The 144179-nt window shown below is 33.5% G+C and overlaps 4 pseudogenes across 1 annotated transcript; 1 reads left to right on the plus strand and 3 right to left on the minus strand.

The window, feature by feature from the left end:
- Positions 1–37388: 37388 nt before the first annotated feature.
- Positions 37389–39961, minus strand: LOC149254342 (7-deoxyloganetin glucosyltransferase pseudogene; annotated as a pseudogene).
- Positions 39962–40095: 134 nt separating this feature from the next.
- On the minus strand, positions 40096–72629 carry LOC149254343 (F-box protein SKIP31-like; annotated as a pseudogene).
- Positions 72630–78735: 6106 nt separating this feature from the next.
- Positions 78736–82728, minus strand: LOC149254344 (7-deoxyloganetin glucosyltransferase-like; annotated as a pseudogene). The gene is made up of 2 exons (XR_016266287.1): positions 82096–82728; positions 78736–80064 (listed from the first exon to the last, which is right to left on the minus strand). The product of XR_016266287.1 is annotated as a 7-deoxyloganetin glucosyltransferase-like (transcript).
- A 48355-nt stretch (positions 82729–131083) lies between these two features.
- On the plus strand, positions 131084–131980 carry LOC149254345 (7-deoxyloganetin glucosyltransferase pseudogene; annotated as a pseudogene).
- Positions 131981–144179: the final 12199 nt, after the last annotated feature.

A 144179-nucleotide genomic window follows, 5' to 3' on the forward strand; every position in this document is an offset into this window, starting at 1 on the left:
GTTATGGGGTTCACTTGTTCTACCTTGATTTACCTCGTAAAACAACCACGATGCTTCTCGGTAACATACTTTCCCTGCTTCTCTTGTTATATGTTCATTTATGTTTCCTTTTTTATTATGTGTAATTCACTTCAATCTTCCCTATTTTCTTGGAACATGGGTCTTATTAGCTTCCTAAGATGAGACATAAGACACTTAATTGAAGGTTTTTGCGCTTTCTCTTTTCAAGTAGAAGTTCCTTTTTGAGATATATATTTTTCATTTCTATTTTGTTGGGTGCATGAGATTGAAGCTAATTAGGGTGTTGGAATTGCTTTGTCAACTATTTTTGCTGTTTTAATTTTAATGTTATTGGGTTGTTAATTAGAGTTTTGGCATTTCTTTGTCATCTATTTTTGGTGTTTTGATTTTAATGTTATTGGGTTGACTTGTTCTACCTTGATTTATCTCGTAGAAAAATCTCCATGCTCATTGGTAACATACTTTCTTTGCTTATGTTGTTATATATTCATTTATGTTTCCTTTTTCATTATGTGTAATTCACTTCAAACTTCCTTATTTTCTTGGAACATGGGTCTTATTAGCTTCCTAAGATGAGGCAGAATACAGTTGATTGGAGGTTCTTGTACTTTCTCTTTTCAAATAGTAGTTTCTTTCTTAGATACACATCTTTCATTTTTATTTTGTTGGGTGCATGAGATTGAAGTTAATTAGAGTGTTGGCATTGCTTTGTCATCTATTTTTGGTGTTTTAATTACACCGTAAGGAATTTCCCTCTGAAATCCACTCTCCTCTTATCTTACCTATCAAACTATGATCCGTTTGATTTGATGTTAGACGATTAAAATGTTTACTACTGTTAATCAAAGATTTAGCTATAACTGAAAAAAATTAACAATAATAATCTAAACTTCATCATCATTTTTAAGAACCAAGGAACCGTGAAGGTAGAGAGCCATGGCCTACATTGCGAATGAATGTGGACATCCATGGATTGCCATATCGTTTTCAAAAACCAGTGAACCCTGAAGGTAGACTGCAATGCCATGGCTTGGATTGCAGAATGAAGGTAGACGGGCTTGCAACGGGCTTGCATTGCAAAATGGAGGTAGACGACCATGGTTGCAATGGGCTTACGTTGTAGAATGAAGGTAGATAGTTATCCTTGTGTGAAATAGTGTTGTGGAGAGAAAGAGGGTATATAGAGGCAAAGGCAAACTTTCTGTTTCAATCTAAAGATGGGTTCAAGGGAAAGAAAAGCCATGGTGGGTTTGAAGCTGCCAATCCCAGCTCAGGAAGACACATTTTCTAAGCCACTCCCTAAGCCCATAAAATGAATTGTACTTGCAAGTTGCCTTGTGTTCCTCTTGAAGAAGTTACACTGGAAGATCTCCAAAAAATTTCAACTTTGGGGTGCGGGAGCAGTGGCAAGGTCTACAATCATTTTCAATTATTTGTATGAATCTCAAAGCCATTACTAATTCTCTTGTTTGGGCATTTTAGTAGTACTAGATACCTTACCAGATTTTAGAGCCATTAATAATTCTCTTGTTTGGGCATTTTTTCAGTAGTACTGGATACCTTACTGGATTTGGCTTTCCTTCCTGTTCATATTTTTCTTATCGCTTTGGGAAATAAATTAGATTTTATTAACATTTTCCTAATTATTAACAGCATATCTCTCTACACAATGCAAGTTCATTTGGAAGGGCATCAGTCTGAATACAAAGAGAAGTTTGCCGTGATTTATTAACTTGTACACAATGCAGGTTCGTTTGGAAGGGCATCAGTCTGAATACAAAGAGTAGTTTTTCGTTATTTATTAACCATTCGGTTAGGTTGTACCAAGCTCTTGAATTTAATATGGGTTTGTTGCTAGCTGAAGAATACTTGGATTATCCAGAAGCGAGGAGAGATGAGTTTGTAGTAGACAAATATCAGAGGGTGCTTGTACGTGATCCTTACAGATTGTAATTAACAACCGACATAGAAAATGATTTGTCATTTATCTTCTAGTAAAGAGAAATGGGATATAAGGACTATTTTTTGTAATATGTTTCTTTAACCTAGCTTCTATATATCATGTGGTTATAAGTTTTTTGAACAATTAATTATTGATTATATAGAATTGTTTTCAAATTTCACAATTGGCAAACAGGTGAAATTTTTAGCCATTACTTGGACTAATGAAAACAAAGGTTTCTTTTACAGTCATTATTCAGTGCCCAAGTCTATACTAAAAGTCAATTATGATTTTCTTGGAAAGGTGCACAATAAGGCTGAATTTGTGGCATCATGGAAGGCCTTAAGGTAAGATTTAAGAATAGTATTTTTAAAGGGGACTTGAAGCTGATAATAGATATCCTTAATAAAAAGTCTGGAAGCTTTCGATTGGCAGGTGGATCTCGAGGCATGTAAAAATGAGAACGTACATAAGATAGCTGAGGAAGTGAGTGCATGGAGGCCGGAGCATCAAACAAGAATGGAGGCACAAAGGTTGTGGAGAAGACGTTGCACTAGAGAGAGGTAGAGGTATAAATTATAATAACTCTAGGAGGATTCCAACTCATAATTTATGGCTCAAGTTATCAGTTGAAAATCATCATATAGTACTATGAGTCACCATTTTCCGATTTCTTTCCCAGTTCCAGGTCATGATATTACGATCAAGGGGCATGGGCTTTACAAAAATAATGCAACATATGCTACTTGTGCATAGAAAGAAACAAAACTTATCCTCAATAGTTGTTAATAATTATGATTTCATATTGTTTTTCATTAAGATACAAAAAAATTATATTAAAATCTGGTAAGCCAAAGGTAGTTATGCTATTAATCAAGACACTTAGTTAAAAATTTTAACCAAAATAACCACTGGTGAAACACTGTACATCCAAACCAACATTGGCAACTATTGGTTTGACGGATATTGAAATATGAACAAAACATCCCTAGAGATAAGTGTAACAGTGAGCTAAGGTAGCTTTGAGGGAGCTAACTGGAAACTATATTATTCTTTTATAGTTGTAATTTTCTTGATTTGTCAATCACACAAATTAACATTTTCTAATTTGTCTCACATATCGTTTTGTTCTATTCTTCTATCCAACATTGGTGTGGGCCCCAGCCAAGGCTCAACCTAGTTAGAAAAAAAACAGTATTGCTCTTATCCCTATTTAATGCAACGTGTGACCAAGGAAATCACTAAGAAAAATGTAAGCATAATATTCTATATAAAAAAAATGTTTCCTGGCAACTTGCATTTTTCTATAATAAATGTTGTTTTATAGATTTTTAAAAGAACATCTCTTAGCCCTTTTACCTCATGACCTATTCCATCTCTCTAACAACTATCAAATGCTAGTATTCTATCTATGTCTACAAACGGTTATCTAATGTGCGAGTTAAATAAGGAAACATGAAAAACTACAACAAGTTTGTAAAGTGCTCATCATTCCGAAATGTGGGCTAAAACCAAAAGTTGAAACTATTAAAGGACTTGACATCAGAAAATATTTCATCTAAGACTTCTCTTTGACAGGTTCCTTTAAGCAAGCCCACCTAAAAGAGTGCAATGGCACATAAAACAAGTCTCCGATGGACTGATATTTGTCAGCAATTCCTTCGATTTCTACATCTCACACTGAAAATTATTTTACCTTGAGGTATTCCAGCCAAGATATGAAGTTGAACAATAGTTGTAACTTCTGAATTGAAAAGATTTAGAAAGAATAATTTTTCTAAGAGATCTGAACAACAACATTAGCATACGACAAACAATCCTCTAAAACCATGTTAACATCCTTGGGCGAAGTTTCATCTTTCTCAGCATTCTATTTGAGGTCAAGAAAGATGTCACAAAAATGGCATGAAGGAACAATTGTGCATAATCACATCCTAATTCTTACTTAATTCGAGTCCCCAGGGGAAAGTCAACTTAAGTAGGCAATTTATAAGGTTATATTTAGAAGCAAATTAAAATAGGCTAACCTATTTTGTTAGTAAGGTAGAGGTCAAAATCATTCCATAAGGAACCCCATTTAGTAGACAAACATTTCTAATTTTTGTTTAATCATTATTCCTCCCTCGGTCTTCTGCCTTCCTCAGTAAACACACTTGATAAGTACCCATGCACATTTCAAAACTACTATTCAATGGAAGCAAATCTTAGTTTGACTGCTTCAAAAGACTAGAAAAACCAGTTATAGATCCTCAACGGTATTTTTATCCCACTGGAATGGTTAGTCCACAATATATTCCATACTCTCAGTCTATTGAGAGAAGAATTTGGCAACATGCACTATTGTTGAATAGCCTCAAGGGTGAGAAATATGGCCTGCGAGTGAAGCTGACATTTTGTAGAGAAGGTTCTCAACATCTTTTGATAATATCATGTATTTACATGTCATTCATTACTTCTGTTAAATTTTATAGTTCACATATTTCCATGTATTTATCCTTGGGTTTAACCAACAATATGGAGACTTTCTTCAGTATATGAAATTTCCTAGTTGTGTTTTCGCATTAATTTTTGTAGTTGTTTATTCACAAATTTATGCATTCACAATTATATTTGTGAGGTTTAACGTCATAAAAGCATGGTGACATCAAGGGATGAATGTCATCAAGTTAGGATGGTGTTCCTAATGTGGAAATAGGGTCACAGACAGTTTCTCATAGTCAATGCAATGGATGCCTATTTTGTGAGGCTTAAGGCAACTAGAATAAAAAATCATGATGACATCAAGGGATGAATGAAACAAAGATAGGATATCATGCCTATTGTGTAAACTAGGCTACAGAATGCTAATGTTTTCAACACTCTTGTTATGAATGTCTATTTTGGAAATGGGGATTTTCATCTCATAATTGAATTACTTAAGTTAGCCCACGACATGTTTGAATTTTTAGTTGTTGATAGGTTAGAGCATAGTAAACTATGTCAGTGAGACAGCCAAAAGATGATCTCATTTAGATATTAAAAAGATTTTCCTCTAAGATGAGGGCGCCACATAAACTTAATTAACAGTAGTGACATTTCAAGGGATGAGCTACAACATTAAGACAGACTAAACGTTAGCTGAAATACTACCCTTGTGATGCATTATCAAATACCATCAAAGAGTATAAAATTTTTGTGCTAACTACAACGGAGACATGAGAATTGTTGTATTATTGAGATTTGGTGGTGAGCTGCTACCAGCATTTTCGCATAATAAAAAAATTTCACATAAAAATATTACTTAGAAAATTCACCTACAACACTACAACCTTTGATTATATGTTTCTTTAACCCAACTTTTGTATATCATGTGGTTATAATTTTTTTGAACCACTAATTATTAAATATATAGAACTATTTTCAAATTTTGCAATTGGCAAACAGGTGAAATTTTCAACATTACTTGGACTCATGACAACAAAGGTTTCTCTTATAGTCGTTATTTAGCGCTGAAGTCTGTACTATTCTTTGGAATATAGTGTTGGTTATGTACTTTATAATAATTTCTTATTTACTTTCTTCGATTGACTTATTTACTTTATCACAAGAACTTAGTTACTTAGTGTTTTTCCCTGATAGAGAAGGAGGGAGGCTAAATGGAAGGACAGAAACAAATATCAATATTGATCATCAAGTGTTTTACTATTTATTGGGCACTAATCAATCTGAGGATATTCTCTTCTGGAAAGATACAGAACATCCCAAGTGGCTATTTCTCTATCAAGTAATTGAAGATGGAAAGGTTGGTAGAATATCTTCTGTTGTGTTTTAGATAAAATATAGCATCTTAGGTACTCTTTTAGATGGCTACTTCAATTTGATGGTTGTACAATATTGTGTCTTTTTTCTCTTGCACTCGTGCATTCTTGTGCATATTTTTTATAATTTGTATTATTGCATGCTTCTCTGGGTCAGTCACAACATATAATAATATTGCCCTCAAATCCAACTAGTTACTAAAAAGGTTTGTTCATAGATAAGATCTGGGTAATGTTTCTTGGCAAGATTTTATTTGGCTTTAATGTTTTTCAAATATTAAAAAAAAGTGTAGAATTTCAAAAAAAAATTAATCTCCAAAGTGATCTTATTCTTCTACCATCAATGATCATATGTTTCTGAAATTTCACCTAATGCAAATTTCTTACAATCCCTCAATCTACGTTGTCTTTTTGTTGTAGTTGTTTTATAGATTTAAAAAAAAACATATCTTATCACTTTTACCTCATGACCTATTCCATATTTCTAACAAATATCAAATGCTAGTATTCTATCTATGTGCAACAAAGGTTGTCTAATGTGTGAGTTAAAGAAGGAAACGTGCAAAACTGCAACAGATTTGAAAAGTGCCCATTGTTCCAAAATGTGGACTAAAACCAAAAGTTGAAACTATTAAAGGATTTTACATAAGAAAATATCTCATCTGAGACTCTTCTTTGACAGGTTCCTTGAAGTAATCCCACCTAAAAGAGTGCAATGGCACATAAAACAAGTCTTCAATGGACTGATATTTGTCATCGGTTCCTTTGATTTCTACATCTTACACTGAAAAGTATTTTACCTTGAGATTCAGGGATGTCATAGCTTATGTTGGTAAGCATCCTAAAGGAAACCAAAAAGTCAAAAGTTGGTATTCCAGCCAAGATATGAAGTTGAACAACAGTTGTAACTTCTAGATTGAAAATAACTAGCAAGAACAATTTTTCTGAGAGATCTGAACAACAACATTAGCATATGACAAACAATCCTCTAAAACCATGTTAACATCCTTGGGCCAAGTTTCATCTTTCTCAGCATTCTAACTGAGGTCAAGAAAGATGCCACAAAAAGAGAATGAAGGAATAGTTGTGCATAATGACATCCTAATTCTTACTTAATTTGAGTCCATAGGGGGAAAGTCAGCTTAAGCAAGCAATTTATAAGGTTATATTTCGAAGCAAATTAAAATAGGCCAACCTATTTTGTTAGCAAGGCAGAGATCAAAATCATTCCAGAATGAACCCCAATTTTAGTAGATAAATATTTCTACTCTTTTCTTAGTCATTATTCCTCCCTTAGTCTTCTGCCTTCCTCATAAAACACACTTTATAAGTACCCATGCACATTTCAAAACTATTGCTCAGTGGAAGCAAGTCCAAGTTTGACTACTTCAGAAGACTACAAAAATCAGTTATAGATCCTCAATGGTATTATTATCCCAATGGAATGGTCAGTCCATAATATATTCCATACTCTCAGTCTATTGAGAGAAGAATTTGGCAACATGTATTATTGTTGAATAGCCTCAAGGCTGAAAACTATGGCTTGCGGGTCAAGCTGACATTCTATAGAGACAGATCTCAACATCTTTTGATAATATCATGTATTTACATGTCATTCATTACTGTTGTTAAATTTTACGGTTCACATATTTCCATGTATTTATCGTTGGGTTTCACCAAGAGTACGTAGACTTCCTTCAGTAAATGAAATTACCTAGTTGTGTTTTGGCATGAATTTTTGTAGATGTTTATTCACAAACGTATGCACTCACAATTATATTTGTGAGGTTTAAGGTTTAAAAAGAATGGTGACATCAAGGGATGAATATCATGGAGTTATGATGGTGTTCCAAATGTGGAAATAGGGTCACAGACAGTTTCTCACAGTCAATGTCATGGATGCCTATTTTGTGAGGCTTAAGGCAACTAGAATAAAAAATCATGATGACATCAAGGGATGAATGCAACACAGATAATATAGCGTGCCTATTGTGTAAACTGGGCTACAGAATGCTAATGTTTTCAGCACTCTTGTTATGAATGTCTATTTTGGAAACGGGGATTTGCATGTCATAGTGGAATTACTTAAGTTAGGCCATCACATGTTTGAATTTTTAGCTTTTTATAGGTTAGAGCATAGTAAACTATGTCAGTGAGATAGCGAAAAGATGATCTCATTTAGATATTGAAAAGATTTGCCTCTAAGATGAGGTGCCACATAACCTTAATTAGTAGTAGTTTCATTTCAAGAGATGAGCTACAACATTAAGACGGACTAAACGTTAGCCAAAATACTGCCCTTGTGCTGCATTATAAAATATCATCAAAGAGTATAAAATTTATGTCCTAACTGCAACACAGACATGAGAATTGTTGTGTTACTGAGATTTGGTGGTGAGCCGCTGTCGGCATTTTCGCATAATAAAAAATTTTCACATAAAATTATTACTTAGAAAATTCACCTAAAATACTACAACCTTTGATTATATGTTTCTTTAACCCAGATTCTGTATATCATGCGGTTATAAGTTTTTTGAACCATTAATCATTGATTATATAGAACTGTTTTCAAATTTTGCAATTGGCAAACAGGTGAAATTTTCATCCATTACTTGGACTCATGACAACAAAGGTTTCTCTTACAGCCGTTATTCAGTGTGCAAGTTTGTACTATTCTTTGGAATATAGTATTGGTTACGTACTTTATAAAAGTTTCTTATTTACTTTCTCCGACTGACTTATTTACTTTATCACAGCTGCTTAGTTACTTATGTTTTTCCCTGACAGAGAAGGAGAAAGGGTAGATGCAGGCACAGAAGCAAATACCAATATTGATCATCAAGTGTTTTACCATTTCTTGGGCACTAATCAATCTGAAGATATTCTCTGCTGGAAAGATTCATAACATCCCAAGTGGCTATTTCTCTCTCAAATAACTGAAAATGGAAAGGCTGGTAGAATATCGTGTGTTGTGTTTTAGATAAAATATGGCATCGTAGGTACTCTTTTAGATGGTTATTTCAATTGTATGGTTGTACCATATCGTGCCTTTTCTTGGTTGCACTCATGCATTCTTGTGCATATTTTTTATAATTTGTATTCGTGCATGCTTTTGTGGGCCGGTCACAACATATAATAATATTTCCCTCAGATCCAACTAGTTATTAAAAAGGCTTGTTCATAGATAACATCTTGGTCATGTTTCTTGGTAAGATTTTATTTTTCTTTGATGTTTTTCAAATATAAAAAAAAAAGTGTAACTTGTCAAAAAAAAAATAATCTCCAAAATGATCCTATTCTTCTACCATCAATGATCATATGTTTTTGAAATTTCAACTAATGAAAATTTCTTACAATCCCTCAATCTACGTTGTATTTTTGTTATTGTTGGTCCATCCACATTTTCGCCCTTATTTATTTGATATATTTCCTTAGGATTTTGATAGCCATCATATTTTGAGACAAAGCAAAACTTTTATTAAAACCATGTTACAACAAGAAGTTCAAATTTAATTTAGTTGTATCAAGTTTAATTCATTTCCCTCTAACACCAATATGATGCATGTTCACTTAGGGGGATACTCAAAGACTTTGTTTGTACAAATTAGTCCCCATGAAAATGAAATGCGAGAAAATCTGTGCTCACTGAACTTTTCCAGTAGAGTTCAAGGATTAGAGCTTGGTCCTACTCGGAGGCAGCAAGATGTAAGATTTCATTGTAGCATGGTCCTTGCCTTTTCTTGATATTTTTTTGCCTTTCCAAATTGTCAAAGGAGCATTAATTAGCATTATATGCTATTTCCTTATGGCGTTTCCATTGCAACATCTAGTGCAATTGCTAGTTTTAATGTTATTAGGTTTCTAATTAGAGTGTTGGCATTGTTTTGTCATATATTTTTGGTGTTTTAATTTTTAATGTTATTTGGTTGAATTGTTCTACCTTGATTTATCTCGTCTAACTATGGTCCAAATGCACCAAAACGCTCCGAAGAGAATCCCTATGATTATCAGGAGCCCCTACTCGATCAAAACATTCTATCCTGAGAATATGGGCATATGATGCAGTGCCAAAGGACTAGAAATGATGCACCTAACATTAATGCTAGTATCATATCACCATCTTCTCAACACATAACATTTTAATTGACAAAATGAAAAATTTGATCAACGAAGAGGACATCAATGAAAAATATGATGATATCATGTCCATTGAACAACCTTGATGCTTCTTGGTAACGTATTTTTCTCACTTCTATTGTTACATGTTCATTTATGTTTCCTTTTTCATTATGTCTAATTCACTTTGCTTCCCTATTTGATTGGACCATCGGTCTTATTAGCTTCCTAAGATGAGGCATAATACAGTTAATTGAAGGTTCTTGTACTTCCTCTTTTCAAGTGGTAGTTTCTTTTTGAGATACATCTTTTTGATTTCTATTTTGTTGGGTGCATGAGATTGAAGCTAATTAGAGTGTTGGCATTTCTTTTCCATATATTTTAGGTGTTCTAATTTTCATATTATTAGGTTGCCAATTAGAGTGTTGGATTTGCTTTGTCATCTATTATAGGTGTTTTAATTTCAATATTATTGGGTTGTTAATTATAGTGTAGGCATTTCTTTGTCATCTATTTTTGGTGTTTTAATTTTAATTTTATTGGGTTGACTTGTTCTACCTTGATTTATCTCGTAGAACAACCTTGATGCTTCCTGGTAACATACTTTCCTTGATTTTGTTGTGATATGTTCATTTATGTTTCCTTTTTCATTATGTGTGATTCACTTTTCTTCCATATTTACTTGGAACATGGGTCTTATTAGCTTCCTAAGATCAGGCGGAATACACTAAATTGAAGGTTCTTGTACTTGCTCTTTTCAAGTAGTATTTTCTTTTTGAGATACATCTTTTTCATTTCTATTTTGTTGGGTGCATGAGATTGAATATAATTAGAGTGTTGGAATTCCTTTGTCATCTGTTTTTGGTGATTTAACTTTAAAGTTAGTGTTTTACTTTTAAGAAGGCAACATAGATATTAAATTTAATAGAATAAAACTCGGTCTATCAATTTTCATTTTAATTTGTTTTCCTCCATCTTAACTATATTTTGAAAGAAGCATATATAAATAGACCCATTTAGGCCATATAAGTAAACATTTATTATAGTTTTAGTAAGAAAAGTTTATAACAAGGTAATATATGTGTTAAATTTACTAGAATAAAACTGGTCTATCATTTTTCATTTTCATTTTTGTTTTCCTTTATTAACTATAGTTTTTAAATAATAATATAAATAGACCCATGTATGGCATATAAATAAACATGTATGATAGCTTTAATAAAAAAAAAAAATGATAACAAGGAAGAATAAGTGTTAAATTTCCAAGAATGAAAATAAAGATAAATTGAGAAATATTTCAAACTTGGGTGATTGGAAGCTAAGTTGAATTAGAAAGATTTGTATTTGTGGAATGAACATAAAAGTAAATTAGTAAATACTTTCAACCTTCAGTTGAGTTGAAGCTAGGTTGAATGAATTAGATATTGTAGTTGAGTTGAATTAGATTTCTCTAGTGTTTTCTCCTCGCAATTCTCCAACCATCCAACCAAGTAGAAACAACCTTCCTTGTTGCCTAGCCTTCTGATAGATTTTTCTAAACAATAGTTAGAATTAGATATTTGTAGTTGAGTTGAATTAGATTTATCTAATGTTATCTTCTTGCAATTCTCCGACCATCCAACCAAGTAGAAACAACCTTTCTTGTTGCCTAGCCTTTCGATAGATTTTTCTAAACAATGGTCTTTTGCACAACCGAACAATACATGTATAAATATATCAAATTAATTTTATTGATTTTTTTTTATATAAAGGGATTAGAATATCCATTAAACATGGTTTAAAAAAGGACATTATGCATAGAAGTTTCTTTTTATCCGAATCTTGGGCAAGGAGTGATAACTTATTTGTTATGCAATATTGTGATGAAAAATGTCATCCAAAGGAAAATGAATGTACTTGGAAGAACAACAACAAATTAAGCATATTATATTTCATTTTTGGAAGGCTCTGGAACAATGAGGGAGTATGGATCCAATAGAATTGTGGTCTTCACCAACTCTGAACTTGTGTGCAACTAGATGAAAGGTGTGTACCAAGTTAAAAAGAGAGGTTAAAACAACTGGATGGAGAAGCAAAAAAATATTGTTAGTCAATTTATATCATTTAACATAAGACATTTTGCAAATGTTAATAGGATTTATAGTGATCTATTGTATGTGGAAATGCCAATTCAAGGTTTGTGTATGGAAGATGAATTAGTGATAGCACTCTTGTTTCTTCATGTATCATTGTTTTTCCTTGTTGTAGTAGTGAAAATTATTCTTGTAGCTTGAGGGTCTACTTGGTAGTCTTAGTCTTCTTGGTTCTTGGTCTATTTTGTGAGGGTTACATCAATTTTACCATGGTTTTGGAGGAGGTTATCTCTTCGGATTACTTCTCTTTCCCCTCTAATTCTCCCCCTTGATGGTTGCATGATCCTTCAATAGTGATGGGGGTTTGTGAGGGTGGTTGAGGCTTCCCTTGCTTGATCCCATTACTCCTTCTTACGTTGAAGTACATAGGTGGTTGTCTTGGTTTCTTCAACTTTGGTTTAGTATAGGTACTTAGGGCTACTAGGGTGGAAACAACCTCTTCTTATGTATTCCCCTCTGAAGTACTCTGCTTCCACTCCCCTTTCTGATGCAGGAGCATCGACATTAGCCAGCAATGTGGAGGATTGTCCACATGTTGTGGCTAATCACAGTTAAATTCATTTATTGTTACCGTGAAGGATGACTTCTCAAATTGTTAGTTATTGTAATAAATAAGGTATTGTTTTATTTAGATTGGGGATAAGATTTGTTAGCTTAGGTGTGCATGAAAGCTAAGAGATAGAAGATTGTTGTTAAGATCTCTTAGAAATAGAATATTATTGCTAGATTTTGTTAGAGAAATTATGGAGTTAAAAAGGGGAAAATATAATCGTGTACGGAGAAGAGAGAGAGGCTTGGGTGTGGAGTGAGAGATCAAAGTGTGGTGGACTATATTTGGTAACAAAGGTCATTTTATGGTGTAATCTGGCCAAGGCCGAGACCCTGTATTTTATGAATAAATCCAGTATTCTGTGCAGTGCTTTGTTTATTCGGGTCATGGAGGCCTTGTGTGCTTGGTTGCCTTTTTAACTTTATGCAGTTTCGATCTGTCTGGGTTTTATTCATAAACATAAGAATGCTTGTGCTTAAGGCAAGTCTGGCATAGCTAAAGTCCGTAAACAGAAAAGTCCATTTACATAGAGAATCGGCACCAAAACCCCTTAGCGGAGCACTGAACGGACTTGAAATAATATTAAGGTTTCCTTCGGAACTCATCGGGTCCGTGTAGTTCTATCGCATCAGAACATCGGCGAAATCCCATCGCATCGGAGCATCGGCGGAATGATATCGCATCAGAAACCTTAGTAATGAAAGCGGACGCGATATTTTATATATCGGGTTGAATTCCGAAGTCGGGTCCGGTTCTATATCGGCGGGTGCATATATGTGTATAGCGCATCGAGTGATCGCCGATCGCCGACGAAACACTATTGGGCAGAGGTGGATGCGACAGAAACATTAAACTATAGTGAATTATAGATCGGGTCCACAACCTCATCGGGGTCATCGGGACTGCGGCATGTGTTTATGGTTGTAACAGCCGATATCGGACCTGGCGAAAATTGCAAAGGTATATATATAATTTGAAGTCCGGGCGTTTTAAAAAAAAGCGGGTTTTTGTATGTTTCCATATATTTTTTTATATATGTGGGCGCGGGTGTAGAAAGGGGTTATATATATATATTATTCCCATGTATTTATGATGGGTCATTCCCGATTCATGTAATATGGTGCTTGCGAGCTTTAAAGTTCGGGTGGTGGCTTCCGATGGGTGATTAAGAGCGCCGATAAAAAGGTGGCTTTGATTCCTCATATGTCCATGGTCATAAAAGGCTTAAAGCCTTAAGCGCTTCCGATAAAGCCTATAGGTTGTTACCACAGGTCAAGGGCCGATTTTCATTAAGAAAAGGGGATTTTGGGTAATATCCAAGACTACCTTTTCATCAATTTTTGGTATCAGAGCAAAAGAGATAGTGTTTGCAGTAAAGATGCCACCAAGGAGAGGAATTGGTCGAGGGAGACCAGAACAAAATGTAGTTTTGATAGAAGAAGTGCGGAGTTTGCGTGCACGAATGGAGGCAATGGAGACAACCCAAAGAAGAGCACCTGACGAGGGAGCTGAGAGTCCTGCAGAAGAATCTGATACAGATGTGGAAGCAGAAGAAGAGAATGAAAATATCAAAATCCTGAAGATGCTGGCAAAGGTTGGAGGCAAACCTAAAATGGAGATTCCTATGTATGAAGGGATTCTGAATGCCGAGGAGCTCATGGATTGGATCAGATCCATAGATCAGTACTTCGATTATGAAGAGGTTGAAGAGAACAAGAAGGTAAAATTTGCAGTAACTAGATTGAAAGGTCATGCAGCCATTTGGTGGGATGAGGTACAGACATCAAGAACGAGAAAGGGGAAATCTAAGATCAAGCAGTGGGATAAAATGGTAAGTAAACTGAAAGCCAAGTTTTTGCTGAAAGATTATCATTTGAATCTTTTTAAGCAGATGCAAAATCTGAAGTAAAAAGGAATGTCTGTTAAAGAATACACTGAAGAATTTTACAGATTAAATATCAGAACAGGGCATGTAGAGGATGATTTGGAAAAAGTAGCTAGATATGTTAATGGGCTAAGGTATGAGATCCAAGATGAGATTCGTCTGTTAAGTCTGAAAACTGTTGAGGATGCCTATCAAGCAGGATTGAAGGCAGAAGAGAAGATATTAAGAAAACAAAGTCAAAGGAACAGAGGAAAGAGCTCAGCAAGAGGTAGAGGAGCTTGTCGATCTAGAGGAACACAACATCAAATTGACACAGGGAGTTCAAGCAGCAGATCACCACAGATGGGTGAATCTAGTAGAGGGAGATTCGCGCCCAGAGGAAGAGGGTGAGGAAGAGATGTTAGGTGTTATACCTGTGGAGAATGGGGACATATGTCACGAGACTGTCCTCGTAACAAGTCAGCAAGGAACCACCTCAACTTGTAGAAGAACCACCGGAAGAAGGTGAAGCATTGCTGCTTAGAAGAACTTTGTTAAGATCAGAAAAGGAGATTGGAGAACCTGCGCAAAGGAAGAACTTGTTCAGGACTACGTGCAAGTCAAAGGGTAAGCGCTGTAAGGTTATAATTGATAGTGGGAGTACTGACAATCTTGTGTCTATAGAGATGGTGGAAAAGCTCGGGTTAACAAAGAAAGCGCATCCTGCACCTTACAAAGTATCTTGGCTTCAAAAGGGTCATCAAGTCATTGTGACAGAGCAGTGTAATGTGGAAATGCAGATTGGCACATACAGAGATGTGATTTTATGTGACATAATGCCCATGGATGTATGTCACGTGTTATTGGGGAGACCTTGGCAATTTTACAGAAAGGCGATTCATGACGGAAGAAGAAATACATACACCATAGAAAAGGATGGAGTTAAACATATGTTGCTGCCAGTAAAGAATGATGTTGACAAAGAGCTGCCTGAAAATAGTATTATGTTGATGAGTGGCAAGGAACTGCTACAAGAGGTTGATAAAAGCGAAGAGGTGCATTTCGCTATCGTAGGAAGGCCAAACGTAATTTTAACCTCCACCAATTTAAATGATTTGCCTGAAGAAATTCAATCTGTGTTAAATAGTTACATGGATATCATTGTGGACGAATTGCCAAATGAATTACCACCGATTAGAAGTATAAGTCACCATATCGACTTAATACCAGGATCAAGTCTACCTAATAAAGCTTCCTATAGATTAACTCCTCAGGAAAATGCAGAGGTTGCAAGACAGGTTCAAGAGTTGATGGACAAGGGACTGATCCAAGAAAGTCTGAGTCTGTGTGCTGTGCCAACGGTGCTTAGTCCAAAAAAGGGAGGAGAATGGCGCATGTGTACCGATTCCAGAGCTATCAATAAGATGACAGTCAGGTATAGATTTCCTTTGCCCAGAATGGATAATTTAATGGACTGTTTAAGTGGATCCAGGTATTTTACAAAGATAGATTTAAAAAGCGGGTATCATCATATTAGAATTCGGGAAGGCGATGAATGGAAGACAGCGTTCAAAACAAATAGTGGACTGTATGAGTGGTTAGTGATGCCTTTTGGGCTCACTAATGCGCCCAACACATTCATGAGACTAATGAACGAGGTCCTGAAAGAATATACAGGTAAATTTGTTGTTGTTTACCTTGATGATATTCTGGTTTTCAGCAAAAGTAAAGAGGAACATTTGGAACATTTGAAGTTAGTCTTGAAAACACTGTAGAAGGAAAAACTACTAATTAAATTGAAGAAATGTAGTTTCATGAAAGAGGAGCTGGTATATTTGGGGTTTGTGATTTCCAGAAAAGGTTTAAAAATGGATCTGGAAAAGGTACAAGCAATCAGAAACTGGCCTACTCCCAGGAGTGTATTCGAGGTAAGAAGTTTCCATGGACTTGCTAGTTTTTACAGGAAGTTTATAAAAGGGTTCAGTCAAGTTTGTGCACCAATCCCTGAGACAATCAGGGAGGTCAATCAGCCATTTCAATGGACAGAAGCAGCCGACAGGAATTTTAATTTGTTGAAAAGAAAGATAACAGAAAAGCCTATTCTAGCATTGCCAAATTTCGAGAAAGTCTTTCAAGTGGAAACTGATGCAAGTGGAGAAGCAATTGGGGCAGTGTTGAGCCAGGAGCAAAGACCGATAGCGTATTTCAGCGAGAAATTAAATGATGCGAAAAGGAGATATTCTTCATATGACAAAGAATTCTACGCTATTGTGCAGGCGTTGAAAAAGTGGAGGCATTACTTACTGCCAAAGGAATTCATTTTATATTCAGATAATCATGCTTTGCAGTTCATTAATAATCAGCCAAAGTTAAATCAGAAGCATGCCAAGTGGGTAGAATTTCTACAAAGTTTCACTTTTGTAATAAAGCACAAAAGTGGTAAGTCTAATAAAGTGGCAAATGCGTTGAGCAGGGTAAGTTTTCTTTTGCAAGAATTCGAAGTGGGTGTTGTAGGTTTTGATGAGATGATAGAAATGTATCATGATGATGAGGATTTTATGGATATCTACACGACAGTGCAGAATCCAATGAGCCATAACAGAAGTCAATGGATGGACTACCTTATTCAAGGAGGCCTGTTATTTAGGAGCAACAAATTATGCATTCCTAAATGTTCAATGAGAGAAAACATCATTAAAGAAAAGCACAGTGGAGGATTGTCTGGTCATTTTGGACAAGACAAGACTTTCGCTCAGGTAAATGATTTTTATTATTGGCCCAAAATGCAAACTGATGTTAAAACGTATGTTGAGAAATGTAGGGTATGTCAGTATGCCAAAGGAAGAAGTCAAAATACAGGTCTATATCAGCCATTGCCCATACCAAATCGACCATGGGATGCAGTGAGTATGGACTTTGTTCTGGGTTTACCAAAAACTCAGAGAGGAAATGATTCTATATATGTTGTTGTAGACAGATTTTCAAAAATGGCCCATTTTATTGCTTGTAAGAAGACTAGCGATGCCACACACATAGCCAATTTGTTCTTTTCTGAGATTGTAAGATTGCATGGTTTACCTGTGAGCATTGTATCAGATCGGGATACAAAATTTGTAGGGCATTTCTGGAGAACACTTTGGAAGAAGCTGGGAACTAAACTTAGTTTTAGTTCAGCCTACCATCCTCAGACCGATGGACAAACTGAAGTTGTGAACAGAAGCTTGGGAAATATATTACGAACCTTGGTTCATCAGAATCCCAAACAGTGGGATTTAGCATTAGCTCAAGCTGAATTTGCTTACAATGATACACCAAACTGAAGCACAGGAATGAGTCCATTCCAGATTGTCTTTGGAATGCATCCGAGAGGAGTATATGAGCTCAGAGATTTAGGAAAACAGGAAGCCAGAAGTGCAAGTGCTGAAGATTTTGCTGAACAAATGCAAAAGCTACAAGAAGAAGTCAAAGATAAATTACAGGAAAGCAGCAGAAGATATAAACAGAGAGCAGATCTGAAAAGGAGAGAAAAAGAATTTCAAGTAGGAGATTTAGTCATGGCATATTTGAGGAAGGAGAGATTTCCTACAAGGACTTATAATAAACTGAAACTGAAGAAAATAGGACCCTGTAAAATTAAAAGGAAATTTTCAGCTAATGCATATGAGATTGAGCTACCAGAAGGGATCGGAATATCCCCCATTTTTAATATTGCGGGCTTGTATCCATTCAGAGAGGCAGAAACAGAGTTGCAGAAAGAAGTCACAGGTGATGAAATTCAAACTATGGATTGGGAGGAACAAGTACCAAAAGCATCTCAAAAAGAAGTTGAAGTTATTTTAGACCGAAGAGTATCTAAGAAAACCGGAGGGCAGACATATTTCCAATATCTAGTCAAGTGGAAGGAGCAGCCAGTGGAAGATTCCAGTTGGTTGACAACAGCTGAACTACAGAAATATGGAGTGAGTCCTGAAGGTTTGAAGGACAAATCTTTTCTTCACGGGAATCTGATGCAGGAGCATCGACATTAGCCAGCAATGTGGAGGATTGTCCACATGTTGTGGCTAATCACAATTAAATTCATTTACTGTTACCGTGAAGGATGACTTCTCAAACTGTTAGTTATTGTAATAAATAAGGCATTGTTTTATTTAGATTGGGGATAATATTTGTTAGCTTAGGTGTGCATGAAAGCTAAGAGATAGAAGATTTCTGTTAAGATCTCTTAGAAATAGAATATTATTGTTAGATTTTGTTAGAGAAATTATGGAGTTAAAAAGGGGAAAATATAATCGTGTACGGAGAAGAGAGAGAGGCTTGGGTGTGGAGCGAGAGCTCAAAGTGTGGTGGACTGTATTTGGTAACAGAGGTCATTTTATGGTGTAATCTGGCCAAGGCCGAGACCCTGTATTTTATGAATAAATCCAGTATTCTGTGCAGTGCTTTGTTTATTCGGCCCGTGGAGGCCTTGTGTGTTTGGTTGCCTTTTTAACTTTATGCAGTTTCGATCTGTCTGGGTTTTATTCATAAACATAAGAATCCTTGTGCTTAAGGCAAGTCTGGCATAGCTAAAGTCCGTAAACGGAAAAGTCCATTTACATAGAGAGTTGGCGCCAAAACCCCTTAGCGGAGCACTAAATGGACTTGAAATAATATTAAGGTTTCCTTCGGAACTCATCGGGTCCGTGTAGTTCTATCGCATCAGAACTTCGGCGAAATCCCATCGCATCGGAGCATCGGCAGAACGATATCGCATCGAAAACCTTAGTAATGAAAGCGAACGCGATATTTTATATATCGGATTGAATTCCCAAGTCGGGTCCGGTTCTATATCGGCGGATGCATATATGTGTATAGCGCATCGAGCGATCGTCGATCGCCGACGAAATACTATTGGGCGGAGGTGGATGCGACAGAAACATTAAACTATAGTGAATTATAGATCGGGTCTGCAACCTCATCGGGGTCATCGGGACCGCGGCATGTGTTTATGGTTGTAACAGCCGATATCGGACCTGGAAAAAATTGAAAAGGTATATATATAATTTGAAGTCCGGGCATTTTAGAAAAAGCAGGTTTTTGTATGCTTCCATATAGTTTTTTATATATGTGGGCGCGGGTGTAGAAAGGGGTTTTTTATATATATGATTCCCATGTATTTATGATGGGTCATTCCCGATTCATGTAATATGGTGCTTGCGAGCTTTAAAGCTCTTGTGGTGGCTTCCGATGGGTGATTAAGAGCGTCGATAAAAAGGTGGCTTTGATTCCTCATATGTCCATGGTCATAAAAGGCTTAAAGCCTTAAGCGCTTCCGATAAAGCCTGTAGGTTGTTACCACAGGTCAAGGGCCGATTTTTATTAAGAAAAGGGGACTTTGGGTAATATCCAAGACTACCTTTTCATCACTTTCCTTCTCTTTTGAGGCCTAGAAGATGTCCCAATGGCCTTTGGAGTACTTTATTCTACTATTTTTGTTACAATACACTTAATTGGGTCTTTATTAGGCATTTTTATTTTGGTTCATAGTTTAGTTTGTGCCCTTGCTTATCCTTCTTCCTCCTTTACTTCCTTTTCTACTTTTTCTTTTGCTCTATGATGTTCTTCTTCTTCAAATTATTCTTAGACATATCCCTTCTTTGTTTCCTCTTATATAAGATGTAATTGGGCTTGTGCTTTTGTTTCAAAGAAGCCTCGTTGTCCATGTCCACAAAGTCAACCCAAGGTGTAGGGTTTTAAAGACCCTCCAAAGCAACTATGACAATTAATTTGATAAGCCCATAGTGTGCCATGTATTTATTTTTCCCTCATATTAATTTTTGGCTCATCTATGTGATGGACTGGTAAAGAAAGTGAGGAATGCTCAATCTGTCTTGGATGGTAAATTTAATTTGGAACCTCACCTAAAAGAGCATTCTAAACTGATAGGAATAGATAATGTTAAGTATTTCGTCACACGATATGTACTTAAAAACATAGTATGCTACCTCATCCCAGGGATAGGGTAAAATTTCTCTTGTAACTCCATTTTTGTCCTCAATGGGTTTCTCTTTTGGGAGGAAAATGTTCTTCTTGGTTATGATAACAACTATCCTCTCTTCCTTCTTCCATCTTACTTTTAGGGGGAGTGTTGTTACTCTATTGATAACTTCTTCATTCAAATGGATTATGATTCCACTTACAATAGTAATGGCATCATCCTTTCCTTGAGGCTGGAGACTGAAAACAAACTCTTGAGTAATATCATCATCAAATCCTTTGAACTTTTCAAACAACCCTAGCCATTGATGATTGGAAAATAGATATTTGACAACATTTTATTGGTGAATAATTGATGAATATGTGGGCTCTCTATGGTTGAATCAACCCCGATTATCTTTAATAGAAATTTTCTAAAGTTGGAATGGAAATTCTCCCCTCAACTATTGTTTTTGGAGATGTATGTGTAATTAGAGTTTTTAGAAAAGAGGTAGAAGGAAAAATTTGTTTACACTTTTTGGAATATGGAAGATTTCATGTTTAACTCACAAAAATTGAAATTACCCTTCTTATCATGTTCAATTCAAAATAAACATCCGTACTTCATCTTCTTCTTATTCCCAAACTTCTACTAGGAACTGCTACACAATGTATTATTGAAACATTGAAATTTTTTGAAAGTTTTAAGTCAAAAGATGGAAAGGAAAAATATGTACTTACCATCCCTTTTGATGCTACTCCTTGAATTCTAGGGTTCGGGTGATGAAGTTTCTCAGAATTAGGCTCTTTTCATCTCTTTGGACTTTCTACTAACACTCAAAACTGATCTTGTAGCACTCAATGTCAATCTTGTAGCAATACCCTACAAGTCCTATAGCCTCTTTAGTTGTGGTCTATGAAAATGATGGCATAGGTAGCTCTATTACCAACATGGAAAATTTTAGGGGCTAATATTTGCAAGTGGGCTAATTTTCCATAATTTTACCAAAAAAAAGATTCGCCAATTTCCATTTTTTATAAAAATGGTTCACCCAAACTTTACAATATAAAATTATTTTTACCTTAAAAATCGCCAACATTATATATAGAGTATATCTAAAATCATTATAAATTTGAATAATTTTACAAATACATCAATAAACATTTTATAGTTTGCATATTAGGGAATAGTGAGATTCGCCAATGTTTTTAAACTTCAAGATAATTTTCCATCCTTAAAGTTTCCCCTGATTACCAATTCTAGTAGCATGCCTCCTTGTCTTTTAAAATATTATTTTTATGCCAAATGAGGCTCGGGCTTGAATTATGTTATTGGTGGTTAGGTGGTTGGAATCAACACATTGTGTGAGCTGGCCCCCACCTACCACCTTCGCAAACCTATCATATGCACGTTGGTCCACTCTTCGTAGTTATCACCCCATTTTTGTTTCTTCCTTTTTTCCATGTGTAATGGATGAAGGAGACAACTTCAATTAATTGTTGAAGCTAGCAGAAGCTACTAAACCATCCCTATCTTATAAAATCTCTCTTATCGTGAATTGATAAAAAAAATTAAACCGAGATGTACTTGTAAGAAATGATTAAGAATTTGCATACTTAAGGTTACCTGATGATGCTCGTGCTGACGTGTTGTGGCTAATGATTTGACCATTTGATGCCTAAGTGAGGTTGTTGGAACATGGTTGAGACTATTTGAGTTCCCTCTGAGGTGCAATTTGTTTTCTGCATTGGTCCATTCACTATATTGATTTCTTTTTAATGCTCATGACTGATTGAATTTCTAGGACTCTAGTGATTAGAAACTAGGTGCATCCATTGACCAAATGTTGTTGTGTTTGAATATTGATGATCCTGTAGTAGCTTACAAGGGTTTTTTAGATGCTCAAGACTAGTGTTAGGTCCTCCTAAAACTTTATAGTAGCCATAGCTCTCGACCTGGTGTATCAAATGTGATCATGTAGGGTTTATGTAGACTGTTATATGATTGTGTGTCTTCCTGTAATAGTCATATAGACCCCTTAGGATCACCATTTTCAATAAGTATTTATTTTCAAAAATATTCATAATTTATAGGAAGGCTACTGATGCAGGTTAAGGAGTTTTTATGCGATGGAGATGGGTGGAAAGGAGATGAAGGATTAGGATATTGAGGGATGGTGAGTGGAATATTGTGTGGAAAGGTGAAATCTTATGGAATGGATGGATGATTGGACTCTTATTGTCCCCCTCCCTCATTCTAAAGTGAAAAACTTTGAATTTTATTCTTCCTTTCATGTTGACCATATCCCATAGCAGTACAAGAGAAATCTTATAGTAATACAGGACATTGACATAATCATGTGGGAGAGGCCATGAAATGATGTGGAAAGCTTGCGAAAGGTCAATGGATGGATGGAGTGCTCACATAGAGTATGTGAAGATTAATTTTGATGTTTCTTCTCTGACTATGTAGACATTCAATGATTGTCACTGGAACCCTATTATGCATGCAGAAATGTTAAAATGAATAATGTAAGGCCTCATTTTCACTTTCCTTTTCTTTTTGGTTTTTATTCTTTTTTTAGAATTGTAGGCTACCTCAAGGGAGGTTTTCAACCTATAGGACTAACCCATGTTCCTTAAAAGAGGTTTTCACCTGGGGATATTTTTATTCCCCTTTTCTTCCCTATTCTTTTAGACTCTTTGGCCACCTCATGGAGGTTTTTGGCCCAACAGCTTGCCTCAAGTGCCTCATGGAGGTTTTCACCTAGGCTTTTGTTTTCTCTTTTGTTTTGTTTCCTTTTCTTCCTTTTCTTCTTATCAAGGGTTGAATGGATTAGTATATTTGAGGCTCCTAATCACATTCAAATATTTCATTATTGACACAATAACAAAACCCTATGATTAGCATCCCTTTTTGCTTCGTTTTTTGCGTCTAGAGCCCATTTTTGGTGTTATTTGTGTCCATTTATCAAACATGGTGCAATACATGATGTGAAGTTTGTACCGAGTTTAGCACCAAGTCTTACACCCTGTTTAGCACCAGGTATTGTAATAGGTTTTGCAACAAATTTTACACTAGGTTTTACGCTAGGTTTTATGCCAAGTTTTGTGCCATCCTTTGCACCATGTTTTGCATCAATTTTGGCACCTAATTTTGCTTCACCAACTTTTGCATCCTCTATTACATCCACCTTTTGCGTCTACACTTGCATCAACTTTTGCATTTATTTGCATCCATTTTTCCATCATTTTTGCATCCCCTTTGCGCCAAGTTTTGCATCGAGGTTTGTGTCTAGTTTTGCATCTACTTTTGTTGCATCCACTTTTACATCTTATTTTTCATCCATATTTACATCCTCTTTTTCATGTATTATTGTGTCCACTATTGCATCGAATTTTCTTGTGCCATAATTTCCACCTAGTTTGGCACCTCCCTTTGCACCCATTTTTGCTTCTAAATTTGCATCCATGATTGGATCACCATACACATCTAGGTTTTCATCAACTTCAAAATCTATTCTTTCATCTCTTTTTGTATCCACTTTTGCGTCGAGATTTGCATCAGGTTTTGTGTCTCATATTGTATCTACTTTTGCATCGAATTTTGTTGCATCAAATTTTGCATCCTATTTTTCATCCATTGTTGCACCCATGTTTATGTCCACTTTTTCATCTGCATTTGCTTCTTTTTTTGCTTCTACCATTACATCCACTTTTTTTGTGAAACAATTCGTGCCATGTTTTGTACTTATTGTTGTACCCACATTTGCTTCCAATTTTGCATCCATCTTCGCATCCTCTCTTGCATCAGATATTCCATCTATTTTTTCATCCACTTTTTTGTTGGGTTTTGTGCTTCATTTTGTATCTTCTTTTACATATAATTCCATTGCATCCATATTTTTCATCCAATTTTGTTTCTCCTCTTGCACCCATATTTGCATCCACTTTTACATCCCTTATTGCATCTTGTCTTGCATATTTTTTTGTGCTTATTATTACATCCACTTTATCATCCAATTTTTTTGTGCCACAATTTGTGCCATATCTTGTGCCTATCATTGCAACCCACATTTTATTCCATTTTTTCATCCACATTTGTATCCTCTTTTGTGTCCAAGTTTGCATCAAATATTTTTATGTTTTTTTCCATCCCATTTTGCATCTACTTTTACATCCACTTCTGATGTGTCTAATTTTGTGTCCACTATTGCACTCATGTTTGGTCCATGTTTACATCCCTTTTTGCATCCAAGTTTGCCTCCTTTTTTCATCCAAGTTTGTGTCCTTTTTTTGTTCATTGTTGTATCCAGATTTGTTTCACCACAATTCATGCCAAGTTTTATGCCTACTATTGCACCAATGTTTTCTTCCACTTTTTCATCCATGTTTGCATCCTATTTTGTGTCCAAGTTTTCATCAACTATTGCATCTACTTTTTCATCCACTTTTGTGTTAATTTTTCTGTCTTGTTTTGAATCTACTTATGTTGTGTCAACTCTTCATCCAATTTTACGTCTATTGTTGCCCCCATTTTTTTTGTTCACTTTTGCGTCCCTTTTCCAACACTCATCATATTTTTTGCATTGATGATATTTCTTATGACATTGACAACTATGAACAACTGATGACAATGTCAATAATTATGAGTATGATGATAATGAAGATGATGACGATGACATGAATTGTGATTATTATGATAATGACAATGATGATAAAGACGATGGTGGTTACAATGACAATGATGATGATGATGCTAATGACCTTGGCCAATCTTCCCAATTTTTAAATGTTGTCATGGTCATAATCATAATCATTATATTTGGCATCGTCTTCCAAGTCATCATCATTTGATCATAATTATCATTATTTTCATCTTGGTCGTCATCAACAATAATAATGGCATGAATGATAATTATGATGTTCATGACGAATATGATAACAATGATGATAGAAATTACATTAATTATGTTGATGGGGATGATTAAAATTATAATGACGATGACAATGGTAGTGAAGATGATGATCATTGATCATCTCTCAAAAATAAAGTTGTTATTTCTCTTACATATATCATGTGTCCTAACAACCCTTTTCGAGCGCTCATAATTTTTTTGGGTTGATGATATTTCTTACGAAACCTATAATTATGAACAATTGAAGACAATGTCCATAATGATGATGATGATGACATGAATGGCGATTATGATGATAATGCAATGATGACAATAATGATGACGATGACGGTGGTGATGATGGCGATAATGAAGATGATGACACTCCCTCTAAACTAGGGAGGTACTCATAATGAGACAAAAAGGTACTCTCAAGTTGAAATATTCATATATGAATGAGTCTAGATTGATAAGCTTCAACGATGGTTTACATCATCATAGCCAACATTTTCAAAATAACAAGGCTTGACTAACAAGTTCTATCTCTCCATTAGATCAGAGCACAATGTTGGGAGGCATAAATTTGGACACCACTGCCTCTTGAGGAACTTACCCACTAGAATGTTCACCAGTTATGTGATCACATGATGATTTCCTAATACACTATCATAATATTTGACACCAGGAAATATCGATCCTTATGACTATTCTTATCTTCAATTAATGTACTTCATTTATGGTAGTTAGTCCTATTCAAAGTACAAATTCTCAAATAATATTGGTCCAGGATGTTTATCTAATCCACCTTTCTCCCTACTGGTGTCTTTACTAGGCTTACGACTGTTACTCTTGAACATAGTACATGACATATGGATAATATGGTGTCCACCCTCACTCCCTCTAGACTAGGGACGAGACATCCACAAGAATAATATTTTCTCAAGAATACCCATAATTTTCATAGGGAATAACATCATTAATTTGTTTTCATCACATGATGGCTTTATCATTAAGAATTCATAGATTTGTGGCAAAATATTTCCCCTTTTGTCATTTGTGATGAAAGAAAATCAAAAAGTGAAAGCCAAAATCATTAAAGGTACACTATAATGATTTATATAAGTCTAAATGCTAAGGTTGAAGTGAAAATTAATAAAAATGTTATATCTATGAGTTGTGCCAAACTTATGAAAACCTTACTCCCTAAGTCCTATATATAAGAAAAAGAAATAAAAATAAGGCCCAATGAATTGTAACTCATTTATTCACTCCCTCTTTAGACAACATATGAATATATACACTCCTAGTCACACTAGTTCACATGTTTGTCATGGTTAAATCATGAAGACCTCTTTTCCCCTTTCATTTTCACTTCATCATTTAAGCACCTAATTGAGGAACTAGGGAATGTTTGTTGCCTAAGGGTTTCATTTCTACTCTTGGTTTACTTATGTCACACTATGGTCAATTTATGTGACAGAGTGAAATACTTAAGTTTGTGGAATTATTAGAAAAGTGTATTAAGTTATTCACCACACACACATGTATTACATCTCATTGATCCACATGTGTGGGTTGGAGACTCATTGCTTGAGAACTTTAATGGAGACAACTTTAGGGTATTAATGTTATATTTTACAAAATATCTTGGTAAATATTTTGATTCATCCTTTATTTTCCTCAAGACACTTGATAATATCGAAGTCAGTCCCAATAATCCATGGAGAGGGGGAGTATAAACTACTTGCACTAGAAATGGAATTGAGAAATAAAGGTTTTCCATTTGTGATATTGGAGTCATAGATATTGGATACATGGTAGTAGTCCTCGATGTTAATTAACTAAAATTGTATTGTCGTAATGCGAAAAGTTGTAAACATATTGGTAACCTTGATGTCCTGATCATTCCAAATAATATCCATTTCACCTAAGTATATCTAAGCATCAATCACTACTTGGAAATTCCTCCCCCATTTGGTAATTATATGAGGTAGAACCTCACTTAATATTTTTGTTTCTTATATCAACATTATTGATGGGTTCTTTGTGTACCATTCTTCTTGTAGGAGTCTTTCTTTTCGTTTACTATTGAGACCCTCATGTTCCATGAGACTATTTTCATGGAGAATTTACACAAAAAGGAAGTATAATGTTACTAAGAAAAACATGTTTTAAGATTTAAGTGCTTGGACAAGGCCACTTCATGATTCCTTAACTTGGGACCGAATGGTGAACTTGATGGCCTTAAGGGAAATTGACCCATGAAAATCTCAAAAAGAGGTGAATTTTGACTTTATCACATACAAGTTAATATACTAAAAAACTATCCATAACAATTTCATCAATCAATGGATCATTAAAAAAAATATCCAAAACAATTTCATCAAGCAATGAATCATTACATTATAAAATACAGTCTATAAAACTTTTGGGAACGTTTTTCTAAACCATGCTCAAAACCAACATATTTAAGAATAATATGGACAATAAAAAAAATTCATAAATTAAATAACATGTTATCAAGCCTAAGAAATGTCACTAACAGAAAACTAAAAAGCATGCAACTAATGGGAGTGACCACTCAAGGCCACCATAAGACAATCAATCTATTAGGACCAAGATTAATGGGTACAAATATCTACAAAGGACAAAGGAAAACCTATTTTAACTTTATTTTTTTATTAGGTGCAACTTGAACATCTCAAGATATAATGAAGAGTATAATTAATTTTATTGCATTAAGAAAATGCACGCACATCCTATAACTTAGCAAGGAAGAGATGTATAATACCCATCTCAGTGACACAACAGATGGAATTAAGTTACTTTTTATATATATAATTTAAACTTATATCATAAAATCATGAATTTAGCATGAATGGAATGTTTAAAATCCATTTTTATAAAAATAAAATATTTTTTTTGTTATAAAAAAATAAAAAACGTAAGCAAATAATTTTTTCTTTTTAATTTAAAATAATTTTTAGAATTTTTTTAAACACTTCCCTACATTCTAAGAAGCAAAAATAACAATATAAATAAGGACGGACCAAAACTCTTCCTTTCCTTGGTAAGTGTTTCCCACCATTTATTCCACTCACTCGTGTTATTCATAAAACAAAAATAAGTGTTATTTCACACTCTTTTGGCAAGGCCTATTGAGCTTCTCCTGTGATATATCTATTCCTTGATGGAGTCCTTGATATATTGATCAAGTTTTGATTCCTTGGAGATTAATTAGAGAAAAAAAAAAACATTAGTACTCTTAATTCCAAGTTCAATGCCTTGGATGGTGGACAAAAGGCAAGGGAGGGGTTGCTATCGTGGTCATAATTCGAAGTTCATTGTCTCTGATGGTGGATGAGGAAAGGGAGGGGGTTGCAGTTGTGCTCATGGTCATGATTTTTTCTCATTTACATTATATTTAGGGAGTTCAAATCAATTTGAATGGAATCATTGTCATCACTAGGTATAATGGATTAAGTGTGATAATGGAAAAATGAAGTAATTATTTGTGAGTATTTGTTCTTGAACGAACATTAGGATCCATTTTATCATAGAGAAAAGTATATGCATTAAAAACAACTCAATATTTCATGTGACATTCATATTGTATGCGACTTATTTTTCATTAAAAAAAATCACATTTTCATGTGACATTCTTTATTTGTTAAAAAAAATTATATTTCTAATATTAATTACAATTGTAATTTGAAATAAAGCTTACATTAACTCTTAATTTTCTAATTGTGCATGGACATCATAAGAAACATTCGCAATATAATATGAAGAACAAATGATTACTTACTTCATATGCATTAAAAATTGCTTCTACTACTTAATGTGAATTACAAGTGTAATCTTAGTGGATCTCCAATATATTGTAAACCATATTTTAATTTTATTTTTTAGTACTATTAAATGTTATTATCTCCTGCCTCATTTTATAGCTAGGATTCTAATAAAAATATGCATTGTGCTATAGAATTAGTACTAACATGTAATATTGATATTTTTTCGAGAACACTACAGGTAAAGACCATGAAGATGATGATGTAGACTATTTTTAGATTACATAACATATTAGAGATGATGATGATCAGGATGGTGTTGGAGTTGGTGATGATTACATGGATGATATTATCAGGATGGTCAGGATGATGATCATGGAAATGATAATGAGGATGATCTTAATTATGAATTTTCTGGTGCTAGCTAGCCATGTGTTATTTTCTATATTTGGTTGGGATGTCTTAATATGGTAATTATACATTTGAATTTTAGCTGATTCAAATAATGTTGACGATACTATTGGTACTATCTTGTTACTTTATTAATATGTTGAAAATTGCTTACATTCCTTTTATGAAGAATTATTGTGTATGATGAGATTCTTAATTTTTTATGGATGTTGTGAATTTACCTTAGAATAAAGATATCTATGAAACATTTTTATTTTGTAATCACACATTTACTTTTAGTTGATTTGATTAAATATGATGATGATATTATCATTTTTATCTTGTTGTTTTATGTATATATTGAAAATTATCAACATTTTTTTGATGGAGAATTATTATGTATGATGATATTACTATTTTTTTTATGGATGTTGTAAATTTACCTTAGAATAATGGTGTTCACAAAATATTTTGATCTGATAATCACACATTTGAAACTTAGTTGATTTGATTAAAGATGATGAGGATATTATTAGTATTATCTTGCTACTTTATATATGTGTTGAAAACTTTCAATGTTTTTTGACGGAGAATCATTATGTATGATGATATTACTATTTTTGGATGTAATGTTGTGAATTTACCTTGGAATAATGATATTTGCGATAAGTGTTCATTTAGTAGTCATATATGTATATTGAAAATTGTCAATGATATTTTGATGGTGAATTTTTATATATGACAATGCTGCTATCTTTTTTATGAATGTGGTCAATTACCCCTTAAATGTGTTTACAAATATTAATTTATCAATTTGAATTGTGATATCTTCTTAAATGTGTTATACATGACAATACCTCCTCATCATCTTGGAGGAGAAAACTATGTTGTTGGTTGAAATACCCCTTTCTCATAAACTATACAAGACTATAATACAAGGTATGTACCATGACGACCATGTTATCCTAGTCTATAACAAATTGTCCCCTTCATTTAACTTTTGTTACCAAAATTCTCACTCAGTCAGGAGGAAAAAATCTCGAGTTAACTAGAATTTGACACTCTTGTTCACTTTCAGAAACTCATATTGTGGAATGTGATCTCTTTATCCTCACCTTTAGATTTTTCCTAAAAAAGAAAAACATGCAAAAGCGGGAAAGAGCCATAAAGCATGGAGAATATTTTTCCTAAGCCCAAAAGTATCTAAAAAGTGGAAAAGGCCATTTTTATACGAGGAAACATTATTCACCCAAAATCTTTTGCCCAAATTGAACTAATGAGGAATTTGGGAAATACTCATAGCCTTCACTTTCCTATATATTAGAGGCTTGGCTATTGAGAAAAGGATGGGAATTCTTGTATTGTCACGCTGCTGAGATCTATCTTGAGAGGGAGAGTTTTAGAGCTAAGAGTTGGGGGAGGTGATACTACAACTACATCTAATGGTTGTAACTTTCCTCCAACTCCTTTATTAATATAGATCAATTGTTCTTCCTTTTGTATGTTGCTATTCATTCTTTACTTATTCTATTTAACTAATGATTGTATGGGATTTTTATTTATATTTATTTATTCATTCATATTTATATGTTTATGATAGATTCGATTATAAAGATATTATGTTGTGAAGGTTCCTTTTTCTCTCTCTTATGTGTAGGACCTAGCTTTAGAGCTAACTAGGAGCACTTCCCAGCTACACTAAAAACTCCAAAAAGACTTGCATGCGAGGACTCCCAGGAATTCCTTCTCTTTTTATTAATCTCTACACTAGGTCTTGATCTACTAAGTATCCGGAGCCTTAGAACAACCTTTCTCTTAATCAGTGTATCCTATGTTTCCGGGATAAACTGAGAGGGTTTTATGTTCATCTAACCTTGTATTAAATCCTACATAAAAATGATATTTTGAAACTGTAATATATTTCACAGTGTAATTAAAACTAGTAAAATGAACCCATAAAGGGGGTCATAAATGGAAATAAAAGTAAAACTCTAAACAAGCAGCCAAAAGTGCATGTAACCATGGATGCAAAATTGGGAGTAGAATTGTATGTTAAACTAGCCATCAAAACAAGATGTAAACAATGACACAAAAAGGGTTTTAAAGTAGAATTTAAAAAGGGTGCAACAATAGACACAAAGAAGGGAACAAAATAGGGCATACAACAGGATACCAAATTGGTCGCAAACAAGGATGCAAAAAAGGACACCAAAATGAGGATGCAAAGAATAGTGTAAAATTAGGATGTAAAATTGGGTTCAAAACGGATGTAAGAAAAGACACAAAACAAGATGAAAAATGGGACTAGAAAAGGGTGAAACCAAGGATGCCAAAAATGATGCATAACTATATGAAAACCAAAACTAAAATCTAGGTGCAAAATGAGATGCAAATGTGGACACAAAATGTGGCAGAAAAAGGATGCAAATTTGGATGCCAAAAATGATGCAAAATTAGATACCAAAAAGCATGAAAAAATGGACATAAAAAAATGGTGCAAAATTGGACACAAAAGTAGAAAAAACGGTTCAAAATTTTGCATAAAAATGGGTTAAATTTGGATGAAAATTGAGATGCAACATTGGATGCGAAATCAGGTGTAACAAATGATTCAAAACATGGCTCAAAAGCAAATGCAAAAGTAGACGTAAAAAATGGCTCAAAATTGAATGTAACATTAAACACAAATTGGGATGCAAAGGTGGACGCAATAAATGGTTCAACATAGGATTAAAATTTAGATGCTCAAAAGGATGCAAAATTAGATGCAAGAAATGGTGTTAAAAATGATGCTAAATTGGATGCAACAAATTATGCAAAATTAGATCCAAAATATGGTGCAAAATAGGATGCAAAAAAGGAAGATAAATAAAACACAAAAATGGATGCAAAAATGGATGCAAAATTTGGCACTAAATCAGATTCAACATATGGTGAAAAATTGGATGCAAAAAATGGTGTAAAAAAGGCCAAAATAATTGACGCAAAAATAGATGTAAAAATAAGTACAAAATTAGAAGCAAAAAATGGCATAAGACTAGATGCAAAAACTGACACAAACTAGATGCAAAAAAAGGAACTAAATCAGATGCAAGAGATGCTATTAAACTCGATGCAAATTATGACACAAAACTAGAAGTAAAGAATGGCACAAAACATGAAGCAAAAAATGATGCAAAAAATGGCACAAGACTAGAAGTAAAACCAAATGCAAATATTGGTGTAAAGTATGATGCAAAATTTGGCATAAAAATGGATGCAAAACTTGGCGCAAAAAAGGACGCTTTAAAAATTGTACAATAGAGCCAGATTTTGAGACAGCATGCTCATCCCAATTGAGAAACAAATGCACTAAAATGTGGTGCTAAGTCTGGCGCAAATTTCCTGTTTTGTTGTAGTGTGAATTGGTAAATTCCTCCTTTGACAGAGGCTTCTCGTAGAGTTTCAACCTATAAAAATTAACCAAAAGTGGGATCTTCCCATCATCAATTGTTTATATCTGAATAAATCCATTGTCATAGAATGTTTCCACTGGGTAGGGATCTAGCCATGTTGTCATCAATTCCCCTTTGAAGTCCTTGAATCTGGATTCATATGAGAGGGCCAAATGACCTTTCTGTAAGGTATTCTCCCTGATTTTTTTCTGATGCCAAACCTGTCTTGTCAATTGAACCACTTCAGTATGCATAAGAGCCTACAATCTGAGTTCATCAAGGGAATCAATTTGTCCTCTCCTCAGATAGTATGATGTCTAGATCAAGTCATGTCGCTATTCTCATGGTGGTATACTCAAATTCAATATACAATAGTGTTTTCTTACCATAAACCAACTTGAAGGGGGTGAATTTGGTGGTGTTCTTCCATGTAGTATTGTAGGCTGAAGTGGCCTCCACAAGCCTAACTTCCCAATCCATCTTGCTTCTGCCAACAACCTTTGTAAATATGCCTTCCAATCCTTTGTTGGTCACTTCCACTTTCCCATTTTCTTGAGAGTGATATGGGTTGGACTTCCTATGCCTCATGTGACATTTTTTTATTATCTCCTCTATCAAATTAGAATTGAATTGAGTTCCTTTGTTAGTGAGTACTTCCGTTGGGAAACCAAATTTGTAGAAAATTTTCTCCCTTAGTAATTTTTCCACCTTTTATTTTGTTGTTGCTTTAATTTCCTTCACTTTAGCCCACTTTGTTAGAAAATATGTAAATATAATAATATACCACTTTTGTCCAAATGGTGGGTCAACGAGTCCAATGATATCCATACCCCACTTTTCAAATGGCTTACGAACCACTTGAGGTTGTAGTGGAATTTCATCCTTTTGCGTGGGCTTACCCATCCTATGACACTCATCACATCAAGCAGTGTACCTCCTAGAATCTTGATGTAGTGTAGGTCAATAATATCCTGCTTAGAGAATCTTGAAGGTTGTCTTCTTGGTAAAGAAATTCCCCCCACAAGGCCCATCATGGCATGCTAATAGGATATCAAAGGCTTTATCTTACCTTACACATCTCATCAAAATCTGATTTGGGCCCAATCTGAAAAGGTTACCCCCAATCCATGTGTAAGGGGTACTCTTTTTCAAAATATTTCTCTTTTCCTTGGAGGATAGATTGGGAGAAATTGTCCAACAACCAAGAATTTTTCTATGTCATCAAACCAAGGTGACATAAATGAAATGATGAAGAGTTGCTCATCTGTGAGCTGTTAATATGTGATCTCTTCATTCTGTAAAGGCAAGGTTAGTCTATACAAGAAATATGCAACCACATTCTCTTTCCTTGGCTTGTCAATAATGGTTAGATCAAATTATTGCAATAAAAATAACCATCCAATAATATTAGCATTGACATCCGGTTTTTTCATCAAGTACTTAATGGTTTCATGATCAGTGTGCACAAAAACTTAGTACCCTGTAATGTATTGTCTAAATTTATTCAAGGAATGTACAATAAACAAGAGCTCTTTTTCAGTAATTGTATAGTTAAGTTCAACCTTCGATAAATTCCTACTAATGAAACAGATAGCAGAAGGCAACTTACCCTCCAACTGTCCCAAGGTTTCCCTTACAAATTTGTAAGATGCATCTGTGTGAATATTAAAAGGAAAGGCCAAATTTGAGCCATTGAGAACTAGTATAGTTATCAACTTCTCCTTGAAATCTTCACATGCTTATTGACATTGGTCTTTCCAACAAAAATATGAATCTTTTGTTAGTAAAAAAAAACAATGGTGATTCCATCTTATTAAAATCCTTGATAAATATCCAATAATATCCAACTATTCCTACGAAACTCCTAACATCTCGTTTTTTCTAAGGAAAATGGACCCTTCTGTTAATGAAAATAATGTCATTGTCAACTTGAATCCCTTCCTTAGAGAGGAAGTGGCCTAGAAAAATCTTTGCAATCATAAAGAAAATCATGTTTTTTTGGACTTAAAAGAGAGATTCATTTCAATTCATATTTTCAAAACTTTACACAAGATATAGAGGGATTCTTGGAACGCATATCCATAAGCAGTGAATTCGTCCATATAAATTTCAATTGACTCATGAACAAGATCGGAAAAAATACTCAATACTACCCTCTAGAAGGTAGCAAGGGCACCACAAAAGCGGAAAGGAAGGACCATATAGGAAAACATCCCCCATGTACATGTGAAGGTGGTATTATCCTAGTCTTCAGTACTAATTTGGATCTCATTGTACCCGTTGAAACCATCTATAAATGAAAATAATGTTTTCCGTGCAAAACCATCCAAAACTTGATCAATAAAAGGTAGGGGAAAATGGTCTTTCTTGGTAGTCTTGTTAAGTTCCATGTAGCCAATGAAAACTCTCTTTTTCCCATTTTTTTGGGCACAATAAAATTAGGTGATACCCATTCACTATATGAAATAGGATAACTAATAAATCTTGCATCCAATAATTTATGCAATTCTTCTTTTACTATGTATTTAAGTTTAGGGTTCACCCTTCTCTAGGGTTGATGAAACGGTTTGTGACCTTCTTTGATATTTCGTGCTTCAAATCACCTTCTTTTTCCACGTTTGCAGACATGAGTGAAGAATGTATGCTCGCATACAAGAGCCTCTTCAACTATCTTGTTTTCACCAATGAGGAATCAACATCAATCTTCTTATCCTTTTTTAGATGAAGCTCTGAATAGATTTTCCTATTTTTAGCTTCTCGATGTCCACCTTTCTTGCAGTAAGTGCAAAGTTTCTTTAACATCCACACTTTCTTTCCATTCTCTTTATTCTGATGTGGAGATGGGTCTTCATGTCATGTCCATTTCCCAGATGACAAATTTGATATACAAAGCCATTCTTTTCCAACACTTGGTAACACAATCGTTATTCAACCCAGAAAATGTGCATGGTTTCGTGTACCACAAATCTACATTTTCAATCTTCCTATAATCAAAAGGAATTTTGGAATAATTAGCTTTAGTGTACCTTTAATGGTTTCCTTTGGTCCACTCTCTAATGTGAACATGTTCTAAAATTAGTGATAGATAATTTTATTCCAACAATCAATTAATTATTTTTCATGTTTGTAAAGAGGACAAAAATTATGTCACCATGGAGCTATACTTAAGGTTGTGGTACTTTACCTATTGTATGTTTCAGAAGCTTTTATGGGCATATTTTCTGGTCGAATTTGTCCAAAATTTGGTAAGGATTTGTTAGAATCACAAGTTTGAGTTATTAACTCTCCACAATCCAAGTGCAATACAAATTTTTCATACATTTAGTTTTGATCTCTAGAATAAAAGTCCTATAAAAAATTTTCATGATGCTAAATTCATATATGCACTCAAGAATGTATTCAAAACAATTCAAATTGAAAATTTGACTAAAAAATCCAAATTATATATAACCCTTCAAATTTGTTAAAAAGGCAAAAAAAATATAATGAATTTAAAATCATTCTTATTTACAATATTATATGGTAAGAAAAATTCCTTTATACTCCTTTTTCTCTATTTTATAAAAAAAATTTAACATAATTTTACTAAAATTTTGAAAAACTTCAAAAGTTAAATGAAAATCATTCCCCTATCTACCATTCATTTATTGTTTATTTGGAAATAATTATTATTCATCTATTGTTTATTTGGAAAATAATTAATTTATAGTGATTTTTTTATAAATGTACCAAACATTTTAGTCAAATATTTTTTCTTTTACTTCTTTATTTATATTCTTTTAACCCGTGTTTAATTATTTATGTTAATATCAAATCTGGTGGTGCTAGGTTTATATTTAAAGAGATTTAAATCCCACTTTATCTGTATAAACTGCTTATTCATATTGGTTAATTTTTGAACGTATTATTTTAATTATTTTCAATACTTCAAAACTAAAACATCCTTAATCGTATTTTTCTATTTCATATCTTTAAATACACAATTTAATATAAACGCAGTGTATTACTTATATGTGCAAGATACTTATTCACTCAAGATATCCACTTCTTGAAAAATCCAAGGATAATGTATCCATTAAGCCATGCTTGAAGTAATAAATAATATAAAGCAATGTATACCCATTGAAAAAACTTAAATGATCATCTTAGAGCGAAATCAGGAAGAATGTTACCTATATATGGCCCCAATATAATTATCAGTCACTCCAGCATCCAGTGATGAACGGTCGACCATATAACCCAAGAGTTTGACACTGAAATCAGCTTTGCAGAGCTCTACGCTAAACCCAACAATTACTGACTTCACCTTAACTACCTTGACCGCGAATATCTATCATACCATGTTTCTTCGGTAACTTATATCTATTTTACCTTGTTTTTGTGAGAGGTTAGAGAACACCCTGGAGCTACCTGAAGATCCACAAATTAGAGAACTGTAGGTAACTTTAAAGAGAAATGAAATTAAAAACTAGATACCGGAACCTACCAACATTCGCGTTTAAACTTCTGCCTCAACCATCTGGGCTATAATTTGATGCATTCTTTTGAGGAATTATTTGGTGGAGTAACTTCTCTAAGTTGTTGTTAGAAGATCCTCCATCCTGGACAGCGCGCTTCGCAGCTTGTTTCAGTTTTCCAACTCTTTTCCTCATTTTAACTCCTTCCTCTCCTCCTATCAAATTCCTCACCAACACTGCCACCTCTTCCCTCTTCACCGTCTTTTTTAAATGCATTCCTATTCCCCACTCTTCACAAATGAATTTCGCATTTATATGTTGCTCAGCCAAAAAGGGCCAGCATATCATCGGCACTCCCGCGCTTATGCTTTCCAACGTGGAGTTCCACCCGCTATGATTGAGAAGCCCTCCCAAAGAAGGGTGGGACAGTACTTTTATCTGGGGCGCCCACCCCACCAACAGACCTCTATCCTTTGTTTCCTCAATGAATTCCTTTGGCAATATGGCAGATTCACCATTAACTATATCTGGCCGGATAACCCACAAAAAGTGGTGGTTGCTGGAGGCCAATCCCCATGCAAATTCCAGTAGTTGTTCGTTGGACAAAACTGCAATGCTTCCCAAACAAACGTACACGACAGAACATGGTTTCTGTGTATCCAACCATGTAAGGCAGCAACTTTCTTCATTCCACATACTCAATTCATCCGAGGGTCCTTCTTTGCTCTTACAATGAAATGATTGAGATAGCAGTAGAGGACCGATGGCATATACACGGAAGTTAACTGAGAGTGCCTCCAAAACTGGGCGTTCCAGTTCTTCGAATGTGTTAACTAGTAATGCAGCTGCGGATAACGTACCTTGGCCTACCATTATTCCACTCTGAAAACCAGGGTCCGAAATGTCTGTGACTAAGAGGAAGTTGGGCAGCTCCCTCAACCGCGGGGGCATTCCTGGGATGCAAGTGATTTTCACTTCATCAAGATATTCCTTGGTGAGGCAGCTTTCATATGTCAAACACAAACATTATTCATCACAATACAAAGTACAATGGCAATTCCATCCAAAGTGCGAAGAACAGATTGAAACTACAAAAGATATGACATGTATACAATTGTTTCAACAACGCAATCATTTTCAAAATGTGATGTGGGTAGATAATATGCGACCGTTTGGATCGTGTAAGCTACGCATTTCCACCCATAGAGATCAAAATATAATTAAGATTATTCAGTTTCTTAACCCATTGTATTTATTCCACCAACTTTCCATAGTATACTTTCCATATCTTAAAGTAAACTTTGTTTATAAAACTTTCTTTTTAGGAATTTAGATCAATTTTAAAACAACTTTGTTATCAATTTTCCAAAGAGATGATAATAAAACAGGTAACTCAAATCAAACACCCCCATTTCATAGGAGGAATAAAGTAAAGAAAATGCTTAGGACAATATTAGCAATGTCCTTTACCCGGTCAAACGTTTCGGGCAATACCCCATATACAGATTGGACAAAGTCTAATTCCTTTTAAAATCTCTTCGTTCATTTTCCGTGACGCATCGAAAAATTGTGACGCCTCAATGTGCCCCAGTTGAAAGATTCTCCTCACGGCTAGAAAACAGACCAAGATAGTTTATATACATAGAGCCCACGTAATATTACTGTTTTCTGGGACGAGAAAACTTGTCTATATTATCATTTTTGGAATATTTTTTATAAATTAGATTTTGAAATATTCTTAGAATCTGTAATTTTAGATTTTATTTAAAAATACCCAAAAAGTTTTTATCAATAAAACTATTTTACTCTACATTAAATTTACAGATACATTTTAAATCGGAGTATAAATCTTTGGGCGATACATTTTAAATTGTGATTGATTTTGATACACAGAAAATTAACATACCTCCTGCACACAAAAATGACATGCACAAATCTAGAAATCGTCCAAATTTTGGGGATAAAGAAAAACAGTTCGGCCATCAATACTAGATTCTTAACCTACGCAAGACTTAAAAGTTTCATATATCACCATCCCCTTGGTTGGTTGCAGGATGCAGCTTGATTGCTTGATTGAACAAACAACTATGATGTTGACATTTGTTGCGTACCTTTGAGAGGAAGATATCCTTTCTCGATGAGCAGAGGAATGGAAAAGTAAGCGGTGAAACCGAAGGCACTGGTCGGCCAGAAGGCAACTCTGGGAATACCATATTCGTTCGCAACATCCTGCGTCTTCGATAAAAGTCCATCCGACACTATAAAGGTGACTGGAGGAACGTTGGCAAGATGTTGGAGCGTTAGCGGTCATAGATTGGAAGAGGACAGGAACATTTTGATTCAGAGTAGACCCATTTCGGGGAGGCAGGCCGTCAGGCAGAGTTTCGAATCGTATATTCATATGATTCCTATTACCCGTAATGGAATCATCATCATGGGTCAAAATCACCCCACATTCAGCCAGACGCCTTTGGACAAATTCTGTAAGTAGATAGAACTCGCGGGTGGACAAAACATGGGCCAAATTCATGAAAGGTTTTATGTGGCCCTGCAGCGGAAACGGAAATAATACGGCATGAAGGGACCGCTGATCGACTGATTGTGTGGCTTCCATGTGTTCATTCATTTGTCAGAGGAAGATATCCTTTCTGGAAGAAGCATTTGTCAGTCACCATGGAAAAATAGAGGGATCTGAGTTCTGAAGAAGCACGGTGATGTAGAACTGTTTATAGAGATTTTTCACAACAATTACTTCCCCATTACAGTTGCAGGCCTGTAAATAGAAACATAAGACTTGTTCATTGTAAAAATAATGTAGTTCTCTCATTTTTTTTGGTGAATGGAATGACACGGAAGATTTACTTTTAATGAAATATCTAAGAATCTTCGATTATAGTCGAGGAACGTTGGGAGGCTGATAAAAATAAGTGAGTCCTTTGTTTGGAAAGAAAGACGAAATATTTTAAGAGGGACAGGTAAACATTTGATATATTTCCCACTATCAAAATGGAAGAAAATTATTTTGGCATGACCAGATCTTTTTTGTTGCCGCAGGAATTTTTATCCCACAAACAGTTTCACTTAAAATTAAAACCATTTCCATAAAGAACCTTGTCCTTGATCTATGAGAGATAATCAGAAAGGATTTTCCAATTTTCTAAAAGGGTCAGCTTAAGTGTAATGCTAGTAAATTAGTAAGCTAATTTCAGCTATAACTTAAATAAAAAAAATTGATGTAATTATTTAAATGGATTATCTTTATGGATACTGTGCATACATGAACAACATCGGAGATAAAGATAGAGTTTGATTATTCAACTTTCTCCTACATGGCAGAGGATGCTCCTTAAAAGGAATTTTACCTATACAAGTAATCAATCTTTAATCAATCTGGTAAAGTTTTATTTCCTTATCTATATCACACATATAGATCTTTTTTTCTCTATCTACAGGAAAAAAAAAAAAAAGAGTTTGATTAATTATTTATATGATTACTATAATATCTTTTAAGTTTAAATTAATATTTTTTATTAAAATTTATAATTTTTACAAATTTATAAATATATTATATCAAATAGAATTAATTAGAAAAAATATAAAAATAACAATTATGAATTATAATGTAAATCATATTCATAAATATAACGTGAAGTTGAATTTGAAAGAAAAACAATAACTTATAAGTTATATTATATATTCAATAAAACTAGTAGTTTTTCTTGGGGACAAAAACAAATTAAATATAAATTAAGGTAAATGAGAAATAAAATAAATATATAAAAAATATAATATGTGAAAATATGTTTAACAGGTTGAATAGTAAAATATTATATATATATAAATATTATTTTTTATATTTAAGTTTTGGTTAATTATATTTTTAGACCTAATATTTCTGAAATATTTTCTTCCAAAGCAAGCTGATGCTAATAAAAGAAAAAGGCACACTGGCACACTGACATCCTCTGTGACCATTCCATGTAGTTTACCTTTTCAGCATAGCATCTTCTACGGACCTGAGAGTGCTTGTGGCGGTGTTAACTGCAGCAAAAGCAAATATAGAAAACGCACACTGACACCGTACTGGAATTACGCGTTAGGCTGGCACTGGGGCGGTCTTAGCTGCAGGGAGAAAACAAACATAGAAAAAACCACTGACACCTAGCAGTGTAGGGTGGATTAAGTTCATGATGTCTTTATCATTGAATCATCATTATCTAGGTGGTATTATTGTTCAGAACAATTTAGTGGCAAGAAATGCGTGTAAATTTGGTGATTTGGAATTCTCTAGTGGTATGTGGTAAGGAACCAACATGGTTTTTGGTTTATTGGTGATCTATGTATTTATTTTGGTTGACACCTTGAGTTTGAGACTTTCTGTTTGATAATGATTTTTTTCTATTCATGGTCAATAGTTAACCAACTTAGATCCATCTAACACTGGATCTATCATGCATCCAGAGGGATCAAATCCCTCTAGGTGCAAAACTTCTTTTCTACTCGCCATTCCAGAACACAAGCTGGAGCACTGGTTTCAAAGTATGCTCGAGAGCCTCTATATCCAAAGCCTATTCATGTTCCAAGTCCCTATCCAGATCCAAACATAGATAAAGATCCCGCACCATTTTACCTCGTTAACGCAGCAAAAGGATCAAATCCCTCTAGGTGCAAACCTTCTTTTCTGCTCGAGGGATTTGGATCTATCATGCACCGAGAGGGATCAAATCCCTCAAGGTGCAAACCTTCTTTTCTGCTTGAGGGATTTTATCCCTCTCGGCTCTTGGCGCATGATACATCTGGTGTTAGATGGATCTAAGGTGGTTTTAGTTGAGGGAAAAATGTCACACTTTTATATTATCAGTATTATGTACATGTTTGAGATAAAATTCAAAATTCACATTATGTTTTCTTTGCTTGGCATGGTGATATCATTCTCCTTTAGTTGAGTCTGTGTTGCTTGCCTTGAATGGTTTGTAAGTCTCTTTTTTGGATGCTTTGATTAGTTTGTGTGTCTATATGTGTTTGGATTTGCATGGTAATATTTGTAAATGTTACAGTTGTTGTGTTATATTTTACATGTGTATGTAATTGTTTATTAGTGATTAGTTGGCGATGAAGATTTAGTGAGACAACCTTGTGTTATCTTTTACATGTGTATGTAATTGTCTATTAGTGATTAGTTGGTGATGAGGAAGTGAGACAATATTGTCAATAGTTTGCAAGAGGATTGATATTGCACATCTATTTCAATTAATTTTAGGTATCACAACTTCTCACAACTAGTTAACTCTTAACAGTGTTCCTCCAGGTATTATTAAATATATCATGAAGGGTAGTTTTAATAACTTACAAAGTCAAAATTACTGTTGAAATATTTTGTTTCTTTCCTAATGTTTGAAATAATTTATTTCCTTCAAGAATATTTTCATGATCTTTTTATCTATAGTCTATTTGCAAAGTCTAGAAATAATGTATTTTTGAATTTTTTTTAAATGAGTGGCTAGATTTATAAAATATTTACATTATTTGTTCTCCAAACAATTATCACATCTCCTTCAAGAATATTTTGATTTGTTTTGAATGTTTATAAATATAAATTTTCTTCTTATAAATATTTTGAATACATTGTTGTATGTAATTATCAATCAGTAATTTTGAATATATGTAATTTTGAATAATGTAATTGTATATTAGTAATTAGTTGGTGATGAAGCAGGGAGATAATCTTGTCAGGGATTAATTTTCACTTTGCACGAGGATCGATTTTTCATATCGATTTCATTTTAAGTGTAGGTATTGTAACTTTTAAGAACTAATTAACTCTTAATAGTGTCCCTCTAGGTATTACTAAATATATCTTGATTTTTTTCTTATTATAATCTACAACCTCAATATTAACAACATCTAATGCATCTAATGAAAACAATCAAATAGGATTAGAAAACAACATCTACATTGAAATCAATGCATCTAGTCCAAACAATCAAATAAGATTAAAAAACAACATCTACACTAAAATCAATGCATCGATTTCATGAAATCAAATGATATTAGAAACCAACATTTACAGTGAAATCAATGCATCTAGTGCAAGCAGTCAAATAGGATTATAAATCCACATCTACACTAAAATCAATGCATCTAGTGCAAGCAATAAAATATAATTAGAAATCAACATCTACATTGAAATCAATGCATCTAGTGCAAACAATAAAACATGATTCGAAATCACCATCTACACTAAATTCAATGCATCTAGATTAATCAAATAGGATTATAAATAAACATCTACTCTAAAATCAACGCATCTAGTGCAAACAATCAAATATAATTTCAAATCATCATCTACATTGAAATCAACGCATCCAGTGCAAGCAATCAAATATAGCTAGAAATCAACATCTATATTGAAATCAATGCATCTAGTCCAAGCAATCAAAAATGATTAGAAATCATCATCTAAACTAAAATCAATGCATCTAGTGCAAGAAATATTCTTCCCTCTCTCCTCCCTCCATCCATATCTATATCTCCCTCCATTTCTCCCTCTTTGTCTCTCTATATCACCCACCGAAACACACATGCTCTCTCTCTCCATATCCATCTATCCCTTCCTCTCTCCCTGCCTCTCTCTATCTCTCTCTTCTTCCCTCTTTTCACATTCCATCTATATCTCTATCTCCTTTTGCCTTTCCTTTGTCTCTCTATATCACCCCCAAACCATATAGACTCTTTCCCCATATCTATATATATCTCTCTCCCACTTCCTCTCCCTCTCCCTCTCTCTTCCCCTTATATCCCTCTCTCCAGCTTCTATCTCTCTTCCATACTACTCTCCTCTTTTCCCTCTCTCTCTCTATCTCTCTTATCAGTCCTTCTCTTTCTGACGCCCTCCCTCTCTTCCTTATTCTCTCTCCCACCTCCCTCTATCTCTTCCCTCCATATCTCTCTTTTCCCTCCAACTCTGTCACTATCTCCCTACCTCTCTCATTCTCTCTCCTTCTGCCCCTTCCTTCCATCTCTCATTCTTTGTCTCTCTATCTCACCCCAAAACTTACACACTCTCTATTCATCTCTCTCTCTCTCTCCATTTTTCTGTCTCTATGTCTTTCTTCTTCAATCCCTCTCTCCCCCTCCAACTCCATGTCTCTATCCCTCCCTCTCTCCTCCTCTCTCTCAAGTCCTCTCTTTGATCCTTCCCCTCTCTTCCTTTCTCTCCTACATCCCTATTTCCCCCATCTCTCTCTCTCTCTCTCTCTCTCTCTTTATCTATCTCTCTCTTCCCTCCAACCTTGTCACTAGCTCCCTCCCTCTCTACTTCTCTCTCTCCCACTCTCTCCCCTCTCCATATTTATGTCTCCCTCTTTCTCTCTTACCATTATCTCCCTCTCTCACTCCTCTCTTTATCTCTCTCTTCATTCCTCCTCTCCCCTCTCCATTTTATCTCCATCTCTCTCTTGTCACTCCCCTATCTATCCACCTGTATCACTTTATGTTTCTGTTCTTCCCTCCATATATATCTAAAGTTAATATATATACAATGATATATTAATATATATTATAATATAACAAATTGAATAATATATTAAATTTAATAATGTATTGGTCCAAAGTTATTAAATTGAATAATATTAATATTACAATATATTAATATTAATATTATTATTATTTTAATATTAATATTATATTTAATGATGTTTTTTATATGGCATGATAACCAATTTTATAATAATGTGGAAATATTTGTGTCTTTCATGACTATAACATATCCATAGGATATGATTTTTCCTTTTAAAATTATTTTACAAATATTTAATTGAAAAAAATATTGAATTAACCTTTTTCCTTTGATTTAAGAAATTATATTGGCTTTAGTAAAGAGTAAAGATGTTTAAAATTTTACCTAATTTGGAATTTTAATGTGGTAATTTTTTTGTTAAAGGTAAATTTATGACCCATTCAAATTCACTTACATGATAATGAGATAATTTATTATCCATTCAAACTATATCTAATAATACATAGTTATATTTTAGTAACTAATCTTAGTCCATCAATAAGATTTAAAAGTTATATATAATATAATTTAAGATTGAAGCTAATGTTTTGGGTGACACTAACGAAAATTAATTTTATTATTTTTTGAGGACGTGACATACTTACACATAGGGGTCATACCGGGTTGCAGAATGTGCCTCTAGGCCCAATGATATTGCCTTTAATAAAGAGTAAAGATGTTTAAAATTTTCCTAATTTGGATTTTGATGTGGTAAATTTTTTTGTCGAAGGTAAATTTATGACCCATTCAAATTCACGTATATGATAATGAGATAATTTATTATCCATTCAAACAATATATACTAATACATAGTTATATTTTAGTAATTAATCTTAGTCCATTAATAATATTAAAAGTTATATATAATATAATTTAAGGTTCAAGCTAATGTTTTGGCCGACATTAGCGAAAATTATTTTTATTATTTTTTGAGGACATGACATACTTACACATGGGGGTCATATTAGGTTGTAGAATGCACCTATCGGTGCAACAAGGCTATTAATTATTTTTCTAGTTGTTTAGAGTGACAACCAAAAGACTGTTGATTTAATTTTCAACCTGAGGTTTGTAGGGGAAGTTCCAAATTGCCATCCATTGTATATGTTAGTACAATCATGTATGTGCCTAAAATTGTTGTAACGAAATGGTTGTCATAGTTATAGATATATTGATTCTCTTACAAGTCACCAAGTGATCTAAGTCACATCGCTTTTGTAGAAATATAAAGGAACATTGTCTAATCTATGTTGCAAGAATGTGAATTGTAAGAAAAAAAATCAATCTGAGAGGAAAGTGAATCATAGTAGGATCTAGAGGTGACTCGCTCAAGTATCAAAATGGTCTCCATTAATTCACACTTCCTTTTAAAGAAGATATAAATAATATAACCAATTGAAAATGTTTAGGGAAATAGAGTAATTTAACTCTATAACATAGAAGAGTTGTAGCAACATGAGTTGCGACAAAAACCCTAACTTAAGAAATGTTTTAAATTCTTTCACGAAACTAATTTAGTGAGTAAATGAAGATAACATCAACACTTGACTTACAACAATAAGCCTATAGTTTTGAGTTGTAGCAATGTAAATTATCATATTTGTGGAAATTAGTGATTTAGGGTTACAAAAATACAAAAACCAAAGTTAATGTAGAAATAAATAGAAAAATAATTACAACTAAGTCTATGTTATGTATGAATATAGTACCTGAATAAAGAGGGGGGCCTACCTCCTTTGGCAAGGCACTGAGTAGAAAGCCAATAGAATGTGAATGCTCGACACAATATTACTCTAATTAGAGAGGAAAGAAAATCAAATTGCATAAGTATGGAAAGTACAATAATATTCTTAGTTTCTGGTTACTAGTTCCTAGCTACCCACCTAAAGGACAATAGAAGGCTTTTATAAAAGATGTTTTCTATTTAAATAATTGAAACAATTGGATGGATAACCATGGTAACTAGGCTATTCATCTTGTTGCATCATATTCTTTAAAAAATAATAGAAAACAAGCATTGTGTGACACGATTCAATTATGTGATAGGTGGTAGTAGAGTCATCCACTTTTCTTGGTCATCCAATTTCTCATGAGAAATTATTGTCAACTACTCGACCGATCCAAAATTGGTAGTTAGATAGTTTACTGTTGCACTGATGCAATAGCCACAAAGTTGTAGCATTGTCATGAAAGTTGCAACAAGTAGAAGAATACAAAGTTGGAGCAATGCATCACTACAAGGGGAACCACAAGTTGCAACAAAAATGTCAGGGGAAGTACAAGTCACAATGATAAGAATTGTAACACTAGATTCATAACAATGATGTCAATAATCTAAAGTTGTGTATCTTTGTAGTTTCATCCTAGATTTGCAAATGCAGTGAAGAGTTGTAGCAATGATAAATAGTTGTAGCAACTATGGTCACATCTCACAGTTGCAGAAATTAAAACTTGCCCTGCATGAGAATGTTGTAGCACATATAGGGATTTGAAAAGCCTACAAATAGATGCATCCATGGCTAATATACCTATGTTGAGTAGTACTTGTGTAGCATTTGTATCTTATATGCCACTATTAGTACATAAAAGAAATCATTTCCCAAAAAATGTGAAAGAATAATTGTTGAAATGGAACATATAAGGATATCCCTACCTTGACCAAAAATGTATCAAAATGGATGGAAAAGGTAATAAGAAATGATGGAAATTTGGAAAATGGTGGAGAAAGTTATTAAACAGATGCTAAAAATATGTCAAATTAGGCATTTGTCATCTTCCCACAGCCAAACACATTACATGTCCTCATGAAACTAATAGTTGGTATGAATCTAAGAATGCAAGGATCCCATGGGGGTTACTGAGAACGTAATCAATATATGCTACCTCATCTTCATGAAAATACCTCCCTTTTTCCTAAATTTCCCTCCAACAACCCCATTTCTTCCTTTCTAGTCAACCAATAATCCTTCCTATACTCTATAGTTGGAAATCAAATCATATAATAGTGGAATTTCAACCCAATCTATTTTCTTCCACAACTCTCCATGCATTTAATGTATTTATGCACTCTTTCCAATTATATCTTCATATTGCTAAAATTGAAGGGGTATTTTCTTTGGGTTTCTTTTGTAGTTGATTCCACCATTCCACACATCCTTCCATAGCTAATTTCTCTATTATCTCAATTTGTGTCCTAAAATATGTGATGGCTTTCTATTTATTCTTAGTTATGAATTCTACATGTTAGGAAGAGAAATTCCATTGTTTATGAATGTTAAGTTACTATAAGGGCATGTGATACTCACCCCTAATTGAAAAATTAATGGAAAAATTATGTTGTGCAATTTTATTGGTTGATTTCAAGTTAACATGGTTAATGAGGTAGGACAAGAATTCTCTCAATTGTACATCACACACAAAATCATTGGGGTTCCAAATGGGATAATGAAATATCAAAACATTGTGTTCATAAAGCTAATAGAGGTAGTTCTTCTTATCATTGGTTCATGCACAATAGGCCTCTAGAAATGTGGTTGGGCTTGTGATTTAATGACTTACTAGTGATTATGGATTTCCTTTGCAACATTTTGATTTTTTCTTGTAAAAAAAAATGTAGTAATTTAAATTTACTGCTCTGTTGATCATGGTTGTTTTAAACCAAAGTCAAGCGTTGCGAGGTTCATTCGTAATTAAATTTTTTGTTTAAGTTTTAAATTGGAATTTTTTATGATGTTTTTTGTTTTTTTGTAGCTTGGCACCAAAGGAATTTTGGTTGGTTGCACTCGCCATTGGAAGCTTTCTGATCCTCCTTGTCCAACCTCCTTGTCCAGATTATGTAAGTCTCCCTCCTTGTCTAGACCGGGTAAGTATCCCTCCTTGTCTAGCCTCCTCATCTGGACTAGGTAAGTCTGCCTCCTTGTATGCTATATTTCCTACCCCATGGGATATGCCACAACATATGGGTACAAGTGATCTTCTCGCAATCGTATTGGTAATTTTTTTGTCACCTGATAGGTTACTAGCATCAAATTCACCACTATTAGCATTATCATTAAGATTCTCTTCCCTTAGCTCGTCCATCCCAAGTCTTACTGGGGAGTTTTCACTCAACTTGTAGTTAACTGAGTCAAAGGAACTTATCATACTAAAGAAGATAAGATTAAACCCTACAAGGCACTTTTAGATAGACTTAGAGCAACCTTTGACGAATTTTATATAGATTATATCCAGTTTCCAACATGGTGATGCCATGTCCTCGGTCGCTTCCCCCGTTAGTACAATAGAACTATTCTTCCTCTAATTCTGATGTTGCCTCCTCTCTTGGAACTGGATATACTCAATCTCGAATGGGATATGTGACAGGAGACTATGCAATTAATTCATAATAAAATGTGCTCACCTCTAGCTTAGATTCCCCCAAATCATTGTTGTCACATGGGGTACACTCATTCTTCTCGACACAGGGAATCATTGTTGTCACATTTCACACTTTTCTTTGATTTGGATTTTATAATATAAAACTATGAGTTGCAGTTTAAAAAAACACACTTGTAATAAATTATTTGCAGTTTTGCTCAAAACAAGAATTGATCTATTTTAAGTATTTTTTTTTCATTTTGAAATTGCATTTGAGGCTTTTTATAATGACAAAAGATTAGCTACTAATCTCGTACATATATTTATTGGTGGATCCAACAATGTAATGTCATCCACATGTCAAAGACTGTAATTGTAAGAATGTACCTTATTTTCTAGTTCTCTGTTTTTTCTATTGATTGTACCATATTGTGTAGTATTTGCTAAAGTGCTAGATTAACTTTGTACTAGAAAATACCTGCAAACTTTTATTTCAATCCTCCACATTATCAATTTGTTCTAGGTCACTTTTGCTTCCCTTTATGGTAATTCCTGGTGGCATTACAAACATGGCTTTCCTCCCTCTATCTATACTGACTCTGCAACTATTGTTTCATTGTTCATAGTGATACACTGTTCACCATTGACATTGATTATGTTTTCTACTTGAAACTCCTTTCTTGAAATTAGTTTTATGTTTGGGTTGTGTTGTATTGAGAATTTCACTGGGATATACATTTATCTTTGTTATACGTTAGCGAAGCTACAAGACTTCCATCCCTATCGAAGAGACTAAGATCTATTAGTGATAAACTTGATCAAAAATTCAGAACAATTCTAGCTCTACAGTCATTAAAGCAAGATTCGTTTTGGCTTATTTGGGATTCATTTTTTCAGTTTTAGCACATTTGAGAGTGATTGTTTTAAGGCATCAATTATGAGAAGAAAAGTTTATCTGTACAATTTGATTGACAAAACAATGAAGATCTTTGTGGACCTATATCTTGTGGCATGAAATCTAGGATTTAAAATCAAGCCATATATTTTCTAAGATATATATATATATATATATATATATATATATATATATATATATATATATATATAGCCATATATTTTCTAATATATATATGTGTGTGTGTGTGTGTGTGTGTGATTGATGAATTTACTGTTAATTGATAATCTGATAATATTCAATAAAAATTGAAGGAAAATTGGCATTGCCTACATATTTATGGATGTTATATATGTTGAAATATATAATATGAAATATGATATCAAAATCAGCCATATATCTTTGCATCTAAATGTATATAACATTATTTATAAATCTTCTTAAGTGCATCATTTTTGTCTTACATTTTATTGGAGAGGTTGAAAATAGAAGTTACTTTTAGAGAATTGAACTATTTCAAACTCTATGTAAAGTTTGAAATAGTTCAAACTAAGATTTACACATAGGATTTGTTGTGAGTAAATTATTCCTCCATTAAAACTGATCCTTCAAACCCAACCTAACTAATATGGCTAAAAAATAGTGAACTCAACCCAACTTGGGAAAGAAAAATAGTGAACATTGAACTCAACCAAACTTGGGGAAAAACACGGTGAATAGTGAACTCAACCCACCTAACCTATGAATAGTGACATTATTGAGTTAAACCGATCATAAATGTGAGTGAAAGGAGTGTGAAGAGGAACATCATTGGGTTAAATAAATCACAGTGAAGTTTGGTTGGGAAAAATTCCATGCAAAGTTTTAAACCTGCTTCCTGTCCATAATTTTGTGAAGGTTGAAACAATTTCAGTTTTTTTTGGGAATAAACAAAGTCAATTGTTTTCACCCTTTATTGTCCTTTAACCTCCGAACGATATCAGTCAACCCTTTTATAATTCTACTTATAAGATGAAGTGTAAATTTTTTGTTTCGACAAATCTGTACATATGATCTCTTTTGTCTCTAGAATTCTCAAATTATCTTCTCCAAACTTCAAATTTAATATCATTTGAGATACATCATTTTCATTTCTATTTTGTTGGGTGCACGAGATTGAAGCTAATTAGAGTGTTGGCATTTGTTTTTCATCTATTTTTGGTGTTTTAATTTTAATTTTATTGGGTTTCTAATTAGAGTGTTGGTATTGCTTTGCCATCTATTTTTGGTGTTGTAATTTTAATGTTATTGGGTTGACTTGTTTAACCTTGATTTATCTCATAGAACAACCTTCATGCTTCTTGGTAACATACTTTCCTTGCTTCTATTGTTATATGTTCATTTATGTTTCCTTTTTCATTATGTGTAATTCACTTTGTTTCCCTATTTAATTGGAACATGGGTCTTATCATCTTTCTAAAATGAAGCATAATACACTTAATTGAAGGTTCTTGTACTACTCTTTTCAAGCAGTAGTTTCTTTTTGAGATACATATTTTTCATTTCTATTTTGTTGGGTGCATGATATTGAACTTAATTAGAGTGTTGGCATTTCTCTTTCATCTATTTTTGGTATTTTAATTTTAATGTTATTAGGTTGATAATTAGATTGTTTGCATTGCTTTGTCATCTATTTTTGGTGTTTTAATTTTAATGTTATGGGTTTCACTTGTTCTACCTTGATTTACCTCGTAAAACAACCATGATGCTTCTCGGTAACATACTTTCCCTGCTTCTCTTGTTATATGTTCATTTATGTTTCCTTTTTTATTATGTGTAATTCACTTCAATCTTCCCTATTTTCTTGGAACATGGGTCTTATTAGCTTCCTAAGATGAGACATAAGACACTTAATTGAAGGTTGTTGCGCTTTCTCTTTTCAAGTAGAAGTTCCTTTTTGAGATATATATTTTTCATTTCTATTTTGTTGGGTGCATGAGATTGAAGCTAATTAGGGTGTTGGAATTGCTTTGTCAACTATTTTTGGTGTTTTAATTTTAATGTTATTGGGTTGCTAATTAGAGTTTTGGCATTGCTTTGTCATCTATTTTTGGTGTTTTGATTTTAATGTTATTGGGTTGACTTGTTCTACCTTGATTTATCTCGTAGAAAAATCTCCATGCTCCTTGGTAACATACTTTCTTTGCTTATGTTGTTATATATTCATTGATGTTTCCTTTTTCATTATGTGTAATTCACTTCAAACTTCCTTATTTTCTTGGAACATGGGTCTTATTAGCTTCCTAAGATGAGGCAGAATACAGTTGATTGGAGGTTCTTGTACTTTCTCTTTTCAGATAGTAGTTTCTTTCTTAGATACACATCTTTCATTTTTATTTTGTTGGGTGCATGAGATTGAAGTTAATTAGAGTGTTGGAATTGCTTTGTCATCTATTTTTGGTGTTTTAATTACGCCGTAAGGAATTTCCCTCTGAAATCCACTCTCCTCTTATCTTACCTATCAAACTATGATCCGTTTGATTTGATGTTAGACGATTAAAATGTTCACAACCGTTAATCAAAGATTTAGTTATCACTGAAAAAAATAACAATAATAATCTAAACTTCATCATCATTTTTAAGAACCAAGGAACCGTGAAGGTAGAGAGCCATGGCTTGCATTGCAAATGAACGTGGACGGCCATGGCTTGCCATATCTTTTTCAAAAACCAGTGAACCCTGAAGGTAGACTGCTATGCCATGGCTTGGGTTGCAGAATGAAGGTAGATAGGCTTGCAACGGGCTTGCATTGCAGAATGGAGGTAAATGGCCATGGTTGCAATGGGCTTACATTGCAGAATGAAGGTAGATAGTTCTCCTTGTGTGAAATAGTGTTGTGGAGAGAAAGAGGGTATATATAGGCAAAGGCAAACTTTCTGTTTCAGTCTGAAGATGGGTTCAAGGGAAAGAAAAGCCACGGTGGGTTTGAAGCTGCCAATCCCAGCTCAGGAAGACACATTTTCTAAGCCACTCCCTAAGCCCATAAAATGAATTGTACTTGCAAGTTGCCCTGTGTTCCTCTTGAAGAAGTTACACTGGAAGATCTCTAGAAAATTTCAACTTTGGGGTGCGGGAGCAGTGGCAAGGTCTACAATCATTTTCAATTATTTGTATGAATCTCAAAGCCATTACTAATTCTCTTGTTTGGGCATTTTAGTAGTACTAGATACCTTACCAGATTTTAGAGCCATTAATAATTCTCTTGTTTGGGCATTTTTTCAGTAGTACTGGATACCTTACTGGATTTGGCTTTCCTTCCTGTTCATATTTTTCCTATCGCTTTGGGAAATAAATTAGATTTTATTAACATTTTCCTAATTATTAACTGCATATCTCTGTACACAATGCAGGTTCATTTGGAAGGGCATCATTCTGAATACAAAGAGAAGTTTGTCGTGATTTATTAACTTGTACACAATGCAGGTTCGTTTGGAAGGGCATCAGTCTGAATACAAAGAGTAGTTTTCCGTTATTTATTAACCGTTCGGTTAGGTTGTACCAAGCTCTTGAATTTAATATGGGTTCGTTGCTAGCTGAAGAATGCTTAGATTATCCAGAAGCAAGGAGAGATGAGTTTGTAGTAGACAAATATCACAGGGTGCTTGTACGTGATCCTTACAGATTGTAATTAACAACCAACATAGAAAATGATTTGTCATTTATCTTCTAGTAAATAGAAATGGGATATAAGGACTATTTTTTGTAATATGTTTCTTTAACCTAGCTTCTCTATATCATGTGGTTATAAGTTTTTTGAACAATTAATTATTGATTATATAGAATTGTTTTCAAATTTCGCAATTGGCAAACAGGTGAAATTTTTAGCCATTACTTGGACTAATGAAAACAAAGGTTTCTTTTACAGTCATTATTCAGTGCCCAAGTATATACTAAAAGTCAATTATGATTTTCTTGGAAAGGTGCACAATAAGGTTGAATTTGTGGCATCATGGAAGGCCTTAAGGTAAGATTTAAGAATAATATTTTTGAAGGGGACTTGAAGCTGATAATAGATATCCTTAATAAAAAGTCTGGAAGCTTTCGATTGGCAGGTGGATCTCGAGGCATGTCAAAATGAGAATGCACATAAGATAGCTGAGGAAGTGAGTGCATGGAGGCCGGAGCATCAAACAAGAATGGAGGCATAAAGGTTGTGGAGAAGACGTTGCACTAGAGAGAGGCAGAGGTATAAATTATAATAACTCTAGGAGGATTCCAACTCATAATTTATGGCTCAAGTTATCAGTTGAAAGTCATCATATAGTACTATGAGTCACCATTTTCCGATTTCTTTCCCAATTCCAGGTCATGATATTACGATCAAGGGGCATGGGCTTTACAAAAATAATGCAACATATGTTACTTGTGCATAGAAAGCAACAAAACTTATCCTCAATAGTTATTAATAATTATGATTTCATATTGTTTTGCATTAAGATACAAAAAAATTATATTAAAATCTGGTAAGCCAAAGGTAGTTATGCTATTAATCAAGACACTTAGTTAAAAATTTTAACCAAAATAACCACTGGTGAAACACTGGACATCCAAACCAACATTGGCAGCTATTGGTTTGAGGGATATTGAAATATGAACAAAACATCCCTAGAGATAAGTGTAACAGTGAGCTAAGGTAGCTTTGAGGGAGCTAATTGGAACCTATATTATTCTTTTATAGTTGTAATTTTTGTGATTTGTCAATCACGCAAATCAACATTTTCTAATTTGTCTCACATATCATTTTGTCCTATTCTTCTATCCAACATTGGGGTGGGCCCCAGCCAAAGCTCAACCTAGTTAGAAAAAAAACAGTATTGCTCTTATCCCTATTTAATGCAACATGTAACCAAGGAAATTGCTAAGAAAAATGTAAGTATAATATTCTATATAAACAAAATGTTTCCTGACAACTTACATTTTTCTATAATAAATGTTGTTTTATAGATTTTTAAAAGAACATCTCTTAGCCCTTTTACCTCATGACCTATTCCATCTCTCTAACAACTATCAAATGCTAGTATTCTATCTATGTCCACAAAAGGTTGTCTAATGTGCGAGTTAAATAAGGAAACATGAAAAACTACAACAAGTTTGTAAAGTGCTCATCATTCCGAAATGTGGGCTAAAACCAAAAGTTGAAACTATTAAAGGACTTGACATCAGAAAATATTTCATCTGAGACTCCTCTTTGACAGGTTCCTTAAAGAAAGCCCACCTAAAAGAGTGCAATGGCACATAAAACAAGTCTCCAATGGACTGATATTTGTCAGCGATTCCTTCGATTTCTACATCTTACACTGAAAATTATTTTACCTTGAGGTATTCCAGCCAAGATATGAAGTTGAACAACAGTTGTAACTTCTAAATTGAAAAGATTTAGAAAGAACAATTTTTCTAAGAGATATGAACAACAACATTAGCATACGACAAACAATCCTCTAAAACCATGTTAACATCCTTGGGCGAAGTTTCATCATTCTCGGCATTCTATTTGAGGTCAAGAAAGATGTCACAAAAATGGCATGAAGGAACAATTGTGCATAATCACATCATAATTCTTACTTAATGCGAGTCCCGAGGGGAAAGTCAACTTAAGTAGGCAATTTATAAGGTTATATTTAGAAGCAAATTAAAATAGGCTAACTTATTTTGTTAGTAAGGCAGAGGTCAAAATCATTCCATAAGCAACCCCAGTTTAGTAGAAAAACATTTCTACTTTTTGTTTAATCATTATTCCTCCCTTGGTCTTCTACCTTCCTCAGTAAACACACTTTATAAGTACCCATGCACATTTCAAAACTACTATTCAATGGAAGCAAGTCTTAGTTTGACTGCTTCAAAAGACTAGAAAAATCAGTTATAGATCCTCAACGGTATTTTTATCCCACTGGAATGGTTAGTCCACAATATATTCCATACTCTCAGTCTATTGAGAGAAGAATTTGGCAACATGCACTATTGTTGAATAGCCTCAAGGGTGAGAAATATGGCCTGCGAGTGAAGCTGACATTTTGTAGAGAAGGTTCTCAACATCTTTTGATAATATCATGTATTTACATGTCATTCATTACCTCTGTTAAATTTTATAGTTCACATATTTCCATGTATTTATCCTTGGGTTTCACCAACAATATGCAGACTTACTTCAGTAATGAAATTTCCTAGTTGTGTTTTCGCATTAATTTTTGTAGTTGTTTATTCACAAATTTATGCATTCACAATAATATTTGTGAGGTTTAAGGTCATAAAGGCATGGTGACATCAAGGGTCGAATGTCATGAAGTTAGGATGGTGTTCCTAATGTGGAAATAGGGTCACAGACAGTTTCTCACAGTCAATGCAATGGATGCCTATTTTGTGAGGCTTAAGGCAACTAGAATAAAAAATCATGATGACATCAAGGGATGAATGCAACAAAGATAGGATATCATGCCTATTGTGTAAACTAGGCTATAGAATGCTAATGTTTTCAACACTCTTGTTATGAATGTCTATTTTGGAAATGGGGATTTGCATCTCATAATTGAATTACTTAAGTTAGCCCATGACATGTTTGAATTTTTAGTTCTTGATAGGTTAGAGCATAGTAAACTATGTCAGTGAGACAGCCAAAAGATGATCTCATTTAGATATTAAAAATATTTGCCTCTAAGATGAGGGTGCCACATAAACTTAATTAACAATAGTGACATTTCAAGAGATGAGCTACAACATTAAGACAGACTAAACGTTAGCTGAAATACTACCCTTGTGATGCATTATCAAATACCATCAAAGAGTATAAAATTTTTGTGCTAACTACAACAGAGACATGAGAATTGTTGTATTATTGAGATCTGGTGGTGAGCTGCTACCAGCATTTTCGCATAATAAAAAAATTTCACATAAAAATATTACTTAGCAAATTCACCTACAACACTACAACCTTTGATTATATGTTTCTTTAACCCAACTTTTGTATATCATGTGGTTATAATTTTTTTGAACCACTAATTATTAATTATCTAGAACTATTTTCAAATTTTGCAATTGGAAAACAGGTGAAATTTTCAACATTACTTGGACTCATGACAACAAAGGTTTCTCTTATAGTCGTTATTTAGCGCCGAAGTCTATACTATTCTTTGGAATATAGTGTTGGTTAAGTACTTTATAATAATTTCTTATTTACTTTCTTCGATTGACTTATTTACTTTATCACAAGAACTTAGTTACTTAGTGTTTTTCCCTGATAGAGAAGGAGAGAGGCTAAATGGAAGGACAGAAACAAATATCAATATTGATCATCAAGTGTTTTACTATTTCTTGGGCACTAATCAATCTGAGGATATTCTCTTCTAGAAAGATTCAGAACATCCCAAGTGGCTATTTCTCTATCAAGTAACTGAAGATGGAAAGGTTGGTAGAATATCTTGTGTTGTGTTTTAGATAAAATATAGCATCTTAGGTACTCTTTTAGATGGATACTTCAATTTTATGGTTGTACAATATTGTGTCCTTTTTTTGCTTGCACTCGTGCATTCTTGTGCATATTTTTTATAATTTGTATTATTGCATGCTTCTCCGGGTCAGTCACAACATATAATAATATTGCCCTCAAATCCAACTAGTTACTAAAAAGGCTTGTTCATAGATAAGATCTGGGTAATGTTTCTTGGCAAGATTTTATTTGGCTTTAATGTTTTTCAAATATTAAAAAAAAGTGTAGCCTTTCAAAAAAAAATTAATCTCCAAAGTGATCCTATTCTTCTACCATCAATGATCATATGTTTCTGAAATTTCACCTAATGCAAATTTCTTACAATCCCTCAATCTACATTGTCTTTTTGTTGTAGCTGTTTTATAGATTTTTAAAAGAACATATCTTATCACTTTTACCTCATGACCTATTCCATATTTCTAACAAATATCAAATGCTAGTATTGTATCTATGTGCAACAAAGGTTGTCTAATGTGTGAGTTAAAGAAGGAAACATGCAAAACTGTAACAAATTTGAAAAGTGCCCATTGTTCCAAAATGTGGCATAAAACCAAAAGTTGAAACTATTAAAGGATTTTACATAAGAAAATATTTCATCTGAGACTCTTCTTTGACAGGTTCCTTGAAGCAATCCCACCTAAAAGAGTGCAATGGCACATAGAACAAGTCTTCAATGGACTGATATTTGTCATCGATTCCTTTGATTTCTACATCTTACACTGAAAAGTATTTTACCTTGAGATTTAGGTATGTCATAGCTTATGTTGGTAAGCATCCTAAAGGAAACCAAAAAGTCAAAAGTTGGTATTCCAGCCAAGATATGAAGTTGAACAACAGTTGTAACTTCTAGATTGAAAAGAACTAGCAAGAACAATTTTTCTGAGAGATTTGAACAACAACATTAGCATATGACAAACAATCCTCTAAAACCATGTTAACATCCTTGGGCCAAGTTTCATCTTTCTCGGCATTCTAACTGAGGTCAAGAAAGATGCCACAAAAAGAGAATGAAGGAATAGTTTTGCATAATGACATCCTAATTATTACTTAATTCGAGTCCATAGGGGCAAAGTGAGCTTAAGCAAGCAATTTATAAGGTTATATTTAGAAGAAAATTAAAATAGGCCAACCTATTTTGTTAGCAAGGCAGAGATCAAAATCATTCCAGAATGAACCCCAATTTTAGTAGATAAATATTTCTACTCTTTTCTTAATCATTATTCCTCCCTTAGTCTTCTGCCTTCCTCAGAAAACACGCTTTATAAGTACCCATGCACATTTCAAAACTATTGCTCAGTGGAAGCAAGTCCAAGTTTGACTACTTCAGAAGACTACAAAAATCAGTTATAGATCCTCAATGGTATTATTATCCCACTGGAATGGTAAGTCCATAATATATTCCATACTCTCAGTCTATTGAGAGAAGAATTTGGCAACATGTATTATTGTTGAATAGCCTCAAGGCTGAAAACTATGGCTTGCGGGTCAAGTTGACATTCTATAGAGACAATTCTCAACATCTTTTGATAATATCATGTATTTACATGTCATTCGTTACTGTTGTTAAATTTTACAGTTCACATATTTCCATGTATTTATCGTTGGGTTTCACCAAGAGTACGTAGACTTCCTTCAGTAAATGAAATTGCCAAGTTGTGTTTTCGCATGAATTTTTGTAGATGTTTATTCGCAAACGTATGCACTCACAATTATATTTGTGAGGTTTAAGGTTAGAAAAGCATGGTGACATCAAGGGATGAATACCATGGAGTTATGATGGTGTTCCTAATGTGGAAATAGTGTGACAGACAGTTTCTCACAGTCAATGTCATGGATGCCTATTTTGTGAGGCTTAAGGCAACTAGAATAAAAAATCATGATGACATCAAGGGATGAATGCAACACAGATAAGATAGCGTGCCTATTGTGTAAACTGGGATACAGAATGCTAATGTTTTCAACACTCTTGTTATGAATGTCTATTTTGGAAACGGGGATTTGCATCTCATAGTGGAATTACTTAAGTTAGGCCATGACATGTTTGAATTTTTAGCTTTTTATAGGTTAGAGCATAGTAAACTATGTCAGTGAGACAGCGAAAAGATGATCTCATTTAGATATTGAAAAGATTTGCCTCTAAGATGAGGTGCCACATAACCTTAATTAGTAGTAGTTTCATTTCAAGAGATGAGCTACAACATTAAGACAGACTAAACGTTAGCTAAAATACTGCCCCTGTGCTTCATTATAAAATATCGTCAAAGAGTATAAAATTTATGTCCTAACTGCAACACAGACATGAGAATTGTTGTGTTACTGAGATTTGGTGGTGAGCCGCTGTCAGCATTTTCGCATAATAAAAATTTTTCACATAAAATTATTACTTAGAAAATTCACCTAAAATACTACAACCTTTGATTATATGTTTCTTTAACCCAAATTCTGTATATCATGTGGTTATAAGTTTTTTGAACCATTAATCATTGATTATATAGAACTGTTTTCATATTTTGCAATTGGCAAACAGGTGAAATTTTCATCCATTACTCGGACTCATGAAAACAAAGGTTTCTTTTACAGTCGTTATTCAGTGCGCAAGTCTGTACCATTCTTTGGAATATAGTATTGGTTATGTACTTTATATAAGTTTCTTATTTACTTTCTCCGACTGACTTATTTACTTTATCACAGCTGCTTAGTTACTTATGTTTTTCCCTGACAGAGAACGAGAAAGGGTAGATGCAGGCATAGAAACAAATACCAATATTGATCATCAAGTGTTTTACCATTTCTTGGGCACTAATCAATCTGAAGATATTCTTTGCTGGAAAGATTCATAACATCCCAAGTGGCTATTTCTCTCTCAAATAACTGAAAATGGAAAGGCTGGTAGAATACCGTGTGTTGTGTTTTAGATAAAATATGGCATCTTAGGTACTCTTTTAGATGGTTGTTTCAATTTTATGGTTGTACAATATCGTGCCTTTTCTTGGTTGCACTCATGCATTCTTGTGCATATTTTTTATAATTTGTATTCTTGCATGCTTTTGTGGGCCGGTCACAACATATAATAATATTTCCCTCAGATCCAACTAGTTACTAAAAAGGCTTGTTCATAGATAACATCTTGGTCATGTTTCTTGGTAAGATTTTATTTTTCTTTGATGTTTTTCAAATATAAAAAAAAAAGTGTAACTTGTCAAAAAAAAATTAATCTCCAAAATGATCCTATTCTTCTACCATCAATGATCATATGTTTATGAAATTTCAACTAATGAAAATTTCTTACAATCCCTCAATCTACATTGTCTTTTTGTTATTGTTGGTCCATCCACATTTTCGCCCTTCTGTATTTGATATCTTTCCTTAGGATTTTGACAGCCATCATATTTTGAGACAAAGCAAAACTTTTATTAAAACCATGTTACAACAAGAAGTTCAAATTTAATTTAGTTGTATCAAGTTTAATTCATTTGCCTCTAACACCAATATGATGCATGTTCACATAGGGGGATACTCAAAGACTTTGTTTGTACAAATTAGTCCCCATGAAAATGACATGGGAGAAAATCTGTGCTCACCGAACTTTTCCAGTAGAGTTCAAGGATTAGAGCTTGGTCCTACTCGGAGGCAGCAAGATGTAAGATTTCACTGTAGCATGGTGCTTGCCTTGTCTTCATATTTTTCTGCCTTTCAAAATTGTCAAAGGAGCATTAATTAGTGTTATATGCTATTGCCTTACGGCGTTTCCGTTGCAACATCTAGTGCAATTGCTAGTTTTAATGTTATTGGGTTTCTAATTAGAGTGTTGGCATTGGTTTGTCATATATTTTTGGTGTTTTAATTTTTAATGTTATTTGGTTGAATTGTTCTACCTTGATTTATCTTGTCTAACTATGGTCCAAATGCACCAAAACGCTCCGAAGAGAATCCCTATGATTATCAGGAGCCCCTACTCGATCAAAACATTCTATCCTGAGAATATGGGCATATGATGCAGTGCCAAAGGACTAGAAATGATGCACCTAACATTAATGCTAGTATCATATCACCATATTCTCAACACATAACATTTTAATTGACAAAATGAAAAATTTGATCAACGAAGAGGACGTCAATGAAAAATATGATGATATCATGTCCATTGAACAACCTTGATGCTTCTTGGTAAAATATTTTTCTCACTTCTGTTGTTACATGTTCATTTATGTTTCCTTTTTCATTATGTCTAGTTCACTTTGCTTCCCTATTTGATTGGACCATGGGTATTATTAGCTTCCTAAGATGAGGCATAATACAGTTAATTGAAGGTTCTTGTACTTTCTCTTTTCAAGTAGTAGTTTCTTTTTGACATACATCTTTTTGATTTCTATTTTGTTGGGTGCATGAGATTGAAGCTAATTAGAGTGTTGGCATTTCTTTTCCATATATTTTAGGTGTTCTAATTTTAATATTATTAGGTTTCCAATTAGAGTGTTGGATTTGCTTTGTCATCTATTATAGGTGTTTTAATTTTAATAGGGGTTGTTAATTATAGTGTAGGCATTTCTTTGTCATCTATTTTTGGTGTTTTAATTTTAATTTTATTGGGTTGACTTTTTCTACCTTGATTTATCTCGTAGAACAACCTTGATGCTTCCTGGTAGCATACTTTCCTTGATTTTGTTGTGATATGTTCATTTACGTTTCCTTTTTCATTATGTGTGATTCACTTTTCTTCCATATTTGCTTGGAACATGGGTCTTGTTAGCTTCCTAAGATCAGGCGGAATACACTAAATTGAAGGTTCTTGTACTTGCTCTTTTCAAGTAGTAGTTTCTTTTTGAGATACATCTTTTTCATTTCTATTTTGTTGGGTGCATGAGATTGAATATAATTAGAGTGTTGGAATTCCTTTGTCATCTGTTTTTGGTGATTTAACTTTAAAGTTAGTGTTTTACTTTTAACAAGGCAACATAGATATTAAATTAAATAGAATAAAACTCAGTCTATCAATTTTCATTTTAATTTGTTTTCCTCTTTCTTAACTATATTTTGAAAGAAGAATATATAAATAGACCCATTTAGGCCATATAAGTAAACATTTATTATAGTTTTAGTAAGAAAAATTTATAACAAGGTAATATATGTGTTAAATTTACTAGAATAAAACTGGTCTATCATTTTTTATTTTCATTTTTGTTTTCCTTTATTAACTATAGTTTTTAAATAATAATATAAATAGACCCATGTATGGCATATAAATAAACATGTATTATAGCTTTAATAATAATAATAATAAAAAAAATGATAACAAGGAAGAATAAGTGTTAAATTTCCAAGAATGAAAATAAAAATAAATTAAGAAATATTTCAAACTTGGGTGATTTGAAGCTAAGTTGAATTAGAAAGATTTGTGTTTGTGGAATGAACATAAAAGTAAATTAGTAAATACTTTCAACCTTCAGTTGAGTTTAAGCTAAGTTGAATGAATTAGATATTGTAGTTGAGTTGAATTAGATTTCTCTAGTGTTTTCTTCTTGCAATTCTCCAACCATGCAACCAAGTAGAAACAACCTTTCTTGTTGCCTAGCCTTCTGATACATTTTTCTAGACAATGGTTAGAATTAGATATTTGTAGTTGAGTTGAATTAGATTTATCTAGTGTTATCTTCTTGCAATTTTCCGACCATCCAACCAAGTAGAAACAACCTTTCTTGTTGCCTAGCCTTCCGATAGATTTTTCTAAACAATGGTCTTTTGCACAACCAAACAATACATGTATAAATATATCAAATTAATTTTTTTTTTTTTTTTTTTTATAGGGATCAAAATATCCATTAAACATGGTTGAAAAAAGGACATTATGCATAGAAGTTTCTTTTTATCCCAATCTTGAGCAAGGAGTGATTACTTATTTGTTATGCAATATTGTGACGAAAAATGTCCTCCAAAGGAAAATGAATGTACTTGGAAGAACAACAACAAATTAAGCATATTATATTTCATTTTTGGAAGGCTTTGGAACAATGAGGGAGTATGGATCCAATAGAATTGTGGTCTTCACCAACTCTGAACTTGTGTGCAACCAGATGAAAGGTGTGTACCAAGTTAAAAAAGAGAGGTTAAAACAATTGGATGGAGAAGCAAAAAAATATTGTTAGTCAATTTATAACATTTAACATAAGACATTTTGCAAATGTTAATAGGATTTATAGTGATCTATTGTATGTGGAAATGCCAATTCAAGGTTTGTGTATGGAAGATGAATTAGTGATAGCACTCTTGTTTCTTCATGTATCATTGTTTTTCCTTGTTGCAGTAGTGCAAATTCTTCTTGTAGCTTGAGGGTCTACTTAGTAGTCTTAGTCTTCTTGGTTCTTGGTCTATTTTGTGAGGGTTCCATCAATTTTACCATGGTTTTGGAGGAGGTTATCTCTTCGGATTACTTCTCTTTCCTCTCTAATTCTCCCCCTTGATGGTTTCATGATCCTTCAATAGTGATGGGGATTTCTGAGGGTGGTTGAGGCTTCCCTTGCTTGATCCCATTACTCCTTCTTACGTTGAAGTACATAGGTGGTTGTCTTGGTTTCTTCACCTTTGGTTTAGTATAGGTACTTAAGGCTACTAGGGTGGAAACAACCTCTTCTTATGTATTCCCCTCTGAATTACTCTGCTTCCACTCCCCTTTCCTTCTCTTTTGTGGCCTAGAAGATGTCCCAATTGCCTTTGGAGTCCTTTATTCTAATATTTTTGTTACAATACACTTAATTGGGTCTTTATTAGGCATTTTTATTTTGGTTTATAGTTCAGTTTGTGCTTTTGCTTATCCTTCTTCCTCCTTTACTTCCTTTTCTAGTTTTTCTTTTGCTATATGATGTTCTTCTTCTTCATTATCCTCTTCCTCGTCTTCTTCTTCAAATTATTCTTATACATATCCCTTCTTTGTTTCCTCTTCTATAAGATGTAATTGGGCTTCTGCTTTTGTTTCAAAGAAGCCTCGTTGTCCATGTCCACAAAGTCAACCCAAGGTGTAGGGTTTTAAAGACCCTCCAAAGCATCTATGACAATTAATTTGATGAGCCCATAGTGTGCCATGTATTTATTTTTCCCTCATATTAATTTTTGGCTCATCTATGTGATGGACTCGTAAAGAAAGTGAGGAATTCTCAATCTGTCTTCGATGGTAAATTTCATTTGGAACCTCACCTAAAAGAGCATTCTAAACTGATAGGAATAGATAATGTTAAGTATTTCGTTACAAGATATGTACTTAAAAACATAGTATGCTACCTCATCCCAGGGATAGGGTAAAATTTCTCTTGTAACTCCATTTTTGTCCTCAATGGAATTCCCTTTTGGGAGGAAAATGTTCTTCTTGGTTATGATAACAACTATCCTCTCTTCCTTCTTCCATCTTACTCTTAGGGGGAGTGTTGTTACTCTATTGACAACTTCTTCATTCAAATGGATGATGATTCCACTTACAATAGTAATGGCATCATCCTTTCCTTGAGGCTGGAGACTGAAAACAAACTCTTGAGTAATATCATCATCAAATCCTCTGAACTTTTCAAACAACCCTAGCCATCGATGATTGGAAAATAGATATTTGACAACATTTTATTGGTGAATTATTGATGAATATGTGGGCTCTCTATGGTTGAATCAACCCTGATTGTCTTTAATAGAAAATTTCTAAAGTTGGAACGAAAATTCTCCCCTCAACTGTTGTTTTTGGAGATGTATGTGTAATTAGAGTTTTTAGAAAAGAGGTAGAAGGAACAATTTGTTTACACTTTTTGGAATATGGAAGATTTCGTGTTTAACTCACAAAAATTGAAATTACCCTTCTTATCACGTTCAATTCAAAATAAACATCCATACTTCATCTTCTTCTTATTCCCAAACTTCTACTAGGAACTGCTACACAATGTATTATTGAAACATTGAAATTTTTTGAAAGTTTTAAGTCAAAAGATGGAAAGGAAAAATATGTAATTACCATCCCTTTTGATGCTACACCTTGAATTCTAGGGTTTGGGTGATGAAGTTTCTCAGAATTAGGCCCTTTTCATCTCTTTGGACTTTCCACTAACACTCAAAAGTGATCTTGTACCACTCAATGTCAATCTTGTAGCAATACCCTACAAGTCCTATAGCCTCTTTAGTTGTGGTCTATGAAAATGATGGCATAGGTAGCACTATTACCAACATGGAAAATTTTAGGGGCTAATATTCGCAAGTGGGCTAATTTACCATAATTTTTCCAAGAAAAAGATTCGCCAATTTCCATTTTTTATAAAAATGGTTCACCCAAATTTTACAATATAAAATTATTTTTACCTTAAAAATTGCCAACATTATATATAGAGTATATCTAAAATCATTATAAATTTTATTAATTTTAGAAATACATCAATAAACATTTTATAGTTTGCATATTAGGGAATCGTGAGATTCGCCAATGTTTTTAAACTTCAAGATAATTTTCCATCCTTAAAGTTTCCTGTGATTACCAATTCTAGTAGCATGCCTCCTTATCTTTTAAAATATTATTTTTATGCCAAATGAGGCTCGGGATTGAATTATGGTATTGGTGGTTAGGTGGTTGGAATCAACGCATTGTTTGAGCTGGCCCCCACCTACCACCTTCACAAACCTATCATATGCACGTTGGTCCACTCTTCGTAGTTATCACCCCATTTTTGTTTCTTCTTTTTTTCCATGTGTAATGGATGAAGGAGACAACTTCAATTAATTGTTGAAGCTATCAAAAGCTACTAAACCATCCCTATCTTATAAAATCTCTCTTATCGTGCATTGATAAAAAAAATTAAACCGAGATGTACTTGCAAGAAATGGTTAGGAATTTGCATACTTAAGGTTACTTGATGATGCTCGTGCTGACGTGTTGTGGCTAATGATTTGACCATTTGATGCCTGAGTGAGGTTGTTGGAACATGGTTGAGACTATTTGAGTTCCCTCTGAGGTGCAATTTGTTTTCTTCATCGGTCCATTCACTATATTGATTTCTTTTTAATGATCATGATTGATTGAATTTCTATGACTCTAGTGATTAGAAGCTAGGTGCATCCATTGACCAAATGTTGTTGTGTTTGAATACTGATGATCTTGTAGTAGCTTACAAGGGTTTTGTAGATGCTCAAGACTAGTGTTAGGTCCTCCTAAAACTTTATAGTACCCATAACTCTCCACCTGGTGTATCAAATGTGATCATGTAGGGTTTATGTAGACTGTTATACGATTGTGTGTCTTCCTGTAATAGTCATATAGACCCCTTAGGATCACAATTTTCAATAAGTATTTATTTTCAAAAATATTCATAATTTATAGGAAGGCTGCTGATGCAGGTTAAGGAGTTTTTATGTGATGGAGATGGGTGGAAAGCAGCTGAAGGATTAGGATATTGAGGGATGGTGTGTGGAATATTGTGTGGAAAGGTGAAATCTTATGGAATGGATGGATGATTGGACTCTTATTGTACCCCTCCCTCATTCTAAAGTGAAAAACTTTGAATTTTATTCTTCCTTTCATGTTGACCATATCCCATAGCAGTACAAGAGAAATCTTATAGTAATACAGGACATTGACATAATCATGTGGGAGAGGCCATGAAATGATGTGGAAAGCTCGAGAAAGGTCAACGGATGGATGGAGTGCTCACATAGAGTATGTGAAGATTAATTTTGATGTTTCTTCTCTGACTATGTAAACATTCAATGATTGTCACTGGAACCCTATTATGCATGCAGAAATGTTAGAATGAATAATGTAAGGCCTCCTTTTCACTTTCCTTTTCTTTTTGGTTTTTATTCTTTTTTTAGAATTGTAGGCTACCTCAAGGGAGGTTTTCAACCTATAGGACTAACCGATGTTCCTTAAAAGAGGTTTTCACCTGGGGATATTTTTATTCCCCTTTTCTTCCCTATTCTTTCAGACTCTTTTGCCACCTCATGGAGGTTTTTAGACCAAGAGCTTGCCTCAAGTGCCTCATGGAGGTTTTCACCTAGGATTTTGTTTTCTCTTTTGTTTTCTTTCCTTTTCTTCCTTTTCTTCTTATCAAGGGTTGAATGGATTAGTATATTTGAGGCTCCTAGTCACATTCACATATTTCATTATTGATCAATTGGTAAATTCCTCCTTTGACATAGGCTTCTCGTAGAGTTTCAACCTATAAAAATTAACCAAAAGTGGGATCTTCCCATCATCAATTGTTTATATCTGAATAAATCCATTGTCATAGAATGTTTCCACTGGGTAGGGATCTAGCCATGTTGTCATCAATTCCCCTTTGAAGTCCTTGAATCTGGATTCATATGAGAGGGCCAAATGACCTTTCTAGAAGTTATTCTCCCTGATTTTTTTCTGATGCCAAACCGTTATTGTCAATTGAACCACTTCAGTATGCATAAGAGCCTACAATCTGAGTTCTTCAAGGGAATTAATTTGTCCTCTCCTCAGATAGTATGATGTCTAGATCAAGTCATGTCGTCATTCTTAAGGTGGTATACTCAAACTCAATATAAAATAGTGTTTTCTTACCATAAACCAACTTGAAGGGGGTGAATTTGGTGGTGTTCTTCCATGTAGTATTGTAGGCTGAAGTGGCCTCCACAAGCCTAACTTCTCAATCCATCTTGCTTTTGCCAACAACCTTTGTAAATATGCCTTCCAATCCTTTGTTGGTCACTTCCACTTTCCCATTTTCTTGAGAGTGATATGGGTTGGACTTCCTATGCCTCATGTGACATTTTTTTATTATCTCCTCTATCAAATTAGAATTGAATTGAGTTCCTTTGTTAGTGAGTACTTCAGTTGCGAAACCAAATTTGTAGAAAATTTTCTCCCTTAGTAATTTTTCCACCTTTTATTTTGTTGTTGCTTTAATTGCCTTCACTTTAGCCCACTTTGTTAGAAAATATGTAAATATAATAATATACCACTTTTGTCCAAATGGTGGGTCAACGAGTCCAATGATATCCATACCCCACTTTTCAAATGGCTTACGAACCACTTGAGGTTGTAGTGGAATTTCATCCTTTTGTGTGGGCTTACCCATCCTATGACACTCATCACGTCAAGCAGTGTACCTCCTAGAATCTTGATGTAGTGTAAGTCAATAATATCCTGCTTGGAGAATCTTGAAGGTTGTCTTCTTGGTAACGAAATGCCCCCCACAAGGCCCATCATGGCATGCTAATAGGATATCAAAGGCTTCATCTTACCTTACACATGTCATCAAAATATGATTTGGGCCCAATCTAAAAAGGTTACCCACAATCCATGTGTAAGGGGTACTCTTCTTCAAAAAGTTTCTCTTTTCCTTGGAGGATAGATTGGGAGAAATTGTCCAACAACCAAGAATTTTTCTATGTCATCAAACCAAGGTGACATAAATGAAATGGTGAAGAGTTGCTCATCTGTGAGTTGTTAATCTATGATCTCTTCATTCTCTAAAGGCAGGGTTAGTCTATACAAGAAATATGCAACCACATTCTCTTTCCTTGGCTTGTCAATAATGGTTAGATCAAATTATTGCAATAAAAATAACCATCCAATAATATTAGCATTGACATCCGGTTTTTTCATCGAGTACTTAATGGTTTCATGATCAGTGTGCACAAAAACTTAGTACCCTGTAATGTATTGTCTAAACTTATTCAAGGAATGTACAATAAACAAGAGCTCTTTTTCAGTAATTGTATAGTTAAGTTCAACCTTCTATAAATTCCTACTAATGAAACAGATAGCAGGAGGCAACTTACCCTCCAACTGTCCCAAGGTTTCCCTTACAAATTTGTAAGATGCATCCATGTGAATATTAAAAGGAAAGGCCAAATTTGAGCCATTAAGAACTAGTATAGTTATCAACTTCTCCTTGAGATCTTCACATGCTTATTGACATTGGTCTTTCCAACAAAAATATGAATCTTTTGTTAGTAAAAAAAACAATGGTGATTCCATCTTATTAAAATCCTTGATAAATATCCAATAATATCCAACTATTCCTACGAAACTCCTAACATCTCGTTTTTTCTAAGGAAAATGGACCCTTCTGTTAATGAAAATAATGTCATGGTCAAATTGAATCCCTTCCTTAGAGAGGAAGTGGCCTAGAAAAATCTTTGCAATCATAAAGAAAATCACGTTTTTTTGGACTTAAAAAAGAGATTCATTTCAATTCATATTTTCAAAACTTTACACAAGATATAGAGGGATTCTTGGAATGCATATCCATAAGGAGTGAATTCGTCCATATAAATTTCAATTGACTCATGAACAAGATTGGAAAAAGTACTCAATACTACCCTCTAGAAGGTAGCAAGGGCATCACAAAAGTGGAAAGGAAGGACCATATAGGAAAACATCCCCCATGGACATGTGAAGGTGGTATTATCCTAGTCTTCAGTACTAATTTGGATCTCATTGTACCCGTTCAAACCATCTATAGATGAAAATAATGTTTTCCGTGCAAAACTGATAGTGAGCTAAAACCCACCAAACCCAGAATCACACAAACCGATGCGTATAGCATATCTCAGTATTTTCCCCAAATCAAAATCTTAATACCTAGCAAAGTCACACTCAATATATGCCCTTTAAACGTAATCAAGATTGACATTCACAATTGCCACCAGTGCATATGGGATTATTAACCTTCAAGGTTTATTCAACATACAGTTTCTCTATTCAGAAGTTGACTTTTCCTTTTTTTTTAAATAAAGACCATATAAGCTGAAACCCATACCTGGCCTTTTCTTACTTCTGTGCTTCAGATCAAATAATCAATTACAATGTAATTGGTCTCAATTTCAACAAATCGCCTTCAATTATTGTGGCACCTCTACGGTTTCATTCAATTTTAAGAATCATCAACAAACTAGATATTAAAACTTTCAATTACTTACCTTCTCCATTATCACAATTATATCCCAGCAAATACGCACGTGCAAAGCGACCTGACCCCATGAAGGGCTCTGCTTCATCTACTCCATTGCTAGCATCATCTTGTTGATCTCCCGATACAGTTCCTCTTCTGAAGGTGAAAGCCATCTATCAAAACATCGCCCAGAGACTGTACAAACTAGAAGTCCACTGGATGTATCTAAAACAATTTCTCGGCATGTATCATCACATACATGCACTCATCCTGTCTTTTCACATAGGAAGGCATCACCAATTTGTGAGTAAGTGCATTTCCTTCCAAAGCATACATGCTCTGCTGTGAATTCATCAACAATCCTCGACTATGCTTCAAATGGGTTATTCGATCAGCAACTGTTGTATCAAGAAGGAGCATATCATCATTCACCTATGAAGGAAGAGGAGTTTGACTTCGTTTGGAAGCCTGCATTTGAATGTAATACTCCCGAAACTCAGAAGGTGCAGTTCGAACCCATTCAACCATATCATCTTCATCCCGCTAGATATATAGTCGTTTCCATGCAGAACAACGGGGCTTTCCCTCCAATTTTAATACAGCCGATGTGATACCAATCGGCGATTGCTATTTGGAAATATTTTTACTATCACAATTGTCGACAACTCCCACGATGCTATGATATATATATCGTCTAAGAGTCGCTCCGATGCAATCTCAATGGGAAATCACCGTTTCCCAGGATGAATGTCATTCAATTATCGCCAGTTCCACAACGCCGATGCAAAATCTCTAGACCCGATGCACTTCAAACCTGAGATGTATTTAATTCACTCCACTCCGAGAGATCTGTAAAGTCTTTTAGACTGTTTCACTGAGTTAGAAACTTTCCCAATTCACTACTTTCGACAACGCCCAATTTGCAACAAACATCGAATTCTTATCATTTTAATAAAAACACAGATTGATGTCTTTGCGTTTTCCACAGATCGGACCATTCATCCACATTCTGCCTCTGTGGTAAATACTTCTCGATTTCTTCACCGTAGCGCCTTTCGCCTTTAGCTGTATAATGCATTCAATTTAATAATCGAACCACAGACCAATGAATTTACAGCATCGATACTCATGCCCAATTCAGCGTAATTGATATCGATTATTTAATCTGCGCCAAAGCAATGCTACAGCTCTTCAACCCATTACAACTGAACATCAAACTTATGTGCAGAGTTCTATTACAAAACTTATTCAACGTTTCCCTACCAAACTCAGACATGGTAATGCCATATATATAATTGAAAATTCACACTCATTCACTCATACTCATAAAATCGATCTATACATATAACTTTGGAAAACGCTTTTATATAACCACACCAAAATCATTTACAGACTTTTGTCTTGGCCAGATATTCCAGATCGATGGCCCTTTTACAATCGCCCAAAGGCTCCCAAGAGGAAACCCTCACACTATTTCCCCTTCTTCACTCTCAATCTCACTAATCTATACCAATTGAATTGAACCAATTTTGGTTCATATCCCTTTAGTCACTCCACAAAATCCCCAAGTATCTCAACACCCCTGTAATCTAGATTTTATCCCTAAAATTTTGAAACTAAATCTAACTTAGGCTCATAATTAATTCTTAAATATCCCAAGTCTAATTTCTCTCATGTTTTCCAATTATTTGGAAACATTACAAATCCTTTCAAAATCTCATAAATATTTACATAATATTAATAATTTCTCAAAAACATGAAACCCCTAGATTTAAATAAAATACAAAGTATTTTCCCGAGTCTATGCTCTTGCATCAGACTCCCAAGGTAGAAAATGGTCATGATCTCCATATCATGCATTTTAAATCTTTGTCTGCCTGGATCCCACATTTTGTTTTGTAAGTTATCATCAATTTTTGTTGTCGTATGCTGCTTTTCTCCAGGTCTCCATATCTTATGCTGTCTTGCTCCACTAGCTGCACTTTCACAACCTGTGTCCATCTTCATTTTGCTGCTACTGCTGCTTCTCCTCGTTCCTACTGGTGTCTTCCTCTGAGACACTTTTGACATGATTCTTCTGATTAATTCAATTTCCTTGTCCAATAAATCTTCAGGCTGCTGATTTTTTGTTGTGTGCTGAGCTAAGACGGCTGGCTCAGTTTTTACTCTCTCTATCTATACTGTCACTTGATGACTTCTTGCTTCTATGCTTGTTTCTGTTCTGACTGCCACCCGATCATCCATGCCCTCTTGTCTTCTGGAACAGAAAAATTCTTCTTCCTTCATTTGACTGCTCAACTGAGTCAAATGTTCTGCAATAATACCTGCATTCACAAAACACTTATTAGAATAAAAATCAGAAGGCATCAGTGCCTTGTCCTCCTTTGCCAGCACTTCAGTATGCTGTTCCGAATTCTCCTCCACTATCAGCACATCAGTATGTTGATTCTTTTTGCCCAAAGAATCCTCTGAAGAATTCTCAAGACTGTCAACCAGTCTTTCTCTCACATCATCTGCTTCCATGATATCTTTCTGCACTCGTTCACTGTACTGAACTCTTTCTTCTGCCATCTCCCTGTCATACTCAGAATTTACCAACAAATATTCCAACAATGCAATTTCCCTATAGCATTGTTGAAGCATTTCACTATCACTTACAGTCCCTGCACTCACACACAAATCTTCAGTTTGAAAATCACAAAGTTCAACAGTCTCAACTGTTGGTTTATATACCAGCTCTTCACGCTGATCCTCTTCTTCATTCACAAGAACTCCCTCTTGTACTGCAACAGCTTCAAGTACAAACACATCGCTGCTTTCTTCTTCTGAGTATTTATCTCCTGAAAGAGTCTTTTCCATACTTGTGACAGCTTCACAAGATTGCGCATCCTCCTCAGTAAAACCTGTAATCACATCACAATTGTCAGTTGTAAAAACACAAGAGTTCACATTATCCAGCTGATCTGGATCTACCCAATAGTTCAAGAAATCATCAATGATCTCCTCCTCTGTTTCATCAATGGAAACCTCCTCTTCCAACTCAGCTGCTCTGAGTTGCATACATCTCAACTGTACATCTATCATCTGCTCAAACTTCCTCTGGCAATACTTCACACAATTTTCCATACCTTCACCAGCTCTTGACCAATCATCAGCTGGTCCTTCTCTTTCTTCACCAATATTTCGATTAGACTCCTCTATCTTCATTTCCTCCTGAGATCTTGCTATCTCAGCATTGATCTGAACAGTGTTCAGATTCAAATCTTCTTGAACAAACTCTAAAGCTTGTTCATCTCCCTTTACTGTACTTGCAAACGTACACAACTCATTAGTTTTAGAACTACAAGACTTTCCAGTCTTGACTGCTCCCTCCAGCACTTCCCTTTGAAAAAATCTGCGTGTGGAATTTTCAAATTCCAACTCTGGCTCAAGAACTCTAAGTCCTTTCTTTAATAAGGCAATCACACTTTGCCTCAACTTCACCTGCAATTGTCGCCAAATCACTCTCTTTCCCTTCAGTGGAAAGATCCATTTTCTATTCTGGTTTTCCTGCTCTTGCAGCCATTCCTCTAGTACCTGCAATTGCACTTTCATTACTGCAATCTCTCTTTCTCTGACTTCTACAGTCATCTCATCTCTGTGGCATTCCTCTGAACCTCTTCTTTGATCCTCCATGATCATCTTCTCTATGAGTTTCTCACTCACCACGAGTTGTACTAGCCTCTACGATAGCAATCTCTTCTGCTGCTACTTACCTCACCAAGCTCTCCTCAGTCTTTTGGTAAGTACTTGGTTCACTGCCTCTGGAACCTTTCGAGCACTCTCTCTGCTCTCTTCAGGCTATCTCTTCAACTCACCTTCTTCTTCAGGACACTGCAATTGCCCTCCTTATTCATCCTTTAGCTGAATGCCAGGTTCACTGCCATCATCTTCTCTGCAACCATAAACTCTCATCACAAATTTCAAATCAGAAAAAACATCTCACCTCTTAAGATCTTGCATGAACTTTTCCTCCCTGCAATCCTGTTCACTTGTGTAGTTTGCATATCAAATTTAAAACTCTGATCTTCCTTTCATCATTCATCAATAGTCAAAAATACATTTCAGTTTTCAAAATAAACATTTTTCAATTCAACAAAGCCAAGCTCTGATACCAAAAATGATAGCGAGCTAAAACTCGCCAAACCCAGAATCACACAAACCGATGCGTATAGAATGCATCTCAGTATTTTCCCAAATCAAAATCTTAATACCTGGCAAAGTCACACTCAATATATGCCCTTTAAACGTAATCGAGATTGACATTCACAATTTCCACCAGCGCATATGGGATTATTAACCTTCAAGGTTTATTCAACATACAGTTTCTCTATTCAAAAGTCGACTTTTCCTTTTTTAAAAAATAAAGACCATATAAGCTGAAACCCATACCTGGCCTTTTCTTACTTCTGTGCTTCAGATCGAATAATCAATTACAATGTAATCGGTCTCAATTTCAACAGATCGCCTTCAATTATTGTGGCACCTCTACGGTTTCATTCGATTTTAAGAATCCTCAACAAACCAGATATTAAAACTTTCAATTACTTACCTTCTCCATTATCACAATTATATCCCAGCAAATACGCACGTGCAAAGCGACCTGACCCCATGAAGGGCTCTGCTTCATCTACTCCATTGCTAGCGTCATCTTGTTGATCTCCCGATACAGTTCCTCTTCTGAAGGTGAAATCCATCTATCAAAACATCGCCCAGAGACTGTACAAACTAGAAGTCCACTGGATGTATCTAAAACAATTTTTCGGCATGTATCATCACATACATGCACTCGTCCTGTCTTTTCACATAGGAAGGCATCACCAATTTGTGTGTAAGTGCATTTCCTTCCAGAGCATACATGCTCTGCTGTGAATTCATCAACAATCCTCGACTACACTTCAAATGGGTTATTCGATCAGCAACTGTTGTATCAAGAAGGAGCATATCATCATTCACCTATGAAAGAAGAGGAGTTTGACTTCGTTTGGAAGCCTGCATTTGAATGTAATACTCCCGAAACTCAGAAGGTGCAGTTCGAACCCATTCAACCATATCATCTTCATCCTGCTAGATATATAGTCGTTTCCATGCAGAACAACGGGGCTTTCCCTCCAATTTTAATATAGCCGATGTGATACCAATCGACGATTGCTATTTGGAAATATTTTTACTATCACAATTGTCAACAACTCCCACGATGCTATGATATATATATCGTTTAAGAATCGCTCCGATGCGATCTCAATGGGAAATCACTGTTTCCCAGGATGAATGTCATTCAATTATCGCCAGTTCCACAGCGCCGATGCAAAATCTCTGGACCCGATGCACTTCAAACCTGAGATGTATTTAATTCACTCCGCTCTGAGAGATCTGTAAAGTCTTTTAGACTGTTTCACTGAGTTAAAAACTTTCCCAATTCACTACTTTCGACAACGCCCAATTTGCAATAAACATCGAATTCTTATCATTTTAATAAAAACACAGATTGATGTCTCTGCGTTTTCCACAGATCGGACCATTCATCCACGTTCTGCCTCTGTGGTAAATACTTCTCGGTTTCTTCACAGTAGCGCCTTTTGCCTTTAGCTGTATAATGCATTCGATTTAATAATCGAACCACAGACCAATGCATTTACAGCATCGATACTCATGCCCAATTCAGCGTAATTGATATCGATTATTTAATCTGCGCCAAAGCAATGCTACAACTCTTCAACCCATTACAACTGAACATCAAACTTATGTGCAGAGTTCTATTACAAAACTTATTCAATGTTTCCCTGCCAAACTTAGACATGGTAATGCCATATATATAATTGAAAATTCACATTCATTCACTCATACTCATAAAATCGATCTATACATATAACTTTGGAAAACGCTTTCATATAACCACACCAAAATCATTTACAGACTTTTGTCTTGGCCAGATATTCCAGATCGATGGCCTTTTTACAATCGCCCAAAGGCTCCCAAGAGGAAACCCTCACACTATTTCCCCTTCTTCACTCTCAATCTCACTAATCTATACCAATTGAATTGAACCAATTTTGGTTCATATCCCTTTAGTCACTCCACAAAATCCCCAAGTATCTCAACACCCCTATAATCTAGATTTTATCCCTAAAATTTTGAAACTAAATCTAACTTAGGCTCATAATTAATTCTTAAATATCCCAAGTCTAATTTCTCTCATGTTTTCCAATTATTTGGAAACATTACAAATCCTCTCAAAATCTCATAAATATTTACATAATATTAATAATTTCTCAAAAACATGAAACCCCTAGATTTAAATAAAATACAAAGTATTTTCCCGAGTCTATGCTCCTGCATCAAAAACCATCCAAAACTTGATCAATAAAAGGTAGGGGAAAATGGTCTTTCTTGGTAGTCTTGTTAAGTTCCATGTAGTCAATGCAAACTCTCTTTTTCCCATTTTTTTGGGCACAATAAAAGGAGGTGATACCCATTCACTATATGAAATAGGATAACTAATAAATCTTCCATCCAATAATTTATGCAATTCTTCTTTTACTATGTATTTAAGTTTAGGGTTCACCATTCTCTAGGGTTGATGAAACGGTTTGTGACCTTCTTTGATATTTCATGCTTCAAATCACCTTCTTTTTCCACGTTTGCAGACATGAGTGAAGAATGTATGCTCGCATACAAGAGCCTCTTCAACTATCTTGTTTTCACCAATGAGGAATCAACATCAATCTTCTTGTCCTTTTTTAGACGAAGCTCTGAATAGATTTTCCGATTTTTAGCTTCTCGATGTCCACCTTTCTTGCAGTAAGTGAAAAGTTTCTTTAACATCCACACTTTCTTTCCCTTCTCTTTATTCTGATGTGGAGATGGGTCTTCATGTCATGTCCATTTCCCAGATGACAAATTTGATGTACAAAGCCATTCTTTTCCAACACTTGGTAACACAATGGTTATTCAACCCAGAAAATGTGCATGGTTTCGTGTACCACAAATCTACGTTTCAATCTTCCTATAATCAAAAGGAATTTTGGAATAATTAGCTATAGTGTACCTTTAATGGTTGCCTTTGGTCCACTCTCTAATGTGAACATGTTCTAATATTAGTGATAGATAATTTTATTCCAACAATCAATTAATTATTTTTCATGTTTGTAAAGAGGACAGAAATTATGTCACCATGGAGCTATATTTAAGGTTGTGATACTTTACCTATTGTATGTTTCAGAAGCTTTTATGGGCATATTTTCTGGTCGAATTTGTCCAAAATTTGGTAAGGATTTGTTAGAATCACAGGTTTGAGTTATTAACTCTCCACAATCCAAGTGCAATACAATTTTTCATAAATTTAGTTCTAATCTCCAAAATAAAAGCCCCATAGGAATTTTTCATGATGCTAAATCCATATATGCACTCGAGAATGTATTTGAAACCATTCAAATTCAAAATTTGACTAAAAAACCAAATTATATATAACCCTCTAGATTTATTAAAGAGACCGAAAAAAAACTTTGAAACCATTCTTATATACAATATTATATGGTAAGAAAAATTCCCTTATACTCTTTTTTCTCTTTTTTATAATTTTTTTTACATGGTTTTACTAAAATTTTGAAAAACTTCAAAAATTAAATGAAAATCATTTCCCTATCTAAAATTCATTTATTGTTTATTTGGAAATAATTACTATTATCTATCGTTTATTTGGGAAATTACTTTATAGTGATTTTTTTTTCTTTTAATTCTTTATTTATATTCTTTTAATATGTATTTAATTATTTAAGTTAATATCAAATTTGGTGGTGCTAGGTTTATATTTAAAAATATCTAAATCCCACTTTAAACTACTTATTCATATTAGTTAATTTTTAAACGTATTATTTTAATTATTTTCAATACTTCAAAACTAAAACATCCTTAATCGTATTTTTCTATTTCATATCTTTGAATACACAATTTAACATAAACGCAGTGTATTATTTATATGTGCAAGATACTTATTCACTCAAGATACCCACTTCTTGAAAAAACCAAGGATAATGTATCCATCAAGCCCTGCTTGAAGTAATAAATAATATAAGACAATGTATACCCATTGAAAAAACTTAAATCTCTTGCATGATCATCTTAGAGCGAAATCTTGGAATCATACTATCAGTCAGGAAGAATGTTACCTATATATGGCCCCAATATAATTATCAGTCACTGCACCCTACAGTGATGAACGGTCGACCATATAACCAAAGAGTTTGCCACTGAAATAAGCTTTGCAGAGCTCTACGCTAAACCCAATAATTACTGACTTCACCTAAACTAACTTGACCGCGAATATCTATCATACCATGTTTCTTCGGTAACTTATATCTATTCTACCTTGTTTTTGTGAGAGGTTAGAGAAGTCCCTGGAGCGACCTGAAGATCCACAAATTAGAGAACTGTAGGTAACTTTAAAGAGAAATGAAATTAAAAACTAGATACCGGCACCTACCAACATTCGCGTTTAAACTTCTGCCTCAACCATCTGGGCTATAATTTCATGCATTCTTTTGAGGAATTATTTGGTTGAGTAACTTCTCTAAGTTGTTGTTAGAAGATCCTCCATCGTGGACAGCGCGCTTCGCAGCTTGTTTCAGTTTTCCAACTCTTTTCCTCATTTTAACTCCTTCCTCTCCTCCTATCAAATTCCTCACCAACACTGCCACCTCTTCCCTCTTCACCGTCTTTTTTAAATGCATTCCTATTCCCCACTCTTCACAAATGAATTTCGCATTTATATGTTGATCAGCCAGAAAGGGCCAGCATATCATCGGCACTCCCGCGCTTATGCTTTCCAACGTGGAGTTCCATCCGCTATGAGTGAGAAACCCTCCCAAAGAAGGGTGGGACAGTACTTTTATCTGGGGCGCCCACCCCACCAACAGACCTCTATCCTTTGTTTCCTCAATGAATTCCTTTGGCAATATGGCAGATTCACCATTAACTATATCTGGCCGGATAACCCACAAAAAGTGGTGGTTGCTGGAGGCCAATCCCCATGCAAATTCCAGTAGTTGTTCATTGGACAAAACTGCAATGCTTCCCAAACAAACGTACACGACAGAACATGGTTTCTGTGTATCCAACCATGTGAGGCAGCAACTTTCTTCATTCCACAAACTCAATTCATCCGAGGGTCCTTCTTTACTCTTACAATGAAATGATTGAGATAGCAGTAGAGGACCGATGGCATATACACGGAAGTTAACTGAGAGTGCCTCCATAACTGGGCGTTCCAGTTCTTCGAATGTGTTAACTAGTAATGCAGCTGCGGATAATGTACCTTGGCCTACCATTATTCCACTCTGAAAACCAGGGTCCGAAATATCTGTGACTAAGAGGAAGTTGGGCAGCTCCCTCAACCGCAGCGGGGGCATTCCTGGGATGCAAGTGATTCTCACTTCATCAAGATATTCCTTGGTGAGGCAGCTTTCATCTGTCAAACACAAACATTATTCATCACAATACAAAGTACAATGGCAATTCCATCCAAAGTGCGAAGAACAGATTGAAACTGCAAAAGATATGACATGTATACAATTGTTTCAACAACGCAATCATTTTCATGAAAAAAATACCATTTTTAAATCTAAATTAATTTCTTAATTTACAAAGATAAATATCATATTCTCTCTTAAACTTGTAAATTTATAAAAGATAAATACACATTTTAAATTATTACTTATATACATTAACTTCTTAATTTACAAAGATGCATATCATATTCTTTCTTAAACTTATAAATTTATAAAAGAGAACTTTACATTTTTAATTGTTACTGATATATGACATAGTTATTACTGGTATTCATATGATATAGTTATTAATAGTATACATAATAATATATTACGGGAAATTTGAACTATAACTTTTTTTTTTCTTCATCATAATACAAAAAGTTAATATCTTTTGTCATAAATGTCTCTTCGTAATTGCACATATCGTTTATACGCCAAATCTATTGAAAAGCAAATTCCATCCCGGCAGGGATCCTTATAGAAATTCAAAGCTGGTCTGGCTCCTCCCAATCCTTGTCAAATATATCTTATTCTTTCCTCTAAAATCCATATTTTCCTGAACCCTTCGTCGGTAAAATACCGGCAGGGCTTCCACAATTTGGGGAACCCCCATCGCTTCATTACGGCATGATACCTGGTATCCTTCGTACCCCCTCCTTCAAATCCATCTCCCATACAATACCAGAGGGGTTTACACATTTTGGGTAACCCTAGTCATTTTTCTGTCCGACTTCAACATCCCCAAGGGGCTATTTGTTCCAATTTATTTAATAATCTTACTTTTTCGGATACCTCTTCATAAAAACTTTTTCTGAAAATTTTGGTATAGCCTCCATCGCATCGCTAACGAGTCTGAGACGGAATGTTGGATGAAACCAATCATGTTGTCAATAGATTGAATCACCCTTTGATCATAAAGATGGCCGGATCCAACCCGATAATGAAAAATTGTGACGCCTCAATGTGCCCCAGTTGAAAGATTCTCTTCACGACTAGAAAACAGAAAAAGATAGTTTATATCCATAGAGCCCATGTAATATTACTGTTTTCTGGGTGGAGAAAACTTGTCTCTATTATCTTTTTTTTTGTTGATAAGTGGGTGAATCCCGAAAATCACTCTTACCCTGTCTTCACTACTAGAAAACAGACCAAGATAATTTATATCCATAGAGCCCATGTAATATTACTGTATTCTGGGTGGAAAAAAATGTAATATTACTGTTTTCTGGGTGGAGAAAACTTGTCTCTATTATCTTCTTTTTGTTGATAAGTGGGTGAATCCTGAAAATGACTCTTACCCTGTGGCTGAGAGGCCACGACTCACGGGCATCTAAGCCGTCAAAGTCACCCTCGCACCAGAGGAAACAATGCTGGACTTTTTGGTATCGGGGAGATTAGAACTAGTGACCTTTGCAAGGGAGCGCCTTAACAGCGCACTCCTTCATCAACTGTTCTATATCTCTTTGATGAAAACTTGTCTCTATTATCATTTTTGGAATATTTTTTATAAATTAGATTTTGAAATATTCTTAGAATCTGTAATTTTAGATTTTACCTAAAAATACACAAAAAGTTTTTATCAATAAAACTATTTTACTCTATATTAAATTCACAGATACATTTTAAATCGGAGCATAAATCTTCGGGTGATACATTTTAAATTGTGATTGATTTTGATACACAGAAAATTAACATATCTCCTGCACACAACAATGACATGCACAAATCTAGAAATCGTCCAAATTTTGGGGATAAAGAAAAACAGTTCGGCCATCAATGCTAGATTCTTAACCTACGCAAGACTTAAAATTTCATATATCACCATCCCCTTGGTTGGTTGCAGGATGCAGCTTGATTGCTTATGCGTGGATGTAAATAAAAGGAAAAAGGACATAGCTTATTTACAATTCCTAGAACAAACAACTATGATGTTGACATTTGTTGCGTACCTTTGAGAGGAAGATATCCTTTCTCGATGAGCAGAGGAATGATAAAGTAAGCGGTGAAACCGAAGGCACTGGTCGGCCAGAAGGCAACTCTGGGAATACCATATTCGTTCGCAACATCCTGCGTCTTCGATAAAAGTCCATCCGACACTATAAAGGTGACTGGAGGAACGTTGGGAAGATGTTGGAGCCTCTCCATCAACTTGCGGAAGTGAAGATGAGCGTTAGCGGTCATAGATTGGAAGAGGACAGGAACATTTTGATTCAGAGTAGACCCATTTCGGGGAGGCAGGCCGTCAGGGAGAGTTTCGAATCGTATATTCATATGATTCCTATTACCCATAATGGAATCATCATCATGGGTCAAAATCACCCCACATTCAGCCAGACGCCTTTGGACAAATTCTGTAAGCACGAAAGTGATATAGAACTCGCGGGTAGACAAAACATGGGCCAAATTCATGAAAGGTTTTATGTGGCCCTGCAGCGGAAACGGAAATAATACGGCATGAAGGGACCGCTGATCGACTGATTGTGTGGCTTCCATGTGTTCATTCATTTCTCACCAAATGAAAAATAGAGGGACCTGAATTCTGGAAGAGGCACAGTGATGTAGAACTGTTTATAGAGATTTTTCACAACATTAATTAGTTCCTCATTACAGTTGCAGGCCTGTAAATAGAAACATAATAGTAATGGGGACATTGTACAAATTAATATAGTTCCCTCCTTTTTTTTGGTTAATGGAGTGACACAGAAGATTTACTTTTAATGTAACATATCTAAGTATATTCGATTAAAAACCCTAGTATCCTTCCCAAATCCATTTTGTCCTATCTATTTCAAATCCATCTTCCATAGTCTACCAGAGGGGTTTCCACATTTTGGGTAACCCTAGTCTTTATCCGACTTGCAGGTCAGTGATTGAGGATATAGCCATGCTTAGGGCGAAATCAAAGCTATTTGTTCCTATTTATTTAAGAATTTTATATTTTTTAGTTTTTACCTTTTCGGGTACTTCCTCTGAAGCGAATAGAGTCGGTTCTTCAAGTGAAATATTTTAAAAGACAGATTTTCATTAAAATACAATAATATACATTAAAAATGTATTAATAAGAATAATATAATATATAATTAAATAAATAATTTTTCACCAATAATATATTCTGATTATTGTTTATTATCTATATTTATTACTTTTACGTAAATTATATTCCTAACATCCTCAAAAAAAAATTTGTGAAAATTTTGATATGCCCTCCATCTCTATTGTTTATTGGATAAAACCAACCATGTGATCAATAAATTGAATCGCCCTCTGATCATAAAAATGGCCGCATCCAACCCCATAACGAAAAATTGTGACGCTTCAATGTGCCCCAGCCCAGTTGAAAGTCCCTTCACGACTAGAAAACAGACCAAGATTGTTTACATCCATAGAGCCAATGTAATATTACGGTTTTCTATCATCAGGAATTAGATTTTGGAATATTCTATCATCAGGAATTAGATTTTGGAATATTTTCGGAATCTCTAATCTTAGATTTGACTCAGAAATACCCAAAAAGTTTTCCTACGTAAATCTATTTCAATTCCAATCATTATTTCATTCCCAAACATTAAATTGGCAGGCCGTAAGGCAGATTTTCGAATCGTATATTCATATGATTCCTATTACCCATAATGGAATCAGCCAGACGCCTTTGGACAAATTCTGTAACCACAAAACATGGCCCAAATTCATGAAAAGTTTTATGTGTCCCTGCAGCGGAAACGGAAATAATACGGCATGAAGGGACCGCTGATCGACTGATTGTGTGGCTTCCATGTGTTCATTCATTTGTCAGTCACCAGAAGAAAAATAAAGGGATCTGAATCCTGAACTAGAACTGTTTATAGAGACTTTTCACAACATTAATTACTTCCCCATTACAGTTGCAGGCCTGTAAATAGAAACATAAGACTAATGTGGTCATTGTCAAAATTAATGTAGTTCTCTCATTTTTTTTTGGTGAATGGAATGACACGGAAGATTTACTTTTAATGAAATATCTAAGTATCTTCGATTATAGTCGATGTTTGGAATTTGGAAGGAGGCTGATAAAAATAAGTGAGTCCTTTGTTTGGAAATGGAAAGACGAAATATTTTAATCCCAGGGACTAGGCGTAAAGGATAAGTATATATTTCTGATCACACTATCAGAGTTGGAGTATCTCTTCGTCGAAAATGGAAGAAAATTATTTTGGCATGACCAGATCTTTTTTGTTGCCGCAGGAATTTTTATCCCACAAACAATTTCACTTTAAATTAAAACCATTTCCAATTTAGAGTGGAAACAAAACGAAACGATAATACTCCATAAAGAACCTTGTCCTTGATCTATATTTTTCAGGTCAGCGGAAAAATTAAAGTTTCATTGGCATAGTGGAACTTTACTATGAGAGATAATCAGAAAGGATTTTCCAATTTTTTTCACAAGGGTCAGCTTAAGTGTAATGCTAGTAAATTAGTAAGCTAATTTCAGCTATAACTTACATTAAAAAAAATTGATGTAATTATTTAAATGGATTATCTTTATGGATACTGTGCATACATGAACAACATCGGAGATAAAGATAGAGTTTGATTATTTAACTTTCTCCTACATGGCAGAGGATGCTCCTTAAGAGGATGCTCCTTAAAAGGAATTTTACCTATACAAGTAATCAATCTGGTAAAGTTTTGTTTCCTTATTTATAGACCTTTTTTTCTCTATCTACTGTCTGTCTTTTATGCTTTCTTATTAGCTTTCAGAAACTACAGCAGAAATGATTTTCTTCTATCTGTTTAGTCATGTATCTAACATTCTGTTTACATTGATATAAAGGACCTTAATACAATCAAGCTTTTTTTCGTACTGAAAGAAAAAAAAAAAAAGAGAAAGAAAAAAAGAGTTTGATTATTTATTTATATAATATTATAATATTTATTTATATGATATTATAATATCTTTTAAGTTTAAATTATTAAATCAATATTTTCTATTAAAATTTATAATTTTTACAAATTTATAAATATATTATATCAAATAGAATTAATTACAAAAATATAAAAATAACAATTATGAATTATAATGTAAATCATATTCATAAATATAACGTGAAGTTGAATTTGAAAGAAAAACAATAACTTATAAGTTATATTATATATTCAATAAAACTAGTAGTTTTTTCTTGGGGACAAAAAAAAATTAAATATAAATTAAGGTAAATGAGAAATAAAATAAATATTTAAAAAATATAATATGTGAAAATATGTTTAATAGGCTGAATAGTAAAATATTATATATATATATATTATTTTTTTTATTTGGATTTTGGTTAATTATATTTTTAGACCTAATATTTCTGAAATAATTTCTTCCAAAGCAAGCTGATGCTAATAAAAGAAAAAGGCACACTGGCACACTGACATCCTCTGTGACCATTCCATGTAGTTTACCTTTTCAGCATAGCATCTTCTACGGACCTGAGAGTGCTTGTGGCAGTGTTAACTGCAGCAAAAGCAAATATAGAAAACGCACACTGACACCGTACTGGCATTACGCGTTAGGCTGGCACTGGGGCGGTCTTAGCTGCAGGGAGAAAACAAATATAGAAAAAACCACTCACACCTAGCAGTGTAGGGTGGATTAAGTTCATGATGTCTTTATCATTGAATCATCATTACCTAGGTGGTATTATTGTTCAGAACAATTTAGTGGCAAGAAATGGGTGTAAATTTGGTGATTTGGAATTCTCTAGTGGTATGTGGTAAGGAACCAACATGGTTTTTGGTTCACTGGTGATCTATTTATTTATTTTGGTTGACATCTTCAGTTCGAGAGTTTTTGTTTGATAATGATTTTTTTCTATTCATGGTCAATAGTTAACCAACTTAGATCCATCTAACACTGGATCTATCATGCACCGAGAGGGATCAAATCCCTCTAGGTGCAAATCTTCTTTTCTACTCGAGGCATTTGGATCTATCATGCACCGAAAGGGATCAAATCCCTCGCCATTCCAGAACACAAGCTGGAGCACTGGTTTCAACGTATGCTCGAGAGCCTCTATATCCAAAGCTTATTCCTGTTCCAAATCCCTATCCAGATCCAAACACAGATAAAGATCCCGCACCATTTTACATCGTTAAGGCAGCAAAAGGATCAAATCCCTCGAGGTGCAAACCTTCTTTTCTGCTCGATGGATTTGGATCTATCATGCACCGAGAGGGATCAAATCCCTCGAGGTGCAAACCTTCTTTTCTGCTGAGGGATTTGATCCCTCTCGGCTCTTGCCGCATGATACATCCAGTGTTAGATGGATCTAAGGTGGTTCTAGTTGAGGGGAAAATGTCCCACTTTTATATTATCAGTATTATGTATATGTTTGAGATAAAATTCAAAATTCACATTATGTTTTCTTTGCTTGGCATGGTGATATCATTCTCGTTTAGTTTAGTCTGTGTTGCTTGCCTTGAATGGTTTGTAAGTCTGTTTTTTGGATGCTTTGATTAGTTTGTGTGTTTATATGTGTTTGGATTTGCATGGTAATATTTGTAAATGTTACAGTTGTTGTGTTATATTTTACATGTGTATGTAATTGTTTATTAGTGATTAGTTGGTGATGAAGAGACAACCTTGTGTTATCTTTTACATGTGTATGTAATTGTCTATTAGTGATTAGTTGGTGATGAGGAAGTGAGACAATATTTTCAATAGTTTGCAAGAGGATTGATATTGCACATCTATTTCAATTAATTTTAGGTATCACAACTTCTCACAACTAGTTAACTCTTAACAGTGTTCCTCCGGGTATTATTAAATATATCATGAAGGGTAGTTTTAATAACTTACAAAGTCAAAATTACTGTTGAAATATTTTGTTTCTTTCCTAATGTTTGAAATAATTTATTTCCTTCAAGAATATTTTCATGATCTTTTTATCTATAGTCTATTTGCAAAGTCTAGAAATAATGTATTTTTGAATTTTTTTTTAAATGAGTGGCTATATTTATAAAATATTTACATTATTTGTTCTCCAAACAATTATCACATCTCCTTCAAGAATATTTTGATTTGTTTTGAATGTTTATAAATATAAATTTTCTTCTTATAAATATTTTGAATACATTGTTGTATGCAATTATCAATTAGTAATTTTGAATATATGTAATTTTGAATAATGTAATTGTATATTAGTAATTAGTTGGTGATGAAGCAGGGAGATAATCTTGTCAGGATTAATTTTCACTTTGCAGGAGGATCGATTTTTCATATCTATTTCATTTTAAGTGTAGGTATCGTAACTGTTAAGAACTAATAAACTCTTAATAGTGTCCCTCTAGGTATTACTAAATATATCTTGATTTTTTTTTTATTATAATCTACAACCTCAATATTAACAACATCTAATGCATCTAATGAAAACAATCAAATAGGATTAGAAAACAACATCTACACTGAAATCAATGCATCTAGTCCAAACAATCAAATAAGATTAAAAAACAACATCTACACTGAAAACAATGCATATATTTCATGAAATTAAATGATATTAGAAACCAACATTTACAGTGAAATCAATGCATCTAGTGCAAGCAATCAAATAGGATTATAAATCCACATCTACACTAAAAACAATGCATCTAGTGCAAGCAATAAAATATAATTAGAAATCAACATCTACATTGAAATCAATGCATCTAGTGCAAACAATCAAATAGGATTCGAAATCACCACCTACACTAAATTCAATGCATCTAGATTAATCAAATAGGATTATAAATAAACATCTACTCTAAAATCAACGCATCTAGTGCAAACAATCAAATATAATTTGAAATCATCATCTACATTGAAATCAATGCATCGAGTGCAAGCAATCAAATATAACTAGAAATCAACATCTATATTGAAATCAATGCATCTAGTCCAAGCAATAAAAAATGATTAGAAATCATCATCTAAACTGAAATCAATGCATCTAGTGCAAGAAATATTCTTCCCTCTCTCCTCCCTCCATCCATATCTATATCTCCCTCCATTTCTCCCTCTTTGTCTCTCTATATCACCCACCGAAACACACATGCTCTCTCTCTCCATATCCATCTATCCCTTCCTCTCTCCCTGCCTCTCTCTATCTCTCTCTTCTTCCCTCTCTTCACATTCCATCTATATCTCTATCTCCTTTTGCCTTTCCTTTGTCTCTCTATATCACCCCCAAACCATATAGACTCTTTCCCCATATCTATATATATATCTCTCTCCCTCTTCCTCTCCCTCTCCCTCTCTCTTCCCCTTATATCCCTCTCTCCACCTTCTATCTCTCTTCCATACTACTCTCCTCTTTTCCCTCTCTCTCTCTATCTCTCTTATCACTCCTTCTCTTTTTGACACCCTCCCTCTCTTCCTTATTCTCTCTCCCGCCTCCCTCTATCTCTTCCCTCCATATCTCTCTTTTCCCTCCAACTCTGTCACTATCTCCCTACCTCTCTCATTCTCTCTCCTTCTCCCCCTTCCTTCCATCTCTCATTCTTTGTCTCTCTATTTCACCCAAAAACTTACACACTCTCTCTTCATCTCTCTCTCTCCATTTTTCTCTCTCTATGTCTTTCTTCTTCAATCCCTCTCTCCCCCTCCAACTCCATGTCTCTATCCGTCCCTCTCTCCTCCTCTCTCTCAAGTCCTCTCTTTGATCCTTCCCCTCTCTTCCTTTCTCTCCTACATCCCTATTTCCCCCATCTCTCTCTCTCTCTCTCTTTATCTATCTCTCTCTTCCCTCCAACCTTGTCACTAGCTCCCTCCCTCTCTGCTTCTCTCTCTCCCACTCTCTCCCCCCTCCATATTTATGTCTCCCTCTTTCTCTCTTACCATTATCTCCCTCTCTCACTCCTCTATCTCTCTCTTCATTCCTCCTCTCCCCTCTCCATTTTATCTCCATCTCTCTCTTGTCACTCCCCTATCTATCCACCTGTATCATTCTATGTTTCTGTTCTTCCCTCCATATATATCTAGAGTTAATATATATACAATGATATATTAATATATATTATAATATAACAAATTGAATAATATATAAAATTTAATAATGTATTGGTCCAAAGTTATTAAATTGAATAATATTAATATTACAATATATTATTATTATTATTATTATTTTAATATTAATAGTATATTTAATGATGTTTTTTTATATGAAATGATAACCAATTTTATAATAATGTGGAAATATTTGTGTCTTTCATGACTATAACATATCCACAGGATATGATTTTTCCTTTTAAAATTATTTTACAAATATTTAATCGAAAAAAATATTGAATTAACATTTTTCCTTTGATTTAAGAAATTATATTGGCTTTAGTAAGGAGTAAAGATGTTTAAAATTTTACCTAATTTAGAATTTTAATGTGGTAATTTTTTGTTAAAGGTAAATTTATGACCCATTCAAATTCACTTACATGATAATGAGATAATTTATTATCCATTCAAACTATATCTAATAATACATAGTTATATTTTAGTAACTAATCTTAGTCCATCAATAAGATTTAAAAGTTATATATAATATAATTTAAGATTGAAGCTAATGTTTTGGGTGACTCTAACGAAAATTAATTTTATTATTTTTTGAGGACGTGACATACTTACACATAGGGGTCATATCGGGTTGTAGAATGTGCCTCTAGGCACAATGATATTGCCTTTAATAAAGAGTAAAGATGTTTAAAATTTTCCTAATTTTGATTTTGATGTGGTAAATTTTTTTGTCGAAGGTAAATTTATGACCCATTCAAATTCACGTATATGATAATGAGATATTTTATTATCCATTCAAACAATATATACTAATACATAGTTATATTTTAGTAATTAATCTTAGTCCATTAATAATATTAAAAGTTATATATAATATAATTTAAGGTTCAAGCTAATGTTTTGGCCGACATTAGCGAAAATTATTTTTATTATTTTTTGAGGACATGACATACTTACACATGGGGGTCATATTAGGTTGTAGAATGCACCTATCGTTGCAACAAGGCTATTAATTATTTTTCTAGTTGTTTAGAGTGACAACCAAAAGACTGTTGATTTAATTTTCAACCTGAGGTTTGTAGGGGAAGTTGCAAATTGCCATCCATTGTATATGCTAGTACAATCATGTATGTGCCTAAAATTGTTGTAACGAAATGATTGTCATAGTTATAGATATATTGATTCTCTTGCAATTCACCAAGTGATCTAAGTCACATCGCTTTTGTAGAAATATAGAGGAACATTTTCTAATCTATGTTGCAAGAATGTGAATTGTAAAAAAAAAAATCAATCTGAGAGGAAAGTGAATCATAGTAGGATCTAGAGGTGACTCGCTCAAGTATTAAAATGGTCTCCTTTAATTCACACTTCCTTTTAAAGAAGATATAAATAATATAACCAATTGAAAATGTTTAGGCAAATAGAGTAATTTAACTCTATAACATAGGAGAGTTGTAGCAACATGAGTTGCGACAAAAACCCTAACTTAAGAAATGTTTTAAATCTTTCACGAAACTAATTTAGTGAGTAAATGAAGATAACATCAACACTTGACTTACAACAATAAGCCTATAGTTTTAGTTGTAACAATGTAAATTATCATATTTGTGGAAATTAGTGATTTAGGGTTACAAAAATATAAAAACCAAAGTTAATGTAGAAATAAATAGAAAAAATAATTACAACTAAGTCTATGTTATGTATGAATATAGTACCTGAATAAAGAGGGGGGCCTACCTCCTTTGGCAAGGCACTGAGTAGAAAGCCAATATAATGTGAATGCTCCACACAATATTACTCTAATTAGAGAGGAAAGAAAATCAAATTGCATAAGTATGGAAAGTACAATAATATTCTTAGTTTCTGGTTACTAGTTCCTAGCTACCCACTTAAAGGACAATAGAAGGCTTTTATAAAAGATGTTTTCTATTTAAATAATTGAAACAACTAGATGGATAACCATGGTAACTAGGCTATTCATCTTGTTGCATCATATTCTTTAAAAATAATAGAAAACAAGCATTGTGTGACACGATGCAATTACGTGATAGGTGGTAGTAGATTCATCCACTTTTCTTGGTCATCCAATTTCTCATGAGAAATTATTGTCAACTACTCGACCGATCCCAAATTGGTAGTTAGATAGTTTACTGTTGCACTGATGCACTGATGCAATAGCCACAAAGTTGTAGCATTGTCATGAAAGTTGCAACAAGTAGAAGAATACAAAGTTGGAGCAATGCATCACTAGAAGGGGAACCACAAGTTGCAACAAAAATGTCAGGAGAAGTACAAGTCACAATGATAAGAATTGTAACACTAGATTCATAACAATGATGTCAATAATCTAAAGTTGTGTATCTTTGTAGTTTCATCCTAGATTTGCAAATGCAGTGAAGAGTTGTAGCAATGATAAATAGTTGTAGCAACTATGGTCACATCTCACAGTTGCGGAAATTAAAACTTGCCCTGCATGAAAATGTTGTAGCACATATAGGGAGTTGAAAAGCCTACAAATAGATGCATCCATGGCTGATATACCTATGTTGAGTAGTACTTGTGTAGCATTTGTATCTTATATGCCACTATTAGTACATAAAAGAAATCATTTCCCAAAAAATGTGAAAGAATAATTGTTGAAATGGAACATATAAGGATATCCCTACCTTGACCAAAAATGTATTAAAATGGATGGAAAAGGTAATAAGAAATGATGGAAATTTGGAAAATGGTGGAGAAAGTTATTAAACAGATGCTAAAAATATGTCAAATTAGGCATTTGTCATCTTCGCCCAATCAAACACATTACATGTCCTCATGAAACTAATAGTTGGTATGAATCTAAGAATGCGAGGATCCCATGGGGGTTACTGAGAACGTAATCAATACATGCTACCTCATCTTCATGAAAATACCTCCCTTTTTCCTAAATTTCCCTCCAACAACCCCATTTCTTCATTTCTAGTCAACCAATAATCCTTCCTATACTCTATAGTTGGAAATCAAATCATATAATAGTGGAATTTCAACCCAATCTATTTTCTTCCACAACTCTCCATGCATTTAATGTATTTATGCACTCTTTCCAATTATATCTTCATATTGCTAAAATTGAACGGGTATTTTCTTTGGGTTTCTTTTGTAGTTGATAGAACCACCATTCCACACATCCTTCCATAGCTAATTTCTCTATTATCTCAATTTGTGTCCTAAAATATGTGATGGCTTTCTATTTATTCTTAGTTATGAATTCTACATGTTAGGAAGAGAAATTCCATTGTTTATGAATGTTAAGTTACTATAAGGGCATGTGATACTCACCCCTAATTGAAAAATTAATGGAAAAATTATGTTGTGCAATTTTATTGGTTGATTTCAAGTTAACATGGTTAATGAGGTAGGACAAGAATTCTCTCAATTGTACATCACACACAAAATCATTGGGGTTCCAAATGGGATAATGAAATATCAAAACATTGTGTTCATAAAGCTAATAGAGGTAGTTCTTCTTATCATTGGTTCATGCACAATAGGCCTCTAGAAGTGTGGTTGGGCTTGTGATTTAATGACTTACTAGTGATTATGGATTTCCTTTGCAACATTTTGATTTTTTCTTGTAAAAACAAAATGTAATAATTTAAATTTACTGCTCTGTTGATCGTGGTTGGTTTAAACCAAAGTCAAGCGTTGCGAGGTTCATTCGTAATTAAATTTTTTGTTTAAGTTTTAAATTGGAAATTTTTATGATGTTTTTTGTTTTTTTGTAGCTTGGCACCAAAGGAATTTTGGTTGGTTGCACTCGTCATTGGAAGCTTTCTGATCCTCCTTGCCCAACCTCCTTGTCTAGATTATGTAAGTCTCCCTCCTTGTCTAGACTAGGTAAGTATCCCTCCTTGTCTAGCCTCCTCGTCTGGACCAGGTAAGTCTACCTCCTTGTATGCTATATTTCCTCACCCCATGGGATATGCCACAACATATGGGTACAAGTGATCTTCTCGCAATCGTATTGGTAATTTGTTTTGTCACCTGATAGGTTACTAGCATCAAATTCACCACTATTAGCATTATCGTCAAGATTCTCTTCCCTTAGCTCGTCCATCCCAAGTCTTACTGGGGAGTGTTCACTCAACTTGTAGTTAACTGAGTCAAAGGAACTTATCATACTAAAGAAGATAAGATTAAACCCTACAAGGCACTTTTAGATAGACTTAGAGCAACCTTTGACGAATTTTATATAGAGTATATCTAGTTTCCAACATGGTGATGCCATGTCCTCAGTCGCTTCCCCCGTTAGTACAATAGAACTATTCTTCCTCTAATTCTGATGTTGCCTCCTCTCTTGGAACTGGATATACTCAATCTCGAATGGGATATGTGACAAGAGACTATGCAATTAATTCATTATAAAATGTGCTCACCTCTAGCTTAGATTCCCCCAAATCATTGTTGTCACATGGGGTACAATCATTCTTCTCGACACAGGGAATCATTGTTGTCACATTTCCCACTTTTCTTTGATTTGGATTTTATAATATAAAACTATGAGTTGCAGTTTAAAAAAACACACTTGTACCTTATTTTCTAGTTCTCTGTTTTTTCTATTGATTGTTCCATATTGTGTAGTATTTGCTAAAGTGCTAGATTAACTTTGTACTAGAAAATACCTGCAAACTTTTATTTCAATCCTCCACATTATCAATTTGTTCTAAGTCACTTTTGCTTCCATTTATGGTAATTCCTGGTGGCATTACAAACATGACTTTCCTCCCTCTATCTATACTGACTCTGCAACTATTGTTTCATTGTTCATAGTGATACATTGTTCACCATTGACATTGATTATGTTTTCTACTTGAAACTCCTTGCTTGAAACTAGTTTTATGTTTGGGTTGTGGTGTATTGAGAATTTCACTGGGATATACATTTATCTTTGTTATAGGTTAGCGAAGCTAAAAGACTTCCATCCCTATCGAAGAGACTAAGATCTATTAGTGATAAGCTTGATCAAAAATTCAGAGCAATTCTAGCTCTACAGTCATTAAAGAAAGATTCGTTTTGGCTTATTTGGGATTCATTTTTTCAGTTTTAGCACATTTGAGAGTGATTGTTTTAAGGCATCAATTATGAGAAAAAAAGTTTATCTGTACAATTTGATTGACGAAACAATGAAGATCTTTGTGGACCTATATCTTGTGGCATGAAATCTAGGATTTAAAATCAAGCCATATATTTTCTAATATATATATATATATATATGATTGATGAATTTACTATTAATTGATAATCTGATAATATTCAATAAAAATTGAAGGAAAACTGGCATTGCCTACATATTTATGGATGTTATATATGTTGAAATATATAATATGAAATATGATATCAAAATCAGCCATATATCTTTGCATCTAAATGTATATAACATTATTTATAAATCTTCTTAAGTGCATCATTTTTGCCTTACATTTTATTGGAGAGGTTGAAAATAGAAGTTAATTTTAGAGAATTGAACTATTTCAAACTCTATGTAAAGTTTGAAATAGTTCAAACTAAGATTTACGCATTGGATTTGTTGTGAGTAAATTATTACTGCATTAAAACCGATTCTTCAAACCCAACCTAACTAATATGGCTAAAAAATAGTGAACTCAACCCAACTTGGGAAAGAAAAATAGTGAACATTGAACTCAACCAAACTTGCTGAAAAACACGGTGAATAGTGAACTCAACCCACCTAACCTATGAATAGTGACATTATTGAGTTAAACCGATGATATATGTGAGTGAAAGGAGTGTGAAGAGGAACATCATTGGGTTAAATAGATCACAGTGAAGTTTGGTTGGGAAAAATTCCATGCAAAATTTTAAACCTGCTTCCTGTCCATAATTTTGTAAAGGTTGAAACAATTTCATATTTTTTTTGGGAATAAACAAATTCAATTGTTTTCACCCTTTATTGTCCTTTAACCTCCAAACAATATCGGTCAACCCTTTTATAATTCTACTTGTAAGATGAAGTGTAAATTTTTTGTTTCGACAAATCTGTACATATGATCTCTTTTGTCTCTAGAATTCTCAAATTATCTTCTCCAAACTTCAAATTTAATATCATTTGAGATACATCATTTTCATTTCTATTTTGTTGGGTGAACGAGATTGAAGCTAATTAGAGTGTTGGCATTTTTTTCATCTATTTTTGGTGTTTTAATTTTAATTTTATTGGGTTTCTAATTAGAGTGTTGGTATTGCTTTGCCATCTATTTTTGGTGTTGTAATTTTAATGTTATTGGGTTGACTTGTTTAACCTTGATTTATCTCATAGAACAACCTTCATGCTTCTTGGTAACATACTTTCCTTGCTTCTATTGTTATATGTACTTTCCTTGCTTCTATTGTTATATGTTCATTTATGTTTCCTTTTTCATTATGTGTAATTCACTTTGTTTCCCTATTTAATTGGAACATGGGTCTTATCATCTTTCTAAGATGAAGCATAATACACTTAATTGAAGGTTCTTGTACTACTCTTTTCAAGCAGTAGTTTCTTTTTGAGATACATATTTTTCATTTCTATTTTGTTGGGTGCATGAGATTGAAGTTAATTAGAGTGTTGGCATTTCTCTTTCATCTATTTTTGGTATTTTAATTTTAATGTTATTAGGTTGATAATTAGATTGTTCGCATTGCTTTGTCATCTATTTTTGGTGTTTTAATTTTAATGTTATCGGGTTCACTTGTTCTACCTTGATTTACCTCGTAAAACAACCACGATGCTTCTTGGTAACATACTTTCCCTGCTTCTCTTGTTATATGTTCATTTATGTTTCCTTTTTTATTATGTGTAATTCACTTCAATCTTCCCTATTTTCTTGGAACATGGGTCTTATTAGCTTCCTAATATGAGACATAAGACACTTAATTGAAGGTTGTTGCGCTTTCTCTTTTCAAGTAGAAGTTCCTTTTTGAGATATATATTTTCCATTTCTATTTTGTTGGGTGCATGAGATTGAAGCTAATTAGGGTGTTGGAATTGCTTTGTCAACTATTTTTGGTGTTTTAATTTTAATGTTATTGGGTTGCTAATTAGAGTTTTGGCATTGCTTTGTCATCTATTTTTGGTGTTTTGATTTTAATGTTATTGGGTTGACTTGTTCTACCTTGATTTATCTCGTAGAATAATCTCCATGCTCCTTGGTAACGTACTTTCTTTGCTTATGTTGTTATATATTCATTTATGTTTCCTTTTTCATTATGTGTAATTCACTTCAAACTTCCTTATTTTCTTGGAACATGGGTCTTATTAGCTTCCTAAGATGAGGCAGAATACAGTTGATTGGAGGTTCTTGTACTTTCTCTTTTCAAATAGTAGTTTCTTTCTTAGATACACATCTTTCATTTTTACTTTTTTGGGTGCATGAGATTGAAGTTAATTAGAGTGTTGGCATTGCTTTGTCATCTATTTTTGGTGTTTTAATTACGCCATAATGAATTTCCCTCTGAAATCCACTTTCCTCTTATCTTACCTATCAAACTATGATCCGTTTGATTTGATGTTAGATGATTAAAATGTTTACTACCGTTAATCAAAGATTTAGTTATAACTGAAAAAAAATAACAATAATAATCTAAACTTCATCATCATTTTTAAGAACCAAGGAACCGTGAAGGTAGAGAGCCATGGCCTGCATTTTAAATGAATGTGGACGGCCATGGCTTGCCATATCTTTTTCAAAAACCAGTGAACCCTGAAGGTAGACTGCTATGCCATGGCTTGGATTGCAGAATGAAGGTAGACGGGCTTGCAACGGGCTTGCACTGCAGAATGGAGGTAGACGGCCATGGTTGCAATGGGCTTACATTGCAGAATGAAGGTAGATAGTTCTCCTTGTGTGAAATAGTGTTGTGGAGAGAAAGAGCGTATATAGAGGCAAAGGCAAACTTTCTGTTTCAGTCTAAAGATGGGTTCAAGGGAAAGAAAAGCCATGATGGGTTTGAAGCTGCCAATCCCAGCTCAGGAAGACACATTTTCTAAGCCACTCCCTAAGCCCATAAAATGAATTGTACTTGCAAGTTGCCTTGTGTTCCTCTTGAAGAAGTTACACTGGAAGATCTCCAGAAAATTTCAACTTTGGGGTGCAGGAGCAGTGGCAAGGTCTACAATCATTTTCAATTATTTGTATGAGTCTCAAAGCCATTACTAATTCTCTTGTTTGGGCATTTTAGTAGTACTAGATATCTTACCAGATTTTAGAGCCATTAATAATTCTCTTCTTTGGGCATTTTTTCAGTAGTACTGGATACCTTATTGGATTTGGCTTTCCTTCCTATTCATATTTTTTTTATCGCTTTGGGAAATAAATTAGATTTTATTAACATTTTCCTAATTATTAACTGCATATCTCTGTACACAATGCAGGTTCATTTGGAAGGGCATCAGTCTGAATACAAAGAGAAGTTTGTTGTGATTTATTAACTTGTACACAATGCAGGTTCGTTTGGAAGGGCATCAGTCTGAATACAAAGAGTAGTTTTTCGTTATTTATTAACCGTTCGGTTAGGTTGTACCAAGCTCTTGAATTTAATATGGGTTCGTTGCTAGCTGAAGAATACTTGGATTATCCAGAAGCGAGGAGAGATGAGTTTGTAGTAGACAAATATCACAGGGTGCTTGTACATGATCCTTACAGATTGTAATTAACAACCGACATAGAAAATGATTTGTCATTTATCTTCTAGTAAAGAGAAATGGGATATAAGGACTATTTTTTGTAATATGTTTCTTTAACCTAGCTTCTATATATCATGTGGTTATAAGTTTTTTGAACAATTAATTATTGATTATATAGAATTGTTTTCAAATTTCACAATTGGAAAACAGGTGAAATTTTTAGCCATTACTTGGACTAATGAAAACAAAGGTTTCTTTTACAGTCATTATTCAGTGCCCAAGTCTATACTAAAAGTCAATTATGATTTTCTTGGAAAGGTGCACAATAAGGCTGAATTTGTGGCATCATGGAAGGCCTTAAGGTAAGATTTAAGAATAATATTTTTAAAGGGGACTTGAAGCTGATAATAGATATCCTTAATAAAAAGTCTGGAAGCTTTCGATTGGCAGGTGGATCTCGAGGCATGTCAAAATGAGAACGTACATAAGATAGCTGAGGAAGTGAGTGCATGGAGGCCGGAGCATCAAACAAGAATGGAGGCACAAAGGTTGTGGAGAAGACGTTGCACTAGAGAGAGGCAGAGGTATAAATTATAATAACTCTAGGAGGATTCCAACTCATAATTTATGGCTCAAGTTATCAATTGAAAGTCATCATATAGTACTATGAGTCACCATTTTCTGATTTCTTTCCCAGTTCCAGGTCATGATATTACGATCAAGGGGCATGGGCTTTACAAAAATAATGCAACATATGCTACTTGTGCATAGAAAGCAACAAAACTTATCCTCAATAGTTATTAATAATTATGATTTCATATTGTTTTGCATTAAGATACAAAAAAATTATATTAAAATCTGGTAAGCCAAAGGTAGTTATGCTATTAATCAAGCCACTTAGTTAAAAATTTTAACCAAAATAACCACTGGTGAAACACTGGACATCCAAACCAACATTGGCAGCTATTGGTTTGAGGGATATTGAAATATGAACAAAACATCCCTAGAGATAAGTGTAACAGTGAGCTAAGGTAGCTTTGAGGGAGCTAACTGGAACCTATATTATTCTTTTATAGTTGTAATTTTTTTGATTTGTCAATCACACAAATCAACATTTTCTAATTTGTCTCACATATCATTTTGTTCTATTCTTCTATCCAACATTGGGGTGGGCCCCAGCCAAGGCTCAACCTAGTTAGAAAAAAATAGTATTGCTCTTCTCCCTATTTAATGCAACATGTAACCAAGGAAATTGCTAAGAAAAATGTAAGTAAAATATTCTATATAAAAAAAATGTTTCCTGACAACTTGCATTTTTCTATAATAAATGTTGTTTAATAGATTTTTAAAAGAACATCTCTTAGCCCTTTTACCTCATGACCTATTCCATCTCTCTAACAACTATCAAATGCTAGTATTCTATCTATGTCCACAAAAGGTTGTCTAATGTGCGAGTTAAATAAGGAAACATGAAAAACTACAACAAGTTTGTAAAGTGCTCATCATTCTGAAATGTGGGCTAAAACCAAATGTTGAAACTATTAAAGGACTTGACATCAGAAAATGTTTCATCAGAGACTTCTCTTTGACAGGTTCCTTAAAGCAAGCCCACCTAAAAGAGTGCAATGGCACATAAAACAAGTCTCCAATGCACTGATATTTGTCAGCGATTCCTTCGATTTCTACATCTTACATTGAAAATTATTTTACCTTGAGGTATTCCAGCCAAGATATGAAGTTGAACAATAGTTGTAACTCCTAAATTGAAAAGATTTAGAAAGAACAATTTTTCTAAGAGATCTGAACAACAACATTAGCATATGACAAACAATCCTCTAAAACCATGTTAACATCCTTGGGCGAAGTTTCATCTTTCTCGGCATTGTATTTGAGGTCAAGAAAGATGTCACAAAAATGGCATGAAGGAACAATTGTGCATAGTCACATCCTAATTCTTACTTAATTCGATTCCCCAGGGGAAAGTCAACTTAAGTAGGCAATTTATAAGGTTATATTTAGAAGCAAATTAAAATAGGCTAACCTATTTTGTTAGTAAGGCAGCGGTCAAAATCATTCCATAAGGAACCCCAGTTTAGTAGACAAACATTTCTACTTTTTGTTTAATCATTATTCCTCCCTCGGTCTTCTGCCTTCTTCAGTAAACACACTTTATAAGTACCCATGCACATTTCAAAACTACTATTCAATGGAAGCAAGTCTTAGTTTGACTGCTTCAAAAGACTAGAAAAATTAGTTATAGATCCTCAACGGTATTTTTATCCCACTGGAATGGTTAGTCCACAATATATTCCATACTCTCAGTCTATTGAGAGAAGAATTTGGCAACATGCACTATTGTTGAATAGCCTCAAGGGTGAGAAATATGGCCTGCGAGTGAAGCTGACATTTTGTAGAGAAGGTTCTCAACATCTTTTGATAATATCATGTATTTACATGTCATTCATTACTTCTGTCAAATTTTATAGTTCACATATTTCCATGTATTTATCCTTGGGTTTCACCAACAATATGCAGACTTCCTTCAGTATATGAAATTTCCTAGTTGTGTTTTCGCATTAATTTTTGTAGTTGTTTATTCACAAAATTATGCATTCACAATTATATTTGTGAGGTTTAAGGTCATAAAAGCATGGTGACATCAAGGGATGAATGTCATGAAGTTAGGATGGTGTTCCTAATGTGGAAATAGGGTCACAGACAGTTTCTCATAGTCAATGCAATGGATGCCTATTTTGTGAGGCTTAAGGCAACTAGAATAAAAAATCTTGATGACATCAAGGGATGAATGCAACAAAGATAGGATATCATGCCTATTGTGTAAACTAGGCTACAGAATGCTAATGTTTTCAACACTCTTGTTATGAATGTCTATTTTGGAAATGGGGATTTGCATCTCATAATTGAATTACTTAAGTTAGCCCACGACATGTTTGAATTTTTAGTTGTTGATAGGTTAGAGCATAGTAAACTATGTCAGTGAGACAGCCAAAAGATGATCTCATTTAGATATTAAAAAGATTTGCCTCTAAGATGAGGGTGCCACATAAACTTAATTAACAGTAGTGACATTTCAAGAGATGAGCTACAACATTAAGACAGACTAAACGTTAGCCGAAATACTACCCTTGTGATGCATTATCAAATACCATCAAAGAGTATAAAATATTTGTGCTAACTACAACAGAGACATGAGAATTGTTGTATTATTGAGATTTGGTGGTGAGCTGCTACCAGCATTTTCGCATAATAAAAAAAATTCACATAAAAATATTACTTATAAAATTCACCTACAACACTACAACCTTTGATTATATGTTTCTTTCACCCAACTTTTGTATATCATGTGGTTATAATTTTTTTGAGCCACTAATTATTAATTATATAGAACTATTTTCAAATTTTGCAATTGGCAAACAGGTGAAATTTTCAACATTACTTGGACTCATGACAACAAACGTTTCTCTTATAGTCGTTATTTAGCGCCGAAGTCTGTACTATTCTTTGGAATATAGTGTTGGTTATGTACTTTATAATAATTTCTTATTTACTTTCTTCGATTGACTTATTTACTTTATCAACAGAACTTAGTTACTTAGTGTTTTTCCCTGATAGAGAAGGAGAGTGGCTAAATGGAAGGACAGAAACAAATATCAATATTGATCATCAAGTGTTTTACTATTTCTTGGGCACTAATCAATCTGAGGATATTCTCTTCTGGAAAGATTTAGAACATCCCAAGTGGCTATTTCTCTATCAAGTAACTGAAGATGGAAAGGTTGGTAGAATATCTTGTGTTGTGTTTTAGATAAAATATAGCATCTTAGGTACTCTTTTAGATGGCTACTTCAATTTTATGGTTGTACAATATTGTGTCTTTTTTCTCTTGCACTCGTGCATTCTTGTGCATATTTTTTATAATTTGTATTATTGCATGCTTCTCTGGGTCAGTCAAAACATATAATAATATTGCCCTCAAATCCAACTAGTTACTAAAAAGGCTTGTTCATAGATAAGATCTGGGTAATGTTTCTTGGCAAGATTTTATTTGGCTTTAATGTTTTTCAAATATTAAAAAAAAAGTGTAGCCTTTCAAAAAAAAATTAATCTCCAAAGTGATCTTATTCTTCTACCATCAATGATCATATGTTTCTGAAATTTCACCTAATGCAAATTTCTTACAATCCCTCAATCTACGTTGTCTTTTTGTTGTAGTTGTTTTATAGATTTTTAAAAGAACATATCTTATCACTTTTACCTCATGACCTATTCCATATTTCTAACAAATATCAAATGCTAGTATTCTATCTATGTGCAACAAAGGTTGTCTAATGTGCGAGTTAAAGAAGGAAACATGCAAAACTGCAACAGATTTGAAAAGTGCCCATTGTTCCAAAATGTGGACTAAAACCAAAAGTTGAAACTATTAAAGGATTTTACATAAGAAAATATTTCATCTGAGACTCTTCTTTGACAGGTTCCTTGAAGTAATCCCACCTAAAAGAGTGCAATGGCACATAAAACAAGTCTTCAATGGACTGATATTTGTCATCGGTTCCTTTGATTTCTACATCTTACACTGAAAAGTATTTTACCTTGAGATTCAGGGATGTCATAGCTTATGTTGGTAAGCATCCTAAAGGAAACCAAAAAGTCAAAAGTTGGTATTCCAGCCAAGATATGAAGTTGAACAACAGTTGTAACTTCTAGATTGAAAATAACTAGCAAGAATAATTTTTCTGAGAGATCTGAACAATAACATTAGCATATGACAAACAATCCTCTAAAACCATGTTAACATCCTTGGGCCAAGTTTCATCTTTCTCGGCATTCTAACTGAGGTCAAGAAAGATGCCACAAAAAGAGAATGAAGGAATAGTTGTGCATAATGACATCCTAATTCTTACTTAATTCGAGTCCATAGGGGGAAAGTCAGCTTAAGCAAGCAATTTATAAGGTTATATTTAGAAGCAAATTAAAATAGGCCAACCTATTTTGTTAGCAAGGCAGAGATCAAAATCATTCCAGAATGAACCCCAATTTTAGTAGATAAATATTTCTACTCTTTTCCTAATCATTATTCCTCCCTTAGTCTTCTGCCTTCCTCAGAAAACACACTTTATAAGTACCCATGCACATTTCAAAACTATTGCTCAGTGGAAGCAAGTCCAAGTTTGACTACTTCAGAAGACTACAAAAATCAGTTATAGATCCTCAATGGTATTATTATCCCATTGGAATGGTTAGTCCATAATATATTCCATACTCTCAGTCTATTGAGAGAAGAATTTGGCAACATGTATTATTGTTGAATAGCCTCAAGGCTGAAAACTATGGCTTGCGGGTCAAGCTGACATTCTATAGAGATAGTTCTCAACATCTTTTGATAATATCATGTATTTACATGTCATTCATTACTGTTGTTAAATTTCACGGTTCACATATTTCCATGTATTTATCATTGGTTTTCACCAATAGTACGTAGACTTCCTTCAGTAAATGAAATTACCTAGTTGTGTTTTGGCATGAATTTTTGTAGATGTTTATTCACAAACGTATGCACTCACAATTATATTTGTGAGGTTTAAGGTTATAAAAGCATGGTGACATCAAGGGATGAATATCATGGAGTTATGATGGTGTTCCTAATGTGGAAATAGGGTCACACACAGTTTCTCACAGTCAATGTCATGGATGCCTATTTTGTGAGGCTTAAGGCAACTAGAATAAAAAATCATGATGACATCAAGGGATGAATGCAACACAGATAATATAGCGTGCCTATTGTGTAAACTGGGCTACATAATGCTAATGTTTTCAGCACTCTTGTTATGAATGTCCATTTTGGAAACGGGGATTTGCATGTCATAGTGGAATTACTTAAGTTAGGCCATCACATGTTTGAATTTTTAGCTTTTTATAGGTTAGAGCATAGTAAACTATGTCAGTGAGATAGCGAAAAGATGATCTCATTTAGATATTGAAAAGATTTGCCTCTAAGATGAGGTGCCACATAACCTTAATTAGTAGTAGTTTCATTTCAAGAGATGAGCTACAACATTAAGACAGACTAAACGTTAGCTAAAATACTGCCCTTGTGCTGCATTATAAAATATCATCAAAGAGTATAAAATTTATGTCCTAACTGCAACACAGACATGAGAATTGTTGTGTTACTGAGATTTGGTGGTGAGCCGCTGTCGACATTTTCACATAATAAAATTTTTTCACATAAAATTATTACTTAGAAAATTCACCTAAAATACTACAACCTTTGATTATATGTTTCTTTAACCCATATTTTGTATATCATACAGTTATAAGTTTTTTGAACCATTAATCATTGATTATATAGAACTGTTTTCAAATTTTGCAATTGGCAAACAGGTGAAATTTTCATCCATTACTTGGATTCATGACAACAAAGGTTTCTTTTACAGCCGTTATTCAGTGTGCAAGTTTGTACTATTCTTTGGAATATAGTATTGGTTATGTACTTTATAGAAGTTTCTTATTTACTTTCTCCGACTGACTTATTTACTTTATCACAGCTGCTTAGTTACTTATGTTTTTCCTTGATAGAGAAGGAGAAAGGGTAGATGGAGGCACAGAAGCAAATACCAATATTGATCATCAAGTGTTTTACCATTTCTTGGGCACTAATCAATCTGAAGATATTCTCTGCTGGAAAGATTCATAACATCCCAAGTGGCTATTTCTCTCTCAAATAACCGAAAATGGAAAGGCTGGTAGAATATCGTGTGTTGTGTTTTAGATAAAATATGGCATCTTAGGTACTCTTTTAGATGGTTGTTTCAATTGTATGGTTGTACCATATTGTGCCTTTTCTTGGTTTCACTCATGCATTCTTGTGCATATTTTTTATAATTTGTATTCTTGCATGATTTTGTGGGCCGGTCACAACATATAATAATATTTCCCTTAGATCCAACTAGTTACTGAAAAGGCTTGTTCATAGATAACATCTTGGTCATGTTTCTTGGTAAGATTTTATTTTTCTTTGATGTTTTCCAAATATCAAAAAAAAAGTGTAACTTGTCAAAAAAAAATTAATCTCCAAAATGATCCTATTCTTCTATCATCAATGATCATATGTTTATGAAATTTCAACTAATGAAAATTTCTTACAATCCCTCAATCTACGTTGTCTTTTTGTTATTGTTGGTCCATCCACATTTTCGCCCTTATTTATTTGATATCTTTCCTTAGGATTTTGACAGCCATCATATTTTGAGACAAAGCAAAACTTTTATTAAAACCATGTTACAACAAGAAGTTCAAATTTAATTTAGTTGTATCAAGTTTAATTCATTTGCCTCTAACACCAATATGATGCATGTTCACTTAGGGGGATACTCAAAGACTTTGTTTGTACAAATTAGTCCCCATGAAAATGAAATGCGAGAAAATCTGTGCTCACTGAACTTTTCCAGTAGAGTTCAAGGATTAGAGCTTGGTCCTACTCGGAGGCAGCAAGATGTAAGATTTCACTGTAGCATGGTCCTTGCCTTTTCTTGATATTTTTCTGCCTTTCAAAATTGTCAAAGGAGCATTAATTAGCGTTATATGCTATTGCCTTATGGTGTTTCCATTGCAACATCTAGTGCAATTGCTAGTTTTAATGTTATTGAGTTTCTAATTAGAGTGTTGGCATTGTTTTGTCATATATTTTTGGTGTTTAAATTTTTAATGTTATTTGGTTGAATTGTTCTACCTTGATTTATCTTTTCTAACTATGGTCCAAATGCACCAAAATGCTCCGAAGAGAATCCCTATGATTATCAGGAGCCCCTACTCGATCAAAACATTCTATCCTGAGAATATGGGCATATGATGCAGTGCCAAAGGACTAGAAATGATGCACCTAACATTAATGCTAGTATCATATCACCATCTTCTCAACACATAACATTTTAATTGACAAAATGAAAATTTTGATCAACGAAGAGGACGTCAATGAAAAATATGATGATATCATGTCCATTGAACAACCTTGATGCTTCTTGGTAACATATTTTTCTCACTTCTATTGTTACATGTTCATTTATGTTTCCTTTTTCATTATGTCTAATTCACTTTGCTTCCCTATTTGATTGGACCATGGGTCTTATTAGCTTCCTAAGATAAGGCATAATACAGTTAATTGAAGGTTCTTGTACTTCCTCTTTTCAAGTAGTAGTTTCTTTTTTAGATACATCTTTTTGATTTCTATTTTGTTGGGTGCATGAGATTGAAGCTAATTAGAGTGTTGGCATTTCTTTTCCATATATTTTAGGTGTTCTAATTTTAATATTATTATGTTGCCAATTAGAGTGTTGGATTTGCTTTGTCATATATTATAGGTGTTTTAATTTTAATATTATTGGGTTGTTAATTATAGTGTAGGCATTTCTTTGTCATCTATTTTTGGTGTTTTAATTTTAATTTTATTGGGTTGACTTGTTCTACCTTGATTTATCTCGTAGAACAACCTTGATGCTTCCTGGTAACATACTTTCCTTGATTTTGTTGTGATATGTTCATTTATGTTTCCTTTTTCATTATGTGTGATTCACTTTTCTTCCATATTTTCTTGGAACATGGGTCTTATTAGCTTCCTAAGATCAGGCGGAATACACTAAATTGAAGGTTGTTGTACTTGCTCTTTTCAAGTAGTATTTTCTTTTTGAGATACATATTTTTCATTTCTATTTTGTTGGGTGCATGAGATTGAATATAATTAGAGTGTTGGAATTCCTTTGTCATTTGTTTTTGGTGATTTAACTTTAAAGTTAGTGTTTTACTTTTAAGAAGGCAACATAGATATAAATTTAATAGAATAATACTCGGTCTATCAATTTTCATTTTAATTTGTTTTCCTCCTTCTTAACTATATTTTGAAAGAAGCATATATAAATAAACCCATTTAGGCCATATAAGTAAACATTTATTATAGTTTTAGTAAGAAAATTTTATAACAAGGTAATATATGTGTTAAATTTACTAGAATAAAACTGGTCTATAATTTTTCATTTTCATTTTTGTTTTCCTTTATTAACTATAGTTTTTAAATAATAATATAAATAGACCCATGTATGGCATATAAATAAACATGTATTATAGCTTTAATAAAAAAAAAAATGATAACAAGGAAGAATAAGTGTTAAATTTCCAAGAATGAAAATAAAAATAAATTAAGAAATATTTCAAACTTGGGTGATTTGAAGCTAAGTTGAATTAGAAAGATTTGTATTTGTGGAATGAACATAAAAGTAAATTAGTAAATACTTTCAACCTTCAGTTGAGTTGAAGCTAGGTTGAATGAATTAGATATTGTAGTTGAGTTGAATTAGATTTCTCTAGTGTTTTCTCCTCGCAATTCTCCAACCATCCAACCAAGTAGAAACAACCTTTCTTGTTGCCTAGCCTTCTGATAGATTTTTCTAAACAATAGTTAGAATTAGATATTTGTAGTTGAGTTGAATTAGATTTATGTAGTGTTATCTTCTTGCAATTCTCCGACCATCCAACCAAGTAGAAACAACCTTTCTTGTTGCCTAGCCTTCCGATAGATTTTTCTAAACAACGGTCTTTTGCACAACCGAAAAATACATGTATAAATATATCAAATTAATTTTATTGATTTTTTTTTTTTTATATATAGGGATCAGAATATCCATTAAACATGGTTGAAAAAAGGACATTATGCATAGAAGTTTCTTTTTATCCCAATCTTGGGCAAGGAGTGATAACTTATTTGTTATGCAATATTGTGATGAAAAATGTCATCCAAAGGAAAATGAATGTACTTGGAAGAACAACAACAAATTAAGCATATTATATTTCATTTTTGGAAGGCTTTGGAACAATGAGGGAGTATGGATCCAATAGAATTGTGTTCTTCACCAACTCTGAACTTGTGTGCAACCAGATGAAAGGTGTGTACCAAGTTAAAAAAGAGAGGTTAAAACAACTGGATGGAGAAGCAAAAAAATATTGTTAGTCAATTTATATCATTTAACATAAGACATTTTGCAAATGTTAATAGGATTTATAGTGATCTATTGTATGTGGCAATGCCAATTCAAGGTTTGTGTTTGGAAGATGAATTAGTGATAGCACTCTTGTTTCTTCATGTATCATTGTTTTTCCTTGTTGTAGTAGTGAAAATTATTTTTGTAGCTTGCGGGTCTACTTGGTAGTCTTAGTCTTCTTGGTTCTTGGTCTATTTTGTGAGGGTTCCATCAATTTTACCATGGTTTTGGAGGAGGTTATCTCTTCGGATTACTTCTCTTTCCCCTCTAATTCTCCCCCTTGATGGTTGCATGATCCTTCAATAGTGATGGGGGTTTGTGAGGGTGGTTGAGGCTTCCCTTGCTTGATCCCATTACTCCTTCTTACGTTGAAGTACATAGGTGGTTTTCTTGGTTTCTTCACCTTTGGTTTAGTATAGGTACATAGGGCTACTAGGGTGGAAACAACCTCTTCTTATGTATTCCCCTCTGAAGTACTCTGCTTCCACTCCCCTTTCCTTCTCTTTTGTGGCCTAGAAGATGTCCCAATCGCCTTTGGAGTCCTTTATTCTACTACTTTTGTTACAATACACTTAATTGGGTCTTTATTAGGCATTTTTATTTTGGTTCATAGTTTAGTTTGTGCCCTTGCTTATCCTTCTTCCTCCTTTACTTCCTTTTCTAGTTTTTCTTTTGCTCTATGATGTTCTTCTTCTTCATTATCCTCTTCCTCCTCTTCTTCTTCAAATTATTCTTAGACATATCCCTTCTTTGTTTCCTCTTCTATAAGATGTAATTGGGCTTGTGCTTTGGTTTCAAAGAAGCCTCGTTGTCCATGTCCACAAAGTCAACCCAAGGTGTAGGGTTTTAAAGACCCTCCAAAGCATCTATGACAATTAATTTGATGAGCCCATAGTGTGCAATGTATTTATTTTTCCCTCATATTAATTCTTGGCTCATCTATGTGATGGACTGGTAAAGATAGTGAGGAATTATCAATCTATCTTGGATGGTAAATTTCATTTGGAACCTCACCTAAAAGAGCATTCTAAACTGATAGGAATAGATAATGTTAAGTATTTCGTCACAAGATATGTACTTAAAAACATAGTATGCTACCTCATCCTAGGGATAGGGTAAAATTTCTCTTGTAACTCCATTTTTGTCCTCAATGGGATTCTCTTTTGGGAGGAAAATTTTCTTCTTGGTTATGATAACAACTATCCTCTCTTCCTTCTTCCATCTTACTCTTAGGGGGAGTGTTGTTACTCTATTGATAAATTCTTCATTCAAATGGATGATGATTCCACTTACAATAGTAAAAGCACCATCCTTCCCTTGAGGCTGGAGACTGAAAACAAACTCTTGAGTAATATCATCATCAAATCCTCTGAACTTTTCAAACAACCCTAGCCATTGATGATTGGAAAATAGATATTTGACAACATTTTATTGGTGAATTATTGATGAATATGTGGGCTCTCTATGGTTGAATCAACCTCGATTATCTTTAATAGAAATTTTCTAAAGTTGGAATGGAAATTCTCCCCTCAACTGTTGTTTTTGGAGATGTATGTGTAATTAGAGTTTTTAGAAAAGAGGTAGAAGGAACAAATTGTTCACACTTTTTGGAATGTGGAAGATTTCATGTTTAACTCACAAAAATTGAAATTACCCTTCTTATCATGTTCAATTCAAAATAAACATCCATACTTCATCTTCTTCTTATTCCCAAACTTCTACTAGGAACTGCTACACAATGTATTATTGAAACATTGAAATTTTTTGAAAGTTTTAAGTCAAAAGATGGAAAGGAAAAATATGTACTTACCATCCCTTTTGATGCTACTCCTTGAATTCTAGGGTTTGGGTGATGAAGTTTCTCAGAATTAGGCTCTTTTCATCTCTTTCGACTTTCCACTAACACTTAAAACTGATCTTGTAGCACTCAATGTCAATCTTGTAGTAATACCCTACAAGTCCTATAGCCTCTTTAGTTGTGGTCTATGAAAATGATGGCATAGGTAGCTCTATTACCAACATGGAAAATTTTAGGGGCTAATATTCGCAAGTGGGCTAATTTTCCATAATTTTTCCAAAAAAAAGATTCACCAATTTCCATTTTTTATAAAAATGGTTCCCCTGATTACCAATTCTAGTAGCATGCCTCCTTGCCTTTTAAAATATTATTTTTATGCCAAATGAGGCTCGGTCTTGAATTATGTTATTGGTGGTTAGGTGGTTGGAATCAACACATTGTGTGAGCTGGCACCCACCTACCACCTTCGCAAACCTATCATATTCACGTTGTTCCACTCTTCGTAGTTATCACCCCATTTTTGTTTCTTCTTTTTTCCCATGTGTAATGGATGAAGGAGACAACTTCAATTAATTGTTGAAGCTAGCAGAAGCTACTAAACCATCCCTATCTTATAAAATCTCTCTTATCATGAATTGATAAAAAAATTAAACCGAGATGTACTTGTAAGAAATGGTTAAGAATTTGCATACTTAAGGTTACTTGATGATGCTCGTGCTGACGTGTTGTGGCTAATGATTTGACCATTTGATGCCTGAGTGAGGTTGTTGGAACATGGTTGAGACTATTTGAGTTCCCTCTGAGGTGAAATTTGTTTTCTTCATCGGTCCATTCACTATATTGATTTCTTTTTAATGATCATGACTGATTGAATTTCTAGGACTCTAGTGATTAGAAACTAGGTGCATCCATTGACCAAATGTTGTTGTGTTTGAATAGTGATGATCCTGTAGTAGCTTACAAGGGTTTTGTAGATGCTCAAGACTAGTGTTACACTACAACGAAACAGGAAATTTGCGCCAGACTTAGCACCACATTTTAGTGCATTTTTTTCTCAATTGGGATGAGCATGCTGGCGCAAAATCTGGCTCTATTGTACAATTTTTAAAGCGTCCTTTTTTGCGCCAAGTTTTGCATCCATTTTTATGCCAAATTTTGCATCATATTTTACACCAATATTTGCATTTGGTTTTACTTCTAATCTTGTGCCATTTTTTGCATCATTTTTTGCTTCATGTTTTGTCCCATTCTTTACTTCTAGTTTTGTGTCATAATTTGCATCGAGTTTAATAGCATCTTTTGCATCTGATTTAGTGCCTTTTTTTGCATCCAGTTTGTGTCAGTTTTTGCATCTAGTCTTATGCCATTTTTTGCTTCTAATTTTGTACTTATTTTTACATCTATTTTGCGTCAATTTTTTTGGCCTTCTTTACACCATTTTTTGCATCCAATTTTTCACCATATGTTGAATCTGGTTTAGTGCCAAATTTTGCATCCATTTTTGTGTTTTATTTATCTTCCTTTTTTGCATCCTATTTTGCACCATATTTTGGATCTAATTTTTCATAATTTGTTTCATCCAATTTAGCATCATTTTTAACACCATTTCCTGCATCTAATTTTGCATCCTTTTGAGCATCTAAATTTTCATCCTATGTTGAACCATTTATTGCGTCCACCTTTGCATCCCAATTTGTGTTTAATGTTACATTCAATTTTGAGCCATTTTTTACGTCTACTTTTGCATTTTCTTTTGAGCCATGTTTTGAATCATTTGTTACACCTGATTTTGCATCCAATGTTGCATCTCAATTTTCATCCAAATTTGAGCCATTTTTATGCAAATTTTTGAACCATTTTTTCTACTTTTGTGTACAATTTTGCACCATTTTTTTATGTCCATTTTTTCATGCTTTTTGGTATCTAATTTTGCATCATTTTTGGCATCCAAATTTGCATCCTTTTTCTACCACATTTTGTGTCCACATTTGCATCTCATTTTGCACCTAGATTTTAGTTTTGGTTTTCATCTAGTTATGCATCATTTTTGGCATCCTTGGTTTCACCATTTTCTAGTCCCATTTTTCATCTTGTTTTGTGTCTTTTCTTATATCCTTTTTGAACCCAATTTTACATCCTAATTTTACACTATTCTTTGCATCCTCATTTTGGTGTCCATTTTTGCATCCTTATTTGCGACCAATTTGGTATCCTGTTGTATGCCCTATTTTGTTCCCTTCTTTGTGTCTAGTGTTGCACCCTTTTTAAATTCTACTTTAAAACCCTTTTTGTGTCATTGTTTACATCTTGTTTTGATGGCTAGTTTAACATACAATTCTACTCCCAATTTTGCATCCATGGTTACATGCACTTTTGGCCTCTTGTTTAGAGTTTTACTTTTATTTCCATTTATGACCCCCTTTATGGGTTCATTTTACTAATTTTAATTACACTATGAAATATATTACAGTTTCAAAATATCGTTTTTCTGTAGGATTTAATACAAGGTTAGATGAAAATAAAACCCTCTCAGTTTATCCCATAAACATAGGATAGACTGATTAAGAGAAAGGTTGTTCTAAGGCTCAGGATTCTTAGTAGATCAAGATCTAGTGTAGATATTAATAAAAGGAGAAGGAATTCCTGCGAGTCCTCACATGCAAGTCTTTTTGGATTTTTTAGTGTAGCTGGGAAGTGCTCCTAGTTAGCTCTAAAGCTAGGTCCTACACATAAGAGAGAGAAAAAGGAAACCTTCACAACATAATATCTTTATAATCGAATCTATCATAAACATATAAATATGAATGAATAAATAAATATAAACAAAAATCCCATACAATCATTAGTTAAATAGAATAAGTAAAGAATGAATAGCAACATACAAAAGGAAGAACAATTGATCTATATTAATAAAGGAGTTGGAGGAAAGTTACAACCATCAGATGTAGTTGTAGCATCACCTTCCCCAACTCTTAGCTCTAAAACTCTCCCTCTCAAGATAGATCTCGGCAGCATGACAATACAAGAATTCCCATCCTTTTCTCAATAGTCAAGCCTCTAATATATAGGAAAGTGAAGGCTATGAATATTTCCCAAATTCCTCATTAGTTCAATTTGGGCAAAAGATTTTGGGTGAACAATGTTTTCTCGTATAAAAATGGCCTTTTCCACTTTTTAGATGCTTTTGGGCTTAGGAAAAATCTTCTCCATGCTTTATGGCTCTTTCCCGCTTTTGCATGCTTTTATTTTTTAGGAAAAATCTAAAGATGAGTATAAAGAGATCACATTCCACAATATGAGTTTCCGAAAGTGAACAAGAGTGTCAAATTCTAGTTAACTCGAGATTTTTTCCTCGTGACTGAGTGAGAATTTTGGTAACAAAAGTTAAATGAAGGGGACAATTTGTTATAGACTAGGATAACATGGTCCTCATGGTACATACCTTGTATTATAGTCTTGCATAGTTTATGAGAAAGGGGTATTTCAACCAACAACATAGTTTTCTCCTCCAAGATGATGAGGAGGTATTGTCATGTGTAACACATTTAAGAAGATATCACAATTCAAATTGATAAATTAATATTTGTAAACAAATTTAAGGGGTAATTGACCACATTCATAAAAAAGATAGCAGCATCCTCATATATAACAATTCACCATCAAAATATCATTGACAATTTTCAATATACATATATGACTACTAAATGATCACTTATCGCAAATATCATTATTCCAAGGTAAATTCACAACATTACATCCAAAAATAATAATATCATCATACATAATGATTCTCCATCAAAAAACATTGAAAGTTTTCAACACATATTTAAAGTAGCAAGATAATACTAATAATATCCTCATCATCTTTAATCAAATCAACTAAGTTTCAAATGTGTGATTATCAGATCAAAATCTTTTGTGAACACCATTATTCTAAGGTAAATTCACAACATCCATAAAAAAATAGTAATATCATCATACATAATAATTCTCCATCAAAAAAATGTTGATAATTTTCAATATATACATAAAACAACAAGATAAAAATGATAATATCATCATCATATTTAATCAAATCAACTAAAAGTAAATGTCTGATTACCAAATAAAAATGTTTCATAAATATCTTTATTCTAAGGTAAATTCACAACATCCATAAAAAATTAAGAATCTCATCATACACAATAATTCTTCATAAAAGGAATGTAAGAAATTTTCAACATATTAATAAAGTAACAAGATAGTACCGATAGTATCGTATCCATTATTTGAATCAGCTAAAATTCAAATGTATAATTACCATATTAAGACATCCCAACTAAATATAAAAATAACACATGCCTAGCTAGCACCATAAAATTCATAATTAAGATCATCCTCATTATCATTTCCATGATCATCATCTTGACCATCCTGATAATATCATCCATGTAATCATCACCAACTCAAACACCATCTTGATCATCATCGTCTCTAATATATTATGTATTCTAAAAATAGTCTACATCATCATCTTCATGGTCATTACCTGTAGTGTTCTCGAAAAAATATCAATATTACATGTTAGTACTAATTCTATAGCACAATGCATATTTTTATTAGAATCCTAACTATAAAATGAGGTAGGAGATAATAACATTTAATAGTACTAAAAAGTAAAATGAAAATATGGTTTACGATATATTGGAGATCCACTTAGATTACACTTGTAATTCACATTAAGTAGTAGAAGCATTTTTTAATGCATATGAAGTAAGTAATCATTTGTTCTTCATATTATATTGTGAATGTTTCTTATGATGTCCATGCACAATTAGAAAATTAAGAGTTAATGTAAGCTTTATTTCAAATTACAGTTGTAATTAATATTAGAAATATAATTTTTTTTAACAAATAAAGAATGTCACATGAAAAAGTGATTTTTTTTAATGAAAAATAAGTTGCATACAATATGAATGTCACATGAAATATTGAGTTGTTTTTAATGCATGTACTTTTCTCTATGATAAAATGGATCCTAATGTTCGTTCAAGAACAAATACTCACAAATAATTACTTCATTTTTCCATTATCACACTTAATCCATTATACCTAGTGATGACAATGATTCCATTCAAATTGATTTGAACTCCCTAAATATAATGTAAATGAGAAAAAATCATGACCATGAGCACAACTGCAACCCCCTCCCTTGCCTCATCCACCATCAGAGACAATGAACTTGGAATTAAAAGTACTAATGTTTTTTTTTCTCTAATTGATCTCCAAGGAATCAAAACTTGATCAATATATCAAGGACTCCATCAAGGAATAGATATATCACAGGAGAAGCTCAATAGGCCTTGCCAAAATAGTGTGAAATAACACATATTTTTGTTTTATGAATAACACGAGTGAGTGGAATAAATGGTGGGAAACACTTACCAAGGAAAGGAAGATTTTTGGTCCATCCTTATTTCTATTGTTATTTTTGCTTCTTAGAATGGAGGAAAGTGTTTAAAAAAATTCTAAAAATTATTTTAAATTGAAAAGAAAAAATTATTTGCTTATGTTTTTTTTTTATATAACAAAAAATATATTTTATTTTTATGAAAATGGATTTTAAACATTCCATTCATGCTAAATTCATGATTTTATGATATATGTTTAAATTATATATATAAAAAGTAACTTAATTCCATCTGTTGTGTCACTGAGATGGGTATTATACATCTCTTCCTTGCTAAGTTATAGGATGTGTGTGCGTTTTCTTAATGCAATAAAATTAATTATGTTCTTCATTATTTCTTGAGATGTTCAAGTTGCACCTAATAAAACAATAAAGTTAAAATAGGTTTTCCTTTGTCCTTTGTAGATATTTGTCCCTGTTAATCTTGGTCCTAATAGATTAATTGTCTTATGGTGGCCTTGAGTGGTCACTCCCATTAGTTGCATGCTTTTCAGTTTTCTGTTAGTGACATTTCTTAGGCTTGATAACATGTCATTTAATTTATGAATTTTTTTTATTGTCCATATTATTCTTAAATATGTTGGTTTTGAGCATAGTTTAGAAAAAAGTTCCCAAAAGTTTTATACACTGTATTTTATAATGTAATGATTCATTGCTTGATGAAATTGTTTTGGATATTTTTTTTAATGATCCATTGATTGATGAAATTGTTATGGATATTTTTTTAGTATATTAACTTGTATGTGATAAAGTCAAAATTCACCTCTTTTTGAGATTTTCATGGGTCAATTTCCCTTAAGGCCATCAAGTTCACCATTCGGTCCCAAGTTAAGGAATCATGAAGTGGCCTTGTCCAAGCACTTAAATCTTAAAACATGTTTTTCTTAGTCACATTATACTTCCTTTTTGTGTAAATTCTCCATGAAAATAGTCTCATGGAACATGGGGGCCTCAATAGTAAAGGAAAATAAAGTCTCCTACAAGAAGAATGGTACACAAAGAACCCATCAATAATGTTGATATAAGAAACAAAAATATTAAGTCAGGTTCTACCTCATATAACTAGCAAATGGGGGAGGAATTTCCAAGTAGTGATTGATGCTTAGATATACTTAGGTGAAATGGATATTATTTGGAATGATCAGGAAATCAAGGTTACCAATATGTTTACAACTTTTCACATTACGACAATACAATTTTAGTTAATTAACATCGAGGACTACTACCATGTATCCAATATCTATGACTCCAATATCACAAATGGAAAACCTTTATTTCTCAATTCCATTTCTAGCACAAGTAGTTTATACTCCCCATCTCCATGGATTATTGGGACTGATTTCAATATTATCAAGTGTCTTGAGGAAAATAAAGGATGAATCAAAATATTTACCAAGATATTTTGTAAAATATACCATTAATACCCTAAAGTTGTCTCCATTAAAGTTCTCAAGCAATGAGTCTCCAACCCACACATGTGGATCAATGAGATGTAATACATGTGTGTGTGGTGAATAACTTAATACACTTTTCTAATAATTCCACAAACTTAAGTATTTCACTCTGTCACATAAATTGACCATAGTGTGACATAAGTAAACCAAGAGTAGGAATGAAACCTTTAGGCAACAAACATTCCCTAGATCCTCAATTAGGTGCTTAAATGATGAAGTGAAAATGAAAGGGGAAAAGAGGTCTTCATGATTTAACCATGACAAACATGTGAACTAGTGTGACTAGGAGTGTATATATTCATATGTTATCTAAAGAGGGAGTGAATAAATGAGTTATAATTCATTGGGCCTTATTTTTATTTCTTTTACTTTTTCTTATATATAGGACTTAGGGAATAAGGTTTTCATAGGTTTGGCACAACTCATAGATATAATATTTTTATGAATTTTCACTTCAACCTTAGCGTTTAGACTTGTATAAATCATTATAGTGTACCTTTAATGATTTTGGCTTTCACTTTTTGATTTTCTTTCATCACAAATGACAAAAGGGGAAATATTTTGCCACAAATCTATGAATTCTTAATGATAAAGCCATCATGTGATGAAAACAAATTAATGATGTTATTCCCTATGAAAATTATGGGTATTCTTAACAAAATTTTATTCTTGTGGATGTCTCGTCCCTAGTTGAGAGGGAGTGAGGGTGGACACCATATTATCCATATGTCATGTACTATGTTCAAGAGTAACAGTCGTAAGCCTAGTAAAGACACCAGTAGGGAGAAAGGTGGATTAGATAAACATCTGGGACCAATATTATTTGAGAATTTGTACTTTGAATAGGACTAACTACCATAAATGAAGTACATTAATCCAAGATAAGAATAGTCATGAGGACCGATATTTCCTAGTGTCAAATATTATGATAGTGTATTAGGAAATGATCATGTGATCACATAACTGGTGAACATTCTAGTGGGGTAAGTTCCTTGAGAGGCAGTGGTGTCCAAATTTATGCCTCCCAACATTGTGCTCTGATCTAATGGAGAGATAGAACTTGTTAGTCAAGCCTTGTTATTTTGAAAATGTTGGCTATGATGATGTAAACCATCGTTGAAGCTTATCAATCTAGACTCATTCATATATGAATATTTCAACTTGAGAGTACCTTTTTGTCTCATTATGAGTACCTCCCTAGTTTAGAGGGAGTGTCATCATCTTCGTTATCGCCATCATCACCACCATCATCGTCATCAATATTGTCATCATTGCATTTTCATCATAATCGCCATTCATGTCATCATCATCATCATCATCATTATGGACATTGTCTTCAATTGTTCATAATTATAGGTTTCGTAAGAAATATCATCAACCCAAAAAAATTATGAGCACTCGAAAAGGGTTGTTAGGACACATGATATATGTAAGAGAAATAACAACTTTATTTTTGAGAGATGATCGATGATCATCATCTTCACTACCATTATCATCATTATTATAATTTTAATCATCCCCATCAACATAATTAATGTAATTTCTATCATCATTGTTATCATATTCATCATGAAAATCATAATTATCATTCATGCCATTATTGTTGTTGATGACGACCAAGATGAAAATAATGATAATTATGATCAAATGATGATGACTTGGAAGACGACACCAAATATAATGATTATGATTATGACCATGACAACTTTTCAAAATTGGGAAGATTGGCCAAGGTCATTAGCATCATCATCATCATTGTCATTGTAACCACCATCGGTTTTATCATCATTCTCATTATCATAATAATCACAATTGATGTAATCGTCATCATCTTCATTATCATCATACTCATAATTATTGACATTGTCATCGGTTGTTCATAGTTGTCAATGTCATAAGAAATATCATTAATGCAAAAAATATGATGAGTGTTGGAAAAGGGACGCAAAAGTGAACAAAAAAAATGGGGGCAACAATAGACGTAAAATTGGATGAAGAGTTGACACAACATAAGTAGATTCAAAACAAGACAAAAAAATTAACAAAAAAGTGGACGAAAAAGTAGATGCAATAGTTGATGAAAACTTGGACACAAAATAGGATGCAAACATGGATGAAAAAGTGGAAGAAAACATTGGTGCAATAGTAGGCATAAAACTTGGTATGAATTGTGGTGAAACAAATCTGGATACAACAATGAACAAAAAAACGACATAAACTTGGATGAAAAAAGGAGGCAAACTTGGATGCAAAAAGGGATGTAAACATGGACCAAACATGAGTGCAATAGTGGACACAAAATTAGACACATCAGAAGTGGATGTAAAAGTAGACGCAAAATGGGATGGAAAAAAAACATAAAAATATTTGATGCAAACTTGGAGACAAAAGAGGATGCAAATGTGGATGAAAAAATGGAATAAAATGTTGGTTGCAATGATAGGCACAAGATATGGCACAAATTGTGTTACAAAAAAATTGGATGATAAAGTGGATGTAATAATAAGCACAAAAAAATATGCAAGACAAGATGCAATAAGGGATGTAAAAGTGGATGCAAACATGGGTGCAAGAGGAGAAACAAAATTGGATGAAAAATATGGATGCAATGGAATTATATGTAAAAGAAGATACAAAATGAGGCACAAAACCCAACAGAAAAGTGGATGCAAAAATAGATGCAATATCTGATGCAATAGAGGATGCGAAGATGGATGCAAAATTGGAAGCAAACGTGGGTACAACAATAAGTACAAAACATGGCATGAATTGTTTCACAACAAAAGTGGATGTAATGATAGAAGCAAAAAAAGAAGCAAATGCAGATGAAAAAGTGGACATAAACATGGGTGCAACAATGGATGAAAAATAGGATGCAAAAGTTGATGCAACAAAATTCGATGCAAAAGTAGATGCAATATGAGACACAAAACCTGATGCAAATCTCGACGCAAAAGTGGATACAAAAAGAGATGAAAAAATAGATTTTGAAGTTGATGAAAACCTAGATGTGTATGGTGATCCAATCATGGATGAAAATTTAGAAGCAAAAATGGGTGCAAAGGGAGGTGCCAAACTAGGTGGAAATTATGGCACAAGAAAATTCGATGCAATAGTGGACACAATAATACATGAAAAAGAGGATGAAAATATGGATGCAAAATAAGATGTAAAAGTGGATGCAACAAAAGTAGATGCAAAACTAGACACAAACCTCGATGCAAAACTGGGCGCAAAGGGGATGCAAAAAATGATGGAAAAATGGATGCAAATAAATGAAAAAGTTGATGCAAGTGTAGACGCAAAAGGTGGATGTAATAGAGGATGCAAAAGTTGGTGAAGCAAAACTAGGTGCCAAAATTGATGCAAAACATGGTGCAAAGGATGGCACAAAACTTGGCATAAAACCTAGCGTAAAACCTGGTGTAAAATTTGTTGCAAAACCTATTACAATACCTGGTGCTAAACAGGGTGTAAGACTTGGTGCAAAACTCGGTACAAACTTCACATCATGCATTGCACCATGTTTGATAAATGGACACAAATAACACCAAAAATGGGCTCTAGACGCAAAAAATGAAGCAAAAAGGGATGCTAATCATAGGGTTTTGTTATTGTGTCAATAATGAAATATTTGAATGTGATTAGGAGCCTCAAATATACTAATCCATTCAACCCTTGATAAGAAGAAAAGGAAGAAAAGGAAACAAAACAAAAGAGAAAACAAAATCCTAGGTGAAAACCTCCATGAGGCACTTGAGGCAAGCTCTTGGTCTAAAAACCTCCATGAGGTGGCCAAAGAGTCTGAAAGAATAGGGAAGAAAAGGGGAATAAAAATATCCCCAGGTGAAAACCTCTTTTAAGGAACATCGGTTAGTCGTATAGGTTGAAAACCTCCCTTGAGGTAGCCTACAATTCTAAAAAAAGAATAAAAACCAAAAAGAAGAGGAAAGTGAAAAGGAGGCCTTACATTATTCATTCTAACATTTCTGCATGCATAATAGGGTTCCAGTGACGATCATTGAATGTTTACATAGTCAGAGAAGAAACATCAAAATTAATCTTCACATACTCTATGTGAGCACTCCATCCATCCATTGACCTTTCCCGAGCTTTCCACATCATTTCATGGCCTCTCCCACATGATTATGTCAATGTCCTGTATTACTATAAGATTTCTCTTGTACTGTTATGGGATATGGTCAACATGAAAGGAAGAATAAAATTCAAAGTTTTTCACTTTAGAATGAGGGAGGGGGACAATAAGAGTCCAATCATCCATCCATTCCATAAGATTTCACCTTTCCACACAATATTCCACTCACCATCCCTCAATATCCTAATCCTTCATCTCCTTTCCACCCATCTCCATCACATAAAAACTCCTTAACCTGCATCAGCAGCCTTCCTATAAATTATGAAGATTTTTGAAAATAAATACTTATTGAAAATTGTGATCCTAAGGGGTCTATATGACTATTACAGGAAGACACACAATCGTATAACAGTCTACATAAACCCTACATGATTACATTTGATACACCAGGTCGAGAGTTATGGGTACTATAAATTTTTAGGAGGACCTAACACTAGTCTTGAGCATCTACAAAACCCTTGTAAGTTACTACAGGATCATCAGTATTCAAACACAACAACATTTGGTCAATGGATGCACCTAACTTCTAATCACTAGAGTCATAGAAATTCAATCAATCATGATCATTAAAAAGAAATCAATATAGTGAATGGACCGATGAAGAAAACAAATTGCACCTCAGAGGGAACTCAAATAGTCTCAACCATGTTCCAACAACCTCACTCAGGCATCAAATGGTCAGATCATTAGCCACAACACGTCACCACGAGCATCATCAAGTAACCTTAAGTATGCAAATTCCTAACCATTTCTTACAAGTACATCTCGGTTTAATTTTTTTTATCAATGCACGATAAGAGAGATTTTATAAGATAGGGATGGTTTAGTAGCTTCTGATAGCTTCAACAATTAATTGAAGTTGTCTCCTTTATCCATTACACATGGAAAAAAAGAAGAAACAAAAATGGGGTGATAACTACGAAGATTGGACCAACGTGCATATGATAGGTTTGCGAAGGTGGTAGGTGGGGGCCAACTCACACAATGCGTTGATTCCAACCACCTAACCACCAATACCATAATTCAATCCCGAGCCTCATTTGGCATAAAAATAATATTTTAAAAGATAAGGAGGCATGCTACTAGAATTGGTAATCACGGGAAACTTTAAGGATGAAAAATTATCTTGAAGTTTAAAAACATTGGCGAATCTCACGATTCCCTAATATGCAAACTATAAATGTTTATTGATGTATTTCTAAAATTATTAAAATTTATAATGATTTTAGATATACTCTATATATAATGTTGGCAATTTTTAAGGTAAAAATAATTTTATATTGTAAAATTTGGGTGAACCATTTTTATAAAAAATGGAAATTGGCGAATCTTTTTCTTGGAAAAATTATGGAAAATTAGCCCACTTGCGAATATTAGCCCCTAAAATTTTCCATGTTGGTAATAGAGCTACCTATGCCATCATTTTCATAGACCACAACTAAAGAGGCTATAGGACTTGTAGGGTATTGCTACAAGATTGACATTGAGTGGTAGAAGATCAGTTTTGAGTGTTAGTGGAAAGTCCAAAGAGATGAAAAGGGCCTAATTCTGAGAAACTTCATCACCCAAACCCTAGAATTCAAGGAGTAGCATCAAAAGGGATGGTAAGTACATATTTTTCCTTTCCATCTTTTGACTTAAAACTTTCAAAAAATTTCAATGTTTCAATAATACATTGTGTAGCAGTTCCTAGTAGAAGTTTGGGAATAAGAAGAAGATGAAGTATGGATGTTTATTTTGAATTGAACGTGATAAGAAGGGTAATTCCAATTTTTGTGAGTTAAACATGAAATCTTCCATATTCCAAAAAGTGTAAACAAATTGTTCCTTCTACCTCTTTTCTAAAAACTCTAATTACACATACATCTCCAAAAACAACAGTTGAGGGGATAATTTTCGTTCCAACTTTAGAAAATTTCTATTAAAGACAATCGGTGTTGATTCAACCATAGAGAGCCCACATATTCATCAATAATTCACCAATAAAATGTTGTCAAATATCTATTTTCCAATCATCAATGGCTAGGGTTGTTTGAAAAGTTCAGAGGATTTGATGATGATATTACTCAAGAGTTTGTTTTCAGTCTCCAGCCTCCAGGAAAGGATGATGCCATTACTATTGTAAGTGGAATCATCATCCATTTGAATGAAGAAATTGTCAATAGAGTAACAACACTCCCCCTAAGAGTAAGATGGAAGAAGGAAGAGAGGATAGTTGTTATCATAACCAAGAAGAACATTTTCCTCCCAAAAGGGAATTCCATTGAGGACAAAAATGGAGTTACAAGAGAAATTTTACCCTATCCCTGGGATGAGGTAGCATACTATGTTTTTAAGTACATATCTTGTAACGAAATACTTAACATTATCTATTCCTATCATTTTAGAATGCTCTTTTAGGTGAGGTTCCAAATGAAATTTACCATCGAAGACAGATTGAGCATTCCTCACTTTCTTTACCAGTCCATCACATAGATGAGCCAAAAATTAATATGAGGGAAAAATAAATACATGGCACACTATGGGCTCATCAAATTAATTGTCATAGATGCTTTGGAGGGTCTTTAAAACCCTACACCTTGGGTTGACTTTGTGGACATGGACAACGAGGCTTCTTTGAAACAAAAGCACAAGCCCAATTACATCTTATAGAAGAGGAAACAAAGAAGGGATATGTATAAGAATAATTTGAAGAAGAAGACGAGGAAGAGGGTAATGAAGAAGAAGAACATCATATAGCAAAAGAAAAACTAGAAAAGGAAGTAAAGGAGGAAGAAGGATAAGCAAAAGCACAAACTGAACTATAAACCAAAATAAAAATGCCTAATAAAGACCCAATTAAGTGTATTGTAACAAAAATAGTAGAATAAAGGACTCCAAAGGCCATTGGGACATCTTCTAGGACATAAAAGAGAAGGAAAGTGATGAAAAGGTAGTCTTGGATATTACCCAAAGTCCCCTTTTCTTAATAAAAATCGGCCCTTGACCTGTGGTAACAACCTACAGGCTTTATCGGAAGCGCTTAAGGCTTTAAGCCTTTTATGACCATGGACATATGAGGAATCAAAGACACCTTTTTATCGGCGCTCTTAATCACCCATCGGAAGCCACCACATCAGCTTTAAAGCTCGCAAGCACCATATTACATGAATCGGGAATGAACATTCTAGTGGGGTAAGTTCCTTGAGAGGCAGTGGTGTCCAAATTTATGCCTCCCAACATTGTGCTCAGATCTAATGGAGAGATAGAAGTTGTTAGTCAAGCCTTGTTATTTTGAAAATGTTGGCTATGATGATGTAAACCATCGTTGAAGCTTATCAATCTAGACTCATTCATATATGAATATTTCAACTTGAGAGTACCTTTTTGTCTCATTATGAGTACCTCCCTAGTTTAGAGGGAGTGTCATCATCTTCGTTATCGCCATCATCACCACCATAATCGTCATCAATATTGTCATCATTGCATTTTCATCATAATCGCCATTCATGTCACCATCATCATCATCATCATTATGGACATTGTCTTCAATTGTTCATAATTATAGGTTTCGTAAGAAATATCATCAACCCAAAAAAATTATGAGCACTCGAAAAGGGTTGTTAGGACACATGATATATGTAAGAGAAATAACAACTTTATTTTTGAGAGATGATCGATGATCATCATCTTCACTACCATTATCATCATCATTATAATTTTAATCATCCCCATCAACATAATTAATGTAATTTCTATCATCATTGTTATCATATTCGTCATGAACATCATAATTATCATTCATGCCATTATTATTGTTGATGACGACCAAGATGAAAATAATGATAATTATGATCAAATGATGATGACTTGGAAGACGATGCCAAATATAATGATTATGATTATGACCATGACAACATTTAAAAATTGGGAAGATTGGCCAAGGTCATTAGCATCATCATCATCATTGTCATTGTAACCACCATCGGCTTTATCATCATTCTCATTATCATAATAATCACAATTCATGTCATCGTCATCATCTTCATTATCATCATACTCATAATTATTGACATTGTCATCAGTTGTTCATAGTTGTCAATGTAATAAGAAATATCATCAATGCAAAAAATATGATGAGTGTTGAAAAAGGGACGCAAAAGTGAACAAAAAAAATGGGGGCAACAATAGACGTAAAATTGGATGAAGAGTTGACACAACATAAGTAGATTCAAAACAAGACAGAAAAATTAACACAAAAGTAGATGAAAAAGTAGATGCAATAGTTGATGAAAACTTGAACACAAAATAGGATGCAAACATGGATGAAAAAGTGGAAGAAAACATTGGTGCAATAGTAGGCATAAAACTTGGCATGAATTGTGGTGAAACAAATCTGGATACAACAATGAACAAAAAAAGGACACAAACTTGGATGAAAAAAGGAGGCAAAATTGGATGCAAAAAGGGATGCAAACATGGACCAAACATGAGTGCAATAGTGGACACAAAATTAGACACATCAGAAGTGGATGTAAAAGTAGATGCAAAATGGGATGGAAAAAAACATAAAAATATTTGATGCAAACTTGGACACAAATGAGGATACAAATGTGGATAAAAAAATGGAATAAAATGTGCGTTGCAATGATAGGCACAAGTTATGGCACAAATTGTGGCACAAAAAAATTGGATGATAAAGTGGATGTAATAATAAGCATAAAAAAATATGCAAGACAAGATGCAATAAGGGATGTAAAAGTGGATGCAAACATGGGTGCAAGAGGAGAAACAAAATTGGATGAAAAATATGGATGCAATGGAATTATATGTAAAAGAAGATACAAAATGAAGCACAAAACCCAACAGAAAAGTGGATGCAAAAATAGATGGAATATCTGATGCAAGACAGGATGCGAAGATGGATGCAAAATTGGAAGCAAACGTGGGTACAACAATAAGTACAAAACATGGCACGAATTGTTTCACAACAAAAGTGGATGTAATGGTAGAAGCAAAAAAAGAAGCAAATGCAGATGAAAAAGTGGACATAAACATGGGTGCAACAATGGATGAAAAATAGGATGCAGAATTTGATGCAACAAAATTCGATGCAAAAGTAGATACAATATGAGACACAAAACCTGATGCAAATCTCGACGCAAAAGTGGATACAAAAAGAGATGAAAGAATAGATTTTGAAGTTGATGAAAACCTAGATGTGTATGGTGATCCAATCATGGATGCAAATTTAGAAGCAAAAATGGGTGCGAAGGGAGGTGCCAAACTAGGTGGAAATTATGGCACAAGAAAATTCGATGCAATAGTGGACACAATAATACATGAAAAAGAGGATGTAAATATGGATGAAAAATAAGATGCAAAAGTGGATGCAACAAAAGTAGATGCAAAACTAGACACAAACCTCGATGCAAAACTTGGCGCAAAGGAGATGCAAAAAATGATGGAAAAATGGATGCAAATAAATGCAACTCATAGTTTTATATTATAAAATCCAAATAAAAGAAAAGTGTGAAATGTGACAACAATGATTCCATGTGGCGAGAAGAATGAGTGTACCCCATGTGACAACAATGATTTGGGGGAATCTAAGCTAGAGGTGAGCACATTTTATTATGAATTAATTGCATAGTCTCCTGTCACATATCCCATTCGAGATTGAGTATATCCAGTTCCAAGAGAGGAGGCAACATCAGAATTAGAGGAAGAATAGTTCTATTGTATTAACGGGGGAAGCGACCGAGGACATGGCATCACGATGTTGGAAACTGGATATAATCTATATAAAATTCGTCAAAGGTTGCTCTAAGTCTATCTAAAAGTGCCTTGTAGGGTTTAATCTTATCTTCTTTAGTATGATAAGTTCCTTTGACTTAGTTAACTACAAGTTGAGTGAAAACTCCCCAGTAAGACTTGGGATGGACGAGCTAAGGGAAGAGAATCTTAATGATAATGCTAATAGTGGTGAATTTGGTGCTAGTAACCTATCAGGTGACAAAAAAATTACCAACACGATTGCGAGAAGATCACTTGTACCCATATGTTGTGGCATATCCCATGGGGTACGGAAATATAGCATACAAGGAAGCAGACTTACCTAGTCCAGATGAGGAGGCTAGACAAGGAGGGATACTTACCTGGTCTAGACAAGGAGGGAGACTTACATAATCTGGACAAGGAGGTTGGACAAGGAGGATCAGAAAGCTTCCAATGGCGAGTGCAACCAACCAAAATTCCTTTGGTGCCAAGCTAAAAAAAACAAAAAACATCATAAAAAATTCCAATTTAAAACTTAAACAAAAAATTTAATTACGAATGAACCTCGCAACGCTTGACTTTGGTTTAAACCAACCATGATCAACAGAGCAGTAAATTTAAATTACTACATTTTTTTTTACAAGAAAAAATCAAAATGTTGCAAAGGAAATCCATAATCACTAGTAAGTCATTAAATCACAAGCCCAACCACATTTCTAGAGGCCTATTGTGCATGAACCAATGATAAGAAGAACTACCTCTATTAGCTTTATGAACACAATGTTTTGATATTTCATTATCCCATTTGGAACCCCAATGATTTTGCGTGTGATGTACAATGGAGAGAATTCTTGTCCTACCTCATTAACCATGTTAACTTAAAATCAACCAATAAAATTGCACAACATAATTTTTCCATTAATTTTTCAATTAGGGGTGAGTATCACATGCCCTTATAGTAACTTAACATTCATAAACAATGGAATTTCTCTTCCTAACATGTAGAATTCACAACTAAGAATAAATAGAAAGCCATCACATATTTTAGGACGCAAATTGAGATAATAGAGAAATTAGCTATGGAAGGATGTGTGGAATGGTGGAATCAACTACAAAAGAAACCCAAAGAAAATACCCGTTCAATTTTAGCAATATGAAGATATAATTGGAAAGAGTGCATAAATACATTAAATGCATGGAGAGTTGTGGAAGAAAATAGATTGGGTTGAAATTCCACTATTATATGATTTGATTTCCAACTATAGAGTATAGGAAGGATTATTGGTTGACTATTATATGATTTGATTAAAATCATAGTTACCAAATTCGGCCGTATTGCCGAAAAAAATTCGTAAATTCGACGGTTCGGTTCGATTCGCGAATTAAAACGGCAATTCGAATTCGGATTCGGTAAAATGCATTTGATATTTCAGTTCACGATATTATATTCTTCGCAGATTTTTAATAATGGTTATAAATTCGAGCATCCCGTTTACTGTAAATGGCATACGATTAACGTTTAACGTTAATAAACGATAATAGTAGATGTAGTTTTAGGCAACCAGAAATTTACAAGAAATGAAATATTTAGAAATTTATGATAATTATAAAATTGTATAAATTATTTGAGTAAATAGAAAATTTAGTTTTTTTCAAAATGGATTTTTTTATTGAAATTTAGTAATTGATATTTTAAATATATATTTTTAAAAAATATTTAATATATTATTTTATATCAATCTAAAATGCTTGATAACATAAAATTTAGATGGTTTATTGTAATGTGGAATATTTTGGAAATTCACTCTATATTAATTATCATATAATTTACGGTGTAACAATACAAAAATTCTTAAAACCTATTATCATACTTGCTATTTTAAATGTAAAACTAAAAGTCTAATATATAATTTTATGTGCAAATTCAAATAATTTTAAAACATTTTTTTATCATTTTCAATATTATAAATTATACCTTTGAATGATTTAAAACATTGGAAAAATAATATATTTAAATATATGTAAAAGATATATTGCCGAATTTTAATTTTTGGTAACTATGTTTTAAATCATAGCTACCAAATTTGGTCGTATTGGCCAAAAAAAAATCGAAAATACAATAGTATGATTCGGTTCTGCTACGAATTTGGAAATTGCAATTTGGTACTTATTTTATATATATATATATATATATATATATATATATATTATATTAAAAAAAAATAATGAATTGTAAATGGTAGGTTGAAAATATTACAATTATGATGGAATTTGGTAAAGTGTTTTTAATAATATAAAATTTAATATTTAAAAATAGAAATTTCTATATTATTTAATTTTATAAGAAATATTCTTAATATACAATTTAATATTTAAATAGAAATTTATATATTATTCAAAACATTAAAAGTATAAATTTCCAATTTTAAAAAAAAATGTAGTTACCATCTAAAATTGTTAATAAAAAGTTTAATACTTAAATAGAAATTTCTACATTACTTAAAACATTAAAAACATAATATTCAATATTAAAAAAATTGCAGTTACGATCTAATATGCAAAACATTAAAAGTATAAATTTCAATTTAAAAAAAAAAATGTAGTTACCATCTAAAATTGTTAATAAAAAGTTTAATACTTAAATAGAAATTTTTACATTACTTAAAACATTAAAAACATAATATTCAATATTAAAAAATTGCAGTTACGATCTAATATGGCAAGGATTTTTGTTAATAAAAAATTAAATATTTAAAGATTAAAAATAGAATTTGCTATATTAAAAAAAGTATAGTAAATAGTAAATTGCATATTAAAAAAATTACAGTTGTAAAAAACAATAAGTTCTATATTAAAATATTGTAGAAAATAGTAAGTTATAATAGTTAAAAATAATAATTTCATACAGAATAATAAATTTTTATTTATAAATATTTATAAAATATATAATTTCCATTTTTTTGGATTTGATTGAGTGATTTTTTTAAAACATATTGTAAATATAGATTTTTATTTTTTTTTAAATAATTTAATTTTGGAAGAGCTATATTTCCGAATTTTTTCCGTATTATATTTTTGGTAGTCGAATTTTTTCCGTACCGATTCGAATTCGAATTCGAATTTGGTAACTATGATTAAAATGTTCCTGTCCTCTTCCAATCTATGACCGCTAACGCTCATCTTCACTTCCGCAAGTTGATGGAGAGGCTCCAACATCTTGCCAACGTTCCTCCAGTCACCTTTATAGTGTCGGATGGACTTTTATCGAAGACGCAGGATGTTGCGAACGAATATGGTATTCCCAGAGTTGCCTTCTGGCCGACCAGTGCCTTCGGTTTCACCGCTTACTTTTCCATTCCTCTGCTCATCGAGAAAGGATATCTTCCTCTCAAAGGTACGCAACAAATGTCAACATCATAGTTGTTTGTTCTAGGAATTGTAAAGCTATGTCCTTTTTCCTTTTATTTACATCCACGCATAAGCAATCAAGCTGCATCCTGCAACCAACCAAGGGGATGGTGATATATGAAACTTTTAAGTCTTGCGTAGGTTAAGAATCTAGTATTGATGGCCGAACTGTTTTTCTTTATCCCCAAAATTTGGACGATTTCTAGATTTGTGCATGTCATTTTTGTGTGCAGGAGGTATGTTAATTTTCTGTGTATCAAAATCAATCACAATTTAAAATGTATCGCCCAAAGATTTATACTCCGATTTAAAATGTATCTGTAAATTTAATGTAGAGTAAAATAGTTTTATTGATAAAAACTTTTTGGGTATTTTTAAATAAAATCTAAAATTACAGATTCTAAGAATATTTCAAAATCTAATTTATAAAAAATATTCCAAAAATGATAATATAGACAAGTTTTCTCGTCCCAGAAAACAGTAATATTACGTGGGCTCTATGTATATAAACTATCTTGGTCTGTTTTCTAGCCGTGAGGAGAATCTTTCAACTGGGGCACATTGAGGCGTCACAATTTTTCGATGCGTCACGGAAAATGAACGAAGAGATTTTAAAAGGAATTAGACTTTGTCCAATCTGTATATGGGGTATTGCCCGAAACGTTTGACCGGGTAAAGGACATTGCTAATATTGTCCTAAGCATTTTCTTTACTTTATTCCTCCTATGAAATGGGGGTGTTTGATTTGAGTTACCTGTTTTATTATCATCTCTTTGGAAAATTGATAACAAAGTTGTTTTAAAATTGATCTAAATTCCTAAAAAGAAAGTTTTATAAACAAAGTTTACTTTAAGATATGGAAAGTATACTATGGAAAGTTGGTGGAATAAATACAATGGGTTAAGAAACTGAATAATCTTAATTATATTTTGATCTCTATGGGTGGAAATGCGTAGCTTACACGATCCAAACGGTCGCATATTATCTACCCACATCACATTTTGAAAATGATTGCGTTGTTGAAACAATTGTATACATGTCATATCTTTTGTAGTTTCAATCTGTTCTTCGCACTTTGGATGGAATTGCCATTGTACTTTGTATTGTGATGAATAATGTTTGTGTTTGACATATGAAAGCTGCCTCACCAAGGAATATCTTGATGAAGTGAAAATCACTTGCATCCCAGGAATGCCCCCGCGGTTGAGGGAGCTGCCCAACTTCCTCTTAGTCACAGACATTTCGGACCCTGGTTTTCAGAGTGGAATAATGGTAGGCCAAGGTACGTTATCCGCAGCTGCATTACTAGTTAACACATTCGAAGAACTGGAACGCCCAGTTTTGGAGGCACTCTCAGTTAACTTCCGTGTATATGCCATCGGTCCTCTACTGCTATCTCAATCATTTCATTGTAAGAGCAAAGAAGGACCCTCGGATGAATTGAGTATGTGGAATGAAGAAAGTTGCTGCCTTACATGGTTGGATACACAGAAACCATGTTCTGTCGTGTACGTTTGTTTGGGAAGCATTGCAGTTTTGTCCAACGAACAACTACTGGAATTTGCATGGGGATTGGCCTCCAGCAACCACCACTTTTTGTGGGTTATCCGGCCAGATATAGTTAATGGTGAATCTGCCATATTGCCAAAGGAATTCATTGAGGAGACAAAGGATAGAGGTCTGTTGGTGGGGTGGGCGCCCCAGATAAAAGTACTGTCCCACCCTTCTTTGGGAGGGTTTCTCAATCATAGCGGGTGGAAATCCACGTTGGAAAGCATAAGCGCGGGAGTGCCGATGATATGCTGGCCCTTTCTGGCTGATCAACATATAAATGCGAAATTCATTTGTGAAGAGTGGGGAATAGGAATGCATTTAAAAAAGACGGTGAAGAGGGAAGAGGTGGCAGTGTTGGTGATGAATTTGATAGGAGGAGAGGAAGGAGTTAAAATGAGGAAAAGAGTTGGAAAACTGAAACAAGCTGCGAAGCGCGCTGTCCAGGATGGGGGATCTTCTAACAACAACTTAGAGAAGTTACTCCACCAAATAATTCCTCAAAAGAATGCATCAAATTATAGCCCAGATGGTTGAGGCAGAAGTTTAAACGCGAATGTTGGTAGGTTCCGGTATCTAGTTTTTAATTTCATTTCTCTTTAAAGTTACCTACAGTTCTCTAATTTGTGGATCTTCAGGTAGCTCCAGGGTGTTCTCTAACCTCTCACAAAAACAAGGTAGAATAGATATAAGTTACCGAAGAAACATGGTATGATAGATATTCGCGGTCAAGGTAGTTAAGGTGAAGTCAGTAATTGTTGGGTTTAGCGTAGAGCTCTGCAAAGCTGATTTCAGTGTCAAACTCTTGGGTTATATGGTCGACCGTTCATCACTGGATGCTGGAGTGACTGATAATTATATTGGGGCCATATATAGGTAACATTCTTCCTGACTGATTGTATGATTCCAAGATTTCGCTCTAAGATGATCATGCAATAGATTTAAGTTTTTTCAATGGGTATACATTGCTTTATATTATTTATTACTTCAAGCAGGGCTTAATGGATACATTATCCTTGGATTTTTCAAGAAGTGGATATCTTGAGTGAATAAGTATCTTGCACATAAGTAATACACTGCGTTTATATTAAATTGTGTATTTAAAGATATGAAATAGAAAAATACGATTAAGGATGTTTTAGTTTTGAAGTATTGAAAATAATTAAAATAATACGTTCAAAAATTAACCAATATGAATAAGCAGTTTATACAGATAAAGTGGGATTTAAATCTCTTTAAATATAAACCTAGCACCACCAGATTTGATATTAACTTAAATAATTAAACACGGGTTAAAAGAATATAAATAAAGAATTAAAAGAAAAAATATTTGACTAAAATGTTTGGTACATTTATAAAAAAATCACTATAAATTAATTATTTTCCAAATAAACAATGAATAATAATTATTTCCAAATAAACAATAAATGAATGGTAGATAGGGGAATGATTTTCATTTAACTTTTGAAGTTTTTCAAAATTTTAGTAAAATTATGTTAAAAAAATTTATAAAATAGAGAAAAAGGAGTATAAAGGAATTTTTCTTACCATATAATATTGTAAATAAGAATGATTTTAAATTCATTATATTTTTTTTGCCTTTTTAACAAATTTGAAGGGTTATATATAATTTGGCTTTTTTAGTCAAATTTTCAATTTGAATTGTTTTGAATACATTCTTGAGTGCATATATGGATTTAGCATCATGAAAATTTTTGATAGGACTTTTATTCTAGAGATCAAAACTAAACGTATGAAAAATTTGTATTGCACTTGGATTGTGGAGAGTTAATAACTCAAACTTGTGATTCTAACAAATCCTTACCAAATTTTGGACAAATTCGACCAGAAAATATGCCCATAAAAGCTTCTGAAACATACAATAGGTAAAGTACCACAACCTTAAGTATAGCTCCATGGTGACATAATTTTTGTCCTCTTTACAAACATGAAAAATAATTAATTGATTGTTGGAATAAAATTATCTATCACTAATTTTAGAACATGTTCACATTAGAGAGTGGACCAAAGGAAACCATTAAAGGTACACTAAAGCTAATTATTCCAAAATTCCTTTTGATTATAGGAAGATTGAAAACGTAGATTTGTGGTACACGAAACCATGCACATTTTCTGGGTTGAATAACGATTGTGTTACCAAGTGTTGGAAAAGAATGGCTTTGTATATCAAATTTGTCATCTGGGAAATGGACATGACATGAAGACCCATCTCCACATCAGAATAAAGAGAATGGAAAGAAAGTGTGGATGTTAAAGAAACTTTGCACTTACTGCAAGAAAGGTGGACATCGAGAAGCTAAAAATCGGAAGATCTATTCAGAGCTTCATCTAAAAAAGGATAAGAAGATTGATGTTGATTCCTCATTGGTGAAAACAAGATAGTTGAAGAGGCTCTTGTATGCGAGCATACATTCTTCACTCATGTCTGCAAACGTGGAAAAAGAAGGTGATTTGAAGCACGAAATATCAAAGAAGGTCACAAACCATTTCATCAACCCTAGAGAAGGGTGAACCCTAAACTTAAATACATAGTAAAAGAAGAATTGCATAAATTATTGGATGCAAGATTTATTAGTTATCCTATTTCATATAGTGAATGGGTATCACCTAATTTTATTGTGCCCAAAAAAATGGGAAAAAGAGAGTTTTCATTGGCTACATGGAACTTAACAAGACTACCAAGAAAGACCATTTTCCCCTACCTTTTATTGATCAAGTTTTGGATGGTTTTGCACGGAAAACATTATTTTCATTTATAGATGGTTTCAACGGGTACAATGAGATCCAAATTAGTACTGAAGACTAGGATAATACCACCTTCACATGTACATGGGGGATGTTTTCCTATATGGTCCTTCCTTTCCGCTTTTGTGGTGCCCTTGCTACCTTCTAGAGGGTAGTATTGAGTATTTTTTCCGATCTTGTTCATGAGTCAATTGAAATTTATATGGACGAATTCACTCCTTATGGATATGCATTCCAAGAATCCCTCTATATCTTGTGTAAAGTTTTGAAAATATGAATTGAAATGAATCTCTCTTTTAAGTCCAAAAAAACGTGATTTTCTTTATGTTTGCAAAGATTTTTCTCGGCCACTTCCTCTCTAAGGAAGGGATTCAAGTTGACCATGACATTATTTTCATTAATAGAAGGGTCCATTTTCCTTAGAAAAAACGAGATGTTAGGAGTTTCGTAGGAATAGTTGGATATTATTGGATATTTATCAAGGATTTTAATAAGATGGAATCAACATTGTTTTTTTTTACTAACAAAAGATTCATATTTTTGTTGGAAAGACCAATGTCAATAAGCATGTGAAGATCTCAAGGAGAAGTTGATAACTATACTAGTTCTCAATGGCTCAAATTTGGCCTTTCCTTTTAATATTCACACAGATGCATCTTACAAATTTGTAAGGGAAACCTTGGGACAGTTGGAGGGTAAGTTGCCTTCTGCTATCTGTTTCATTAGTAGGAATTTATCGAAGGTTGAACTTAACTATAAAATTACTGAAAAAGAGCTCTTGTTTATTGTACATTCCTTGGATAAATTTAGACAATACATTATAGGGTACTAAGTTTTTGTGCACACTGATCATGAAACCATTAAGTACTTGATGAAAAAACCAGATGTCAATGCTAATATTATTGGATGGTTATTTTTTTTGCAATAATTTGATCTAACCATTATTGACAAGCCAAGGAAAGAGAATGTGGTTGCATATTTCTTGTATAGACTAACCTTGCCTTTACAGAATGAAGAGATCACATATTAACAGCTCACAGATGAGCAACTCTTCATCATTTCATTTATGTCACCTTGGTTTGATGACATAGAAAAATTCTTGGTTGTTGGACAATTTCTCCCAATCTATCCTCCAAGGAAAAGAGAAATATTTTGAAGAAGAGTACCCCTTACACATGGATTGGGGGTAACCTTTTCAGATTGGGCCCAAATCGGATTTTGATGAGATGTGTAAGGTAAGATAAAGCCTTTGATATCCTATTAGCATGCTATGATGGGCCTTATGGGGGGAATTTCTTTACCAAGAAGACAACCTTCAAGATTCTCCAAGCAGGATATTATTGACCTACACTACATCAAGATTCTAGGAGGTACACTGCTTGATGTGATGAGTGTCATAGGATGGGTAAGCCCACGCAAAAGGATGAAATTCCACTACAACCTCAAGTGGTTCGTAAGCCATTTGAAAAGTGGGGTATGGATATCATTGGACTCGTTGACCCACCATTTGGACAAAAGTGGTATATTATTATATTTACATATTTTCTAACAAAGTGGGCTAAAGTGAAGGAAATTAAAGCAACAACAAAATAAAATGTGGAAAAATTACTAAGGGAGAAAATTTTCTACAAATTTGGTTTCCCAACGGAAGTACTCACTAACAAAGGAACTCAATTCAATTCTAATTTGATAGAGGAGATAATAAAAAAGTGTCACATGAGGCATAGGAAGTCCAACCCATATCACTCTCAAGAAAATGGGAAAGTGGAAGTGACCAACAAAGGATTGGAAGGCATATTTACAAAGGTTGTTGGCAGAAGCAAGATGGATTGGGAAGTTAGGCTTGTGGAGGCCACTTCAGCCTACAATACTACATGGAAGAACACCACCAAATTCACCCCCTTCAAGTTGGTTTATGGTAAGAAAACACTATTGTATATTGAATTTGAGTATACCACCTTGAGAATAGCGACATGACTTGATCTAGACATCATACTATCTGAGGAGAGGACAAATTTATTCCCTTGATGAACTCAGATTGTAGGCTCTTATGCATACTGAAGTGGTTCAATTGACAAGAAAGGTTTGGCATCAGAAAAAAATCAGGGAGAATACCTTCCAGAAAGGTCATTTGGCCCTCTCATATGAATCCAGATTCAAGGAGTTCAAAGGGGAATTGATGACAACATGGCTAGATCCCTACCCAGTGGAAACATTCTATGACAATGGTTTTATTCAGATATAAACAATTGATGATGGGAAGATCCAACTTTTGGTTAATTTTTATAGGTTGAAACTCTACGAGAAGCCTGTGTCAAAGGAGGAATTTACCAATTCACACTACAAAAAAACAGGAAATTTGCGCCAGACTTAGCACCACATTTTAGTGCATTTTTTTCTCAATTGGGATGAGCATGCTATCTCAAAATCTGGCTCTATTGTACAATTTTTAAAGCGTCCTTTTTTGCGCCAAGTTTTGCATCCATTTTTATGCCAAATTTTGCATCATATTTTACACCAATATTTGCATTTGGTTTTACTTCAAGTCTTGTGCCATTTTTTGCATCATTTTTTGCTTCATGTTTTGTGCCATTCTTTACTTCTAGTTTTGTGTCATAATTTGCATCGAGTTTAATAGCATCTTTTGCATCTGATTTAGTTCCTTTTTTTGCATCTAGTTTGTGTCAGTTTTTGCATCTAGTCTTATGCCATTTTTTGCTTCTAATTTTGTACTTATTTTTACATCTATTTTTGCGTCAATTTTTTTGGCCTTTTTTACACCATTTTTTGCATCCAATTTTTCACCATATGTTGAATCTGATTTAGTGCCAAATTTTGCATCCATTTTTGCATCCACTTTTGTGTTTTATTTATCTTCCTTTTTTGCATCCTATCTTGCACCATATTTTGGATCTAATTTTGCATAATTTGTTGCATCCAATTTAGCATCATTTTTAACACCATTTCCTGCATCTAATTTTGCATCCTTTTGAGCATCTAAATTTTAATCCTATGTTGAACCATTTATTGCGTCCACCTTTGCATCCCAATTTGTGTTTAATGTTACATTCAATTTTGAGCCATTTTTTACGTCTACTTTTGCATTTTCTTTTGAGCCATGTTTTGAATCATTTGTTACACCTAATTTCGCATCCAATGTTGCATCTCAATTTTCATCCAAATTCAACCCATTTTTATGCAAATTTTTGAACCGTTTTTTCTACTTTTGTGTCCAATTTTGCACCATTTTTTTATGTCCATTTTTTCATGCTTTTTGGTATCTAATTTTGCATCATTTTTGGCATCCAAATTTGCATCCTTTTTCTGCCACATTTTGTGTCCACATTTGCATCTCATTTTGCACCTAGATTTTAGTTTTGGTTTTCATATAGTTATGCATCATTTTTGGCATCCTTGGTTTCACCATTTTCTAGTCCCATTTTTCATCTTGTTTTGTGTCTTTTCTTACATCCGTTTTGAACCCAATTTTACATCCTAATTTTACACTATTCTTTGCATCCTCATTTTGGTGTCCTTTTTTGCATCCTTCTTTGCGACCAATTTGGTATCCTGTTGTATGCCCTATTTTGTTCCCTTCTTTGTGTCTAGTGTTGCACCCTTTTTAAATTCTACTTTAAAACCCTTTTTGTGTCATTGTTTACATCTTGTTTTGATGGCTAGTTTAACATACAATTCTACTCCCAATTTTGCATCTATGGTTACATGCACTTTTGGCTTCTTGTTTAAAGTTTTACTTTTATTTCCATTTATGACCCCCTTTATGGGTTCATTTTACTAATTTTAATTACACTGTGAAATATATTACAGTTTTGAAATATCATTTTTCTGTAGGATTTAATACAAGGTTAGATGAACATAAAACCCTCTCAGTTTATCCCGGAAACATAGGATAGACTGATTAAGAGAAAGGTTGTTCTAAGGCTCGGGATTCTTAGTATATCAAGATCTAGTGTAGAGATTAATAAAAAGAGAAGGAATTCCTGTGAGTCCTCGCATGCAAGTCTTTTTGGAGTTTTTAGTGTAGCTGGGAAGTGCTCCTAGTTAGCTCTAAAGCTAGGTCCTACACATAAGAGAGAGAAAAAGGAAACCTTCACAACATAATATCTTTATAATCGAATCTATCATAAACATATAAATATGAATGAATAAATAAATATAAACAAAAATCCCATACAATCATTAGTTAAATAGAATAAGTAAAGAATGAATAGCAACATACAAAAGGAAGAACAATTGATCTATATTAATAAAGGAGTTGGAGGAAAGTTACAACCATCAGATGTAGTTGTAGTATCACCTCCCCCAACTCTTAGCTCTAAAACTCTCCCTCTCAAGATAGATCTCAGCAGCGTGACAATACAAGAATTCCCATCCTATTCTCAATAGCCAAGCCTCTAATATATAGGAAAGTGAAGGCTATGAATATTTCCCAAATTCCTCATTAGTTCAATTTGGGCAAAAGATTTTGGGTGAATAATGTTTCCTCGTATAAAAATGGCCTTTTCCACTTTTTAGATGCTTTTGGGCTTAGGAAAAATATTCTCCATGCTTTATGGCTCTTTCCCGCTTTTGCATGTTTTTCTTTTTTAGGAAAAATCTAAAGATGAGGATAAAGAGATCACATTCCACAATATGAGTTTCTGAAAGTGAACAAGAGTGTCAAAGTCTAGTTAACTCGAGATTTTTTCCTCCTGACTGAGTGAGAATTTTGGTAACAAAAGTTAAATGAAGGGGACAATTTGTTATAGACTAGGATAACATGGTCCTCATGGTACATACCTTGTATTATAGTCTTGTATAGTTTATGAGAAAGGGGTATTTCAACCAACAACATAGTTTTCTCCTCCAAGATGATGAGGAGGTATTGTCATGTATAACACATTTAAGAAGATATCACAATTCAAATTGATAAATTAATATTTGTAAACACATTTAAGGGGTAATTGACCACATTCATAAAAAAGATAGCAACATTGTCATATATAAAAATTCACCATCAAAATATCATTGACAATTTTCAATATACATATATGACTACTAAATGAACACTTATCGCAAATATCATTATTCCAAGGTAAATTCACAACATTACATCCAAAAATAGTAATATCATCATACATAATGATTCTCCGTCAAAAAACATTGAAAGTTTTCAACACATATATAAAGTAGCAAGATAATACTAATAATATCCTCATCATCTTTAATCAAATCAACTAAGTTTCAAATGTGTGATTATCAAATCAAAATCTTTTGTGAACACCATTATTCTAAGGTAAATTTACAACATCCATAAAAAAATAGTAATATCATCATACATAATAATTCTCCATAAAAAAAATGTTGATAATTTTCAATATATACATAAAACAACAAGATAAAAATGATAATATCATCATCATATTTAATCAAATCAACTAAAATTAAATGTGTGATTACCAAATAAAAATGTTTCATAGATATCTTTATTCTAAGGTAAATTCACAACATCCATAAAAAATTAAGAATCTCATCATACACAATAATTCTTCATAAAAGGAATGTAAGCAATTTTCAACATATTAATAAAGTAACAAGATAGTACCGATAGTATCGTCAACATTATTTGAATCAGCTAAAATTCAAATGTATAATTACCATATTAAGACATCCCAACTAAATATAGAAAATAACACATGGCTAGCTAGCACCATAAAATTCATAATTAAGATCATCCTCATTATCATTTCCATGATCATCATCCTGACCATCCTGATAATATCATCCATGCAATCATCACGAACTCCAACACCATCCTGATCATCATCGTCTCTAATATATTATGTAATCTAAAAATAGTCTACATCATCATCTTCATGGTCTTTACCTGTAGTGTTCTCGAAAAAATATCAATACTACATGTTAGTACTAATTCTATAGCACAATGCATATTTTTATTAGAATCCTAACTATAAAATGAGGTATGAGATAATAACATTTAATAGTACTAAAAAATAAAATGAAAATATGGTTTACAATATATTGGAGATCCACTAAGATTACACTTGTAATTCACATTAAGTAGTAGAAGCATTTTTTAATGCATATGAAGTAAGTAATCATTTGTTCTTCATATTATATTGCGAATTTCTTATGATGTCCATGCACAATTAGAAAATTAAGAGTTAATGTAAGCTTTATTTCAAATTACAATTGTAATTAATATTAGAAATATAATTTTTTTTAACAAATAAAGAATGTCACATGAAAATGTGATTTTTTTTAATGAAAAATAAGTCGCATACAATATGAATGTCACATGAAATATTGAGTTGTTTTTAATGCATATACTTTTCTCTATGATAAAATGGATCCTAATGTTCGTTCAAGAACAAATACTCACAAATAATTACTTCATTTTTCCATTATCACACTTAATCCATTATACCTAGTGATGACAATGATTCCATTCAAATTGATTTGAACTCCCTAAATATAATGTAAATGAGAAAAAATCATGACCATGAGCACAACTGCAACCCCCTCCCTTTCCTCATCCACCATCAGAGACAATGAACTTCGAATTATGACCACGATAGCAACCCCTCCCTTGCCTTTTGTCCACCATCCATGGAATTGAACTTGGAATTAAGAGTACTAATGTTTTTTTTTTCTCTAATTAATCTCCAAGGAATCAAAACTTGATCAATATATCAAGGACTCCATCAAGGAATAGATATATCATAGGAGAAGCTCAATAGGCCTTGCCAAAAGAGTGTGAAATAACACTTATTTTTGTTTTATGAATAACACGAGTGAGTGGAGTAAATGGTGGGAAACACTTACCAAGGAAAGGAAGATTTTTGGTCCGTCCTTATTTATATTGTTATTTTTGCTTCTTAGAATGGAGGTAAGTGTTTAAAAAAATTCTAAAAATTATTTTAAATTAAAAAGAAAAAATTATTTGCTTACGTTTTTTATTTTTTTATAACAAAAAAAATATTTTATTTTTATAAAAATGGATTTTAAACATTCCATTCATGCTAAGTTCATGATTTTATGATATAAGTTTAAATTATATATATAAAAAGTAACTTAATTCCATCTGTTGTGTCACTGAGATGGGTGTTATACATCTCTTCCTTGCTAAGTTATAGGATGTGCGTGCATTTTCTTAATGCAATAAAATTAATTATACTCTTCATTATATCTTGAGATGTTCAAGTTGCACCTAATAAAACAATAAAGTTAAAATAGGTTTTCCTTTGTCCTTTGTAGATATTTGTCCCATTAATCTTGGTCCTAATAGATTAATTGTCTTATGGTGGCCTTGAGTGGTCACTCCCATTAGTTGCATGCATTTTAGTTTTCTGTTAGTGACATTTCTTAGGCTTGATAACATGTTATTTAATTTATGAATTTTTTTTATTGTCCATATTATTCTTAAATATGTTGGTTTTGAGCATGGTTTAGAAAAAAGTTCCCAAAAGTTTTATAGACTGTATTTTATAATGTAATGATTCATTGCTTGATGAAATTGTTTTGGATATTTTTTTTAATGATCCATTGATTGATGAAATTGTTATGGATAGTTTTTAAGTATATTAACTTGTATGTGATAAAGTCAAAATTCACCTCTTTTTGAGATTTTCATGGGTCAATTTCCCTTAAGGCCATCAAGTTCACCATTCGGTCCCAAGTTAAGGAATCATGAAGTGGCCTTGTCCAAGCACTTAAATCTTAAAACATGTTTTTCTTAGTAACATTATACTTCCTTTTTGTGTAAATTCTCCATGAAAATAGTCTCCTGGAACATGAGGGTCTCAATAGTAAAGGAAAAGAAAGACTCCTACAAGAAGAATGGTACACAAAGAACCCATCAATAATGTTGATATAAGAAACAAAAATATTAAGTGAGGTTCTACCTCATATAATTACCAAATGGGGGGGAATTTCCAAGTAGTGATTGATGCTTAGATATACTTAGTTGAAATGGATATTATTTGGAATGATCAGGACATCAAGGTTACCAATATGTTTACAACTTTTTGCATTACGACAATACAATTTTAGTTAATTAACATCGAGGACTACTAGCATGTATCCAATATCTATGACTCCAATATCACAAATGGAAAACCTTTATTTCTCAATTCCATTTCTAGCGCAAGTAGTTTATACTCCCCATCTCCATGGATTATTGGGACTGACTTCGATATTATCAAGTGTCTTGAGGAAAATAAAGGATGAATCAAAATATTTACCAAGATATTTTGTAAAATATACCATTAATACCCTAAAGTTGTCTCCATTAAACTTCTCAAGCAATGAGTCTCCAACCCACACATGTGGATCAATGAGATGTAATACATGTGTGTGTGGTGAATAACTTAATACACTTTTCTAATAATTCCACAAACTTAAGTATTTCACTCTGTCACATAAATTGACCATAGTGTGACATAAGTAAACCAAGAGTAGAAATGAAACCCTTAGGCAACAAACATTCCCTAGTTCCTCAATTAGGTGCTTAAATGATGAAGTGAAAATGAAAGGGGAAAAGAGGTCTTCATGATTTAACCATGACAAACATGTGAACTAGTGTGACTAGGAGTGTATATATTCATATGTTGTCTAAAGAGGGAGTGAATAAATGAGTTACAATTCGTTGGGCCTTATTTTTATTTCTTTTTCTTTTTCTTATATATAGGACTTAGGGAGTAAGGTTTTCATAAGTTTGGCACAACTCATAGATATAACATTTTTATTAATTTTCACTTCAACCTTGAGCATTTAGACTTATATAAATCATTATAGTGTACCTTTAATGATTTTGGCTTTCACTTTTTGATTTTCTTTCATCACAAATGACAAAAGGGGAAATATTTTGCCACAAATCTATGAATTCTTAATGACAAAGCCATCATCTGATGAAAACAAATTAATGATGTTATTCCCTATGAAAATTATGGGTATTCTTGAGAAAATATTATTCTTGTGGATGTCTCGTCCCTAGTTGAGAGGGAGTGAGGGTGGACACCATATTATCCATATGTCATGTACTATGTTCAAGGGTAACAGTCGTAAGCCTAGTAAAGACACCAGTAGGGAGAAAGGTGGATTAGATAAACATCCGGGACCAATATTATTTGAGAATTTGTACTTTGAATAGGACTAACTACCATAAATGAAGTACATTAATCGAAGATAAGAATAGTCATGAGGATCGATATTTCCTGGTGTCAAATATTATGATAGTGTATTAGGAAATCATCATGTGATCACATAACTGGTGAACATTCTAGTGGGGTAAGTTCCTCAAGAGGCAGTGGTGTCCAAATTTATGCCTCCCAACATTGTGCTCTGATCTAATGGAGAGATAGAACTTGTTAGTCAAGCCTTGTTATTTTGAAAATGTTGGCTATGATGATGTAAACCATCATTGAAGCTTATCAATCTAGACTCAATCATATATGAATATTTCAACTTGAGTGTACCTTTTTGTCTCATTATGAGTACCTCCCTAGTTTAGAGGGAGTGTCATCATCTTCATTATCGCCATCATCACCACCGTCATCGTCATCATTATTGTCATCATTGCATTATCATCATAATCGCCATTCATGTCATCATCATCATCATTATTGACATTGTCTTCAATTGTTCATAATTATAGGTTTCGTAAGAAATATCATCAACCCAAAAAAATTATGAGCGCTCGAAAAGGGTTGTTAGGACACATGATATATGTAAGAGAAATAACAACTTTATTTTTGAGAGATGATCGATGATCATCATCTTCACTACCATTGTCATCGTCATTATAATTTTAATCATCCCCATCAACATAATTAATGTAATTTCTATCATCATTGTTATCATATTCATCATGAACATCATAATTATCATTCATGCCATTATTATTGTTGATGACGACCAAGATGAAAATAATGATAATTATGATCAAATG

This window comes from Pinus tabuliformis, chromosome 7 (assembly GCF_031772625.1).
Source record: "Pinus tabuliformis cultivar Carrire ecotype Pingquan chromosome 7, CPIR1, whole genome shotgun sequence".
In the NCBI taxonomy this organism is placed as follows: Eukaryota; Viridiplantae; Streptophyta; class Pinopsida; order Pinales; family Pinaceae; genus Pinus; species Pinus tabuliformis.